This window comes from Mustelus asterias, chromosome 7 (genome assembly GCF_964213995.1).
Source record: "Mustelus asterias chromosome 7, sMusAst1.hap1.1, whole genome shotgun sequence".
NCBI classification, from domain to species: Eukaryota; Metazoa; Chordata; class Chondrichthyes; order Carcharhiniformes; family Triakidae; genus Mustelus; species Mustelus asterias.
This window is the reverse complement of record NC_135807.1, coordinates 45,879,948-46,014,422: the sequence shown is the minus strand read 5'-3', so window position 1 is coordinate 46,014,422 and position 134,475 is coordinate 45,879,948. Positions and strand designations below refer to the sequence as shown.

The 134,475-nt window shown below is 42.0% G+C and overlaps 2 protein-coding genes across 4 annotated transcripts; both read left to right on the top strand.

The window, feature by feature from the left end:
- Nucleotides 1–18,266: 18,266 nt before the first annotated feature.
- otud6b (OTU deubiquitinase 6B) lies at nt 18,267–46,726 on the top strand. 2 transcript variants are annotated; one of them, XR_013498310.1, is made up of 8 exons: nt 18,267–18,430; nt 22,194–22,348; nt 24,024–24,122; nt 24,293–24,609; nt 24,945–25,049; nt 32,439–32,500; nt 44,285–44,391; nt 45,787–46,726. XR_013498310.1 is itself a non-coding variant. In XM_078216007.1 (7 exons), the coding sequence occupies exons 1-7, from the start codon at nt 18,361–18,363 to the stop codon at nt 45,869–45,871; spliced, it is 891 nt and encodes a 296-aa protein (XP_078072133.1). In that variant the 5' UTR covers nt 18,267–18,360; the 3' UTR covers nt 45,872–46,726. The 2 variants fall into 2 exon arrangements, 1 of the variants encoding a protein (XP_078072133.1); XM_078216007.1 differs by lacking the exon at nt 24,945–25,049 and having other exon boundaries at nt 24,293–24,605.
- Nucleotides 46,727–54,813: 8,087 nt separating this feature from the next.
- Nucleotides 54,814–119,970, top strand: lrrc69 (leucine rich repeat containing 69). 2 transcript variants are annotated; one of them, XM_078217043.1, is made up of 8 exons: nt 54,814–55,008; nt 57,807–57,933; nt 68,365–68,437; nt 70,358–70,553; nt 93,769–93,840; nt 102,787–102,888; nt 116,543–116,716; nt 118,737–119,970. In XM_078217043.1, exons 1-8 carry the CDS (start codon nt 54,832–54,834, stop codon nt 118,845–118,847), a joined length of 1,032 nt encoding a protein of 343 aa, XP_078073169.1. In that variant the 5' UTR covers nt 54,814–54,831; the 3' UTR covers nt 118,848–119,970. The 2 variants fall into 2 exon arrangements, with proteins under 2 accessions (XP_078073169.1, XP_078073170.1); XM_078217044.1 differs by lacking the exons at nt 93,769–93,840; nt 102,787–102,888.
- Nucleotides 119,971–134,475: the final 14,505 nt, after the last annotated feature.

The window sequence follows — 134,475 nt, the reverse complement described above, 5'->3', positions numbered from 1 at the left end:
TGCAGACATGTCAGAAGTTTATACATTTAAATGCGATCCCTCTTGTTCTTCTAAATTCCAGTGAATACAGAGTAGCTAGAGTCAACGTTGGTCTCTCAGAGGATGAGACTGAGGAGTTAATAATGAAGAACACATTATGTGTTCCCCATTAGGGAATGGCAAAGACACTAAATCAATATTTTGCCTTCATTTTCACGGTGGAGGACATTAAAACCATTCCAACAGTAATTGGTAATGCAGAGGTTGTTGAGAAAGAGGAACTTAAGACAATCACCATTGCTAGGGAAAAAGTATTGAGCAAGCTATTGGGATTAAAGGCAGAAAAGCCCCATGGTCTGCATCCTCGGGTCTTAAAGAAAGTGGTAACAGAGATAGTGGATGCATTGGTTATGATATTCCAAAATTCCATAGATTCTGGAAAGGTGCCAGTGGATTGGAAAAAAGGCTAATGTAACACCCTTGTTCAAAAAGGGAGAAATGCAGCAAATAGGAAACTATTGGCCAATTAGTTTAACATCTGTTGGTTGGATACTGTTGGAATCCATTGTTACCAAAGTAATAACAGGACATTTGGAAAGTCAAAACGCAATCCATCAGAGTCAGCATGTTTTATGGAGGGTAAATCATGTTTGACCAATTTGCTGGAGTTCATCAAAGATGTAACAAGCAAAGTGGATAATGGGGGTTCTGTAGATGTAGTGTATCTGGACTTCCAGAAGGCATTTCACAAGATGCCGCACAAAAGGTTAATACACAAGTTGAGACTCCATGGGGTTGAGGATAATGTCTTAGCTTGGATAGAGATTGGTTAACCAACAGGAAGCAGAGAATAGGGATAAATGCATATTTTTCTGGTCGGCACGGTAGCACAGTGGTTAGCACTGCTGCTTCACAGCTCCAGGGTCCTGGGTTCGATTCCCGGCTCAGGTCACTGTCTGTGTGGAGTTTGCACATTCTCCTCGTGTCTGCGTGGGTTTCCTCCGGGTGCTCCGGTTTCCTCCCACAGTCCAAAGATGTGCGGGTTAGGTTGATTGGCCAGGTTAAAAATTGCCCCTGAGATGCGTAGGTTAGAGGGATTAGTGGGTAAATATGTGGGGGTAGGGCCTGGGTGGGATTGTGGGCGGTGCAGACTCGATGGGCCGAATGGCCTCCTTCTGCACTGTAGGAGTTCTATGAGTTCTATGAGTAACTAGTGGGGTGCCAGCCACATGGTTCGAACCTCGGGGCCTCAAATATTTAAAATCTATTTTAATGATTTGGATGCAGGGATACAATGTACCATAGCCAAATTTGCAGCTGGCACTAAAATAGGTGGAAGTTGCAAGGAGGAGATAAGAAATTTATAAATGGATATGGCTGTGTTAGGTGAGCGGACCAAAATTCAGCAGATGGAATTTAACATGGATAAGTGTAAGGTTATCCATTTTGGTTGCAGGAATAAAATGGCAACTTATTACCTAAATGGAGAGAGACTTCAAAATGCTTTGGTGCAGAGGGATCTGTGTGTCCTCGTACACAAATCGCAGAAAGTTAGTATGAGGTAATAAGGAAGGAAAATAGAATTTTGACACTTATTGCTAATGGAATAGTGTTTAAAAATAGGGAGGTGCTGCTGCAACTTGTGGCATTAGTGTACATTTAAGAGATTTTTTTAAAATCATGTTCTCTGCAGCTCTCAGTGTTGTTGAGTTGTCTGTGGAAGTCCTTTTATTGCTACTTAAATAGGGTTATTTATTTTTACTCGGGGATCTTTTATGACCCTGCATTATTAGCAGGAAGGTCATGTGTTTTGGAGTGTTTTTTTCTTTCCTTCCTAGTGAATTTAAAGTTTCATTTTGGTTGGCAGCAGTTTAGAAGGGCCATCAAACTGAAAAGTCGTTCCCTCTCTCCCTGTTTTTTTGGAAATTCTGCTGGTTAGCTGAAAGCAACGCTTTTTGCCTTCCTGCAGTAGAGAATCTGCTGTTGGTGGCTCGACCAGAATCTCTCCCTGGTGCTCTGGGAAGCTGTTCTGACTCTGAGCCTGTCTGTGCCTCAAGAGAACTGCAGCATTCAACCAAATGACTCAGTTCCAGTATCACATGAGCATTAGTCTTTGCTTGTTAAACATGTGGAAAGGGTTTATTGTCTATGGGAAGTTTTTTGTTCGATTGGAACATTTTAGATACATTTGTTAAGAATTATACATTATCTTGGCTGTTTTGTTTTTGTTTGTAATTGATAAAAGTTACTGCTAATTTTCTTTCCATACATGTTAACATATTCTTAAATAAACTTTGTTTGATAAAAGCTCCCTGATGGGTCATTTGAATCATAACTGAAGTGAAACATATCATGCTTATCCTAGCCAAATTCAAAGTTCAAAACTTATGAACCAGGCGGGCTTCATAAAACACTTTGGAATTTCTGACCTGAATTATAACAAACTGTATAGGACATTGGTGAGACCACATCTGGAGTACTATGCACAGTTTTAGTTCCCTTACTTGAGAAAGAATGTAAGGTGAGGTGAGGAGACATTTCTTCACCCAAAGAGTGGTGAGCCTGTGGAATTCATTACCACAGGAAGTAGTTGATGCCAAAACATTGAATGTATTCAAGAGGTGGCTGGATATAGCACTTGGGGCAAATGGGATCAAAGGTTATGGAGAAAAAGCAGGATTAGGGTATTGGATGATCAGTCATGATCATCATGAATGGCGGAGCAGGCTCGAAGGACCAAATGGCCTGATGCACTATCAATCGAGCCAAGACTAGTTGTGAGCAAGACAAATAGGCTTTTATTAGCAAGAACTTGGAGCCATCCCTGTCGGTGATCTGGTCTGAACTGAGGGCAAGGGGGAGGAGCCACCGCCTTTATACCCAGACCAGGGGGAGGAGACTTGGGCGGAACCGACAGGGATGTGCCACATATACAGGCACTGAGAAATACTAACTACGGTGGTTAACCACCACAGATAACAGTGGTTTACCACATGGCCTCCTCCTGCTCCTAACTTCTATGTTTCTATGTAAATGCATTAGATGCGGTTCTGTGAATGTTCACTAGATTGATTCCGGGGATAAAGAACATAAGAACATAAGAAATAGGAGCAGGAGTAGGCCATCTAGCCCCTCGAGCCTGCCCCACCATTCAATAAGATCATGGCTGACCTGAAGCGGATCAGTTCCACTGACCCGCCTGATCCCTATAACCCCTAATTCCCTTACCGATCAGGAATCGATCTATCCGTGATTTAAACATATTCAACGAGGTAGCCTCCACCACTTCAGTGGGCAGAGAATTCCAGAGATTCACCACCCTCTGAGAGAAGAAGTTCCTCCTCAACTCTGTCCTAAACTGACCCCCCTTTATTTTGAGGCTGTGCCCTCTAGTTCTAGTTTCCTTTCTAAGTGGAAAGAATCTCTCCACCTCGACCCTATCCAGCCCCTTCATTATCTTATAGAACAAAGAACAAAGAACAGTACAGCACAGGAAACAGGCCCTTCGGCCCTCCAAGCCTGTGCCGCTCCTTGGTCCAACTAGACCAATCGTTTGTATCCCTCCATTCCCAGGCTGCTCATGTGACTATCCAGGTAAGTCTTAAACGATGTCAGCGTGCCTGCCTCCACCACCCTACTTGGCAGTGCATTCCAGGCCCCCACCACCCTCTGTGTAAAAAACGTCCCTCTGATATCTGAGTTATACTTCGCCCCTCTCAGCTTGAGCCCGTGACCCCTCGTGAACGTCACTTCTGATCTGGGAAAAAGCTTCCCACCATTCACCCTATCCCCTTCATAATCCTGTACACCTCTATTAGATCTCCCCTCATTCTCTGTCTTTCCAGGGAGAACAACCCCAGTTTACCCAATCTCTCCTCATAGCTAAGACCCTCCATACCAGGCAACATCCTGGTAAACCTTCTCTGCACTCTCTCTAACGCCTCCACGTCCTTCTGGTAGTGCGGCGACCAGAACTGGACGCAGTACTCCAAATGTGGCCTAACCAGCGTTCTATACAGCTGCATCATCAGACTCCAGCTTTTATACTCTATACCCCGTCCTATAAAGGCAAGCATACCATATGCCTTCTTCACCACCTTCTCCACCTGTGTTGCCACCTTCAAGGATTTGTGGACTTGCACACCTAGGTCCCTCTGTGTTTCTATACTCCTGATGACTCTGCCATTTATTGTATAACTCCTCCCTACATTATTTCTTCCAAAATGCATCACTTCGCATTTATCCGGATTAAACTCCATCTGCCACCTCTCAGCCCAATTTTCCAGCCTATCTATATCCTGCTGTATTACCCGACAATGCTCTTCGCTATCCGCAACTCCAGCCTCTATAAGATCCCCCATCAGCCTTCTAAATTCCAACGAATACAAACCCAATCTGCTCAGTCTCTCCTCATAATCAACACCCCTCATCTCTGGTATCAACCTGGTCAACCTTCTCTGCACTCCCTCCAAGGCCAATATATCCTTCCGCAAATAAGGAGACCAATACTGCACACAGTATTCCAGCTGCGGCCTCACCAATGCCCTGTACAGATGCAGCAAGACATCTCTGCTTTTATATTCTATCCCCCTTGCAATATAGGCCAACATCCCATTTGCCTTCTTGATCACCTGTTGCACTTGCAGACTGGGTTTTTGCGTCTCATGCACAAGGACCCCCAGGTCCCTCTGCACAGCAGCATGTTGTAGTTTCTTTCCATTTAGATAATAATCCTATTTGCTATTATGTCTTCCAAAGTGAATAACCTCGCATTTGTCAACGTTATACTCCATCTGCCAGATCCTCGCCCACTCACTCAGCCTGTCCAAATCTCTCTGCAGATCTTCTACGCCCTCCACACGATTCACTTTTCCACTTATCTTTGTGTCATCTGCAAACATTGTTACCCTACACTCAGTCCCCTCCTCCAGATCGTCTATATAAATGGTAAATAGTTGAGGCCCCAGTACCGATCCCTGCGGCACGCCACTAGTTACCATCTGCCAACCAGAAAAGCACCCATTTATTCCGACTCTCTGCTTCCTGACAGATAGACAATCCCTAACCCACGCTAACGCCCTACCCCCAACTCCGTGTGACCCAATCTTCTTCAGCAACCTTTTGTGAGGCACCTTATCAAACGCCTTTTGGAAATCCAAAAACACCGCATCCACCGGTTCCCCTCCGTCAACCGCACTAGTCACATCTTCATAAAAATCCAACAAGTTCGTCAAGCACGACTTTCCCCTCATGAATTCATGGTGCGTCTGCTTAATCGAACCATTCTTATCCAGATGGCCTGCTATTTCTTCTTTAATGATGGATTCCAGCATTTTCCCAACTACAGACGTTAAGCTAACCGGTCTGTAGTTACCCGCCTTTTGTCTATTTCCTTTTTTAAACAGCGGCGTAACATTAGCCGTTTTCCAATCCGCCGGCACTACCCCAGAATCCAACGAATTTTGATAAATTGCCACTAACGCATCTGCTATTACCTTTGACATTTCTTTCAGTACCCTGGGATGCATTCCATCTGGGCCCGGGGACTTGTCCACCCTCAGTCCCATTAGTCTACTAAGCACTGCCTCCCTGGTAACATTAATTGTATTGAGTACCTCTCCTCCTACCAACCCTGTATCGTTAATATTCGGTAAACTATTTGTGTCTTCCACCGTGAAGACCGACACAAAAAACGTATTTAAAGTTTCAGCCATTTCCTCATTTCCCACTATTAAATCCCCCCTCTCGTCCTCCAAGGGTCCAACATTCACTCTTGCCACTCTATTCCTTTATATATATTTGTAAAAGCTTTTACTATCATTTTTTATATTTCGAGCTCGCCTAGCTTCATAACCTATCTTTCCTTTCTTTATCGCTTTCTTAGTCGTTCTTTGTTGTTTCTTAAAGTTTTCCCAATCTTCCGATAAAGGATTTTTCTTATGAAGAGAGATTGACCAGTTTAGGCCGATACTCACTGGAGTTTAGAAGAATGAGAGGAGATCTAATTGAGGTATATAAGATGCGAAAGAGGATTGACAGGGTAGATGCAGAGCAGATGTTTCCCATTGTTGAACATTCTAGAACGAGGGGCCATAGTTTTAGGTTAAGGGGTGGCAGATTTAAAACAGAAAAGAGGAAGGATTACTTCACTCAAAGTGTCATGAAACTATGGAATTTTCTACTCGGAGTGCAGTGGATGCTGGAACACTGAACCAATTTGAAGAGATCGATAAGTTTTTAATTAGTAGCGGGATGAAGGATTACGGAGACCGGGCAGGAAGGTTGAAATGACGTTGAGATGAGATCAGCCATGATCATATTGAATGGCAGAGCAGGCTGAGTGGCTTAATTGCCTACTCCTGCTCCCAATTCTTATGTTAATATTCTCATGAGTCATGTTCTGTGTCTGTGGTCAATAATTCTTTCTCTACTTTGCTCCATTTTCTAAATTCCTGTTATATCCACTATTGCTTGAATATTCATTCTTACCTGATGTCTCATTGGCTCAATGTAGATATACCTAAATTATTTTAAATTCAGTTCAATATTTTATCAAGCAAAATAAAAAAAATCTCCGTTCTGCGCACTGACATACGTTATTCCAAGAAGTCATTTTAGGAATATGGAGAAAAGTTAGCGATGGTTTTGTTAACACCAATACACAATATTATTGCACCCTAATAGAAACTTAGCATGTGGCTTTTTATTTGCCACACATTTCCTTCTCTACTGTCCACAACTTAAAGTTTTTTATGATCAGCCTAATGTTAATATTTTCAGAGTTTTTGAACTGATACAAGGTTCTTTATTGTCTGATCAATGCTGCAGACAGCAGTTTATGTATTTTGTGGCTGCTGGGTCTCCCTTCTTTGATTGATGTCTCCTCTGCCTAATTGGGTAATCAATTAATATGTCTCATGGAACTTTCATAAATATCCTCAAAATCCAAGTGTCCGTTTATCTCTAGACTACTGATCGTTCAAGCTCACTTCTGTAAATTCTTGAACGGTATTTATAGTGAGACTAATATCCTAAAAAGGCAAGTTCTCAAAAGTTGAATCATTTAATTGTTTGCTGTCTGTGGAGAGTTAAGCAAAAGTGTAGAATCAGCAACATTTGAATTTCCCAGAATGCACATCTGAAGACTAACAACATTGCTGTTAGTTTCAGAGAAATAATAATGTTAAGCCGACAGTTTTGCTGACAATACGACCACACCCAGAACTGCCTTTCAGGGTTACAACTACCTTCTTATGACTCAGCTGCTGCATCTCTGATCTGTTTAAATTTTAAAGTAACTTTGACCAGCCGATATCCCTTGCCACACCGATGCTGATCTCTGCTGGCCTATTGATTCTATATAGGACGGAATTTTTCCGCCTATATTTTTCTGCCCCGATTCCGGGGTGGGCGAAGCTCACAGAACGGCATCCTCCGTTGGCCTCGGGCGGGATTCTACAAGCCTCGGGCGGGCGAGGTGGTAAAATTCCAACAGATTAGTGCTTCAGCTACTGTCTGGTTCCTATTCATTCCCCCTGGACTGAAGTACATTTTTTCGCCACTTCTGGATCTTATGGTGACTTCCAACTGCATCACCATTTCTTTTTCTGCACCCACCTCCCTATCATATTGCAGACTTAGAGGTTCTGCAACAGGTCCCTCATACCTGTTACAGCATTTAGGTGGACAGGTCACCCAAATCTGCCCTCACTGTGAAGTTGTAGCATTAGTCTCTCAAGTCTAGCAACTCATCACGTCATCTCCAGAATCATTCCATGGTACCTCCCCAAATGTTGCTATAGATAGGACTACCTTACCTGAGAGTTGGATGGTTGACTCTTTGAATAATCACAGTAAGAAGTCTCACAGCACCAGGTTAAAGTCCAACAGGTTTATTTGGCAGCACAAGCTTTCGGAGCGCTGCTCCTTCACCACCTGATGAAGGAGCAGCGCTCTGAAAGCTTGTGCTGCCAAATATACCTGTTGGACTTTAACCTGGTGTTGTGAGACTTCTTACTGTGCTTACCCCAGTCCAACACTGGCATTTCCACATCTTTGAATAATACCAGGGGTCGGTATCAGTTGGCGGGGGCGGGGTTTTTAAAATCTGGGTGGTGGGGGATGTTTCAGCTTTGAGTGACAAGGAAATGCATTCAGTGAAGTTTGGAATATATGCATCAAATTAGATAGATGTGCTGTCTGATATCATGATATGGCCCAATTGGGAACTTCCAGTGTACACAAGGTATGCCCACATGACTGCCCTAACCAGTATGTTGTACTGTGTATCCCACCTGGCGGACCTCTAACTTCCAACCACCAATGCATCTAACAGGAGTCTAATAAATGTTCTTGGGGTGAAGTTAGATAAAATTGGAAAATGCTGTCCATTATTTATAGGCAGATATTTAGTTATTAATGTTCAACACATCAGTGAAAAAATGTTGTGCACTCGACATCCTCGTTTTTGATTTTCACTTTTTGGTTGTTCAGTTTGTTGCTTGGGTTGCTGTAACTGGACCAAGAGATTAAATAAACAGAATTGTGGGTTTTTTTGCACCGTAAGTATCATCCATTACTCATCCATTGCCAGAGCAGATAATGTTTAGAAGCAAATTACTGTTGGTAATGAACACATTAAATATTGCTGTGCTTTTTTTCTCCCACCCCAGTTAATTAGTTCAAGTTTCAGCAGTGAAATGTTTTATAAGTGCAGAATCTACTGGAGACTGAAGTGCAGTGAGATCGCCAAAGAGCAAATCGTCTGATTGAATGCCTGGATTGTGCTCGTCTGGCCAGATGGCAAGAGATGACAAGGAACCAGGACTTCACTTGCCGAAATCAGAAATGTTGGAGAGTCCTACTCTATCTCGGAGCAGTCCAGCAACCATTAACAGCAAGCCAGCCATCTGTAAATGCCAATTAGGTAGCAAGCTACCTCCTTCAGGTGGTAAAGGACCGCGGGAAAATAGGAGTGAAGAAGCAAATACGGAATGAATGGAAATCCTCCCATTGCCACTATCTTTCCAGATCTGGACATTTCACCACCTTGGAGTTGGACAAAGAACCACAAACCATCAAGCAGATCGCTGCTGCCAGTTATGAAAACATCCTCCCTGAGTTCCTAAAATACTGCCCCTGGTTGGCCCAATTCTTTACAAGGGTCATGTGCAAGGGAAGATTGCTAAAACCCGAGCTCATGTCTAAAGTCATTGGCCTCCCAAAAGCAGATAAATCTCAAAATCCTCATGCTACAAGATAGTTGTGCACCTCATCATAGTGGCCAGAACTGGAGAACGCCTTGAGTACACAGCAAGTAGGCTTTCCACAAGGAAGATGCAATGTGATCAGGTTCTCTCATTAACTGTTTTAATTAAAAATGGCTTACAAAGGAGTCTCAAAAACAATAGAACTTTTCTTTGGCCTTACTGCAGCATAAAGTGCAATCTGACAAATTGGCTTGTTCATCAAAATACCAAGAGTTCTTCTTTGGGTTCCTGCCACCATAGAACTGCTACTCTGCGACAGATAGTTCAGGGTGCATGTGGGTGATAAGAAGAGTGCCTGGAGGAAACAGACAAATGAGCTAGCTAAGGTGTGTCTTAGTCCCAACCATATTCAACGTGTATACCTATGATTTACCCCCAACCCAATCCCGCTGAAGTGCTCCCCCACAGGAAGAGAACAGTCTTGCCTGGTGATTGTCGAGCGGTGTTCATTCATCCGTTGTCGTAGCGTCACGGGCATTCAGCCTTGGATCTCCAGGTAAGCGTTCTCCAAGGCGGCCTTCACAACACACGACAGCGCAGAGTCGCTGAGCAGAAACTGATAGCCAAGTTCCGCACACATGAGGATGGCCTAAACCAGGATGCTGGATTTATGTCACATTATCAGTAACCCCCACAGCTCGCCACAGCTTTCCCTCTGATCTTGCATACTATCACTAGCTGTTCTGTCTGGAGACAATACACATCTCTTTAACCTGTGTTTAATGTTCCCTCCAACCACATTATCTGTACCTTTTAAGACCTGGCTGGCTGTAGAGATTTGCATTCTAATTAGTATTCTGTAACTTGATTTCTGTGTCTGTGTACTGTTGGAGAACAGATAACTACTCCATCTGACGAAGGAGCATCGCTCCGAAAGCTTATGGTATTTGCTACCAAATAAACCTGTTGGACTTTAACCTGGTGTTGTGAGACTTCTTACTGTTAAAAAGCCTAGCAGAGAAGGCAGCGTTAAAGAATCCATTTCATAGTCATATCTCAGTTTTGTAAGTTAAAGACAATTTATGTGGAACTGTTGGAACACATTCCATAAAATGGCAATAAATCAGCCCAAATTTCCAAGGTTTTGCTGATTATCATCAGCAAATAACTTTGTGTAGGTCTTAATCTTCTACTAGATACATATGTTTACCATTTCCATACAAGTAAGCACGGTTTTTGTTATGAAAGCAACTCTCCAGAATGCTGAGCTGTTGCAAGTTAGTGTGAAACAAGAGTGAAGGTCATGTCGGACGTACGATGTAATGGATTTTCAGCTGAGTTTAAATAGCGGGATACTTGTAAGAATGTTAGCAAAGGCCTGGATAGCAAATAACCTCGCAACTGAACGGATCTCAGGCCACAATCAGATTCTTGTGTGTGTTGTCTTTGAGCATCATTTCCCAAATAAAATCTGTTAAACTAAGAACTTGCACTGCGAACCTTAACTGCTGGCAGAGGGCCAACAGCTCCAAGCTGGTTCCTCAAGCAGTATTAATCTGCAAGCATATTGCACTTTGCTGATTACCCAGGCAAACTATTGTTTACACTATACTTCATTTTATAAACTAACGGGAGGTTTTTCTTTCACATTCCAACGTTAAAAAAATCTGCATTAATCGGAGTAATAGTTGGCACAAAAGAAGATAGTGTTCAGTGTTGTAGGCTAATCATCCCAGGCCCAGTATCCTGGGCCCAACAATCTTCAGCTGTTTCATTAATGATTTTCTCTCCATCATAAGATCAGAAGTGAAATGTTCACTGATAATAATTCAGTACCATTTGCAACTCCTCACATACCGTAGCAGTCCATGCCCCCATGCAGCAAGACCTGGACAACATTCATACTTAGGCCGAATTGTGGCAAGTAATATTTTCCACACACTGTTAGGCAATGATTATTTCCAACAAGAGAGAATCTGACAATCTCCCATGATTTTTAATGGCATTACCATAATTGAATCCCCCACCATTTACATCTCAGGGCAGGTTATCATTAAACAGAAACTTAACTGGACTAGCAATAAATACTGTGGTTACAAGAGCTAGTCAGAGGCCGGGAATTCTGTTGTGAGTAATTCAACTACTGACTTCCCAAAACCTATTCACCATTTATAAGGCACAAGCCAGAGGAATGTGATGGAATAGTCTCCATTTACGCTCACCTTCCAAACCCGCGACTGTTTTTTTGTATGGTAAGGGGTTTGGGGATTGTCTAGTCTCCCAAAAGTATCCTGCTCAATTCCATTGGCCGGAATCTTACCGCCGTTCATGCTGGCAGGATTTTCCCATCCTGCTGCAGTGAATGGAGATCTGGCTGGCCGCCAAATTCTCCAACCTCGTTGCAGCGGGAACGTGGTGTGAACGGCAGGTAAGATGGAGCCCATTGTCTTTTTAACCAGAACTATTTATTTTGTGAAGGGGCACATCCACCCCAGTGGATGTGCCCCTTCACAATAAGTACTCCTGTCTGAGTACTGCTGGGGGGGACAGCCCACCAGGGGGAAGCAGCAGTGGCCGTGTTTCTGGAGCAGAGTCCGGCCCTGTAACACAGAGGGCTAAGGAAAGGAGGAGGAAGGCAGTATTAATCGGGGACTCAACAGTAAGGGGGTCGGACAGGCGCTTTTGCAGAGGCAGACGGGAGTCTCGGATGGTGGTCTCCCTCCCTGGTGCTGGGATCCGGGATGTCTCTGGTCGTGTCCCAGAAATCCTGAGGGGGGAAGGAGAGGAGCCAGAGCTCGTGGTACACATTGGTACCGCTGACATAGGGAGGAAAAGTGAATATAGGGAGTTAGGTAGACAGTTGAGAAGGAGGAACGCAAAGGTAGTAATCTCAGGATTGCTGCCTGTGCCACGGGAAAGTGAGAGTAGGAATGGAGTGAGGTGGAGGATGAATGTGTGGCTGAGGGACTGGAGCAGGGGGCAGGGATTCAGGTTCCTGGATCATTGGGACCTCTTTAGGGGCATGTGTGACCTGTACAAAAAAGACGGGTGGCACTTGAATCCCAGGGGGACCAATATCCTGGCAGGAAGGTTGGCTAAGGCTACTGGGAGACTTTAAACTAGAAAGGTTGGGGGGAGGGAATCGTGATGAGTTGACTGAGAGCGAGGAGGTTAGCCCGCAAATAGAGAAGGATTGTAGACAGTGTAGGAGGGTGATTAGATGGGTGACGGAGAAGGGGAGAGCTCAGACCAAAGATCTGAGATGTGTCTATTTTAATGCCAGGAGTGTAGTGAATAAAGTGGATGAGCTTAGAGTGTGGATCGATGCTTGGAAATGTGATGTGGTGGCCATTACGGAGACTTGGGGACAGGGACAGGACTGGATGCTTCAGGTGCCGGGCTTCAGATGTTTCAGAAAGGACAGAGAGGGAGGCAAAAGAGGGGGGGGAGTGGCACTGCTGATCAGGGATAATGTCACAGCTGTAGAGAAGGTGGACGCCGTGGAGGGATTGTCTACAGAGTCTCTGTGGGTGGAAGTTCGGAGCGGGAAGGGGTCGATAACTTTGCTAGGTGTTTTCTATAGGCCGCCTAACAGTAACAGGGATGTTGAGGAGCAGGTAGGGAAACAGATCCTGAAGAGATGTAGGAATAACAGGGTTGTCGTGATGGGAGACTTTAATTTCCCAAACATCGATTGGAATATCCCTAGGGTAAGGGGGTTAGATGGGGAGGAGTTTGTTAGGTGTGTTCAGGAAGGTTTCCTGACACAGCGTGTGGATAAGCCTACAAGAGGAGAGGCTGTACTCGATCTGGTACTGGCTAATGAGCCTGTACAGATGTCGGATCTCTCAGTGGGGGAGCATCTTGGGGATAGTGATCATAACTCTATCTCCTTTACGCTATCATTGGAAAGAGATAGGATCAGGCAAGCTAGGAAAGTGTTTATCTGGAGTAAGGGGAAATATGAAGCCATCAGGCAGGAGATTAGAGGCGTTGATTGGAAGGAGGTATTCTCGAGGAAAAGTACCGAAGTAAGGTGGCAGATTTTCAAGGAATGTTTGTCTAGAGTTCTGAATGACAACGTTCCGATGAGACAGGGAGGCTTTGGTAGGTTACGGGAACTGTGGTGCACGAAAGCTGTGCTGAACCTAGTCAAAAAGAAAAGGAAAGCGTACAAAAGGTTCAGAGAGCTAGGCGATGATAGGGATCTAGATGAGTATACGGTTTGTAGGAAGGGACTTAAGAAGGAAATTAGGAGAGCCAGAAGGGGTCACGAGAAGGACTTGGCAGGTAAGATTAAGGAGAACCCTAAGGTGTTCTATAAATATGTAAAGAGTAAAAGGATGAGATGTGAAGGTATAGGACCTATAAAAGGTGAAGGTGAGAAAGTCTGTACAGAACCGGAAGAAATAGCAGAGGTGCTTAACGAATACCTCGGTATTCACGGTGGAAAAAGACCTGGCTGGTTGTACTACAGGATTGAGGCGGACTGAAAAGATTGAGTTTGTGGACATTAAGAAAGAGGATGTGTTGGAAATTTTGAATAGCATCAGGATAGATAAGTCACCAGGACCGGATGGGATGGACCCCAGGTTACTGTGGGAGGCGAGGGAAGGGATTGCAGAGCCTCTGGCGATGATCTTTGTGTCGTCAATGGAGATGGGAGAGGTTCCGGAGGATTGGAGGATTGCGGATGTGGTTCCTATATTCAAGAAAGGGAATAGGGATCGCCCAGGAAATTACTGACCGGTGAGTCTAACTTCAGTGGTTGGTAAGTTGATGGAGAAGATCCTGAGGGACAGGATTTATGAACATTTAGAGAGGTTTAATATGCTCAAAAGTAGCCAGCACGGCTTTGTCAAAGGCAAATCGTGCCTTATGAGCCTGATGGAGTTCTTTGAAAATGTGACTAAACACATTGACGAAGGAAAAGCGGTAGATGTGGTTTACATGGACTTCAGCAAGGCATTCGATAAGGTCCCCCATGCAAGACTTCTCGAGAAAGTGAGAGGGCATGGGATCCAAGGGGCTGTTGCCTTGTGGATCCAGAACTGGCTTGCCTGCAGAAGGCAGAGAGTGGTTGTAGATGGGTCTTTTTCTGAATGGAGGTTGGTCACCAGTGGAGTGCCCCAGGGATCTGTTCTGGGACCCTTGCCGTTTGTCATCTTCATAAATGACCTGGATGAGGAAGTGGAGGAATGAGTTGGGAAGTTTGCCGACGACACGAAGGTTGGTGGTGTTCTGGAAAGTTTGGAGGGATGTCAGAAGATGCAGAGTGACATAGATAGGATGCAAGACTGGGTTGAGAAGTGGCAGATGGACGTCAACCCGGATAAATGTGTAGTGGTCCATTTTGACAGGTCAAATGGGATGAAGGAGTATAATATCAAGGGTAAGACTCTTAGCAGTGTAGAGGATCAGAAGGACCTTGGGGTCCGGGTCTATAGGACTCTTAAATCGGCCTCGCAGGTGGAGGAGGTGGTTAAGAAGGCGTATGGTGTGCTGGCCTTCATCAATTGAGGGATTGAGTTTAGGAGTCGGGGGATAATGATGCAGCTTTATAAGACCCTTGTCAGACCCCACCTGGAGTACTGTGCCCAGTTCTGGTCGCCTCATTACAGAAAGGATGTGGAAGCCATAGAAAGGGTGCAGAGGAGATTTACAAGAATGTTGCCTGGATTGGGTGGCATGCCTTATGAGGATAGGTTGAGGGAGCTCGGTCTTTTCTCCTTGGAGAGACGAAGGATGCGAGGTGACCTGATAGAGGTTTACAAGATGTTGAGAGGTATAGATCGGGTGGATTCTCAGAGGCTTTTTCCCAGGGCTCAAATGGTTGCTACGAGAGGACACAGGTTTAAGGTGCTGGGGAGTAGGTACAGAGGAGATGTCAGAGGTAAGTCTTTCACTCAGAGGGTGGTGGGTGAGTGGAATTGGCTGCCGTCAGTGGTGGTGGAGGCAAACTCGATAGGGTCTTTTAAGAGACTTCTGGATGAGTACATGGGACTTAATAGGATTGAGGGTTATAGGTAAGTCTATTTATAAGCCGAGGTAGGTAGGGACACGACCGGCGCAACTTGTGGGCCGAAGGGCCTGTTTGTGCTGTAGTTTTTCTATGTTCTATGTTCTATTTGCAGCAGGTATTTACATATTCGGACCTCCACAATATTCTCTTCAAGATATTTCTTACTATTCAGTCATGTGATTTGACATAATTGTTACATCAGCGTCATGTATACTTCTGATGTTAACCCTCACTTTACATCTCCCCACAACTCATTCTCCCCATCATAGTTACATCCTCCACCTGGGAGAGAGTGGAGAAAACAAACCTATAAGGAACACACCTGAATATATAAAAACGGAGCAAGATCTACCATTATTGCAAGAGTGCAGAGAAAGTGGACCTGGAGAGGGAGAAGGTATAAATAAAGAGCAAAGCTCGGACTGCAGGGGGGCACCAGGTTTGAAAAAAAATTAAATCGTGGCATCACAGGAAAGCCATGAGCTGATTGATTGGTGAGCAACTCCTCTTAGGGACAGTGTGTAATTAGCTGGAAATTAGAAAAATATGTACATTTTAAAATATTTTAAGTGTCAAAGATCTATTCTATTACTACAGTTTAAATTAGTGCAATAAGTGGTGGTAATAATTAATTCATTAAAACAGATTAAGGATGGCAGGCCAGGCAATGTGTTGCAATTACAGAATGTGGGATCTTTTGGATGCCAGTGTGATCCAAAGCAAACATTTCTGCAGTAAATTCTTGTGGTTTGAGGCTCTTCGACTCAGTCATTGAGCTGGAGGCCGAGCTGCAGACACTGCAACACATAAGGGAGGGGGAAAGTTGCTTGGATTATTCCTGAAGGCAGTCGCACCCCTTAACATAAGTTCTTCTGATTTTGTCAGTGGTCAGATGGTGTGACTGTAAGTCAGGCAGGAATGCAGGCCTCAGCCCTTGCAATTGTCCAACAAGTTTGAGATTAGGAAAATGGGAATGTCGGAACAGGAGTAGGCCATTCAGTCCCTCAAGCCCGCTCCACCATTCAGTAAGATCATGGCTGATCTGTGGCCTAACTCCATGTCCCTGCCCCACGCCCATATCTCTTGATATCCCTGCTCAATAATAATTTGTTTATCTCAGACTTAAACCTAACAATTGAACCAGCATCCATCGCCATTTGAGGAAGAGAGTTCCAAACCTCCACCACTCTCTGCATGGATAAGTGTTTTCTAACATCTCTCCTGATTGGCCCTAATTTTTAGATTATGGCCCTTCGTTCTAGAGCCTTCAACTAGTGGAAACAGTTTATCCTATCCACCCTGTCCTTCCCTGTAAATATTTTGTAGACTTCTATCAGATCATCCCTCAACCTTCTGAATTCAAGAGAATAAAGGCCTAATTTGTCTAATCTCTCCTCATAACTTAACTCTTGAAGTCCAGGTATTATCCTTGTAAATTTGTGTTCAACTCCCTCCAGGGCCAAAACATTCTTCCTAAGGTGTGGTGCTCATGCCTGCTCACAGCACTCTAAGTGAGGTCTAACTAGGGTTTTGTACAACTGCAGCATAACATTTGCATCCCTATTCACCAGCCCCTTGATGCACCATCAATCGAGCAAAGACTAGTTTTTATGCAAGAACAAATAGGCTTATATTAGCAAAAGACTTGGAGCACACCCATGCCGATGAACTGGTCCAGACTGAGGCAGGGGGGTGGGGAGCAGGTAATAAGCTAACAGTGGTTTACCACACCCCTTAGATATGAAGGCCAGCATTCCTATTTTCTGCACATGTTTGTGGCATTTGAAGGAGCACCTGAACCCCCAAATCTCATTGAATATCCACAGAATTTAACTTTGTGTCTTCTGCAAAATATCCTTATCCTTTTTTGATCTGAACCTCACACTTGTTTATATTAAAATCCACTTGCCACAACTTGGCCCATTCACCCAACTATCAGTATCCTGTTGTAGCTTTATGCTGTCCTCAACATTATCTACAATGCTGCCCAATTTTGTGTCATCTGCAAATTTGGATATTTCACTTTTTATGTCATTAGCTAAGTCGTTAATGAATATTTTATTCACTGGAACAACTTCACACTCTGAAATGGTTCTGGGAGTGGTAGGGTGGATTTCATGCTTCTGCTAAGCCCTGGAATTGTTTCTGCAATTGATCCTGTTTCTCTGCTGTTGCTTGCTGTTTTGGCCCTCTGCTCATAGCTATCTGGTCTGTGTCAGAGCTTGCCTCTGCTGCTGCTGCAATGTTCTAACATCTTGGCCAGTCTTGGATTTTTTTTCTTTAGTTCTTTCTTCAAGATTCTCTTTTCCTGCCAGCCCTACAGAGGATTATTTACTTCTCAGTTATTCTTTTCTACCTTCTCCAACACTTTTTTCTGGAACTGATAGTGTGTTACAGATCAGGGAGTCTGATTTGCAGTGGTAACATGCATGTTGCAGTCTGGAGCTATGGGTGGTGATGGTAGAGGCTCCAACTTTCGTTCAATCACATGGCTGACCAAGAATCCCCTTCCACTCTTATCACCTGCCATTTGCATGTGTTGGAAGGTTGATAACGAACTTATTTGGCTGTATCTCTCTTGGCCATCAAGTCCTGGGGTGCCAGACAACCCTTTGAAATGTCTCCGCTGCTCTAATCGTGGACTCTCAAAACACCCCAAAATTTAATTGTTCCAGTCACTGTGCCTTTAGTGCCCTAATTTATCCATCCTTCTACCTTGTTTTCCTCCATTTAAAACATACCTCTTTGATTCAAGCTTTTGATGACCTGCTCTAATATCTCCTTATGTGGCTCGGAATCAAAAGTTTGCTTTATAACCTTCTTATTTTGTGCCCGGTTGGGACATGTCAATTTGTTTAAATGCCCTCTTTAAATGCAAGTTGTCAACTGAATTTAGGGTTGTAGACTCAAAATATGGTTGGTGTTTGGCACAGTAATTGACTATAGAATTTATTGTTCCAATGAAAGTAGACGATGTACTGTAGTGTTTTTTTTAATATACTGAGAGTTTATAAAGAGGTACTGAGTGTAGTGCAGCTTTAATTAGTGTTGGGGTTAGAGTTGAAAGGGGAAAGTTGTGCTGCAGAGGATGGCTGATCTTCACAGCCACAGGCCGCATTTCAGCTAGAGGACTGGGTCGCTGCAGACACCATGGAGGAAATAGAAACGGAGGAGGAGAAGCTTTTTAAAAAGCACCGCAAGGAAAAGAAAGAATTGCAGGGTAGGTGAGAGGGATCTGGGGAGGTTTAGTGGGGGAAGAGAGGGAGCGGCTCCTGGGCCGGGAAGCGGCTGCTGTCCCCAGGATGAGAGGAGCCGCTGGCTTTGTGTCGAGGGGACGATGCCGGCGGCCAGCCGTGGGCCTGCATGACATTTACACCGTCCGGCTGCTGCTTTTACCGGTTTGCGGGGAGCAGACCAGGGGCTGATCCCCGGCCCGAGGCCTCACTCGCTCTCCCCGGCCTGGAGCTGAGTGATCCTGCCGGGCCCTCACTTGGGATTTTCCTGACTCTTTTCTCCAGACTCGCCGAACCCCTCAAATCACTTACAAAGCTCTGTTTTAGCGTGAGAAAGCAGTTTGGGCATATGCAGCAAACATTCCCCCCAAAAACCAATGTGATGAACAGAAATTATTATTTTTTGTGTGTGAGTTATTAGCCAGGACAGCAGAGATAACTAACCCCCTTGTTCTTCTGTACTAAGAAGTCTCACAAAACCAGGTTAAAGTCCAACAGGTTTATTTGAAATCACAAGCTTTCAAAGCGCTGCTCCTTCATCAGGTGTGGGGTGGCACAGCGATTAGCACTGCTGCATCACAGCATCAGGGATTCGGGTTCAATTCCAGCCTTAGGTGACCATCTGTGTGGAGATTGCACGTTCTCTCTGTGTCTGCATGGGTTTTCTCTGGGTACTCTGGTTTCCTCCCACACACATGAGCAGGTTGGGTGGATTAACCACGAAAAATGTGCGAGGTTAAGGGGATAGGCTGGGGAAGAGGGCCTGAGTACGATACTCCGTCAGAGTGTCGGTGCAGACTCGATAGACCAAATGACCTCTTCTGCACTGTAGGGATTCTATGATTCTTTGAAATAGTACCGTATTGGAGTGTTAACCTTGAGTTTTGTGCAAAAGTCCTCGAGTGGTACTTGAACCTGGGACTTTGTGACTCGGGTGAGCCACAGCTGGTGCAAAATACAATTTATTTTGTAATTATATAATGTTATTAAATGAAAAGTAAAATTTGACAGTGCACTCATTTGGTTACCTAACACTTGTACACTGAGCTTGGAAGCAGATCTGGGGGTGGGGATTTGCGCAGCACTGGTGTGGATAATTAAAGGATTTGATTGTTAACTTTGGAATTAAGATGAATGATCACTCTGGCCTGACAGTTTTGAAAATTATGAAATTGAAATTTATCGGGGCTGAGGGATAGTCTTTTTTTAGTTCAATTTTACTGGCCAAATGATTTTCATAAAGCAAATATATTAAAATCCCAAAAGACATTTTGTACATTGCAAAAGTGATAATCATAGTTCAAAAGCACTTTGAGGTATATCAGGCCATGTTGGCTAAATACATTCAAACATTGCAATCCAAAGGTTGCTACATTTACTTTGTCATACACTGGCTTTGGCAACAATACGTTTATTGCGTTTAAAGGAATGTTACATTTACATTGAGTTGACATTTTGCACAAGTGTTGGCACTAATACATTTATTTATATCTAGTGACATTGCACTTGAGAAGATGTTGCATTTGTATTGAGCTGCATGGTGTTGGCACAAACACATCTAATGCTTTCTGAAATATTTGGGCATATTTATTGGAAGGTTATCTGGTCTGGTGGGTAACCTCCCTGCCTCTGATTCAGAAGCTTCAGGCTTGAGTCCCACCTGGGGACTTGATGGTCAAGAAAGGTGCGTTCATGGCGCATCCAAACAAGTTGGTTATTTACCTTCCAATATGTACAAATGGAAGGCAGTATGAGTAGGAGGGATCCTGGTTAGCCATGTGATTGAAAGAAAGTTGGAACCTCTACCAACCCAATCCATAGCTGCAGACCAGATATACATCTTGTCACTGCAACTTGAACTCCCCAAGTGATCTACAGTATATTGCCAGCAATATCAGCTTGAAAAAGAGTGTTGGAGAAAAAAGTAGGAAATAATAAATGAGAAATAAATAATCCCTGCTGTGCTTCCTTTCTTAATGTTCTATTCTTAGTTTGTGCTACTGAGATTTTGAACAACCGTTTTGTATAAATAAGAAATTAAATTTAATATTTACTGAGATTATATCACAATTATTAAAACTGTTAACTGTCTGATTTCAATGGTTAGTTGAGAAAAACTGAACTTTGGAGAAACAGGTGTTGTAAACTCTGAGCTTTCTGTATTAAAGTTGGTGAAAATAAGTAATGCTAGTAAAATACTAAGCATTTGTATTTTAATACTACAAGATGCCCTCTTTATTTAAAAACAGACCTTATGCCAAAGTTTAAGAATGCAGTCCCTCTAAAGCAGGTGTATCCAGAGACAAGTTAGTTTATAAGTTTAGTAAGTATTTCAACAATTGAGGGCAATTGTGACAGAGACTTGGGAACATTTAAATGTGCAAGCTAACAATTTCAGCATGTGATCCCTTACATTCTGGTGCTTGAATAATTCCAATAACTTTGTGAATAGCAAGCAGTATCACTTTTATGTGTTAATTTACCTGACATAGTTACAAAAGTTGTAATATTTAAGAAATATTACTGAACTATCCATCAGATTTGAGTTTCACTTTTATGATTGTTTTTATTCTTTCATGGGAGGTTGATGTTACAGGCTAGGCCAGCACTTGTTACCCACCCCTAATTGTCCTTGAAAAGGTCATGGTGAGCCGCCGCTTTGAACTGCTGCAGTCCATCTGGTGCAGGAGTTTGGAAGGGAGTTCCAGGATTTTGGCAGCAACAGTGAAGGAATGGTGATATAGTTCCAAGTTAAGATGGTGTCTTACTTGGAGGGAATCTTGCAAGTTGTGGTGTTACCATACTTTTGCTACCTCTGTCCTTCTAGGCGATAACAGTCTTGGGTTTGGAAGGTGCTGTTGAAGGAAGTTTGGCAAGTTAGGGAAGATGGTGGTGTTCTCTTTAATTTTCATGGGCATGGCTGGCTAGGTCAGCATTTGTTGCTCATCCCTAATTCACCTTAAACTGAGTGACTTGCTTGACCACTTCAGAGGACACTTAAGAGTCAATCATATTACTGTGTGTCTGGAGTCACATATATGCCAGACCAGGTAAGGGCAGTAGTGAATAAGGTGGGTTTTTATAACCAATCACAATAGCATCATGGTCATTGTTACTGTGATTAGCTTTCAATTCCAGATTTATTAATTGAATTTAAATTCCACCTGCAGCCATGGTGGGGTGTCAACTCATGTTCCCAGAGCATTAGCCTAGGTCTCTAGGTCACTGGTCCAGTGACATGCCCACTACACCACCCTTGCACTACACCTCCTTCTGTTGTGGCAGTATCTCTGGTCTGGTAATTTAGAGGCCCGAGCTAATGCTCTTGGCACAGAGGTTTAAATTCCACCCTGCTAGCTGTTGAAATTTAAATTCAATTAATTAATAAAATTCAATTAATGAATCTGGAATTGAAAGCTGCTACTCAGTAATTGTGACAGTGAAACTAGAATTGATTGTTGTAAAACCCATTTGGTCCACTAAGGCCGTTAGGGAAGGAAATCTTCCATCTTTGCCTGGTTTGGCTTACGAGTGATGCTAGAGCCACAACAATGTGTTTGGCTCTTAACTGCCATCCGAAAAGGCCTAGCAGCCCACTCAGTTGTGCCAAACCACTACTTGTATGATATAACTGAACTTCTCAATTAAATTACACCTAAATAGGCATGTCCTTTTTTATGTGTATATGTAGAAATCATTCTGATATGCAAAACAAAATGCTAAATATTATGCCTTCACTTTGAATTGCAGCTAAAATCCAGGCAATGAAAAATGCTGTTGCTAAAAATGACAAGAAAAGAAGAAAACAGCTGGTAGAGGAAGTCGCAAAATTTGAGGCCGAATTGGAACTAAGACATGAGGAGGAACTTGAACAGCTCACTCGGTCACTTGATAAATCTAGTACGGTGAGGGAATGGCATTGTTTTTAGATTCCGCAAATAAATCAGATTCCTCCTTTTTCAAATAAACTGGGATATACAGTTTCTAGGTATATTGTAAAAAATTCCTGGCGTCAGTGCATGATGCAGCCTCAGATCGAGAGTTGTAATCTTAGGGCATCCTCATTCTTGCTTTTGTTACATAGTATAAATGCTACAATGAAAGATTCATCACAGAAGTGAAAAGTGTTTGTCCTCAAACTTTAACTTGCAAACCCAAATCTCAGATCATTTTTGATCTATTTTGAATAGAATAGTGAAAAGTTATTTGGTTTTGCCACAACCTTGAGCTTTATTATCATTGTTTATATGCATTCTGAATATCTGGCTTGTCACAGCTTTAACATAGATTTCCAATCATTTGTTGTATATAAATATCGCAATAGTGCACTGACGTATAGCATTGAAAAGAAACGTGAATTTGTGAGAGTTCCTGATTCATTTTCGTTGGTTAAGCATTCTTGCATTTGAAAGCAAAGCTGAAAATAAATGCTGCAGTTGATATCTGCCAGTTCATTCTCAGTATATCATTTATATAAATACTGATACATGGGGCAGGATGGTCGGCCGCGCTCACTCCAAGATCAGAAAATCCCGCTCGAAGTCAACGGACCTTTGCGTGGTCCATGTCCCGCCCACTACAATTCCATCCATGAAGTTCTCAACAGCATTCTAAAAATTGGAGTGTTGCAATAGAAATCTTAAGGGAGTACTGTCAGTAAAAATTATTCTGCGTGGGAAGGAAAATAAATTCTTCAATACAAGACCATAAGACATAGGAACAGAAGTAGGCCATTCGGCCCATTGAGTCTGCTGTGCCGTTCAATGAGATTAGATTGTGGCTGATCACCTCCACTTTCCCACCTTATCCCCATAACACTTGAATCCTTACAGATTATAAGACCATATAATCATACCTTAATACAGTTTACCATATAATGCATTTACTGTTTGAAAGTGAATGAAATGATAGAGCCTAATTCTGTAAAACAACTGTTTTGATGGATTAAAAATATTAAGTTTGCCAAATCTTATAAAATTTACCAATGCAGTCATTTGCCCAGCTTGCAGGAATTGTAGTCAGGACTATGTAATAACTGGCAGAAAGTGTGTATCTCAAAATTATACTTTAACGTTGCTGACTTCAGCAACTCGCTACTAACCAATCAAAAGTTGCAATTTACAATGAAGCCAGTTTTCAACATAGATAAGCTACTCCAAAACCTTGCTGTTCCAAGTTAGCGTGTTTTAAAACCATTATTGCTGTACTCATTTTGTGCTATTTTATGTCCTTTTCCTATATTTAAAAAGTGTGTGCAATAATACACAAGCAAAGAATACTATTCATTAGTCTGACTACTTTTGAGGTGAGGGAATATAGATTCTCTGGATCAGTTTGGCTTTAATTTAAGTGATGCAAGTCTTAATTACATGCATTGTACCTAACATGTCCTCTGTCATATAGTATTGATAATTGGTAAGGCTGTAGAAAGCCTTGTTATTCTGTTCTGGAATTGAGTCTAGGGATTTGCACAGGCAAACAAGGGCAATGGCATTAATAACGTGAATTAATGCTCCAAAGCTTTGTCACAATGGGTATCTGAGCAAGGTCTTCAGTTCTGATCATATCCTTTCCCTTTAGGTTGAATCATCTACCAATGGAATTGCAAATTTAGAATTGGAGATAGAAAATGGGCAAGCAATTAAACAGTCTCGGATATCAAAGGCACAGAAAAGAAGGGTATGTTTTGGACCACCAATATCTTATCGTATTTTCCCTCTTGATTTTTTGAGAAAAGAAAACATGAAGCAAATGTACAGTTTTAAGTTCAAGATGATGTTTTTAAGTACATTTTCTAATATTTGATTGAAATCATTTTTACAAATATATATTTTCAACTCCAATGCAAGGAAAAGAAAGCTGCTCAGGACAAAGAAAGGGAAGAGAGAATAGCTGAAGCTGAAATTGAGAATTTGAAAGGAGTCAGGCACCTGGAAAATCAGAAACTTGCTGAAATCCTTGCTATAAGGCAGTTGCAGATCAAGCAGATTCCATCTGATGGTCACTGCATGTACAAAGCTATCGAAGATCAACTTAAAAAACACAACAGTCTATTGACCCTTGCAGAACTAAGGACACAGGCAGCTGAATTCATGAGAAGTCACATGGATGATTTTCTGCCTTTTCTGAGCAACTGTAATACAGGAGACCTGTATACACCTGGTAAGTGTCAATCTGGGTGCTTCACTTGCTTGAAGTTACAGATTCTGTTAAAAGTTAACTCGCAATCGTATTTACATTTTATCCCTTTGTTGCACAAAGGAAGAAACATTGTAATGCCATTTTCTCTTCTGTTAGAGGCCATTAATATACTTTAACTAGTGCATCTCCAGTTTTCTGTTCACATATGGGCGAGGGCGACTCGTTTGTATTAAGATTCTAGTCTGCCTCCTGCTCCTCATTTATGTGCTGATTTCAGTGATTTTTGGCCTGGATTTTGTCGTGGTAATGATCATGAAACTATCAACATTTGCCTTTGTTGTCCCTCTGAAACTTCTGGAGTGTACTTTTCAAATGCGGAAATCCAGAAACTGATGCCAGTGATTCTATGCTTCTTCAGAGGGCGCACTGTTCGGGAGTTGCAACGAATGGGAAATCTTTGAACTGGTGAGAGTTGTTAAACATTAAACTGTGGATCAGTCAGAACTTTTTAAAATGTAGTACAGCTGAAGTCATCTGTTTGGCACCTGCCAAAAACACAACCTTTCCCCAACTGTTTTCTCATGGTGAATCTGATAATGCAGACCTCAGCTATTCTGTCCAATCCTAAACTGCATTTCAAACTCCATACCTTCTCTATGACTAAGACTGCCTATTGTAACCTAACAACATTGCTTCCCTGCACTATTATTCTACCCCTCATTATTGCTCAAATTCTTAACTAGGTTTCTGTTACTTCTGGAGTTAACTTCCCCAGTAGGCATCTCAGCAGCTCCGCTGTTCCTTAAACCACAGCTTTTCTAAAACTTCTGTGCCTGAATCTTGCCCTGCACTAATCTCACACATCACCTCTACCTGCACCAAATTCTATTGGCATTCTGTTCCTCAGTGATTGAATTCAAGACCTTCATCTTTATTTACTAATCTATTTGCCTTTTTCTCACCATAGCTCTGCAATGTCTACATCCCACTTCATGTTCTTCTGTTTAACTTTGGCTTTCCACACATTGGCCTCCACCCCCAAAAAAACCCTTCTATTGCATTCCACCAGGCAAACGATAAGGCTGAAGGATTTGCAACGATCTTCAGCCACAAGTGCCAAGTGGATGATTCATTCGGAGGTCCACAGCATCATGGATGCTAGTCTTCAACCAATTCAATTCACTCCATGTGGTACCAAGACACAGCTGAAGGCTCTAAATACTCAAAAGGCTGTGGGTCCTGACAATATTCCAGAATAGTTCTAAAGACTTATGCTCCAGAACTTGTGCTGCTCCTAGCCAAGCTGTTCCCGTATAGCTACAACACTAGCATTTTCCCAGGTACATGCAGTACACAAAAAGCAGACCAAATCCAACTGAGCCAATGAGTCTACTCTTGATCACCTGTAAATTGATGGAAGTTGTCCTCAACAGTGCTATAAAGCGCCATTTGCTTAGCAATAACCTGCTCATTGACACTCAGTTTGGGTTCCACCAGGGCCACTCAGTACCTGACCAAAGCCTTGGTTCAAAGATGGACAAAAGAGCTGAACTCAAGAGATGAGTGTGACTGTCCTTGACATCAAGGCCACACCTGACTTGAGTGTGGCATCAAGAAACCCCAGCAAGACTGAAGTCAATGGGAATCCTAGGATCTGCTGATTGGACTCATACCTGGCACAAAGAAAAATGGTTGTGGTTGTTGGAGGTGAATCATCTTAGTTGCAGGACATCACTGCAGGATGCCTTCAGGGTCGTGTCCTAGGCCCAACCATCTTCAGCTGCTTCATCAATGGCCGCCTTTCCATCACAAGATCAGAAGTGGGGATGTTCAGTGATGATAACACAATGTTCAGCATCATTTATGACTCCTCAGATCCTGAGAAAGTCCATGTCCAAATGCAACAAACTGATGGACTGATAAGTGGTGTGAATATTACTTGCCACCTAAGTGCCGGGCATGATCATCTCCAACAAGTAAGAATCAAACCATCACCCGTTGGTGGTCAATGGCATTTCCATCACTGAATCCCATGCTATCAACATCCTGGGGATTACCATTGACCAGACACTGAACTGACTTGCCACATAAATAATGTGGCCATAAGAGCAGGTCAGAGGCTCTGAATCCTGTGACAAATATTAAATCCTTGGTTCCACCTTGTAGACAAAATTGAGAGAAAACATCATGTTTTTAAGATAGCACGGATGTCAGGAGCTTATTTGACTTCAACTGTGTCTGTGTATGCCATTTGTTCTAAGTCTTTTCAGCTTGGCTAGAACTTCAGCCTTGTTATATTGAAGTTCAAAAGTATTTTTGTACTGCTTGAAGTGCATGTTGGTTGTGTCTTCGATGAATATGTTCAATTGAATATATTCAATATATGTATAATCGTTCAGAATATATACTATTTCATGCTGAGATGATTGTATTAAATGGGCAACTTCGCTTTCATGAATATGGAAGTGTGTGCAACTAGGATTAGAATAAATAACTCCAGTTGAAAAGCTAGCATTGACATTATAGGCTGAATGATATCCCTCTGTGCTCTAATTTCTATAAATCTCATTATTGACCCTTGGATTCCTCTTAGAGAAAAGTGAAGACAGTTATGGTGGCATAGACTGTGAAAATAGGCTGTTGTGCCTATTTGGGGAAAGTGTGGATTTGGCCTTTGATACTTCATTTTATGAAATTGTACACCTTTCCTTAAAAAAAACTTCCCATGGAGAATTGTGTACACTAAATCTGTTAAATTTAAAGGTGGATGATTTGAACATTAAAGTTTTGTCTCCAGAGTGTAGAAGCTGGTACAAAATCCATTAAAGGAAATACTGCATTCATTCCTGTTACCAGCACTTAAAGAAACTATAAATCTAAATGTCAATTTTAAATCAAAACAGGAACAATTTCAATTTTATTCAACACATGAAAGACAGTCACTCTGTTTTGACATCAAGCCAGCATTTGATCGATTATACCATCAAGGAGCTCCAGCAAAAGTGAAGTCAATTGAAATCTTGGGGGAATCTCCACTGGTTGGAATCGTACCTAGCACAAAGGAAAATGCTCTTGTCTGTTAGAAGTGAATCATCTCAGCCTCATGATATCACTGTCTTCAGCTGCTTCATCAATGGCCTTGTTTCCATAATAACATCAAATGTGGGGATGTCCGCTGATAGTTGTGCAGTGTTCAGAACCATTCACAACCTCTCAAGAAAATGAAGCAGTTCATGTCTGCGTGCAACAAATGCTGGAATATATTCAGCCTTGGGCTGATAAGTGGCAAGTAATATTTGTGCCACACGAGTGTCAGGCAATGACCATCACCACCAACAAGAGAGAATTTAACCATCTCTCCTTGACATTCAATAGCATCACTATCACTGAATTCCCCCAGCATTAACATTCTGGAGGTGTTCAACAGCATTATCATTGCTGAAATCCCCACCATCAACTTTCTGTGATCTGAGATAACTGGGATGGTAGTAACATTCTAAGTGGGATTTTTGATTGAAAGATTTTTCCAGACCTATTTTGCCAATATATGTAAAATCAAAATATTTAAAAGCCCCACAAACCTGACTCCCAATTTTAAATTCTACTTTAATCTTTCTTATAATCCATTTCTCAAGTTCTGCACTAATACCCCATAAGAAATCATGTGTCATAAAGATGCCAAAAAGTTTCCCTTCATGATCCGAATAAAACATTGTAGGATCCTCCTTTTAGTTGTGCACAAATCATTTTCACCAAAACACATCACACCAAAAAAATACCATACCCTGAAACACTCAGGCCATTGACATTTGTTTAGCTTGTGTGGTTTTCCTTTGCATCTGTTGCCTCCTTTGGCGGTTTCACCAACACTTCCCTTTGAAAAGTATCGCCCTGCAGAAATGTGACCTTTTATGTTGATTGCCCTACATGAATATGTGTGCAAAAGAGCCATAAAGATTTTTAAGATGACTTCTGCCAACTGTGAGAGAATGTCCTCGAATCACTTGATCGCTCTTCAAAACCTCTAGCAACCGGCATCCTGTTAGTCCTTAGTCCCACCTGCAAAGACTTTTTCAGTATAAATCCACTATTGCACCAAAGGTGATTTTGATCCTGATCTGGTACCTCAGAATAAACTCCTAACCCTGTCCCACTATCCAACTCTTTGTTTTGTCTCTCATATCAAGTTATCCTCAGATTTATTGGCAGCCAGGCAACCTTCGTAGGGTGGTACTTATGTTAGATTGTTCCATGAATTCTATTGTCTAATCTGTTCAGGCTATGGCCTTCTCTTCTAATTTTACATGTGACAGGACGACTGTTGTGAGATCTGTAACATGCAGTAATGGAGGCTTTTTCTCCAGGATGTGATCATTTTCTGACACAAGATTCACTTCCAGATCCATTATCAGAACTTGCACTATGTTTTATTAGTCTCCACTCTAACACCACGTTCTGCCAGTCCATGAGCCTCACTTTTTTGGCCATCATCCTGAGCACTCAAACAATATTTAACCTTGCCTGTGGCTTTTCCCACATATCCCACTATTGTCCTTCCCCACCCCCTCTGGAATATATGTTAACCACCCTTGGCAATTCATCTGTGGGTGTGATAGCTCTGTTGTGTGTATCATGATCACTTGTCTACTATCTAGTCCTTGACCTGCTCCATTCTTTTCCTTAGCTTAAGCACAATGCACATGAACACCTGAGGTACAAGATATAGAAGCAGGAGTAGACCATTCGGCCCTTTTGAGTCTGCAAAACCATTCATTTTAATCATGCCTCGTTTACTTCTGTTGGCTGTTCAGAGTTTGAAATGTTGTAATTTGTTCCAGTTAATCATGATGAATGAATCTTAACAGTTTTGTGGCTTTGTTGATAACCATTGCAACCTATTACCATACCAAGATCTTTCTATTTCCTGTGACTCTTTTTTATGGTAAACTAATGGCGGAATCTACGAGAATTTGGCAGAGTGTCTGTTCTGGTGAGGGAACTGGCATGGAACTCTCCAGCTCCATTGGCCAGTTTTCTCTCCTGATCTTGCCCCTTTAGTTGCCAAAAACAGAGTGGGCGTGGTTTGCGGCGTCAGCCTGGTGAGGCGGGGATTCTTGGAACTGGCTCCACTGAGATTGGGGCGGCTGCTTTTAAAGGGCAACCTAATAACTGGGGAAGAAAAACGCACAATGGCGTGAACCTGATTACGTTGCCGGCGAGTAATGAAAATTGGAGATCATTATCTCGCTGGCAAAATTTGTAAATTCTGGGTTTCACCGGATCTTGAGCCCCTGCCAGTTATCTTGCAGGCAGAGTGTTGCAGGTTCAAGATGCTGCCCTAGATCTCTTGACTTGAAGTCTGCTTCAGGACGTAACCGATACTTTAGTGCTCTCTTCTTCAAAACCTAAGCTTTGATGAAAACCTGGCTCCCTGGTTGTCAAGCCTCTAAATGTGCAGAAAAAAATACTAATTGTAGAACCTTCCAGCGCAGAAAGACTATCACACAGAACAGAAGGCAGTTTTCGATTTTGTTCATAGACTAATCGATGGGATCCACATCCTTCAAACATGTGGAGTTAATTGTTTATATGAACCACATATGCGGTTATTAATCTCCAATTTGGTTGATCAGCAAATATTTTACCCAGCACAATCTTCACATTATTCCTTTCACGCAATCCCATTGCTAACAGAACTTGTTTCTGTGGTATTCTGACTGTGGTGTTCATATTTTTGCACACGTCTCTGAACTCATTGTCGGCAAATTCCACTCCATTATCAGTCAGAAACTTCAGTGATGTCCTCAGTCTGATTCCTATCAATTCTGCTATGATTTTGACTGTAATAACCTTTTGGCTTTATTACTGTAAAATCCTGTTGACCAGTCTATAAAATGTGGAATAATATATCTAACTTTATCCCATACCAGCAGATCCACGGCATCTACCTCATTAAAGTCATGTGCCACTGGAAAGTTTGCAATAGGATATGGAAATGTCCTCTGATACTTTTTCCAGATTTCATCATTCTCTCTTTCATTAGCCTCATGTACTCGTCATCAACCACACCTGCATCTCTTAGCAGTGTTTTAAACCTTTAACAAGTAGGGTGACCAAATTGTCCATGTAAGTTTTTAAGACAATCTTTTTTTTTCTCCTTATTCTTGTCACCTGATTCACCTCTCTGATGAGAGAACCGTCACTTTTATTAAGGGGATATAATAATGTCCTGACTGCAGATCAACTGGCTTTCCAAAAGTAATTGCCTCGTCGTACTCTGCCAAGTTTCATTTGTGCCCTTTTATATAGACAGTTTACCCAACAGGATAGTATCTCATTAGAGACTACATCAGTACCTATAGGTCATACTCCAGCTGTTTTACATAGAATTACAATTCTCTTTATTGACCTTAAGGTTTTATTAACAGCAAACCCCAAGTAGTGCTTTTATATTCCTTAACCTTATGTTGATTCTCAGTAATTGGTGAATGAAAACAAAATTTTGACCAATCTCAACTGCATATTGTTGAAGTACTCGTATCTAGTACTGCATAGTTAACCTATATTCATTCATCAATTATTGCTGTTCATGTTTTGTCTTCTGCCATAATAGTCAGATCTGTTAAAGGTACTTCCATCCTCATTCTGCCTGTTTTGAAATCTGGTCATAATTACATTCTCTATTCTCTGTGACATCACAGAATGTCTCATTTGTTCCATGAAGGAATGAATGAGATCCCTGTTTCCCCAGGGATTCCTTTAAGGCAGCAGACATTTGATCCTTCACCAGAACCAAACACCTGTCCATTTGAGACACCTTAGCACAATCCAGTATTGATTCAGTGACCCCGAAATTGAATTTTGTCAATTTTTTTACCTATTAAAGTCTGTGATATATTTTTCCACGAAATGAACGTCTGTTTCTGAAATCTATTAGATTCTGATCGTGGCTCGCAAGCATTTAACTGATCATCTTTTTTTTAATTGATTTTATCCAGGAACTATATTAGAAGGTCCAAGATTCATCAATATCCAACAGATAGGCTTCTCGCATCCCTTCTCATTTTACTTGTAGGAAGCAAAGTGCACCATCTTGTTTCTCTTTGGTAGGGTGTACTTCATGTTAACATGCCCACTTAATTCTTCCACTGGTCATTTTCAGACTGAGAACTTTGAAATCCTAACTGCTTTCTGCCATTTTTCGCTATGGCCACTGAGGTTTTCATTTTCTGTGTGAAAATATTTTTTTCAGTTTCCAACCTTCACCTACATAGGCCCATTCTTGCCTACCATGTTATAATCCAGACAGTCAGGCGGAGCCAGTCTTTACACTTTTTTATCAGCAGTTGTTTCAGAGATACACATTTAAAACATGCACCTACTCGCCGACCAACCACAGTTTCAAGCTGCCCCCTTGTATAGGAACACAAGCGATTTCTCTGGTTAATGCCCACCACCAACATACAATTACATACAACTAATAAGGGATATGGGAATACAGTGGGAATGTGAATTTCATGATTTTATTGAATGGTAGAGTATTCACAAAGAGTTGTATGGTGGAATCCAGCTCTTATTTCTTACTTTATCATCCATACTGTATCAGGGATTATCGTTTGAATCTGACCATTGAAAGTTCTTACACTTTTAGTTCAAACAATGCAATTTTTGTGATGGTGATATATTGCAATGGAGTGTCACAGACTGGTCGGATGTGACCATAGTATTCCCACTTGCTGAGTTCCTGATTGGAAGCCTTTGATTTGCATCTTTTAGTTGAATGAAATAATACAATTTGTATCATACTCTGCAACTTTTTTTATGTCATACCTTCAAAAAGTATCTCTATTTCAGAGGAATTTGAAAAGTACTGTGATGAAGTAGCCAACACAACAGCCTGGGGTGGACAACTTGAGGTAAGGTATTATCATATTGCATCTATTTTTGATCATATTTTAATTCATAAGTGATAAGAGAAGTCATCCATCAGTACAAAAGCTAGTCCTTTCACTGGAATAATATTCTCACTGTCCTTCAGCTAATCATAACCAGCACATTATATTAAAATTATAACTGCTTTCCCACTATCCTAATGAAGAGGAGTCAGATTTTAAATTGATGCACAAGATGTGATTGTAGTCAGAATGTGTTTTCCTTTTATGAAAAATAGTCCTTCATTTTGCCACCATTGCCATTTGTTTCCTTGGGGGAAAAATTTCCAAATATTCTGCTTTCTAAGAAGTTATTTAATTCTGGTTTTGTACATGCTCATAGACAAGAAACACCAAGTTAGTATAGAGGAACAGGCAATTAGAAAGCCAAGTGGTATGTTCATTGGGTTAATTCCTGGGATGCCCATTGAAATGGAATTGTGCTCTCTGAAGTTAAGAAGAAGGCATTTAATAAAGTGCCACAACAAAGGTTATTGCAGAAAATAAAAGCTTATGTTATAGGGGGTAACATGGCTAACAGGAAGTGGAGAGTAGGCGTAAATGGGTCTTTTTCAGGTTGGCAAGATGTAACGAGTGATGTGCCACACGGACAGTGCAGGAACCTCAACTGTTTGCCATTTATACAAGTGGTTTGAATGAAGAGATTCAAGGGAGAATTGCCAAATTTGCTGATGACACGTGGGTAGGAAAGTAAATTGTAAAGAGGACATAAGGAGGTTACAAAAAGATATCAATAGGTTAAGTGGGTGGGCAAAGATCTGGCAAGTAGAGTATAATGTGGGAAAATAAATAATTGTCCATTTTGACAGGAAGAATGAAAAGGAAGCACGTTATCTAAGTGGTAAGAAATTGCAAAGCTCTGAGGTACAAAGGGATTTGGGTGTCCTAGTGCACAAATGACAAAAGATGTGTATGCAAGTACAATTACTTGCAGGTATGCAAGTAATTCGGAAAGCTAATAGGAATGTAATCAGTTATTGTGAGGTTAATTGATTACAAAAGTAGGGAGGTTACACTTCAATTGTACAGGGAGCTAGTGAGACCACATCTGAAGTTCTGTGTACACTATTGGTCACCTTATTAAGAAAGAATGTAAATGCATTGGAAGCAGTTCAGAGGAGGTTTACCAGACTAATACCTAGAATGGTTGGGTTGTGTAATTTTGTTATTCATAGGAGGGACATGGGCGTCGCTGGCTGGCCAGCATTTAATGTCCATCCCTAGTGCCCTTGAGAAGGTGGTGGTGAGCTGCCTTCTTGAGTCGCTGTGGTCCATGTTCTGTGGGTTGGCCCACAATGCCGTTAGGGAGGGAATTCCAGGATTTTGACCCAGTGACTGCGAAGGAACAGCGATATATTTCCAAGTCAGGATGGTGAGTGGCTTGCAGGGGAACTTGCAGGTGGTGTGTTCCCAATTATCTGCTGCCCTTATCCTTCTAGATGGAAGTGGTTGTGGGTTTGGAAGGTGCTGTCTCAGGATCTTTGGTGAATTGCTGCAGTGCAGCTTGTAGATAGTACACACTGCTGCTACTGAGGGTCGGTGGTGGAGGGATTGAATGTTTGTAGATGTGGTACCAATCAAGCGGGCTGCTTTGTCCTGGATGGTGGCAAGCTTCAGTGTTGCTGGAGCTGCACCCATCCAGGCAAGTGGGGAGTATTCCATCACACTTCTGACTTGTGCCTTGTAGATGGTGGATAGGTTCTAGGGAGTCAGGAGGTGAGTTACTCATTGCAGTATTCCTAGCCTCTGACTTGCTCTTGTAGCCACTGTTTGTGGTGAGTCCAGTTGAGTTTCTGGTCAATGGTAGCCCCAAGGATGTTGACAGTGGGGGATTCAGTGATGGTTCCACCATTGAATGTCAAGGGGCAGTGGTTAGAGTGTCTCTTATTGGTGATGGTCATTGCCTGGCATTTGTGTGGCACGAATGTTAGTTGCCACTTGTAAGCCCAAGCCTGGATATTGTCCAGAGCTTGTTGCATTTGAACATGGAACTGCATCAATATCGGAGGAGTCACGAATGGTGCTGAACATTGTGCAATCATCAGTGAACATCCCCACTTCTGACCTTATAATGGAGGGAAGGTCATTGATGAAGTAGCCGAAGATTGTTGGGCTTAGGAAAGGTCTTTATAAGGAAAGGTTAGGCAGGCTAGGCTTGTATTTGCTGTAGTTTAATAAAATAAATGGCGACTTGATTGAAACATAGAAGACCCTGAGACATTGTGACAGGATTGATGTGGAGAATATAGAACTAGGGGTCTCTTTTTTAAAGATAAGGGGTTGCCCATTTAAAATGGAGAAAAGGCAAATTTCTTTCACTCAGAGGATTGAGAGTCTTTGGAGCTCTGTTCCTGAAAAGATTGTGGGAGCAGAGTCTTTGAATATTTTTGAGGCAGAGGGGGATATAATCGTGGTAAGCAAGTGGATGAAAGGTTATTGGGAACAAATGCAGCTTTAAGGTTACTATCAGATCAGCAGTGATCTTATTAAATGGAGGAGCAGGTTTGAATGGCTGTTCCTGCTCCTTGTTCATATGTAAGAATGGGAAATATAGAAAGAGGGCACCCGACAGGGTATTTGCTGAGAAGCTGTTTCCCCCTAGCTGGAGAGTCTAGAACCCAGGGATATTGTCTCAGGAATACACAGGATTTTTTTATCCAGAGGTTGCAAATCTTTGGAATTCTCCACATCAGAGTGCTGTTGGATGTTGAGTCATTGACTGTATTCAAAGCTGTGAAGAAGTGTCTTGGCACTCTAGGGGAATGAAGCAATATGGGGAGCAGGCAGGAAAGTGAAGATCAATCGTATTGAATGGTGGAGCAAGCTCAAAGAATCCTCTGGAATTTTCATGCTCTTAGTTTTTATCATCTTAAAGAATGCAAAGTGAAAAGGTAGGATTCCGAGTGAAAAAAAATAGGATTTGAATTATGGCCATAGAAAACAAATACTTGTTACTGTTTTTAAATGGTAATTGAGAATTTGGCACCACCGGGTATTGTGTCAGAACATTACTGTATATATCTGAATCAGAATAATTAATTGATGCTTTGAGTGGAGGTGTGGTGTGAACTCTGTGGGAAAGTGGAGCAATTGATAAATAGGTTACTGTAAGTTGCATAAGTAGGTGCTATGATGTGGAGATACCGGCGTTGGGACTGGGGTAAACACAGTAAGAAGTCTCACAACACCAGGTTAAAGACCAACAGGTTTATTTGGTAGCAAAAGCCACGAGCTTTCGGAGCGCTGCCCCTTCATCAGGTAAGTAGAAGTTCTGTTCACAAACAGGGCAAATAAAGACACAAATTCAATTTACAAAATAATGGTTGGAATGCAAGTCTTTGCAGGTAATGAAGTCTTAAAGGTACAGACAATGTGAGTCTGGAATGCACTGACTGGAAGCATGGTGGAGGCAAGTTCAGTCAAGACATTTAAGCGAACATTAGATGAAATGCACAAGGAAAAGGTCGGAAAATGGTACCAAGTTATAATGCTTAATTGATGAGCTGGTGCAGAGATGATGGGCTGAATGACCACCTCCTGCACCAAAATTGATTATTTCAGAGGATGCAGATAAAGTAAATTAAGGCAGTGAGTAGTATAAACTGCCACCTAGTATAGCTGGCACAAAATTTAATTACAAATCTTCTTACAACAAGACAATGTGGAAGGATAGAAGCTTACCTCAGGCAAGAGTTGCTTTTAAGATGAATGTCTTGGTATAATGACAGACAACATCTACAATGCTAACCTTGTACCAATCCAGATAGCCAGACAGTTAAGGGTAGAGCTGGAGTCTTAATCTTTACAAAGTCACAAGCATTTATTTAGAGAGACAAACATGCACCTCTGACCCAGTAGCCACAGTTCCAGTCTGCTGCTATATATAGGAGCCCAACTGAATTATGAGTTAATGTCCGCTACCCAAATGCTATTAAATACTCAATTACTCTACTAAACTGATTCTCCTCTTACTATTTAAATAATTTTAAAACATCCTCCCATTTAATTTTAGCGATGTTCTTTCTCGCTCGCATTTAGAATAGAATCTGTACAGTACAGAAGGAGGTCATTCAGCCCATCAACTCTGTACCAACCACAATCCCACCCATACCTATTCCCGCAACCCCACACATTTACTCTGCTAATCCCCCTAACCCTAAGGAGCAATTTAGCATGGCCAATCAACCTAACCCACACATCTTTGGAGTGTGGGAAGAAACCAGAGCACCGGGAGGAAACCCATGCAGACACGAGGAGAATGTGCAAACTCCACACAGACAGTGACCTGAGACCGGAATTGAACCTGGGTCCCTGGCGCTGTGAGGCAACAGTGCTAGCCACTGTGCCACCGTGCCGCCCATGTTTCAAGTCAGCAAGGTTAATCTGTAATCCTTTCTAACTCGTACACTTTTCAAAGAGAATACAGTAAAATCTTTGTTATCTGACGTGTTCCAAGAATGGGTGCTGCCAATTAATGAGGACTTGCATTGCTCTGGACACAATACAAGGTGCTGCTCTGTCTTTGAAGGGTTGAGGGGAGAAACCGAGCAGCAGGGCAGTCAAGAGCCCCAGCGCATCAGGGCTGAACAGTAAACCCAGGATCAAACAGATCACCACCATAGCCGAAGACGGAAGCTGAACAGAAACTCTCACTGGTTTGGATAAATGACTCTTGAGTGCGGATACCCAGATGGTCACCCCGAGTATATTTGACAGGAGAATGCGATGTGAACAAATGCACTCTTTTTAATAAATGATGAAGTGTCTGATATATTATTGCAGTGGGACCAGGGATGAGAAATTTCCACCATTACAATCTTCATTTCCGACCTTCAGAACTGCTTTTAAAAAAACAAATCAAGCTGCCAGTTTTACTGACAGTTGCTCTGAGCGTTAATTGCTGTTTCTGACCTTCGGGCAGCTTCATGGGTTTCCAGCTGCCTTTTTTAAAAATTGGAACTGACAAGGATTGCGGGATGTCAGAAATTCCAGTTACTAGAGCGTTCTGGTTTTGTACAGTGATGGATAACACAAATCTTATTCCACATGAATGATCTACATCACGTTTAGTGGGTCCATTCTCTTCAGTATTTCAAACTTGCAGAATCTCATTTAAAATATTTGGCAAATAGAGTCCTGTATTCGCTGCCCCCCATAGAGCCAGGGTACTTCTAACGACCCTTTATATTGTTTTTGGCTTCCCAAGTATTTCCCATTCTTGCTTCTGAGAAATAATATGAAACCAAGTGCACTAGAATACCCATCCGGAAAATAGCATGTGAAACATCCGCTAAAAATAACCAGCTTCATGTTCTTTGGGATACTTAAGGATGGGAACTAAAGTATGCATTTATCAAGATTTGGTTTTCTTGATGTTTATTTGCTGTTAAAACATTATGGAATTTAGGATATTTCATCCTGGTATTTATTGCTAACACATCAAAACAATCATCTCATCTAGTCTGAGTGCACAATCAATTATAGCATCATTTAGGGCACAGAGGGAGGTCATTCATTTTTAAAATTCATTCATGGGATGTGGGCATCACTGGCTGGGCCCATCCTGAATTGCCCTTCAACTTTCAGAGACGTTTTAAGAGTCAACCACATTGCTGAGAGTCTGGAATCATGTAGGCCAGATTAGGTAAATGTGGCGGATTTCCTTCCCTAAAGGACATTAGTGAGCCAGATGGATTTTTACAACAATTGACAATAGTTCCACAGTGATCATTAGACTTTTAATTCCAGATTTGTTATTGAGTTCAAATTTCACCATAAACCATGGGTAGATTTGTGTCCCCAGAGAATTACACTGGGTCTCTGGATTGCTACTCCAGTGACAATACCATTACATCACTGCCTCCCCATTTGGTCCATCAAGTCCATGCCAGCTCTATTTAGAACAATTCAGTCTGTCCCATTTCCCTCGAAGTGCTTATCCAATCTCCTTTCCAACTGACCAATTGCTCTGTCTATTTAGATATAACATCATATTTCAGTGAGAACCAATTATGAGGAAATTGCTCCAATAGGACCTACTTTGCTTAATGTCTAGACAATATTTTTTAAAAGCCCACAAGCTCAACTTCCTATTTTAAATTCTACTCCAATCTTATTAACAACATATTTCTCAAAGGTTGCAATATTTCTCCATAATAAGAACATAAGAAATAGGAGCAGGAGTAGGCCATCTAGCCCCTCGAGCCTGCCCCGCCATTCAATAAGATCATGGCTGATCTGACGTGGATCAGTACCACTTACCCGCCTGATCCCCATAACCCTTAATTCCCTTACCGATCAGGAATCCATCCATCCGCGCTTTAAACATATTCAGCGAGGTAGCCTCCACCACCTCAGTGGGCAGAGAATTCCAGAGATTCACCACCCTCTGGGAGAAGAAGTTCCTCCTCAACTCTGTCTTAAACCGACCCCCCTTTATTTTGAGGCTGTGTCCTCTAGTTTTAACTTCCTTACTAAGTGGAAAGAATCTCTCCGCCTCCACCCTATCCAGCCCCCGCATTATCTTATAAGTCTCCATAAGATCCCCCCTCATCCTTCTAAACTCCAACGAGTACAAACCCAATCTCCTCAGCCTCTCCTCATAATCCAAACCCCTCATCTCCGGTATCAACCTGGTGAACCTTCTCTGCACTCCCTCCAATGCCAATATATCCTTCCTCATATAAGGGGACCAATACTGCACACAGTATTCCAGCTGCGGCCTCACCAATGCCCTGTACAGGTGCATCAAGACATCCCTGCTTTTATATTCTATCCCCCTCGCAATATAGGCCAACATCCCATTTGCCTTCTTGATCACCTGTTGTACCTGCAGACTGGGCTTTTGCGTCTCATGCACAAGGACCCCCAGGTCCCTTTGCACGGTAGCATGTTTTAATGAACCAAAGTGTACATCATTATACACCTATGACTGTGTGGCCAAATTCCCCATCAACTCGATTTTCAAGTTTGCTGATGACACCACCATAATGGGTTGGATCTCAAATAATGATGAGACAGAATACAGGAAAGAGATAAAGAATCGAGTGAACTGGTGTGATGACAATTTCTCCCTCAATGTCAACAAAACAAAGGAGATAGTCATCGACTTCAGGAAGCATAGTGGAGGGCATGCCCCGTCTACATCAATGGGGACGAAGTGGAAATGGTCAAGAGCTTTAAGTTTCTAGGTGTCCAGATCACCAACAACCTGTCCTGGTCCCTCCATGATGACACTATAGTTACGAAAGCCCACCAATGCCTTTGCTTTCTCAGGAGGCTAAGGAAATTTGGCATGTCGCGACAACACTCACCAACTTTTACAGATGCAGCATAGAAAGCATTCTTTCTGATTGTATCACAGCTTGGTATGGCTCCTGCTCTGTCCAAGACTGCAAAAAACTATAGAGAGTCGTGAACAAAGCCTAGTCCATCACGTAAACCAGCCTCCCATCCATTAACTCTGTCTACACTTCCTGCTGCCTCAGAAAAGCAGCCAGCATAATTAAGAACCCCACACACCCCAGACATACTCTCTTCCACCCTCTTCCATAAGGAAAAAGATATAGAAGTCTGAGGACCCGTACCAGCCGACTTAAAGAACAACTTCTTCCCTGTTGCCATCAGATTTTTTGAATGGACCTACCTTGTATTAAGTTGATCTTTCTCTACACCCTAGCTATGGCTGTAACACTACATTCTACACTCTCTCCTTTCCTTCTCTATGTACGGTATGCTTTGACATCTATAGCGCTCAAAAAGCAATACTTTTCACTGTATGCCAATGCATGTGACAAATCAAATCAAAATATAGATGCTTGATTGTTTCATTGAGGAAACGATGTATTTTCAGCAAACCCCACTGAAAAATATCATAACATCAGAGCATATTTCAGGCCATTGCCTCCGTTGTTTAGTTTTCATAGTTTTCCTTCTGCATCTGCTGCTTCTTTGGTGATTTCAGAAACTTCTCTCTGAAAAACATCACCCTCCAAATATGAGTATTTTGTGCTGATTGATCTATACTTCTATGAATGTAGCCAAAAGAGCTCAAAAGGGTTTTAAATTTACTTTCCCAGCTTTGGGAGAATCCACTCGAACTTTGTTATCACTCAGTCACTCTACAAAATTCCCAGAAAATGGCATCACTTTAGCCTCCTCCGTACCACCTATATGCTTTTTCAGTACAAATTCACCTCTGCATCAAAGGTGACTGACTCTTATTTGATACTTCCAGAGTTCGGAATTTTTTTTTATTTCAAAAATATACTTTATTCACAAAAAAAACTCTCCAATAAAACATTGCAAAATGACAGATCCAAAAGTCATAAACAGTGCAAAAAAGAATCATTTTTACAGTACAATACAGTGCTTATTTACAAAAACATTACATTTTGTTACATTTCATTTCTTAAAACTATATACATACGTCAGAGTTTACTGTGTGCCGTTATTTTTCAGGTTGGCACACAGTTACGCAGGCCGAGGGTATTCTGCAGTTACCCGGCCCTCGGTCTGCCTCGGTTGAGACGCTTTACACGGTGGCCTTTCCCCATTGTGCCTTGGCGGCGGCTGCCCCAAGCTTGAGCGCGTCCCTGAGCACGTAGTCCTGGACCTTGGAATGTGCCAGTCTGCAACACTCGGTCGAGGACAATTCTTTCAGCTGGAAGATCAGCAAGTTTCGGGCGGACCAAAGCGCGTCCTTCACCGAGTTGATGACCCTCCAGCAGCAGTTGATATTTGTCTCAGTGTGCGTCCCCGGAAACAGCCCGTAGAGCACAGAGTCCTGCGTCACCGAGCTGCCCAGGACGAACCGCGACAAATACCACTGCATCTCGTTCCAGACCTTCTTTGCAAAGGCACATTCCACAAGGAGGTGTGCGACCGTCTCATCAGCCCCGCAGCCGCTTCGAGGGCAGCGTGCGGTGAGGTTGAGACCTCGGGCGTGCATAAAGGATCTGACGGGGAGTGCCCTTCTCACCACCAGCCAAGCCAGGTCTTGGTGCTTGTTTGTGAGTTCTGGTGATGAGGCATTCTGCCAAATGACATTGACAGTCCGCTCAGGGAACCATCCGACAGGATCTGCCGTCTCCTTTTCTCTCAGGGCCTCAAGGACATTACGTGCTGACCACTGCTTGATAGCTATGTGGTCAAAGGTGTGTTTCCGGAAGAATTTCTCCACGAAGGACAGGTGCTGCGGTACGGTCCAACTACTTGGAGCGTTCCGCGGCAATGTGGCCAGACCCATCCTCCACAACACTTGGGACAGGTAGAACCTCAAAAAATAGTGGCACTTGCTGTTACTGTACCGAGGATCTACACGCAGCTTGATGCAGCCGCACACAAAGGTGGCCATCAGGATGAGAGCGGCGTTGGGAACGTTTTTCCCTCCGTTCTCTGGAGATTTGTGCATCACCTCCCTCCGGACACGATCCATCTTTGATCTCCAGATGAACTTGAAGATGGCCCGGGTCACTGCTGCTGCGCAGGACTTGGGGAGAGGCCACACCTGCGCCACGTACAACAACACGGACAGAACCTCGCATCGGATCACAAGGTTCTTCCCAGTGATGGAGAGGGAGCGTTGCTCCCACAATCCCAATTTTTGTCTGGCTTTGGCGATGCGCTCCTCCCAGTTTTTGGCGCATGCCCCTGCCGCTCCGAACCATATCCCCAGCACCTTGAGGTATCTACCCTAATGGTGAAGGGGACAAAGGATGTGTCAGGCCAGTTCCCAAAGAACATGGCCTCACTCTTACCCTGGTTGACTTTGGCCCCCGAGGCCAGCTCGAACTGCTCACAGACTCGAAGAAGCCTGCGAACAGACGAGGGTTTCGAGCACAAAACAGCCACGTCATCCATGTAGAGGGAGGCTTTGACTTGCGTCCCTCCGCTGCCTGGGATTGTAACCCCTTTGATGCCTGGGTCGCTTCTGAGGGCCTCGGCAAAGGGTTCAATGCAACACACAAAAAGGACGGAGGAGAGAGGGCAGCCCTGCCTGACTCCAGACCTGATTTGAAACATATCTGATTCCCACCCATTGATTGAAACTGCGCTACTGATGTCTGTGTAGAGCAGTTGGAATTTATTATTTCCAACTATTTAACACCCTTTGTTTTGCCTCTCTCATTACGTTAAGCTTATCAAGTTTATTGGCAGCCAGCAAACCTTCACAGTCATGCTTCCAGTTCTATTGTAAGACTTGTGTAGCCTTTAGTTCATTGCCTAATTTAATCGGGACTAGTACTCTCCGATGTCCCTCGTGCACTATCGGGTACTCTTTCTCCAGTATGGGTTAATTTTTCTGATGCTAGAATCACTTCCGGCGTCTCTATCAATACTTGCACTATGCTTTCTTACTCTCCACTCTTTTACCCAGTTCTTCCACAATGGTCATTGGTGTTTTCGTTATATTTCTGAACTTCTTTCAGATCTTCACCTTCAGGCAATCATTTCCTGCTGCCCTGTTGTATTCTCGGAAAGTAATGAAGGATGGAGCCGGAGTCTAATGTTTTCACGCTTAAATGCTTGTATTTGGAGTCTCTCACATTACAAACATGCATTTCCTAACCTCATTACCATAGTTTCAGTCTGCTCCCATATATATGAGACCAAGTGAGTTCCCAGTTAATACCCATCACTTGAATATAATTAAATACTGAATTATTCTACAATTAATAAACCTAACCAGTGAAATATGTTGTTCGGTTTGTTTTAGTAAGATTGTTTTTCGTCATTACTTTTGCCTTGTAATGGTTATTATAATTGCTATCCAAACTAATTTCATTGAAGACTTACATTAGCCAGCAGAGCAGTGTGGCTTCTGTCACTTTTCTTCCTGGTTCTTAGCAGTCAATCTGCTAACACCCATGTATTGTTGTCTCAGTAGATTTCTCCCTGATTTAGTTCTAACTTCTTAGAGTAGAGGTCAGTTAGCAATTGTTTTATTTGTTTGTGGGAAGTGAGCATCACTGGCAAGGCCAGTATTTGTTGCCCATCCCTAATGACCCTGATAAAGTTAGTGCTGGTCTGCATAATTGGATAATATGCCAGTCCTTCCATAATTCAATACATATTCAATTCTATTTATGGTGCTCTGATAATGTCTTCTGATTGCATAGATGGTCTGCATAATGTAGGAAGCCACCACTTTCAGTAAGATTGTATTTGAATGCCCATGCCATTTTTCTGTAACTTGTGCAAAATCTTTGGGGAATTGTAAAGTTCATTTAAATATCTCAGAAATCCAGAGGACTTCTCCAAATCTGAAGTTGCAAGATTTCATTCTTTACAATTATCAGGATTAGTTTTATTTCCAAGTGTAGTATTGAAATTGATGCATGAATTCTATTTTTACTTTTATACTGATACTATAAATACTATTTATCCTCTGCGATAATTAATGTAGTTTCATTTTGGTTGGAAAGATTGTTATCACTCAATAAAAATTAAAAGTCTTCCTGCTATACACTTTTGCTCTACCTTTCAAACTATTTAATGCTTCTATTGTGATGTTTTTTAAGCAGATGTTAATTGTTGGAGAAAATTATTTTCATTTTAAACTAACTTTTAAACCAATGAACTCTATATTACATTTATTTAGAATTAATTAAATGCATATCCCGAAAATGCAAGGACTGTCGACTAACTGCACATGCTGTTGATTTAATGTTTTTGGGTTTCATTCAAAATTGCAAGAGGATAGAAATATCTAACATTTTTCTTCAATATTTGTTTAATTCCTTGCAGTTGAGGGCTCTATCACACGTTTTGAAAATGCCAGTGGAGGTGATACAAGCTGACTCTGCTCCAGTCACAATAGGTGAAGAGTATGGAAGCAAACCAATAATTCTAGTGTAAGTGGAAACTTTGGAGACTACAGCCTACAATAATACTGGTCCTGCACAAGAGTTTTTTTTCCATCAAATTGAGAAAAGGTTACTCGGACTAAATATTCCTATTTAAAAATGATGTCTTTCCTGGTAACACACTGGCAATGAGGAGAAAGGTGGTCTGTTCTCATGGCTGTACTAATGCTGCTATGGATCAGATACCGCAGGGCTGGAGGACATTCCTTCCACTTTATCTGGCCACGAGGTGGACTTCATTTCCTTCCAATGCACACAGGAAAGAATTGTGCCTCTGCTCAGCACCATCCCGCTGAGATGAGGAACTAAGTGTTACTCATGTTATTCACCTGTGAAACAGACTTGCCGTTATCTATTATGTCTAAGACAAAATGGTAAGAGGGTCGAAATATTCCATTTCAAATTTAAACTCCGATATTAACCTCTGTGGTTGAGTGTTTTCATTTTAGATTTTATGTGGGAATCAGTAAAACTCAAGGAGTGGAAACATCAGTCTTAAAAGATGGAAACAAATTAAGACCAATTCATTGTTAGAAAATTGTTTTTTAATTCATTCTTTCGGCAAAGAATGAGTTGTCTACAAGCCTCATTTCTGAGCTGAGTCCAACATCACTGGTCTCAGTTATCTGGCTTAGCTTTGTAGTCTTAAATCATCTTTCTTCCTTCGTGTTTCACATTGGCTTCTTGCTGCTCCACACCGCTGACTACATATCCCTGCTCCTTTATAAATTTTATCTTGGAAAAAGAAAATAGCACCCACACCCAGCCTTGAGCACACAACCCCACAACCGGTGCTGTGGCTGTGGACTGACTTTATATTGTAGGTTGGGCATATTTTTGATATCGCGAGCTGACAATGGCTCAATATGTTCTGACAAGTCGACACTTCCAAAGTTGATAGTCAACACTTCTCACTGGGGCAAGAGGAAATAAAAATTGCATCAGAAATATGAGCATAAATGACTCCCAATCCAATGAGTCAGAATTCCAATATCGACAGTTATGTAACTACAGATGCAACAGCAATGTAAAAATTGTTATTTTGGATGATGCAACTCTTCAATGTGAAAGGAAATGACATTATTTCAGGGTAAGCAGAGATCAAGTATTGAAGATTAGATTAAACGAGGAAACATTTACTGTATTACTGGCTGTGCTTTTTTTAATGACTTAAGAATGAATGTCTTGCACTATTGTCACAGTCGGCCAGAGAATGTTAGTTTGTAACTATCGGGTTATTAATGGAAAAAAAATCAGTGAGGAATTCAGCCAGGAGTGAGACAGTTGTGAAATTGGAACATTTGCTAACGATGCTTATTCTTTGTAAAAACTGCTTCATATCATTCAATCTTATGATATTGAATACTGTCTTCTTGTTTACAGGTACATGAGACATGCATATGGTTTAGGAGAACATTATAACTCTGTAGAACAATTAACTGACTTACCTGCAGAAGATGTATCCTAAATACTGATCAGCATTTACATTTCAATTCTTACATCAAAGTATTTGAATTTCTCAATGTTGTAATTTTCATGTTGAGCTGAAAATTGTACTGTGTGCACAGTTCATATGGAGAACTTTGAAAATGACGATGCATATCCCAGCTTTTCTTTTGTGGACAGACCCATTTAATTGTGTGAGGACCAGCAATAAAAGCTGAATGAAGACTGCATGTGTTCATTGGTATTAAACAATGTCAGTGACCCTGCTGTTCAGTATATGCTGTGCATAGTGAGACAAAAAAAATTTCAGATGTGAAAAGCAATGGAGATGGACCCAGTAGGTTGTCTCAATCGTATATCCATGTTTTCTGTAAAGGAAGTTGCAGCAAATCACTTCTAATTTTTATTCAGTGTTATAACACATTGTGTAATGCTTATTATATATTTTGTGCCATTCAATTTTAAGACCAATCATGCTGTAATACAGATTGCAAAGATCTATTGATTGAGTAATTTTCTGAAACACTGCAAATGACACGACATGCAATTTATGTGGAAAGGCAGAATAACTTGTGGTGTGATTTATTATTAAAAATCCATAATTTGGGTTTTGAAAATGAATCAGGAGTAGCTTCTTGCCAATGCAAAATTTGCCTTTACAGTTTTCTCCCTTATCTACACATAAATAGGATACAGCTTCATGGGTATTGACTGGCCTATACTGTTTCAGCCAAATGGACAGTTGTTGAATGTTAATCCAGACTGAGTGTGTTGAATATTGTCAAAGCTTGTTTCTATCCTGTCAGGATCCACTTGTTCATGCCAGCCAGAAGCATTACCCCTGACAGATTTTGAAATAAAATCCTCTTCAAATCTTTTGAATTTTTCTGACAAAACATAAATACTGTTCATAACTTTTTTAAAAAATGCTTGTGCGTCTCTGCGGGAGAAAAAGATTCCAGTGCAAAACTAAAAATCTTTCGATGTACTGTGTTGGAGTCGGGTGGAAAAGATTCCTGTTCCACTTGAAAACATGACACCTCAATATGTCAGGTATGTTTGGAATTCTGTATTTGCACTTGCCAGAAACTCATCACCGACCATCTCGGATAACACAACAACTAAACTGATAGAAAGTGGAAATGAAAACGAAAACCAACTGATTTCAGTTGAGCATGCACATGGGCATATAAAGAATGTTATCAATTAAGTTTTATGATGATTAAGACTGAAGCAGGTTGTAAATGCTTTAATACTTGTGTATCTATTTATTCAACAGTGAGATGCATCAAAATAGATCTTATTTTTAGAACGTGAGTAATGGTTGTTCTCCAGTGATCAACACTTGGCAGTTGTATTATTGGATAAAGCAAGAAACAACAATTTGTACATCTCCAGTGTCTTTAACCTAACAAAATGTTCCAGGGTGTTTCACAACAGGCATGGAGAGGAAAAGGGGTATGTGACAGATGGTGTGGTCAAAGAGGGAGATTTTGAAAGACTTGAAGACTGGAAAGATATGGTGTGGTGGGGGAAATTTAAATAACATAGAAACCTACAGCACAAAACAGGCCTTTCGGCTCCACAAGTTGTGCCGAACATATCCCTACCTATAACCCTCCATCCTATTAAGTCCCATGTACTCATCCAGAAGTCTCTTAAAAGACCCTATTGATTTTGCCTCCACCACCACTGACGGCAGCCGATTCCACTCGCCCACCACCCTCTGTGTGAAAAATTTCCCCCTAACATCTCCCCTGTACCTACCCCCCAGCACCTTAAACCTGTGTCCTCTCGTAGCAGCCATTTCCACCCTGGGAAAAAGCCTCAGAGTCCACCCGATCTATGCCTCTCAACGTCTTATATACCTCTATTAGGTCTCCTCTCATCCTACGTCTCTCCAAGGAGAAAAGACCGAGCTCCCTCAGCCTATCCTCATAAGGCATGCCACTCAATCCAGGCAACATCCTTGTAAATCTCCTCTGCACCCTTTCAATCTTTTCCACATCCTTCCTGTAATGAGGCGACCAGAACTGAGCACAGTACTCCAAGTGGGGTCTGACGAGTGTCTTATATAGCTGCATCATTATCCCCAGACTACTAAACTCAATCCCTTGATTGATAAAGGCCAGCACACCATACGCCTTCTTAACCACCTCCTCCACCTGCGGGGCCGATTTTAGAGTCCTATGGACCCGGACCCCAAGGTCCTTCTGATCCTCTACTGTACTAAGAGTCTTTCCCTTTATATTGTATTCCTTCATCCCATTCGACTTGCCAAAATGGACCACTATGCATTTATCTGGGTTGAAGTCCATCTGCCACTTCTCCGCCCAGTCTTGCATCCTATCTATGTCCCTCTGTAACTTCTGACATCCCTTCAGACTATCCACAACCCCACCAACCTTCGTGTCGTCAGCAAACTTACCAACCCATCCCTCCACTTCCTCATCCAGGTCATTTATGAAAATGACAAAACAGCAAGGGTCCCAGAACAGATCCCTGGGGCACACCACTGGTGACCGACCTCCAATTAGAAAAAGACCCATCTATACCCACTCTCTGCCTCCTTTGGGCAAGCCAGTTCTGGATCCACAGGGCAGCAGCCCCTTGGATCCCATGCCCTCTCACTTTTTCTAGAAGCCTTGCATGGGGGAACCTTATCGAACGCCTTGCTAAAATCCATATAAACCACATCTACCGCTTTCCCTTCATTAATGTGTTTAGTCACATTTTCGAAGAACTCCATCAGGCTCGTAAGGCACGATCTGCCTTTGACAAAGCCATGCTGAGTATTCTTGAGCATACTAAACCTCTCTAAATGCTCATAAACCATGTCCCTCAGGATCTTCTCCATCAGCTTACCAACCACTGAGGTTAGACTCACCGGTCGGTAATTTCCTGGGCTATCCCTATTCCCCTTCTTGAAAATAGGAACCACATCCCCAATCCTCCGGCACCTCTCCTGTCTCCATCGATGACGCAAAGATCATCGCCAGGGGCTCTGCAATCTCTTCCCTCGCCTCCCACAGTAACCTGGGGTACATCCCATCCGGACCCGGCGACTTATCTATCTTGATGCCATTCAAAGATTCCAGCACAACCTCTTTGTTAAAGTCCACATACTCAATCTTTTCAGTCCACCGCATGCCCACAGTACATCCACCCATGTCCTTCTCCTCTGTGAAAACCGAGGCAAAATACTCATTAAGCACCTCTGCCATTTCTACTGGTTCCGTACTGATTTTCCCGCCTTCACCTTTTATAGGTCCTATTTCTTCATGTCTCATCCTTTTACTCTTCACATATTTATAGAATGCCTTAGGGTTTTCCATAATTCTACTTGCCAAGGCCTTCTCGTGACCCCTTCTGGCTCTCCTAATTTCCTTCTTTAGTCCCTTCCTTCAAGGCATATACTCATCTAGATCCCTATCCTCGCCAAGCTCTCTGAACCTTTTGTACGCTTTCCTTTTCTTCTCGACTGGGTCCCGCACAGCTTTCGTGCACCACGGTTCCTTTAACCTACCAACTCCTCCCTGTCTGCTTGGAACATTGTCCTGTAGGACCCTAGACAGACATTCTTTGAAAAACTGCCACCTCTCTTCAGTACATTTCCCCGAGAATACCTCCTTCCAATTTACTACTCTAATTTGCTGCCTTATGTCTTCATATTTCCCCTTACTCCATATAAACGCTTTCCTAGCTGGGCTGATCCTCTCTTTTTCCAATGCAAGCATAAAGGAGATAGAGTTATGATCACTATCCCCAAGATGCTCTCCCACTGAGAGATCTGACACCTGTCCAGGTTTATTGGTCAGTATCAGATCAAGTACAGCCTCTCCTCTTGTAGGCTTGTCCACATGCTGTGTCAGGAAACTCTCCTGAACACACCTAACGAACTCTTCCCCATCCAATCCCCTTACCCTAGGGATATTCCAATCTATGGGAAATTAAAGTCTCCCATCACAACAACTCTGCTATTATTGCAACTCTCCAGGATCTGTTTCCCTATCTGCTCCTCCACCTCCCTGTCACTATTGGGCGGCCTATAGAAAACTCCCAGCAAGGTGATCGACCCCTTCCCACTCTGAACTTCCACCCACAGAGACTCTGTAGACAATCCCTCCACAGCATACACCTCTACAGCTGTGACAGTATTCCTGATCAGCAGTGCCACTCCACCCCCTCTCTTGCCTCCCTCCCTGTCCTTCCTGAAACATTTGAATCCCGGCACCTGTAGTATCCAGTCCTGTCCCTGAGACATCCAAGTAGGGTAATTGAAGGAGGCAGACAGTGTTAAAGAGGTGATATTGGTTGTCTTTGTCCTCTGGTAATTATATAACTTTGCCACAGAAAGATAGAGACAATATTGTTTCAGGTGGTCATGACAGCTCTGTTCAACAACCAGAAGAGTGAACAAAGAACAATACAGCACAGGAACAGGCCCTTCGGCTCTCCAAGCCCGTGCCGCTCCCTGGTCCAAACTAGACCATTCTTTTTTATCCCTCCATTCCCACTCCGTTCATATGGCTATCTAGATAAGTCTTAAACGTTCCCAGTGTGTCCGCCTCCACCACCTTGCCTGGCAGCACATTCCAGGCCCCCACCACCCTCTGTGTGAAATATGTCCTGATATCTGTGTTAAACCTCCCCCCCCCTTCACCTTGAACCTATGACCCCTCGTGAACGTCACCATCGACCTGGGGAAAAGCTTCCCACTGTTCACCCTATCTATGCCTTTCATAATTTTATACACCTCTATTAAGTCTCCCCTCATCCTCCATCTTTCCAGGGAGAACAACCCCAGTTTACCCAATGTCTCCTCATAACTAAGCCCCTCCATACCAGGCAACATCCTGGTAAACCTCCTCTGTACTCTCTCCAAAGCCTCCACGTCCTTCTGGTAGTGTGGCGACCAGAACTGGACGCAGTATTCCAAATGCGGCCGAACCAATGTTCTATACAACTGCAACATCAGACCCCAACTTTTATACTCTATGCCCCGTCCTATAAAGGCAAGCATGCCATATGCCTTCTTCACCACCTTCTCCACCTGTGACGTCACCTTCAAGGATCTGTGGACTTGCACATCCAGGTCCCTCTGCGTATCTACACCCTTTATGGTTCTGCCATTTATCGTATAGCTCCTCCCTACATTATTTCTACCAAAATGCATCACTTCGCATTTATCAGGATTGAACTCCATCTGCCATTTCTTTGCCCAAATTTCCAGCCTATCTATATCCTTCTGTAGCCTCTGACAATGCTCCTGTGGCGTGCAACACATCAAGTTCGAGGGCACAAAGTTTGTAACAGGAGTGGTGTGGTTATCTGTTCAACAGTCTCTCTCTACATGTCTCCATCTCACTTTCCCCCTTTTTAAGACATTTCATAAAACCTACATCTTTGAGCAAGCTTTTGGTTTCCTGAACTAATATGTGGTTTGGTATGTGCTTTGTTTTCTATTGTTCCTGTGAAATACCTTGGGATATTTCATTGTTAAAGGTGCTATATTTATGTATGTTGTTAAATGAATCTAGTGAATGTTCATTGTACCCATTCTAAGCCAAGTATATCCTTGCTTTGGTAAGAAGACCAAAACTATACAGTACTCCAGGTGTGGTCTCACGTCAGCCCTGTCTAATTGTGAAAAGGCATTCTTTACACTCCACTTGCTGTAAAGGCTAATATAACATGCCTTTCTAATTACTTGCTGTATCTGCATGTTAGTTTGTGATTCATTTGCAAGTACACCCAAAATACTCTCCCTGCCAGTATTTACTAGTCTTTTTTTAAAATCTACTTTTCTATTCCTCCCTACCAAAGTGTATAATTATGTGCCTCCACAGATTATGTCACTCTCTGGACTGCTTAATTAACCTGTGCCTAACTCCTTTCTAACAGCTTATTTCTCACCTATTTGAGTCTATTCAGCACGTTTAGCTATAAACTGCAACCTCTCCAGTCTGGAAATCTATTGTTCATAAACATCAGTTGTCTGGAATTTCTTTGAGTGTACCCATGCAAAGTGTGGTATAATTTTGATACAGTACTTTAGGAGTACATGGGAGATAGAGTATTTGGATCAGTAAAACAATTTTTATTACTATTTTATAATGTTTCATGTTTCCAGTGAATATTTATATCCACAGTATTTCTTGTTCATATATTTGCCGTTTGGTATTCTGTCATTCTACATTCCTGAGAATTTAAAAATCCAGAAATGACTTGGTCCCAAACATTCTAAAAAGGAAAGATTATAGTGTATTGTAATCAGTCCCCTTGTCTTAACACATTGATATGAATTGTAAATTATTGAGGGCCAAACAGTAATCCTAATAGTTCCCATTGCTAGCAACCACAACCTGTCAACCCAAAAATGACCTGCTTATTCCAAGTCAGTTTTTAACCAACTCCCATGAATGTAAATATATTACCTTAAATCTCATGAAACCTAATCAGGTTCCGAGATAGTCTTCACTCCTCACTCCCAATTAATTATCACTTCCAAAGGCATGAAGGACAATGATGTGGAGATGCCGGCGTTGGACTGGGGTAAACACAGTAAGAAGTTTAACAACACCAGGTTAAAGTCCAACAGGTTTATTTGGTAGCAAAAGCCACACAAGCTTTCGAGGCTCTGAGCCCCTTCTTCAGGTGAGTGGGAATTCTGTTCACAAACAGAACTTATAAGACACAGACTCAATTTACATGAATAATGGTTGGAATGCGAATACTTACAACTAATCCAGTCTTTAAGAAACAAAACAATGGGAGTGGAGAGAGCATCAAGACAGGCTAAAAAGATGTGTATTGTCTCCAGACAAGACAGCCAGTGAAACTGCAGGTCCACGCAACTGTGGGAGTTACAAATAGTGTGACATAAATTCTGATTCTAGGATCGCATGATAAAGACTCAGGAGGAAAAAAGCAGAAATATTTATGTGAAATAGTGTGACATAAACCCAATATCCCGGTTGAGGCCGTCCTTGTGTGTGCGGAACCTGGCTATCAGTTTCTGCTCCGCGACTCTGCGCTGTCGTGTGTCGCGAAGGCCGCCTTGGAGAACGCTTACCCGAATATCAGAGGCCGAATGCCCGTGACCGCTGAAGTGCTCCCCAACAGGAAGAGAACAGTCTTGCCTGGTGATTGTCGAGCGGTGTTCATTCATCCGTTGTCGCAGCGTCTGCATAGTTTCCCCAATGTACCATGCCTCGGGACATCCTTTCTTGCAGCGTATCAGGTAGACAACGTTGGCCGAGTTGCAAGAGTATGTACCGTGTACCTGGTGGATGGTGTTCTCACGTGAGATGATGGCATCTGTGTCGATGATCCGGCACGTGTTGCAGAGGTTGCTGTGGCAGGGTTGTGTGGTGTCTTGGTCACTGTTCTCCTGAAGGCTGGGTAGTTTGCTGCGGACAATGGTCTGTTTGAGGTTGTGCGGTTGTTTGAAGGCAAGAAGTGGGGGTGTGGGGATGGCCTTGGCGAGATGTTCGTCTTCATCAATGACATGTTGAAGGCTCCGGAGGAGATGCCGTAGCTTCTCCGCTCCGGGGAAGTACTGGACAACGAAGGGTACTCTGTCCACTGTGTCCCGTGTTTGTCTTCTGAGGAGGTCGGTGCGGTTTTTCGCTGTGGCGCGTTGGAACTGTTGATCAATGAGTCTAGCGCCATATCCTGTTCTTATGAGGGCATCTTTCAGCGTCTGGAGGTGTCTGTTGCGATCCTCCTCATCCGAGCAGATCCTGTGTATATGGAGGGCTTGTCCGTAGGGGATGGCTTCTTTAACGTGTTTAGGGTGGAAGCTGGAGAAGTGGAGCATCGTGAGGTTATCCGTGGGCTTGCGGTACAGTGAGGTGCTGAGGTGACCGTCCTTAATGGAGATGCGCGTGTCCAAGAATGCAACCGATTCCGGAGAGTAGTCTATGGTGAGCCTGATGGTGGGATGGAACTTGTTGATGTCATCATAGAGTTGTTTCAGTGATTGTTCACCATGAGTCCAAAGGAAGAAAATGTCATCGATGTATCTAGTGTATAGCACCGGTTGAAGGTCCCGTGCGGTGAAGAAGTCTTGTTCGAACCTGTGCATGAAGATGTTGGCATATTGAGGTGCAAATTTGGTCCCCATGGCTGTTCCGTGTGTCTGGATGAAGAACTGGTTGTTGAAGGTGAAGATATTGTGGTCCAGGATGAAGCGGATGAGATGTAAAATTGCATCTGGAAACTGGCAGTTGTTGGCGCTGAGCACTGAGGCCGTTGCAGCAATGCCATCGTCATGGGGGATGCTGGTGTAGAGTGCTGAGACATCCATTGTGACGAGGAGCGCTCCTGGTTCAACTGCTCCATGTGTGCCGAGTTTCTGTAGGAAGTCCGTCGTGTCGCGACAAAAGCTGGGGGTTCTTTGTACAATGGGTTTCAGGATGCCCTCGACATAGCCGGAGAGGTTCTCGCACAGGGTCCCATTGCCCGATACGATGGGACGGCCGGGTGTGTTTGCCTTGTGTATCTTCGGGAGGCAGTAGAGATCTCCAACGCGGGGAGTACGTGGGATGAGAGCACGGAGGGTGTTCTGAAGGTCCGGATCAAAGGTCTTGATCAGAGTGTTGAGTTGACGGGCAAGTCGGAGAGGACAATCGCAGAGCTCACAGAACACTGGTGCTTGACTATGGTCGCTGGTCAGTCTATATTGAACATGCTGTCCATTGTTTTCAGAGTTATCCCATTCATTATTTGTGTGTAAACGGAGGGATCAGCCCCTTTTGTACCAAGGTGTCAGCTTTCACTCTTACTGGTTTGAGTTAAGCATGTGGAAAGAGAACTGGATAGGATACTGGAAAACATGTGGACCTAGTCAGGATGTTACTCTGTCTGGTTGGACGCTTGATGTGATTCAGTCAGCCGGCCGGCAGAGGGAGGGCATTTTCCTGCTCGGCGCCTGCGTCGTGACCTGGTCTCCCTGGAGACGGGACGCGGTGCTGGAAGATGGCGGACTGGCTGGTGCTGAGGGCGCTCCGGGGAAATGCAAAACAGCTGGACCTGAGCGGCAAGAAACTGAGGCGGGTCCCCAAGGCGGTAGGAAGGCTGTTCGAACTGAACCGGCTTCAGCTGAAAAACAACCAGCTCAACGACCTTCCCACAGAGCTACAGGCGCTCAACAATGTAAGAGTCGGAGAGGCAGCAGAACAGGATCCCTGGCGGTCTCACAATCCCAATATCTGGCCCATATTTACCCTCATCCCAAATTAACCCCAATATCTGGCAAATATCCTGTTCCCATATTCACCCTAATATCTGGCCCATATTCATTCTGTTCAAAATATTAACACCAATATCTGCCCCGTATTCACCCTAAACCCCAACCCAGATTCACCTAATTCCTGACACATTCAACTCTATCCACATGCACTCCATCCTGCCCACCATATCCCCTACTGTTAAATTGCTGGGTTTCTTTAAGGTAATTTGATGCAGCCAGACTTCAGGAATACCAAAACTGTTACCTGGCTTGTGCCACAAAATCCTTATCATCAGTTTCATTCTCTACGCTGACCACTGTCTCGGGTGAAACCAGACTGTTGGCAACTTTTGCATGCAAGTGAACTCCACGTTGAACTTCCACACACACATCCTTTTTATCACAAAGACCCTACATTCCACTGCCATAATATCGCCACCTCTTCCCGACCTCGATGCATCTTCATGATGTGGAGATGCCGGCGTTGGACAGGGGTAAACACAGTAAGAAGTCTCACAACACCAGGCTAAAATCCAACAGGTTTATTTCGTAGCACAAGCCATTAGCTTTCAGAGCGCTGCCCCATCATCAGGTAAGTGGGAGTTCTGTTCACAACAGGGCATATAAAGACACAAACTTAATTTACAAAATAATGGTTGGAATGTGAGTCTTTACAGCTAATCAAGTCTTAAAGGTACAGACAATGTGAGTGGAGAGAGGGTTAAGAACAGGTTAAAGAGATGTGTATTGTCTCCAGCCAGGACAGTTAGTGAGATTTTGCAAGCCCAGGCAAGTTGTGGGAGTTACAGATAGTGTGACATGAACCCTAGATCCCAGTTGAGGCCGTCCTCGTGTGGAACTTGGCTATCAGTCTCTGCTCAGCGACTCTGCGTTGTCGTGTGTCGTGAAGGCCGCCTTGGAGAACGCTTACCTGAAGATCAGAGGCCGAATGCCCATGACCGCTGAAGTGTTCCCCAACAGGAATAGCCAAGTTCTGCACACATGAGATGGCCTCAACCGGGATCTTGGGTTCATGTCACACTATCTGTAACCCCCACGACTTGCCTGGGCTTGCAAAATCTCACTAACTGTCCTGGCTGGAGACAATACACATCTCTTTAACCTGTGCTTAACTCTCTCTCCACTCACATTGTCTGTACCTTTAAGACTTGATTACTTGTAAAGACTCGCATTCCAACCATTATTTTGTAAATTGAGTTTGTGTCTTTATATGCCCTGTTTGTGAACAGAACTCCCACTTACCTGATGAAGGGGCAGCGCTCCAAAAGCTAGTGGCTTGTGCTACCAAATAAACCTGTTGGACTTTAACCTGGTGTTGTGAGACTTCTTACAAAATCTTCACCCTGCTTTGACAAAGGATCGTCTGGACTCGAAACGCCAGCTCTTTTCTCGTCTTACAGATGCTGCCAGACCTGCTGAGATTTTCCAGCATTTTCTCTTTTGGTTTCAGATTTCAGTATCTGCAGTAATTTGCTTTCACCCATGTCTTTGTCATTTCTGGACTCTCAGATTCCAATGCTCCCCTGACCAACCTCCCATTCTACACTTTTCATAAAACTCTGCTCGTCCAAAACTGTGCTGCCCAAATCCTACTTTGTACAAAGTCTTACACCAACCCCCCCCCCCCCCCCCCCCCCCCCCGCGTCCCCCGTCCCCCTCACCACCTCCCCAGCAGCACACTCTATTTCTCTGACTTTGATGTCTTGTGCAGCTCTGGCCCCCGGCATCCTTTGGGCCATCTAGGCCCTACATACTAAAGTACTTTCACAAAATTCCCTTGCCTTTACCAACCTTAAAACCCACATCTTTGACCAGCCATATGGTCACTTTTCATCTCTGTGCAATACAGCTCACAATGATAAAAGCAGTTTTAAAGAAATGATTTTTATGCTGCTATCTAGTATAGGGATGTCCAATTTACAGATGGCACACCAACATGTGGCCCATAATCCTCCAAGAAGTTCAGGGAGCGCAATCTTATTTGCACTTATTTCCTATTCTTTGCTTTGTTTCTTTTCAATTCACGGACTTAGATGTTTGAAATTACTTGTGTTATTGCCGTTGTCCCTTGGTGGGTAAATACTAAATCAGAATACTAAGACCCATTGATGTCAACAAATTAAAGGAATGCAGATTTAAATTTTATAATATCTTGGTGGCACAGTGGTTGGCGCTGCTGCCTCACAGCGCCAAGGACCCAGGTTCAATTCCAGCCTCAGGTCACTGTCTGTGTGGAATTTGAACATTCTCCCCCAGTTTGTGTGGGTTTCCTCCGAGTGTTCCTATTTCCTCCCACAGTCCAAAGATATGCGGGGTTAGGTTGGTTGGCCATATTAAATTGACCCTGTATCAGCGAATTACCAGGGTAAATATGTGGGTTTACGGGACTAGGGCCTGGGTGGGATTGTGTTTGGTGCAGGGTCGAATGGTCTCCTGCACTCGAGATTCTATGGTTCTAGCTGAGTTGCAATATATTCTTGGCATTATTTGGTTTGTTTCAGACTTCCAATGTTTACAGACTTTTTTTAAAATCCAATCTTTATACGTGGACTCTGAACCCTGCAGAGTGTGGATCTAAGCAGCCCATGAATGCAAACAATATAATTTGGACATCCCTAATATAATGGCAGCAGCTATTGTATAAGCATAGCTGATTATTTCTGTTTCAAATTACATGGATACCTTTATATCTATTTTGCAGTTGACAGAGCTCAATTTGGGAAATAATTCCTTCAAAGAGCTTCCAGAAGTTCTGAAGTATCTAAGACAACTGAAGAAACTCCATTTGTTTAGTAACAAGCTAGAAACGTTGTCTCCAAGTGTGCTTGGTAAATATAACCATGCTCTCAATTATTGCTCGTATTTTTGAAATCAATTCTTTAACTATGAACGTTAGTTGCATTCATTGTAGGACTATTCCATATAGATGAATTGTGCAGGAACAGATAAGACTAAAGTTGAACATGCAAATAAATATTAGATTTTGTGCTTTATAATAAGCATATTATGCATATGAATATTTCTTGTGGTATAAACAATCATATATTAAAACTACAACCACTGTATTTAGTTTATGTTTTGGAACTATGCTGATAGTTCTTTTGGCCCAGAAATTCTGATCTGCACTGGGGAATCCCTCGAAGTCCTGACTGACTGTGTGGGAATTGCTTGGGAAGTTTAGATTTGGATAGTTCAAATTCACTTACCAGAATAGTTACCCAGGAAGAGTTATAAGGATTAAAACTAGTTCTAACTTCTGGTTAAGAGTACTACTGACCCTCTGACTTCCCACTGGACCTCCAAATACTATTTTCCCCCCCCGCCCCCCCTGCCATCCCCACCCGACCATCCATTTCCCCTCCTAACTACTTCCTGACCCACCTTACCCCCCCAATCCACTTATCTGCCACTCTACTCATCTTCCTGCCACCTTATTCCCTCATCCTGCCACCCTACCCCTTCAACCATCCACATGTCACCCTATCCCCTCACCCACATACCTACCACCTTACCATATCACATACAGACCTGACATCTACCATCTCACCCACCTGTAATTCTACCACCCTTTACCCACCCACCTGCCACCCTACCCCCTCACCCTCTTACCTTACACACTTCCCTCCGTAGCTTCGCATAATTACTTTTGGACCTTTAAACTTACTGGAATACACCAGATAGTGGCATAGCTTTTCTGACAATCCTGCCCTATGAAGAAGGGCACTTCACATTTCTGAAGAGGCTTGGTTCAGAAGCCCAGGCAAGAAATGCATAGCAAGGTAAGATAGTAGGGGCAAAGTGGCAACCTTATTACCTTTTCACCTTTTTTGCACCACCCCCATTCAATCACATTACAGCAAGAGAAGCTACAACTTAATAAAATGTGTTTATCGAGAATCACAGTGGCTCCAATGAAGATCAACCCCCTAGTTTTTTTCAATTGTTTCCTTCAAATTTAGGGACCTATATTGATATAGTTTCAAGCACCAGATCAAGCCCAAGATGGGGTTCAAGACCTTTTCTTGTCAGTTTGGATCTTGCATATCTCTTGTGGGGACAAGAATTGGATTCAATTTGAATATGGTTTGTGAAGCAAGCAAGGAGATAGATTTGGGCTTGCCCCGCCCACTCTGCACGTTGGCTTTGTAACTATAAGAATGGAGTAAAAACATTAAAAAGACTGATGTTGCTCAGTGGCACTAGAAGCCCTCTGGTTCTTCACTCAAGTTTTAAGTATAGAACTTTGTAATTGATAAAAGCAAGCCTTCTTCTGCAATATGCTTTTGATAATTCTGATGCCCAATTACAAACATCATGCATCTGTTCTTCATGAATGTAATGTTTAACCTTTGGAGACCAAACAAGTGATCTTTAGATTGGTCATATAATCATTAATTGATCATCTGTGATGCTGTCAACAGTGAGTCAGAGGTCAGAATCTGATATTTGGCATAGTCAATGTCCTGCTGGAAAAGACTAATACAAACATGGCAAATAAATAATGCTTTGCAGAGAAGATTTCAATATATAATTTAGGTATGCCTGTTCCTGATTTTCATTTGCTTTTGCTGCCAGATTTTTTTTCCTTCAAGTCTGAATATTTTGTTCCATGATTTTCTGAGATTTGTTTGTGATTGTAGGAAGCCACATGAGCTGTTTCAGTCAATTGGAGAAATTCCATTTTGTGGCAGGCACCTTCATATACATCCTACCAATCAGTGCTGAGCATGAATTAATTTTGCTTGAAAAATAAGCTAGACCTAAAGGCAACTTTCATGTCAAAGTTGAACTTAAAAATAGAAAGGAACTGTAAAGAAATGGACTATGTATGTTACTTTCTTTTGCCATATTTAGGGCCTGGAAAATAGCCTTCAAATTCAACCTTTAGAGGGCACTCTAATACAATATCTCACATTTGGAATTTGTCTTATTTAATGTGCATGAGACATCAATCAGTATTTGTCTTATGTTTACAAGTTAATACCTCCTCTAGTTGCAGGTGTTCCAATTTATTCTAAGATTGTGTAATGATGCTGCATGTAGGTACTTGCAATATGTAGTAATATTCTGAATGTATAAATAAATAGGTGTACTTAGTGTCTATTCCCCTTTTGCTTGGTTACGCATTATTAAAGCTCATTGATGCAGGTGTACTTGGGGGAAGGTGCGATTAGACATGTAGAGGTACTTGGATAAGTGGTTTCGCAATGATTATAACATTTTGACATCATGATGTGCATTGATTGCTGGGTCAAATCAATCTGTGATATTGGAGTCAGTACTGTTTTGCCATCAGTTGCCATGAAATCTTGGTCATTGTGCTTTCACATAAGGTACTCAAATGTAACTGCTGTATATTAGTACAACTGTGTCAAATTTATCCACGTACTAGAATAAATGTAGTACCATTCTAATATAACAATGGTGTAGATTTTTTTCAGTATGGTTAGCTTCCTCTTGCCTTAGCTTTGAACTTTTTTTTCTTCTTTCTCATCTCCCTTGTACCTCCACAACAACTTAACCATGAGACCCATCGCCTGTTCCTTTGATCTCATCTCCACTTCTTGACACAAATGCTGGCTAACCTTGTAAATGATTCTGTCTCCTCAAATACCCCTTTAAAACTGTCTTCATTCCCCAACTCAAAATTCACTCTCAACTCCAATGTCCTTGCCAACTGTTGTCCTATCTCCAACTTCCCTTGCTCTCCAACGTCTTTAAACAAATTATTGTCTCCCAAATGGGCTGCCATGCCTCCTGCAACTTCCTCTTTCAATCTCCGCTCGCAGATTTCTGCCCCTTTCACAGCATTGAAATAGCCTTAAATCAAGTCTGAAAGACATTCTGTGCGATTAATCTTGATGCATTGCACCTCCTCGTGTCACTAGCCTTCTCTGTATTCTTTAACATAATCTTTAACATGGGGCAGCATGGTGGCACTGCTGCCTCACAGCGTCAGGGACCTGGGTTCGATTCCCAGCTTAGGTCACTGTCTGTGTGGAGTTTGCACATTCTCCCCGTATCTGTGTGGGTTTCCGCTGGGTGCTCCGGTTTCCTCCCACGGTCCAAAGATGTGTGGGTTAGGTGGATTGGCCATGCTAAATTGCCCCTTAGTGTCGGAGGGGCGCGAGGGTAAATGCATGGGGTTATGGGGATAGGGCCTGGGTGGGATTTGTGTTTGGTGCAGACTCGATGGGCTGAATGGCCTCCTTCTGCACTGTGGGATTCTATGATCTGCCACATTATTCTTCTCAAGCCTCTCCATTGTTTAGCACAGTGGGACTGCCTTTGCTTGGTTCCTCTTTTACCTGACTAAAACATCTGCAGCAGTGACCTTTGGTCCTGTGCCTACACCATTTAGTTTGGAGTTTTCCAAAAAGCTGCCTTTGACCTCCTTCCTTAGCTACTTAATTCTGCTCCTATGTCTTATGGTTTTATGGTCTATTTGCTGCTGCTTAGCAATATCATTCACAGACATGGGGTCAGTTTGTATTTGACAATGAGAGTGACCTTTTACAAGATTTGTCAATGTCTCAATTACTCCTGTGTTTCAGACTGAGTATCTGACATCTTGTTTTTGATAAAGGATGGTTTCTGCCAGCTAACCATTGGGGAAACAGAAACCATATTTTCTAACTACAATCACAAACTTCATATCCCAGCCTACATTACTGTCCCGCTGCTTGAGCTCTTGTCTCAGGATGAACCAGAATTTTTGCAACCTTTGGCATCCTATTCCCCTACATTTCCACCATCACAGCTACTACCTGATTTCACCTTTGCAATATCACCCACCTTTGCCTCACATCAACCCATTTGCCCCTGAGATCTTCATTCCTTTGTAGACCTGACTATTCTAATCATCTTATGGCTACTCTCCCATCCTGCACACTCCATAAATGCCAACTAATTCAAAATACTGCTGCTTGTATTCTCTTTCACACCAATTCCTACTCATTCCCTGACCATGTCCTCACTGACCTATGTTGGGATCTCAGCCCCAGTGCCTTAGATTTAATATTTGTAATCTGATGTGTAAACTTCTACATGGCACAGTGTTTCACTGGCCTGGATTTTTGCTCCGGATTGGGAGTGCAGAGTCAGCACATTACCCCGCTCCACAAACTTGACCAGGGGAAAAGGTGCCTCCGCAGTTAGGATTTTTGTTTTGCAGTGGCAGGGTTCTCTGGAAGTCCACTACTGGCAGAAGGTGTGTGGAGGCTGGCTGGGTGGAAGACCTGCCTCTGTGCTCGACACCATGTCTAAGGTTTTATAAAACTGCACCAAAACGAAAAGCAGCCCTCCAGCTCCCATTGCTCACATCCCCTCTTTACCACACATGCTCCATCCATGCCAATCATGTTACCTCAAGCCATCTAACTACCCCTGTGGCCCCTTACTCTTCATACCAACCTATGCCCCTCTGCACAACTCCATGCCCCTATAAAGGGCCACTCTGCCCTTTGCACCCACTATTACTCTTTGCCCTTGGAGCTATCGTGCCTACTCATCCAGTAACTGCCTTGGGCAGACCTTGGTACTCTTGCTGAGGTCAAATAAAATAAAGTTCTGGGAGTCTGTTACAGACTTTATTTTTTAAAACACATTCATAAAAAAACATTCACTATGTTTACATTCCTTCAACTATAACCTTATATGAACAAACAATCCATTCAAGTACCGGATCCCTTATAAAAACAAACATTGGTGTTCATAATACTGCTTCAAATAGTCTATATCAACTTGGAACTACCAATTAAATGGTGAATTGGAAGGCACCCTACTACAAAAATGGAAGGTTGTGAAATCAGCATGCAGCACTAATCCAGTAATGGTAACCCTCAGGTTTATGCCAACAGACAAAGTGAAATAACAATGATAGTTACAATGATAGTTACAATGAGCTTGATAGTTATTGAGTTGATGTACTTTTTAAAAACGCATTCATGTCTACTTTTGACAATCCCAAGAGGTACCTCTACCTCACTCAAGGGGTACCTGACCTCCCCCAAAGTTGTCCCTGGACCTTATCCCTACATCTCCAAAGATCTGTTCTTGCCAGGTTTAACCTGTGCCTATTGTATTTCAACCACCTGGGGCACCAAAATTAGACATGCTGCTGCCCTGTGAAAATGGTGGGTGTCATATTTTGGGGTGAAATTTCCAATTTTTGGAGGTTGTAGTGATAGTGGCCTGGATTTCCAGAATCCTGTAAACTTCCTCAGCCTTACAACTAATCCCTTAATCTCATCATTCCTTATACCTAAATTTCTTGTGCATTTTCCCTCCTTTCACCCTACCATTGGGTGCACCTTCCCCTCCAATGCTCTGCAATTTCCTCCTTAAACCTCTGCCTTTTTGCCTCTCTCGTGTTAAATTCTACTTCTTTGACAAATCTTTGGTCATTGTTCGAAATGGATTCTTGATCTGCCATACATTTTATTTCACCTTTTTTATATTAAAGGCAAGCTAGTTTTACAGCTACATGTGACCAGCTGGTGACATGTATTCTAGTGGCAATCATGTTCCAAGCATTTCAGTGGGCAAGCTAGATGGCTTGTCACAGGAAGCAGTCATAGCCAAGGCCACTAATTTGCAGTTTCTGTGGAAACGACATAATCATGAACTACAATCTTCAAAACATTACATGATTAATTGAAATTTGACCTAATTAATTAATTATCCTAGTTTTAAATGTTTGGTTATTGAATGGACGGTAGTACAATGCAATATAGTTGATCATATCCCTACAGTACAGAAGAGGCCATTCAACCTATCCAGTCTGCACCAACTCTCTGACAGAGCATCCTAACCAGGCGCTCTATCCTACCCTATTCCCGTAATCCTACATATTTCCCATAGCTAATCCATCTAACCTACACCTTTTGGGACACTAAGGGGTAATTTAGCATGGCCAAGCCACCTAACCTGCACATCTCTGGGGGAGGAAACTGGAGCACCCAGAGGAAACCCACGCAGACACGGAGAGAACGTACAAACTCCACACAGACAAGCACCCAAAGCTGGAATTGAACCCGGGTCCCTGGTGCTGAGAGGCAGCAGTGCTAACCATTGTGCCGCCTTTTGCAAGAAGGCTGATTGCATCTGAATAGGTAAGCACTGTCGTATATCTTGAGGTAGGTTTGAGGTGACATCTGACTGTTATTGTCACTGGCCAACCCACTCAACTTTCAGTGACTTTGCAGATCTTTATCTGACTCCCTGCTGACTGGGACTCTGGAAACATTATTTGATTTGATTTGAATGGATTTATTATTGTCACATGTATTAACATGCAGTGAAAAGTACTGTTTCTTGCGCACTATACAGACAAAACATACTGTTCATAGAGAAGGAAACGAGAGAGTGCAGAATGCACTGTTACAGTCATAGTTAGGGTGTAGAGAAAGATCAACTTAGTGCAAGGCAAGTCCATTCAAAAGTCTGACAGCAGCAGGGAAGAAGCTGTTCTTGAGTTGATTGGTATGTGACCTCAGACTTTTGTATCTTTTCCCCGAAGGAAGAAGGTGGAAGAGAGAATGTTTGGGGTGCGTGGAGTCCTTAATTATGTTGGCTGCTTTGCCGAGGCAGTGGGAAGTGTAGACAAAGTCAATGTAAGGGTGGCTGGTTTGCGTGATGGATTGGGCTACATTCACGACCTTTTGTAGTTTCTTGCGGTCTTGGGCAGAGCAGGAGCCATACCAAGCTGTGATTCAATCAGAAAGAATGCTTTCTATGGAGCATCTATAAAAGTTGGTGAGAGTCATAGAATCATCATAGAAACCCTACAGTACAGAAAGAGGCCATTCGGCCCATCGAGTCTGCACCGACCACAATCCCACCCAGGCCCTACTCCCATATCCCTACACATTTTATCCACTAATCCCTTTAACCTATGCATCTCAGGACACTAAGGGGCAATTTTTAGCATGGCCAATCAACCTAACCCGCACATCTTTGGACTGGGAGGAAACCGGAGCACCTGGAGGAAACCCACGCAGACACGAGGAGAATGTGCAAACTCCACACAGACAGTGACCCAAGCCAGGAATCGAACCCAGGTCCCTGGAGCTGTGAAGCAGCAGTGCTAACCACTGTGCTACCGTGCCGCCCCTGTCATGGCTGACATGCTAAATTTCCTTAGTCTTCTGAGAAAGTAGAGGCATTGGTGGGCTTTCTTAACTATAGTGTCAGCATGGGGGGGCCAGGACGGGTTGGTGTTGATCTGGACATCTAAAAACTTGAAGCTCTTGACCTTTTCTACTTCGTTCCCATTGATGTAGACAGAGGCATGTTCTCCTTTATGCTTCCTGAAGTTGATGACAATCTCCTTCGTTTTGTTGACATTGAGAGGGAGATTATTGTTGCCGCACCAGTTCCACAGATTCTCTGTCTCGTCATTGTTTGAGATCCGACCCACTACGGTGGTGTCATCAGCAAACTTGAAAATCGAATTGGAGGGGAATTTGGCCGCACAGTCATAGGTGTATAAGGAGTATTGTGGGGGCTGAGAACACAGCCTTGTGGGACACCGGTGTTGAGGATGATCATGGAGGAGGTGCTGTTGCCTATCCTTATTGATTGTGATTGTGAGTTAGGAAGTTCAGGATCCAGTCGCAGAGGGAGGTGCCACTAGGCATTGCTGAGTGTATGCATAAAAGCGTGCAAATATGGTTGATGGGATGTATCTCATTAGACCATGCCTCCTTTCAATTAATGCTGCAGAAATAAGGAGACACCAACTAGGTGCACATAAGACATTCATCTGTTACATTTTGTTATTTGTCTATTGTTACCAGATCACCTTGAAAATCAGAACTTTCTTCCTGTTGATGCAAATGTGATGGTATTGGTGTTTGATTTCCAGTTCATCCTCTAGAAAGCTGAGATTTCTGTTGGGAAACCTTTTGGTGACCATAATGATACTGTTGGGGGAAAAAAAGCAGGTAATTGCCCCAGAGACTTTCCAAATTAAGTCTGGTTCCTATCTTTCAACCAGTTTGGCTTGGGTGGCCTTATAAGAAGTTATACTCTCATTATCCAGTGAAAAATGGCAAAAGACAGGTAATATCATCAGTAAGTTGGGAAACGTGGTTTCCAGCCTTGGGGAAATTTCCCCATCATCATTACACTGCTACTTTCAATTGTGTAAACTATATTTTATATTCTGATTTGTAATGAACTCTGAATGTCCTTCAAGTTGTGTGCAAGTGAGCTGAATTGAATGTTGGATCATATTGTAATGTTTGTTCACTTTTTGGAGGCTGAATGTGACTGGTGATTTCCAGACATTTTTCTCACTAATTTCCTCTAGGTGTGACTTGATGGAAGTATTTCTACATGCAGAAATGAAGAAAGATCCATGTATAAAGCCCAGTGGTTTAGCTGGTTTAATACAAGTTCATTCTGACTGACCCTTTTCCATCTGATGCTCAGTCTCATACTCTGTTGATACACTTGGTGGTCCCTCAGAATATGACAAATATGAAAGTAGAAATAAAAACTACAAGTACTATGAATCTGAAATAATATATAAAATGCACAACTACCCATCTGCTTTTACTGATACTGATTAAATATTTCCAGCATTTCAGTATGCATTCATAAGTACGACAATACAAAATAAATAACTTCATACACAAGTACCCTGCCTAGCAATGGATTCATCTCATTACTTGTATAAGATATTGTAAATCTAATCATATTTGTTATTGAGCTACAGATAAGCATGCAGATACCAATTTAAAACATTAAGTATACAAAATAATGGCAAGTTAAAAGGTAGAATATCTACTACGATTATGTATCACTGTCCAATATTCTTAAAATTACTATCATGAGTCATGTATGAAACAAAAATCAATCTTTTATCTTTAACTGTCGCTGCCAGTTTTATTCTATCATCTAGAATAACAATATTCTTCTTTTGACCCAGGCTTTGCTAGATCGAAACACTTTTACTGCACTCAATCCACATGTGTCTCAAACCTACTTGCTTAGTATCCCAATGTGTAGCTCCATCACTTCTGTCAACAGCCTCAAACTCTTTATTTCCTTTCCTTACACCCACTTCCTGACTTTTATCTTTATTCCACTCAATGGTTGGTGAGGATTGAGAGTATTCTGCGATGAAGCTATCCTAAATATAAATTAAAGAAACCGATTGCTTTTAATAGGAATTCCAGGATAATTATGCTGCAAAATATTCGACAATGATGCAAAGAAAACCTGATGCGCTGTGCAATTAAGTTAAAATAGGAATCTGAGGCAAATAAGTAGATATGGTTTAATGGTAACATTGAGGGGAGAGAACGGTTTGATGCAGCAACATGCTTGGAAAAAGATGTTTTTCAGCAGCACAGTGGTGCGAATATCTGAAAGCACATAAATATTGGGGGATTCTTTTTCAGGATGGAGTGTATGGTTATGTCCCATTCTTTCTAATTCTCGCAGTTCTTAAAATTGTGAAACATTGTTAGCAGCTTAGTGGGGAAGCTTTAATTTTCTCCCATTTTTTTCTGACCGCTATTCTGCTCAATAATATGATGCAATATTGTGCTCAACTTGTAAATTTATGTCTGTACTGTATGTGAGAGACAAAGAGAATGTATGCATGGTAAAAATAATGGGGAGAAAAATGAAGAGAAAGGCAGGATGAATCACTATCAGTTGATCTTTACCAGATTAAGATATCCAATATGCCCTTTCTCATCCTATTGTTAATGATGTTATTTTGAAGATTAGGTATGTACCCATTTTTTGTAGCTAATTTTCTCTCTAGAGAAACTTCCCAGGACCAAGTGGGAAGTTTGGTAGCCTGTTTCCAGGCTTTCATCAGTATTACTTTGATCTAGACATTGTAAGACAGCAAGCAGACTGGAATTAATATTTCTGTGATTTTGCTTCCCCTTTAAGTCTTTCTTTGCAACCTCCTTGTACAAAGGATGGTGAGGTTTATCAGTAAGGGAGTTAACCTATGTGTGTTCGTGGGATAAAATAACATTCTGCAGATGCTGGCAATCTGAAATAAAAACAGAAAAAGCTGGAAATACCCAAGAGGTCTGGCAGCTTCTGTGGAGAGACTTCTGGTAAAAAGTTAACTGTTTTTTTCTCCTCGCAGATGATGCTAGACCAGCTGAGTGTTTCCAGCATTTTGTGTTTTTATTTATGTTTCTAAGACGTTTTTCTGCACAATTGTCATTGATGTATTTAAAGCCCCTTTAACTTCCAAAAATACACATTTTGTTCTGTCATTTCAGAATGTTTAGCAAACCTAGTTTTCTTGAACCTGAATAACAACAAGCTAACAACCTTGCCTGAAGAGATACACAGGTAGAATAATTTCTATTTTGTTGCATTTATACAATAATGCTGCCCATCAGGTAAAAATTGTTTATCTCTGCAATTACCTCTCCATTAATCCTAAATGTGGCTTGGTTACAATACTACAGTTCTGCAGATATTGTCAACATTTCAGTACCACACCCATTCTTATATTTTTTCCAGATAGTGGCTGTTGACAATTATTTGACATTGGCATTACCGTTACACATAAACCTATTCCTGTTCTCACCTGACATCCTCACATTACATTTAAGTAAGGAACAGCCAAGGTTAAGGACAACCTTCCAGCCCAGAGGACAATAGAGGCCCTTGAGACAATTAATGGTCAGTAAAGGGTCTCATCCCACCACAGCTGGTATTTTACCAGTGGAGTGGGGTGAGGGGACATATGCCTTGTGGGGAGGCCAACCATTTAAGAGCTGGTGATTCTCTGAGGTCTCAGTGGGACAGAACCTCTCCTGATCAGGCACCCTGTGAACCATAGAGGGCTGCGACCTGCCCTTTCAAATTACATCCCCCTCCAGATAGGCTCTGGTGATCCCTATGTTTAGTGGGCTCTGCCACATTGGGTAGTCTGGTCTTGCAGCAATCCCAGCGGTTGCCGCTGCTCTTTGTGGTCCTGCTACTGAATTGCGGCTAGCCATCCGATTGGCTGACAGTTCCTAGAGGTGGGTTCTTTGCGCTTCATAGAATCATAGAATCCTTACAGTGCAGAAGGAGGTCATTTGGCCCATCGAGTCTGCACCGACCACAATCCCACCCAGGCCCTATTCCTATAACCCCACATATTTACCCTGCTAATCCCCTGACACTGGGGTCAATTTAGCATGGCCAATCAACCTAACCCGCACATCTTTGGACTGTGGGAGGAAACCGGAGCACCCGGAAGAAACCCACGCAGACACGGGGAGAACGTGCAAACTCCACACAGACAGTGACCGAATGCTGGAATCGAACCCAAGGTCGCTGGAGCTGTGAGGCAGCAGGTTAAAGGCATGGCAGTGCTGATGGCAGGCACTTAACTCCCTGTTTTCAAGCAATCCCATCGGGGCTTCTGAAAACAGACACAACAGCCAGGATTGCCCCTGGTTGTTGGACAGGGCACTATTAAATTCAACCCAGGACACTGGCTGCCACTGACATTTGTTACATAGGTAGTATTGTGCATTCCTTGAGATATCATAGAAATCATAGAATCATAGAAACCCTACAGTGCAGAAGGAGGCCATTCGGCCCATCGAGTCTGCACCGACCACAATCCCACCCAGGCCCACATATTTTACCCGCTAATCCCTCTAACCTACGCATCCCAGGACTCTAAGGGGCAATTTTTTTTAACCTGGCCAATCAACCTAACCCGCACATCTTTGGACTGTGGGAGGAAACCGGAGCACCCGGAGGAAACCCACGCAGACACGAGGAGAATGTGAAAACTCCACACAGACAGTGACCCGAGCCGGGAATCGAACCCGGGACCCTGGCGCTGTGAAGCAGCAGTGCTAACCACTGTGCTACCGTGCCGCCCCATATGAGTTAGAAGATTGATTATTTCTTAATGTCATGTAGAAATCTTTAAAAATGCATCTTTTTTATTGAGATTGATTGATATTAGGTTAGCTGTAAGGCACATCAGACAATATAGTCCCTTGCAGTGGATACCTCTTGAGTCTGTTATTGTAGAAAAATGCAGTGGAACACACTTAAAAGAAACTGCATCACATTAATAAGGTTATAAGGAAAAGCTATTTTATTTTGTTTACAAATGTATAACCAATAACACAATCCTTGGGAGATCTGGTAAATTAGATCCAGTTTAAGATCAGTTTTTCTCTGGGAACTAAGTGTGATCTATAGGGGGCATCACTGTACCACAACAAACAATGAATTATGCCTTTTCTTGTTTTGCAGCCTGACGCAGCTCAAGTATCTTACTTTGAACAACAACCAACTGGAGAGCATTCCAAGCAAACTTTGTCGTCTTCAAAAGCTTTGTGAACTATGTTTAGCATACAATACACTTCAGTCACTTCCACACAACATTGGATATTTGACTAATCTCAAGAAGCTTGTTCTGTCAAGAAACCAAATCCAGGTGCTCCCAGAAGTAAGTTATTTTGACAGAACTTTCCAGTTTATTGATTTTAAAATATGTGCATAAACAGCATTAATTCATTAATTTCCACAGGGATTCTCCATATATCTGCCATAACCTGAGTGAAAGATCCATAGAAACCCAGCGAAGTTATGTGAATGTTGTTTTCCTTGGTTTCCATGGATACTCTGCTGAAGTTATGTCAGGTAGTAACTGGGACAACCCGGGTGGAAATTCTCCCCCTTGAAAGAGCTTGCATTTATATGTCTTATCTCACCCTCCAGAAGTGCTCTACAGTCAATTGATTATTGATGAAGTCATGATTCTTGTTATATAGGTAAACTTGGAAAATGTTTTTGTGTACAGAACGTCCAAAATTATGTAGTGAGATGACTGACCAGATAATCTGGTTTCAGTGGTATTTTGTGAGAGAAGAATGTGGCAAGCATATGGAAGAACTCTCAACTCTTCTTCAAGCAAACAGTGTCATAGAATATCATTGTATTCATTTGAGCAGGCCCATGGGACCTAAAATTAACATCTCATTTGAAAGCTGGCACGTCATGACAATTCAGTGCTCTCTCAGCACTATCTATTTAGTTATGTGCTCAAATCTGCAGTGGGGCTTGAACCTTCAATCTAAGTGCTGTCAACTGAGTCAAACTTTATATATATATACATATATGTGTAATTCCATGTGTGTTGTCAGCCCAAATTGATTGGTATGTTAAGGATGTGCACATAACCAAATAAGTTGTCCCATAACAAAGTATCTGAGTGAAAATGGCTACTGACAAAACATTTGGCTCCTTTGTGAAGACGGCAATTTATTCTAGACTGGAATGGATTGGTAAAGATAGCTGTTCCACAGATGGTTGGAATTTGTTGCCTCAGTTAGAGGGCTAAGAAAACTATTGCAATCTCCCCTGGCTTTCTGGCTTAATTGTTTGCAGGAGGGAACAACCTATAAAAGCAATGCCAGTAAGCAGTCAAAGCAATCTTCAGTCGTTTTTTGATATAGAGGATAGTGAATTTAACACTTTATTATCTTAAATTACTATAATTGAGGGTGATTGACACATTTGTTTGGCATCTCTGTTCAGAAAACAAGAAATGTTTATTTCATGACAAAATTTAAGTAAAAGCAGGGATGCGAAAAGGCCATTAAACCCAAAGCTGCTTATTTCTCTGGCATACTAATACTCCCATTATAACATCTAAATGTATTTTGAATAACCCCACCATTTTTGTGTTTTATTACCTTGCTAGTTAGATTATTCCTAACAATTATTAGATCTTGTTTTTTTCCTGATGTTTGATCTAAATTTATTTTAGATTCATATCCTCTGGTGTCACGATACTTTGAAATCATAATTTTACTTCATCTGTATCATTCAGTACTTTGTATATATGAGTGAGCTTTCACCACTGCATTGTGAAGTATTGGCACGCCTTCTGTAGACTCCTAGCTACATTTGGTAGCCTTTATTTTTAAGTAGCTTTGCCATATTCTATTGGCAATGAGAGTATTGTGTTTGCCATTACTCCCACCTCTCTTCCAAGGTTTCTTGTCCTAATTCAGTTCCATTCATTGTGTACTATGTGTAATTGTTTTATAGTCATCAGTGTTAATGTTGCAGTATTTTTGTTTGCTTGATTATCCAAGTATTGACTTCTGCATGACTCCATTTAATATCTCATTATAGAGCAGATGTGATACATTTTCTCCTTGGTACAGGGCTTTAATAAGTGGAACATCAATCAGGGGGAACTGACCTCCGCACATGAATTTTTGATTCATCATAATGTCATGTCAGGCTTTGTTCCCGGAGCACAAATGCATAAAATCCATGCTCATAGCTCTTCTGAATACCCTGTTTTATGAACAGCATTTTAAAAAACCCTTGTTCTACCCTAAATTCTTGTGACTTATGGCTAGAATTTTATCAAAAGCTTTCTGGAAATCTAAATGAATTATACTATAGAATATGTCACTACATATTTAATGTTTACAATATTTTCAGATAAATTAAAGGGAATTTGTTAGCTAGAATCTTCTACTTGTAAACTATACTTGTTGTTGCAATATTATTGGAACCTCAGAACAGGTTCCATTATTTTACTTATTATTCATTTTTGTAACCAGTTGAACAATCATTGAAATATAGTTACCATTATGCAGGAAGACATGCTAGTCAATTTGTGCACTACCAAATTCCACAAATAACAATTTGATGAATGGCAAATTATATAATAGTTTTTGTTGGTAGTAGTACCATACAATATTATACGTCCATTTAAAGCGGCACTCGCTACCCCAGTTTAATGTCTCGTTGAAAAGTTAGTACCTGTCTTTTCACTAGCAATATTAGAACAGGAGTAGACCATTCAGCCTGTAGATCCTGCTCTGCCGTTTAATTAGATCATCTCTGATCATCTATTTCAATTGCACTTTCCTCTTTTCCTATCTCCATATCCCTCAATGTCATTGGTCCTAAGAAATCTTATTGACTTCAGCCTTGAATATGCTTCAAGAACTTCCGTAGCGCTCTGAGGTAGAGAATTCCAAAAATTTATTTGCTTTCTCTCTGTTAATTAAGACATTTCTTCTCATCTCAGATTACCCGTTATCCTGAGATTATTGTCCATTTTAGACTTACCAGCCAGGGGAAACACATCTGCATTTCACTCTTCATCTCATTCTTCAAAATCCTAGGGAACACATCCTCATATGACAATCCTGCCATCCCAGGGATTAATATGGTGAACCTTCATTGCACTTCCTCTATGGCTAGTGTATTCTACCTTGGAAAAGGAGACCAAAACTGTGCATAACACACAAAGGGAGGTCTCAGCCAGGCTCGATATAACTGCCGCAAGACTTTTTAAAATTCATTTGTGAGACATGGGCGTCATTGGCTGGCCAGTATTTATTGCCCATCCCTAGTTTCTCTTGAAACTGAGTGGCTTGCCACATTGTCAGCCACATTGCTGTGGCTCTGGAGTCACGTGTAGGCCAGACCAGGTAAGGACGACAGATTTCCTTCCCGAAAGGACATTAGTGAACCAGATAGGTTTTTCCAATAATTGACAATGGTTTCATGGTAGATTCTTAATTCCAGATTTTTTTTATTGAACTCAAATTCTACCATCTGTCGTGGCATGATTCGAACCCGGGTTCCCAGAACACTAGCTGAGTTTTTGGATTAATAATCTAGCAATAATACCACTAGGCCACTGCCTCCCCTACTCTTACTCTTGTACTTAAATCCCCTCGAGATGAAAGTCAACATACCATTTGCTTCCTAGCTTTTAGTAACTCGTGAACATTTCTTATAGCTAATCTTTCCTTTTCTCATACCTAAAGAAGCTTTTACCCAGTTGGACACTGCATTTACCAACCTCTCACCATTTAAGAAATATTCTGCTTTTTTTTTGCCAAAGTGAATAACTTCACACTCATTCATATTGTATTCCATCTATTCAATCTAACCCATTCACTTAGCCTGTCCAAATCCTCGTGAAGTGTTTTTGCATCCTCCTCACAACTTGCATTCCCACCCAGTTTGTTGTCATCAGGAAATTTAGAAATATTACGTTTGGTCCCCACGCCCAAATTATTTATAGAGATTGTGAATAAGGAAATCCTGTTTGACAGACCTGTTGGAGTTTGTTGAGGATGTGTAGCATAGATAAAGGAGAACTGGATAAGATGCTTTTGGATTTTCAGAATCCTTTAGAAAATGTCCCACATACAAGGTTGGCAAATATAGTGCATGGGATGGGAAGGAATATACTAGGGGGATTGAGAATTGGTTAATGGAAATAAAGCAGAAAGTAGGAATAAGCGGATCATTCTCAGGATGGTAAACTAATGGGGTACCACAAGGATCAGTGTGAGGTCCACAGCTATTCAAAATTATATCACATTATGGTCACTATTTCCCAAAAGCTCCTTTATATAAAGGTCATTATTTAGCCCTTTCTCATTAGGCAACACTAAATCCAAAAAGCCCGATCCCTAGTTGGCTCCTCAATATACTGCTCCAGAAACCCCCTCATACACTCTCCAGGAATTCATCCTCTATAGCATTCGTGCTGATTTGGTTAACTCAGTCTATGTTTAAATTGAAGTTGCCGATTATTACTGTATTACCCATGTCTATGATCACAGAAGTGTCTGTCTGTTCACCTAACTAACAAATCCCCTATCACTACTGCTCTTGGCCTCTTATTCATCTCCTTCTGTACAGCTAAGCCACCTGTGGTGCCACGAACTTGGCTCAGAGGAACCATCAGTATCCAAGAGGAGAAAAGCTGATTCACAAGCGTGACTCCTGCACTACTTGTTTACTTATCTTGAACTGACTGGCGGTCATCCATTCCCTTTCTGTCCTTGTGCTCCTAACCTGTTGTGTGGCTACCTGGCTAAACATGCTACCCACATAGCTCTCAGCCTCGCAGATGCGCCACAGTGAATGCAGCCGCTGCTCGAACACCAAACCCAGAGCTCAATTTTCTACAGCTGGTGACACTTGTTGCACATGTTCATTTAGGTCAGTGACCAAGCTGCCCTGTCGTGCCTTAAATGACATAAATGAAATAAAGTTGAGTTTGGTTTACTTATATTAACTTTATTTTATTTTACTTGGCCTTAATGTTACGACTGTGATAAACCTTGTTCGTACTGATAAATCTGACTAATGCAAAATTTAATGTTTTTCTAATTCCCAGCAATTTCCATTCCCTCCCTAAGAATAGTTATTCACCAGCTAATACACTTGTGGCTTTCCTCTGACATCATTGTTCACTTTTTAAAAAAACTCCGGGATAGTCAGAAGCCCCTGGGCTCCCCACCTCCACTCTGGGTGTCTTTCACAGGTCTGCCTCTCCACTCCTCTTCCTGAAGGTGGGTGGTGTAGTCGATAATCCCTGAGCTGTATTCTCTCCCTTCTCCATGAGTATCTCCTGCAGGTCCGTTTCTCCACTCCTCGTTCTGAAGGTGAATGATCCCTCGGTACTCAGGTCAGTACTCCCTCAGTCCTGCACTGAAAGGTTAATCTTGATTGCTTCACCCACAACCTTCTCATTCAGAGGTGGGAGTGTTGTAAACTGAAACTTGCAAACTGATGATGTTTGGGAAATGCTTTAAACTATACCATTTGTGCGCTACCAGATGTGGGTCTCTTGGATATTGACATTGGATCTGAGCAGAAAAAAATGAATGCACTGCATATTTAGGATATCAAGTTACCTGATGTTGCAAGTTGCCCTGTGTAGGTACTTTCACTGGAGCAGATATGGAAACTTTTATGACATATATAACAGCTGCTGGAAGGTGATACTTGGGTGGACAGGATGTGAGAATATGCACTCTCATATTCAGAGCTCTGGGCTGCAGATATGAAAACAGCTGTGACTGGAATGCTGTACCTCTGATAAAACAGTATAATTAGGAATACTACTGTTCATGACGCTACTCAATTTTCTTCTACCTGCTATGTGCCCAGTGAGGGAACAAATCTATGCTTGTCATTAATTAATGACCAACCATGCTCAGATATCCTTTTATTGACTTAAAAGAAGAATTCAGCCACCGGACTTAATTGAGAAAACATTTACATTTAAGTGTTTAAGAAAGCTAACAGCAGTTATAAGCAATGTACTAAAATGTTAATGTTACTGCAATTACAGGCAATAGTTAAGAGTACGACTCATTATATAAACCTAAGATGAAAAGATGGTCAGTCTTCCCCCTGTAAATGGTACAAGCATCACAAATTGTCCAGAGAGCTCTGCTTGACTGAGCTCCTTAGCTATTCTTATCTTTGCACAATGCCTCACACCACTCCCACTCCATCCCCCCCCCCCCTTTCAGTATCACTTCAGTAATATGTAACTGAGGCTGCAGCTATGATTTTCTCACTCAAATACAATGATGGGATCTTATCAGCGACTTAGCGGTGGTAGAAAGGGAATTCTGAAAGTTGAATGTTGGGTTATCTACTGAACAAGCATTCCCACCACCACCACCCACCAACCCCCCCCCCCCCCTAAAAACAACAGCATCACGGGTCTAATCAGGGTGGATCACCAACTCTCAAGCAGTATTGACCTAAAGGCAATGAGCCTGGACAGAATTTTGTAGAAATGGGCCACCAATTTCGGATTTCCTCCCCTTCTCCTTACGTTTGTAGCTGAAGGTTATTTTGCCTTTCATAATGAATTCTGACCTGCTGCCAACCAGAAGCATATTCTCATACATCTCCAGCAGATATGGATCTATCCAGTTCCACAGAGTCGAATGCAACTCTGTTGTTAAACTGTCGCTTCTCAGAGTTTATTGCATTGCGAAGCACCAAGCATCCTTTGTTTCCTATCCTAGCCATTTTCCCAAAGTATGTTTGATAAAGGCACTGAATTCATTTCTCATGCCAATTAATTGCTATCTCCCTTGGGATGGTGATAGTCGGGGAGTATGGGTTAAAATAACTCTAAGAGTACATACTTGGGAGTGGAAGTTCAGAGTCAATTAAAACTTTTGCGGAAAATCTGGAATCCTGTACCTGATATAGCAATTTATGAAGTATCCCAGGGCACTTTCAAAAATTGACTAGATAGCCTGGTTTACTCGCGAACTCTGAATAGGTACATCTGTCATTGAGGGTTAAGAATTCTTCTTGGCGACTGGAAACCCTGCAAGTCAATGTGACAATAAGAAAGAAAAGCATCATGGAAGTCAATGGAAAGGAGAATCAGCTGGGATGCAGAATGGACAGTCAAACAATGCCATTAGTCTTCTTCATCTGTTGAAGTTGAAAGTCTTTCTGAGATCTGTCCTCATGATTTGACTTATTTTTTTAAAAAACAAAACCAAATGTTATTCCAGTGCAGGCGTGAAGATGCTATATTTTTAAAAAATGTATTCCTTTTAAAATGGACCCTGATGAACTGTAAAAGATGGCTGCCAAGATGGTTTACCTGACTTCTGCAACTTGAACAGCCTAGCAAACTTTCTGGAAAGTTCCAAGTTGGGTTATAATGGACAGCAGCTGCCCTAAACAGCATGCTTTTGTGAAATTGCGCACCTGCTATTGTTAAGGCTTACTCCAAAACCTAGGGACATAAACCCTGACACTCTAACTCCAGGTCTGCCATGTAACAAAGGAGGGTTAGCAAGTCCACAATGAAGTACTAAAGACAATTATCTACCTTTTATTGTATATCAGTGGCTTTTGAATGTGTGACTGAAACTCCTCCTTCACCATGAATATGTCAGAGGTAATAGCGGATGCATTAGTGGTTATTTATCAAAATTCGTTGGATTCTGGGGTAGTGCCGGCGGATTGGAAAACGGCTAATGTTACGCCGCTGTTTAAAAAAGGAAATAGACAAAAGGCGGGTAACTACAGGCCGGTTAGCTTAACGTCTGTAGTTGGGAAAATGCTGGAATCCATCATTAAAGAAGAAATAGCAGGCCATCTGGATAAGAATGGTTCGATTAAGCAGACGCAGCATGGATTCATGAGGGGAAAGTCGTGCTTGACGAACTTGTTGGATTTTTATGAAGATGTGACTGGTGCGGTTGACGGAGGGGAACCGGTGGATGCGGTGTTTTTGGGTTTCCAAAAGGCGTTTGATAAGGTGCCTCACAAAAGATTGCTGAAGAAGATTGGGTCACACGGAGTTGGGGGTAGGGTGTTAGCATGGATTGGGGATTGGCTATCCGACAGGAAGCAGAGAGTCGGAATAAATGGGTGCTTTTCTGGTTGGCGGATGGTAACTAGTGGCGTGCCGCAGGGATCAGTACTGGGACCTCCTGTATTTACCATTTATATTGACGATCTGGAGGAGGGGACTGAGTGTAGGGTAACAAAGTTTGCAGACAACACAAAGATAAGTGGAAAAGTGAATTGTGTGGAGGGTGTAGAAGGTCGGCAGAGAGATTTGGACAGGTTGAGTGAGTGGGCGAGGATCTGGCAGATGGAGTATAACGTTGACAAATGCGAGGTTATTCACTTTGGAGGAAATAATAACAAATTGGATTATTTTCTAAATGGAAAAAAATTACAACATGCTACTGTGCAAAGGGACCTGGGGGTCCTTGTGCATGAGACGCAAAAACCCAGTCTGCAGGTGCAACAGGTGATCAAGAAGGCAAATGGGATGTTGGCCTATATCGCAAGGGGGATAGAATATAAAAGCAGAGATGTCTTGCTGCATCTGTACAGGGAATTGGTGAGGCCGCAGCGGGAATACTGTGTGCAGTATTGGTCCCCTTATTTGCGGAAGGATATATTGGCCTTGGAGGGAGTGCAGAGAAGGTTCACCAGGTTGATACCAGAGATGAGGGGTGTTGATTATGAGGAGAGACTGAGCAGATTGGGTTTGTACTCATTGGAATTTAGAAGGCTGAGGGGAGATCTTATAGAGACCTATAAGATAATGAAGGGGCTGGATAGGGTAGAGGTGGAGAGATTCTTTCCACTTAGAAAGGAAGCTAGAACTAGAGGGCACAGCCTCAAAATAAAGAAGGGTCAGTTTAGGACAGAGTTGAGGAGGAACTTCTTCTCTCAGAGTGTGGTGAATATCTGGAATTCTCTGCCCACTGAAGTGGTGGAGGCTACCTCGTTGAATATGTTTAAATCATGGATAGATGGATTCCTGATCGGTAAGGGAATTAGGGGTTATGGGGATCAGGCGGGTAAGTGGAACTGATCCAGTTCAGATCAGCCATGATCTTATTGAATGGCGGGGCAGGCTCGAGGGGCTAGATGGCCTACTCCTGCTCCTATTTCTTATATTCTTATGAAGACCATCATTTCCCTTCCATCATGAATCAATAGCCATTCGTCATGTGATCCGATCTGCCCTCTGATTTTGGAATCCTTTTATCCAAAAACAGAGAAAGAAAGAGAAACTGGGCTGTCAGCAAAACACCAGCAACTACATCACAGCTGCAAGAAAGCCCGTGTCATCTTGCCTTTTCAAGACCTATGAGTCTTTTTTTAAAAAGCCTCTTCCGATCTGTTACAAATAGCTCAGAATTCCCCATATGTAGGGATATGGGCGGCACAGTAGCACAGTGGTTAGCACTACTGCTTCACAGCTCCAGGGACCTGGGTTCGATTCCCGGCTTGGGTCACTGTCTGTGTGGAGTTTGCACATTCTCCTTGTGTCTGTGTGGGTTTCCTCTGGGTGCTCCGGTTTCCTCCCACAGTCCAAAGATGTGCGGATTAGGTTGATTGGCCATATTAAAAGTTGCCCCTTAGTATCCTGAGATGTGTAGGTTAGAGGGATTAGTGGGTAAAATATGTAGGGATATGGGAGTAGGGTCTGGGTGGGATTGTGGTTGGTGCAGACTCGATGGGCCGAATGGCCTCTTTCTGTACTGTAGTGTTTCTATGATTTCTATGATAATTCGCCTGGGGTTGCTATAGCCATCAGGGTCTGTCTACGCAACCAGTCGTTAGTTCAAAGGAACCCTGCAGTTAATACAGGTTTGACCCGTTATCTGAACTTACCTGAACTTCAGTTCCAGAGTGGAAAAGCTCCTTCCTTCACTGGACTCTCTAAGACATGTGAACTGCTAACTTATTGTGTTTAGTTTTAATATTTGTAGAAGTGCACTACTCTCGTTAATTGTATTTTTCTTGGGCATGTATGATGTGATTAGCACTGTGATAGACCTTTCTGCGGTGAGTGTGCAAGTGAGTACGATTCCTTGTTTAAATCCACAAAAGTCTGCCTCTGGTGATTTTTAAATTGACTGCACAGGAAAGCACATCAGCCCTATCGAAATGATGGACAGAAGGAAAAGGGAATTGGGGGCTTCACCCTACCTCTCTTCCCTGTCCTTAACACACGAATGAGTTGAATTTTGAAAGCTCCAATTATCAGCCGCAGTTTGCAGATAGTTAACAGTTAGTATGTTTAGATCTTGTGTATTATGAGAGTAACGCTGGTATGCATGCAAGACATCAGATTCAACCTTTTCAGTCAGTCACTTATCATTGCTGCCAGAGATGGGAACAACTTCCCTCCCCTCCCCATCCCATGCTTGGCCATGCCACTTACTGCTACAGCACGCACAAAATCAACAACTGGATCAAACTACACATTGCAACTTTTATTGTGCTGAACATCAGATTCACCCTGGAAAATCTCAGCAGGCCTGGCAGCATCTGTGAAGGGAGAAAAGAGCTGACGTTTCGAATCCGGATGACCCTTTGCCAAAGCTAAAAGGCACTGAAAGTGAGAGATATTTATACTGCAAGGTGAGGGAATGAAAGATGAGTCATAGCCTTTCATTCCCTCACCCTACAGTATAAATATCTCCCACTTTCAGTGCCTTTTAGCTTTGACAAAGGGTCATCTGGACACGCAACGTCAGCTCTTTTCTCTCCTTACAGATGCTGCCAGAGCTGCTGAGATTTTCCAGCATTTTCTCTTTTGGTTTCAGATTCCAGCATCCACAGTAATTTGCTTTTACCAGATTCACCCTCCTTATTGATATTAGATTAAAGGTGACATACTCCAACAGACTCACTTCAATATTGTCAAATGCCAGAATTGGCATTGCAGTTCTGCCAAAACGAGGGCTTCCCAAAAATGCAGCCAACTTAATTTCCCCTCACCATACTGTTAAATCCATTAAGTCCCTTGTCATAAATCCAGCATGAAACTGGCAGAAAGCCTGAAGAAATGTCCTTTATACATTTCTCTGAGGCTTTTGCTGGACTTTGACCTAAGTTAGAGGAGGTGATGAATGCTATCTTATGGAATCTTGGGGCTCAGATATTGATCTCCATCCAGAAAGTGAATCTTGCACACTATTTTGCTAATTACTTTAAACATTAAAAATGATAAAACTTTAATCTCGACAACATAATGTGTATAAAATAAATTTGCAGTTTACACAAAACAATGATCAAAGCTATGAAACTTAATCCCCAAGCGCCAAGAAAAATTCCAGAATACTGCTCAATAAAAATTGAATTTGACTTGGGCAGTCATTGTAAAGCAGTAGCTTTGATGTTACACCTACTGGTGTGTTTATAGTGGCAAACAAGGCTAAACTACTTGATTTTGTTTTCACACTTTTGGTACCACGAACGGTTAATTCGAGATTTGGTCGTTTGAAACTCAATTGCAAGCTGCAGCAGTAAAATGTTCTGATCAGGAAGGAGGGAGAAGTTAATCTGCTCAGAGTTCCAATTGTAGAACACTTTGATTCAGAAATTATTTGGTCTGTTGTGAATTTCAGTGTTTCAGTGTTTTGTGAAGCTATGGAACATCATTAAAATAGGCCAAGCTTTGTTGATGTTACAAAAGCCTCTGATTTGTCTGTCTTCTAAATGAGCAATGTAAGTAAAAATAATAAATTGCAATATGAATTTTTTAAATGAGTTGTGACTGACAAATTTAATAGAATTCTTTGACCACTTAAGGGCCTCAATGGGCAGCATGGAAAGCATAGCAAATAGGAGCAGGGCAGCATAGTGGTTAGCACTGCTGCCTCACAACGCCAGGGACTCGGGTTCAATTCCGGTCTTAAGTGACTGTGTGGAGTTTGCACACTCTCCCCGTGTCTGCGTGGGTTTCTTCTGGGTGCTCTGGCTAGGGATTGGCCACACTAAATTGCCTCTTAGTATCAGAAATGTCTAGGTTAGGTGGGTTAGCCATGGTAAATGTACGTGGTTATAGGGATAGTGAATACAGGCCTAGTCGACCCAATCTCTTCATGCATCAATCCTGCCACCCCAGGAATCAGTCTGGTGAACCTTCATTGTATTCCATCTTTGGTAAGTATATTATTTCATAGCTAAGGAGACCAAAACGGCATACAATACTCCAGGTGTGGTCTCATCAAGGCCCTATACGGCTACAGTAAGGTATCCTTGTTTCTGTACTCAAATCTTTTTAAAATGAAGGCTAACTTACCAATTGCCTTCATAACAGATTGCTGCATTTACTTTCATAACTGCACCTGCATGCTTGCTTTCAGTGACTGATGTACAGGGATAGTCAGGTCCCTTTGTACTTCAATATTACCAAATCGATAACTATTTAAATATTTCGGCCTCCGATATATCCATGTTATATTGCATCTGCCATGTATTTGTCCACTTGTTTTAAATCACCCTGAAGCCTCTTAACATCCTTCTCACCACTCACATTCCCACCAATTGCTGTGTCGTCAGCAAACTTGGAAATATTATATTTGGTTCTCTCATCCAAATCATTGATGTATATTGTGAATAGCTAGGGCCCGTGCGACTCCACTAGTCACCGCTTGCCACTTTGAAAAATACCCTTTTATTCCTACTCCCTGTTTTCTGTCTGCTAACCAATTCCCAATCCCATGTGCTTTATGCCACTAACATCTTATGGGGGACTTTATCAGAAGCTTTCTGAAAATCCAAATATCCTTGCCCTTATCAATTCTGCTGGTTAGGTGCTCAAAAAAACTCCCAACAAGTTTGTCAAACATGATTTTCCTTTCATAAATGCATGTTGACTTTGTCTAATCTTGTTGATATTTTATGTATCCTGTTATCACATCCTTTATAATAGACTAGCATTTTCCCCATTCCTGATGTTAGGCTAACCAGTCTGTAATTTCCTGTATTCTTCTTTGTCCTTTTAAAAACCATTATCTTGCAATTATGTCTTTGTCTATATATGCCATGTTTGTGAAACCACCTCTCAACTCACCTGATGCAGGAGCAGCGCTCCGAAAGCTCGTGATTCCAAATGGACCTGTTGGACTTTAACCTGGTGTTGTCAGACTTCTTACTGTGCCCACCCCAGTCCAATGCCGGCATCTCCACATCGTGGCCTTCTTAAAAAAAAATAGCAGGGTTGCATTTGCCACCCTCCAATCTACCAGGACTGTTCCAGAATCTACACAATTTTGAAAGATAACCAAAGCATCCACTATTTCCACGGTCACCTCCTTTAGTACCTCAGGATGATCAGTCACTGAGGATTTATCAGATCTCAGTCCCATTAATTTCATCAGCACTATTTTAGTAACACTAATTTCCTCCAATTCCTCCTCCTCACTAGACTCCTGGTTCCTTCACATTTCTGGGAAGTTATTTGTGACTTCCACTATGAAAACCAAATTAAAGTAAATTTTAATTGCTCTGCCATTTCCTTGTTTTCTATTATAAATTGTCCGATTTTGGACTGTAAGGGACTGATATTTGTCTTCACTATTCTTTTTCTTATATTTAGAAGCTATTGCAGTCTCCTTTTATGTTACTTGCAACTTTACTCTGATACTCCATTTCTCCCCCCTTAATCAATCCTTAATCAAGGATTCCCCCTTGATCCTCCTTTGCCGAATTCTGTACTCCCAATAGTCAGGCTTGCTTTTTCTGACAACTTTGTATGACTCTTCTGTCATATATGATTCTTCTATTTTGTTAGCCATGCTGCTTTTCTTGTTGTGTTTTTGCACTAGAAAGGAAAGTGTAACTGTTGCAATGTATACATCTGTTTCATCAATTAGGGCGGCACGGTAGCACAGTGGTTAGCACTGCTGCTTCACAGCTCCAGGGACCTGGGTTCGATTCCCGGCTTGGGTCACTGTCTGTGTGGAGTTTGCACATTCTCCTTGTGTCTGTGTGAGTTTCCTCCGGGTGCTCTGGTTTCCTCCCACAGTCCAAAGATGTGTGGGTTAGGTTGATTGGCCATGCTAAAAAATTGCCCCTTAGTGTCCTGAGATGTGTAGGTTAGAGGGATTAGTGGGTAAAATATGTAGGGATATGGGAGTAGGGTCTGGGTGGGATTGTGGTCGGTGCAGACTCGATGGGCCGAATGGCCTCTTTCTGTACTGTAGGGTTTCTATGATTTCTTCTATGATCACAAGCCTTCCTACCCCAGAATTAATCAGGGCTGAGGTAGGAAAACCACAGGGTCCCCATCTAGCGCCCTTGCATCCAATTAAACCCCCCACCCGCCTCAACCCACCGCAGAGAAAATATTAAATTTTCCTATAGTATTCTGACCCAGAGGTGAGAATGCTATCCATTAGTCAAGCTGACAGTTTAGAGGAAAATTGGATACAAAGCCCTCTGGAACTCAGTTGTAATTTAAATTGTTGCAATTGTTTTGGGTAGTCAGGTGCAGTCACCAGAAAAGTCAGATGAGGAAGTCTGGATGCAATGCTATTTAAGTACAGAACAGAAGAAAATAATTAAAACCCATTTAACCTCTGCATTGCACCTTAGGTATTCAGTTTAAATTTGAGCTCATTTTCCAGCCTCATATTCTTCCCTCAGCCCCATTGTTGCTGAAGGTTTTATCTATACTTTCATTATTTCTGGTCTTTATTTTCCTAGTGACATCTTCAATGGCTTCCCTGAGTGCCACTCTATATCAATTTATCCAAAACTCAGCTACCGACTTTATATCCTACATTACAAGAATGTATTCAAGAGGTGGCTGGATATAGCACTTGGGGCAAATGGGATCAAAGGTTATGGGGAAAAAGCAGAATTAGACTATTGAGTTGGATGATTAGCCATGATCGTAATGAATGGTGGAGCAGGCTCGAAGGGCCAAATGGCCTCCTTCTGCTCCTATCTTCTATGTTTCTATATTACACCCAGGTCATCTATCATATCTGTTTTTACAGCCTGCATTGTCTGCCTGTTTCATAGAAACCCTACAGTGCAGAAACAGGCCATTTGGCCCATCGAGTCTGCACCGACCACAATCCCACCCAGGCCCTACCCCCATATCCCTACATATTTACCCGCTAATCCCTCTAACCTACGCATCTCAGGACACTAAAGGGCAATTTTAGCATGGCCAATCAACCTAACCCACACATCTTTGGACTTTCTAATTGCATTGGATTCAAAATTCTCAATGCTTTTTACAATTTTTTCATAACCTTTCCCTACCCTTCCTCTGCAATCATATTGTATCTCTTTTAGCTTCTGACATGGTATCAGGAATGGAGCTGAGATTGAGATTTGAAAAACTAGAGAAAAGCCACAGCCACAGAACGAGAAACATACAAATGTTCAAACCTGCTAAAAGCTGCTGAAATAAGGCAAACACAAGCCAAAGGCAGCAAGAAAATCACTGGATGAGTTAAAAATGGCTGTAAATTTTCCTCTCCCTGCTCCAGTCAAAATGAAAGTCATTACGTGACAGAGCAGGCAGATTTTTCGCTTGCAATGTTATTAATTAACAAGCCAGAGCTCATATGAGTAACAATACTTTTAACACTGTTGGGGAGTCACGGCTCCAAATTGTATTCCATCTTAATTGCCCACAAACAGCTGTAGGCAACTTCAAAGCAGCAAAGTGCTTTTCAGTTCCTCTTTTGTGTAAACATAGGAACAATAGGGTGGTATTTGAGATGCATTTAAGTATGAAAGGAAAGTGTGAGCTAACTATATGTTCAGTAAAAACCATTAGGCTGTCAATCAAATGAGAGTTACATAAGAACATAAGAAATAGGAGCAGGAGTAGGCCATCTAGCCCCTCGAGCCTGCCCCGCCATTCAATAAGATCATGGCTGATCGGAAGTGGATCAGTTCCGCTTACCCGCCTGATCCCTATAACCCCTAATTCCCTTACCGATCAGGAATCCATCTATCCATGATTTAAACATATTCAACGAGGTAGCCTCCACCACTTCAGTGGGCAGAGAATTCCAGAGATTCACCACCCTCAGAGAGAAGACGTTCCTCCTCAACTCTGTCCTAAACTGACCCCCCTTTATTTTGAGGCTGTGCCCTCTAGTTCTAGCTTCCTTTCTAAGTGGAAAGAATCTCTCCACCTCTACGCTATCCAGCCCCTTCATTATCTTATAGGTCTCTATAAGATCCCCCCTCAGCCTTCTAAATTCCAACGAGTACAAACCCAATCTGCTCAGTCTCTCCTCATAATCAACACCCCTCATCTCTGGTATCAACCTGGTGAACCTTCTCTGCACTCCCTCCAAGGCCAATATATCCTTCTGCAAATAAAGGGACCAATACTGCACACAGTATTCCAGCTGCGGCCTCACCAATGCCCTGTACAGATGCAGAAAGACATCTCTGCTTTTATATTCTATCCCCCTTGCGATATAGGCCAACATCCCATTTGCCTTCTTGATCACCTGTTGCACCTGCAGACTGGGTTTTTGCGTCTAATGCACAAGGACCCCCAGGTCCCTCTGCACAGCAGCATGTTGTAATTCCTTTCCATTTAGATAATAAACCAATTGGCTATTATTTCCTCCAAAGTGAATAACCTCGCATTTGTCAACGTTATACTCCATCTGCCAGATCCTCGCCCACTCACTCAGCCTGTCCAAATCTCTCTGCCGACCTTCTACACCCTCCACACGATTCACTTTTCCACTTATCTTTGTGTCGTCTGCAAACTTTGTTACCCTACACTCAGTCCCCTCCTCCAGATCGTCTATATAAGTGGTAAATAGTGGAGGCCCCAGTACCGGTCCCTGCGGCATGCCACTCGTTACCATCCGCCAACCAGAAAAGCACCCATTTATTCCGACTCTCTGCTTCCTGTCGGATAGCCAATCTCCAATCCACACTAACACCCTACCCCCAACTCCGTGTGACCCAATCTTCTTCAGCAACCTTTTGTGAGGCACCTTATCAAATGCCTTTTGGAAATCCAAAAACACCGCATCCACTGGTTTCCCCCCCGTCAACCATACTAGTCACATCTTCATAAAAATCCAACAAGTTCGTCAAGCACGACTTTCCCCTCATGAATCCATGCTGCATCTGCTTAATCGAACCATTCTTATCCAGATGGCCTACTATTTCTTCTTTAATGATGGATTCCAGCATTTTCCCAACTACAGACGTTAAGCTAACCGGCCTGTAGTTACCCGCCTTTTGCCTATTTCCTTTTTTAAACAGCGGTGTAACATTAGCCGTTTTCCAATCTGCCGGCACTACCCCAGAATCCAACAAATTTTGATAAATAACCATTAACGCATCCGCTATTACCTCTGACATTTCTTTCAGTACCCTGGGATGCATTCCATCCGGGCCCGGGGACTTGTCCACCTTCAGTCCCGTTAGTCTACCAAGCACTGCCTCCCTGGTAACATTAATTGTATTGAGTACCTCTCCTCCTACCAACCCTCTATCGTTAATATTCGGTAAACTATTTGTGTCTTCTACCGTGAAGACCAACACAAAAAACTTATTTAAAGTTTCAGCCATTTCCTCATTTCCCACTATTAAATCCCCCCTCTCGTCCTCCAAGGGCCCAACATTCACTCTTGCCACTCTATTCCTTTTTATATATTTGTAAAAGCTTTTACTATCATTTTTTATATTTAGAGCTAGCCGAGCTTCATAACCTATCTTTCCTTTATCGCTTTCTTAGTCGTTCTTTGTTGTCTCTTAAAGTTTTCCCAATCTTCCGATTCTCCACTATTTTTGGCCACTCTGTACGCATCGGTCTTTAATTTAATACTCCTTAATTTCCTTCGTTATCCACGGCTGTTTATCCCTTTTCTTACAACCCTTCTTTATCACCGGAATATATTGTTGCTGAGTACTGAAAAGGATCTCCCTAAAAATCCTCCACTGTTCTTCAGCTGTCCTACCTACCAGTCTGCTCTCCCAGTCCACCTTCGCCAATTCAGCCCTCATCCTATCGTACTTCCCTCTGTTCAAACAGAGGACAGTGGTATGGGACCCTACTTTCTCCTCTCCCATTTGTACCAGAAATTCGACCATATTGTGATCACTTGACCCAAGAGGGTCCTTCACAAGAACATCCTTAATTCTACCTACCTCGTTACACATTACCAGATCTAAGATAACTCGTTCCCTCGTCGGTTCTGTAACCTATCCCGACAGCATTCTAAGAACTCTTCCTCCATCCAACCCCTTCCAACTTGAGTCAGCCAATCAATATGCAGGTTGAAATCCCCCATGATTATTGCCGTTCCGTTTTTGCACGCATCCATTATTTGCTTGTTTATAGCCCTCCCCACCTCAACATTATTATTTGGGGGCCTATAGACCACGCCTACTAGTGTCTTTCTCCCCCTACTATTACTTATCTCTACCCATAACGATTCTACGTTTTGTTCCTTAGAGCCTATGTCATCCCTCACTACTACCCTGATATTATCTTTTATTAACAGAGCTAAAAGGACTGGACTGCAATTGAATGGAAACAAAGGTTTTCAAAACATTGGAAGGTATTTCAAAGGCTGTTGGCCTTCTATGAAGGCTCAGAGAGTTGAAGTAAATGCTGTGTGAAAACAATGGGGCTGAGTGCACAACTGTGGAAAAGGGAATTCCCTCCTTAGTGAAAGTGACAGACTTCTTTCAATCAGATGACTTGAAAGGGATCTTCTCCCACCTGCAGCTTCCTGGAGAGAGAATGGAGTGATGCGGTGATTTGGAAGTATCCAGGGGACATAGAGATTAAAGTGACCAGGGAACTTAAAAGCTTTTCGAGGACAGAGTAAATAATTATTATCTTACTTCAGAATGATTTCTGAAATCATCATACTGAAATTGAAAAACATCTTTCCCAGGGCTAGAAGGGGCAGCCCGGCCATGAGACCCCCCCGACTGGGAGAGTGGTGAGGTCAATACCTTATCCCCAGCATGGATCCACCCAACTCCCAGGACCCTTGGGGGAACCCCCTTCTGCAGTCTGGCAGTGGCAGAGGGGCACATGGGCACAGTACCTACCTCCTTGACCCACCCCCCGCCCCCCCCCCCCCTCAAGGGTCCAACATGTTAGGTTCACATTGGTCATGACCAACACCTAAGCCTACCAGGTGTAGTTCCCACTGCAGAGATGGGAAGCCATTGAATGGGCTGTCCAGCTTGCTAATGAGATTACAATGAAGGCTGCAGGCGGGAACACGATCTAGGCCGGCAGGCCGGGTGAATCCCAAATGCATTCATGCCCGGTAGGAATCCCGTTTTAGGACTTGCGCCCCACTCAGTGGGCAATCGGTATTCCTGCCAGCAGGAATTATATGGAATGACTAGGCTCTTTTCTGCAGGAAAGGGAAGGTTGAGGGGGGACCTGATAGAGGTCTTTAAAATAATTAAGTTGTTGGGGTAGACAATGATAATATGTTTCCACTTGTGGAGAAGTACAAAATTATAGGTTCTAAACATAGTCACTTACAAATATAGTAAGGAATTCAGGTGAGACTTCATCTAGAGTAGGGGTCTCCAAACTACGGCCTGCAGGCCACATCCGGCCCACAGCGGGCTACATCTGGCCTGCAGCCAGTGGGGCGGGACGGGATTCCCGCTGCCGAAAACACTCCCACGTCCGGAACCCCGCCGCTGACTCAGGATCCGGACACGGGGATGGAAGCCATAGGCCGGACATTTGCTGCCGCTCCACGTGGTGTTTGATGGACCCATGGGAATCCCTACCCTCTTTACCGGCCTATTGTCCAATCAGAGCTGCCGTCCTGTGACAGTTCATTAACCGAATCAGCAATTGAGACATCTGTTATCCAATTGCTGCTCTGCATTGACTGAGTGACAGTTGCTTTATCCAATCCGTAAGCTCCATCTGTCTGAAATGAGCGAGAACAATGACAATGGTGGCGGCAATTCAGACCGATTCAGTTATGGAAGGAAAAAAGAGAAGAAAAGTGGACAGTGAGTGCCGCCTGTTTAATGAAGAGTGGGGTGTAAAGTACTTCTTTGTACAAGCAGGTGACAAAGCCTTGTGTGTCATATGCAACGAAACTTGCAGTTTTGAAGGAGTGCAATGTACGTCGGCACTATGAGACCAAACATGAACCACGTTATTCCCAATTCACAGGAATACAGCGTTCGGAAAAATTTGAATCAATGCAGTGCAGGTTGCTTTCCCAACAAGCTTTATTTTATGCAGAAGATAACTGAAAATGAAGCTTTAACCAGGGCCAGTTACAAACTAGCTTATGTGTTGGCTAAAAGAGGAAAGCCATTCACCGATGGAGATCTCATCAAAGAGTGTATAATAGAAGCAGTGGAAGAGCTATGCCCAGAAAAAGCAAATCTGTTCAAAATCATCAGTCTTGCGCCAAATACTGTTGCTCGTAGAATTGAGGATATAGGAAGCAATATATTTCATCAAATTGCAGACAAAGCAAGAAATTTTCAGTTGTATTCTCTCGCATTTGATGAATCGACTGATGTGTGACACATCACAACTCCTAGTATTCATCCGTGGCATCGACAGTGAATTTAATGTGACACAAGAATTAGCATCAGTGCATAGCATGCACAACACAGTAACTGGAGAAGACATCTTCAAAGAATTGCAAAAAACTGTGTTAGAATATAACTTGGAGTGGAATAAAGTGCAATGCGTGACAATTGATGGAGGAAAGAACATGTCTGGGGTGAAGAAAGGTTTGGTTGGACAAATCACAAAAGCTTGTGAGGTTGGTGGATTCTCAAAGCCCATGTTTCTGCATTGCATTATCCATCAACAAGCATTGTGCAGAAAATATGTGGATATGTCTTGTGTTCTGAAACCTGTTGTTTCAACAGTGAACTTCATTCGATCTCACGGGCTTAATCATCGCCAGTTTTGTGATTTTCTGAAAGAAACTGATTCTGAGTTTGGTGACTTGTCTTTATTATACAGCAGTTCAATGGCTTAGTTGTGGAAAGGTTCTATCACGGTTCTTTCAGCTCAGAGAGCAAATTGATTCCTTTCTCACAGAGAAGAATTGACCCGAACCACTTTTACCAAACACTGACTAGCTTTGGAAATTGGCATTTTTTGCAGATGTGACAGGCCATATGAATCAATTGAATCTGAAGTTGCAAGGTGAAACAAATTTGATTTGTGATCTATTCGCGCATGTCAAGGCATTCAGGGCAAAACTGATGCTATTTCAAGGACAGCTGAAAGTTCATAACTTGGTTCATTTTCCATGTTGTGAGTAATTTCATGAAGACAGTGAAGCAGAATTTCCTTCTTCATTTGCAACAGAAATCATTAAGAACTTGCAAAAACAATTTCAGGAATGATTTTCTGATCTTGATGGAAACACAGATGAAATAAAGCTGTTTCAAAATCCATTTGGCTGCAATGTTGAAATACTCCCAAGTCAGTTTCAAATAGAAATTATTGATCACCAAACAGATGACATGCTGAAAGACAAGTATAAAGAAGGAAATCTGATCCAATTTTATAAATCTTTGCAGCCTGAGCAGTTTCCAAATTTGAAGCGATTTGCTTGTGGATTTGTATCAGCTTTTGGTACAACGTACCTGTGTGAACAAACGTTTTCAAAAATGAAGTATGTCCAGTCCAAATATCGAGCAAATTTATCTGACGAGCATTTGAAGTCCATTCTAATAATTGGCTGCTGAAGCTTGAAACCTCAGTTCAGCAATATTTTGAAATTAAAAAAGCAGTTCCATCATTCCCATTAATCTTGTGCAAAATTTCATGATTTGTTGGTTACGATTGAAAACTCCAATTGCCAGAATTGTGTAGAAAGGTGCAGACTGAATTTATTTTTGTTCGACCTTTATTAATGGTTCAAGTTTATTTTGAATTTCTTTGCTTTGTTTTACTGAAGTTCTTCCTTGGGCGTGTTTATTTTTCTTATTATGTGCCACAAAATTGGGCAAATTCTCATTTCAAGTAAACATTTGTAAAATTTCAGTAAATAAAATTAATTAAAAAATGATTAGCCTGCTTTTCTCATCTGCAGTTAAGTAATTGATTATTTTGTCAGAGCATTTGCTAATGTTTGACATTTTTACTCATATATCATTTCCCAGTGTAAGCACGGCATTGTTTCTTTGTAATTGTCACATTTCTCTTTTGTTCTGAATCATATCATGCTGATTACAAAGATGATCCAAATAAAACTTATTCATTCATTTAAATTTTATTCATTCATTTATAAAACTAATTTTTTTCTTTGGCCCCCGAAAATGTGTAAAATATACGATGTGGCCCTCGTACTGAAAAGTTTGGAGACCCCTGATCTAGAGAGTGGTTAGAATCTGGAAATTGCTGCCTCAAATGAGGCTATTGAGGGGATAATGGACATTTACAGAAAGGTGAAAGAAATAGAAACATTTAAGATCGGGTAGATGAAGAAGGGTGAGCAGAGACTTGTGTGGAACACGAGCACTGGCGCAGAGCAATGGGTTGAATATCCTGTTTCTTTGCTGTAAATTAGATATAATTCCATCTTTGAGTTTTTCAGTCTGTGGCATAATTCTCAGAATCTCCTGGCTTCTACCTCCCACTTCCATCTCTATGGTCTCCTGGCTCTTTGATTCTCTACTTCTGAGTTCTGGCAACTTTAATTTCACATGTCTTAGTTCGGTATCTAGGATCCCTTTGCTGTTTCACTGAGATTAAGCTTTAGGCCACCATAGCAACACAAAAGCAGCTCTATCTATTTATGTACCAGAACAACAGCTGCTGTAGTTGCTTTCTGTTCATCAAAGCTTTACTCGCTGCTACTTTATTGTAACAAGTTAAACATAGAACCAGAAAATTTGGCCAAATAAATCTTGTAAACTTTCATAATTGTTTGAAAATGGTCTCGGCACTGTTGCAGCAAGTGTGGTATCCAGAGCCATAGGTAAAACAATCAGGTTATTGACAGTTATCAGCATCACTTCCCATTTTAAAAAAAACACATTTAAATGGGAAATTATGTTCATAACTGTCAGTATGGATGACTGATTTGTGCACTGTGACAACATAATTTACCTTATGGCAGTGGAAAGCTCTTCATAAAAAGCAAGTTCTTATTACTTTGCACTACCGCCGCACTAATTATTCTATTTATCGTCCATTTCAAGACTACTTTTCTTTCTGTTTAGTACTTTCTAGGCAAGTGAACAAGCAAGCATTTAACACGCTCGTAGGTTGCTTGTTTTTTAAAAATTGTTACTGATATAAGGTTCAAGTTGATTTACCCGCTGATTTCTTTTTTTCCCTTGCGTTACGCTGGCTTACTTTTGTTCAGTGCCATCCTTGAGAAATGAATTCAGTTCATTTGGCTGGAAATCAGTTACACATCTGGCATGACTAGAGTCAAAACTTGTTAGGAAGTACCATCTGTTTTTCTATTAATACGGAGAGACAGGCTGAGGCAGCTCAAAGAAAAATGCACTTCAAATACATAGACAATTTTTTTGGCACAGATAAATATCTAGGCCAGAAACTGGAGATTTAATTAAAATTTAATTTTTAACTGCTGTCTACTTTCCAGGAACTGTGCATGCTAAGAAATTTGAAAGTATTAGATGTGGCTGGAAATCAATTACATATTTTCCCATCAAAGGTCAGTGCTGTTTTCTAAACTAAATCTTTCATCAATTTCTGTTGTGTAAACTTTTAACTTTTATTCCCTGAGACAATCGGCTATGAACCTTAACTCTTAATTTATTTGATCTTTTCACTTTTATTGTGAACTAAATTAATAACTCTGTTTTGCAGAACTGAAACATCTCAATTTAAGATTTTACATTCTACTGTCTGCCACTTCTCTTGGCATAGCAGGGTTAAAATTTTGTTGTAGTATTACACTGGTGACTGATATAAGTGTTGTGTCTGTGCACCCATGCTGTTCATTGTACAACTGCTGCTCCGCATTGTGAACATGGAAATAGCCCTATAGTCATTTTCAATATGCATATGAAACTTATAATAATGTGAAAACCAACATTTCAACTGAGTACAAGCATTAGAGAAAATTATATGTGTGAAATTGTTGAATTTTCTAGACTTATTTTCTGCTACATTTATCACTAAAATATCCATAGAAACAGAAGCTGAAAAATATAAACACGGGTCCCAAAATTCTGAATCCTGTGACCTGCTGCTTGATGTGTGGTGGGTGAACTTTCAAAGAACAAAGACAAGTACAGCACAGGAACAAGCCCTTTGGCCCTCCAAGCCCGTGCCGATCGTGATGCCCTAACTAAACTAAAAAAAAATTTTTCTGCCTGTACTCGGTCCGTATCCCTCTATTCCCTCCCTATTCATGTACCCATCCAAATGCCTCTGAAATGTTGCTAATGTGCCTGCTTCCACCACCACCTCTGGCAGCCATTCCAGGCATCCACCATTCTGTGTGGAAAAACTTCCCCTGCACATCTTCCTTAAGCTTTCCTGCTCTCACCTTGAACCTGTGCCGCCTTGTAATTGACACTTCCACCCTGGGAAGGAACCTCTGACTATCCACCCTGTCTATGCCTCTCATAATTTTATAGACCTCTATCAGGTCTCCCCTCAGCCTCCGTCTTTCCAATGAAAACCACCCTATTGCCCCAATGCTAATTTAGCTCACCCCGTGATTTGAGGTGAAATTTAGTATTGTTGGGGATGACAAGTGTGAGACTTCCATGATCAATTGACTCACTCTCTGTGTGTGGGTAGACCATTCTTTTGGTACGGATAAATATCTAGGCCAGAAATTGGAGATTTAATTCAAATTTAACCTCATTTGTGCTGCTTGTCAGATCGATCACTGAGTGTCACAAATTGTAGTTGAGAAGGTGTTTCTTTTTTATGAAGAGAAATATAATCTAATAGTGGATATATTGTGGGAGGAGCAAGTGAAACAATTTTTAACTGCTGTCAATAAATGCTGGTCAGCCAATGAGTAAAAAAAAAAATCCGCACCCACCCCCACACACCTCCCCACTTTAAGCCTTTCACCCTGAATTATGCATTATATTTTTTCCCCTTTACAGATTTACTAATCAATTCACTAAATAATCACAGGAATGTCCTTGTAAAACTATGCTCATTTTTGCACTGTGAGCAGGGCCCGGGAGAGAAATCATGGGCCTTGGTGCTTTTTCTGTTCCTGGGTCCCTCATTCCTTCCTGCAGTGTTGCGATGGCCTAGTGGTATTATCTCTAAACTATTAATCCAGAAACTCAGCTAATTTTCTGGAGACCCGGTTTCGAATCCCGCCATGGCAGATGATGGAATTTGAATTGAATAAAACGTATCTAGAATTAAGAATCGACTGGTGACCATAAACCCATTGTCAATTGTTGGAAAAACCCATCTGGTTCACTAATGTCCTTTAGGGAAGGAAATCTATCGTCCTTACCTGGTATGGCATACATGCAGCACCAGAGCCACTGCAACGTGGTTGATTCTCAACTGTCCTTGGACAACTAGGTATGGGCAATAAATGCTGGCCAGTGAATCAATGAAAAAAATCCACACCCACCCCCTCACAGATTCCACTTTACCCTTTTCCCTAAATCATGCATGATATTTTTTCCCCTTTACAGATTCACTGATCAATTCACCAAATAATCACAGAAATGTCCTAGTACAATTATGCCCATTTTTGCCATCTGATTGCAAATATTGTCCAATATATATGCATCACAGGTCATTAATGTTAAGAGTAGCAATAATGTACAATTTTAGTTTGTGTGCCTTATAGGTGATTCCACCATGACTATCAAAGAAACCAGAAATTTTACGTTATGTTTTTGTGCAATATTGTTAATTTGACAACCTTCCCCCACTCACTTTAACATAGAACATAGAACATAGAACATTACAGCGCAGAACAGGCCCTTCGGCCCACGATGTTGCACCGACCAGTTAAAAAAAAAACTGTGACCCTCCAACCTAAACCAATTTCTTTTCGTCCATGAACCTATCTACGGATCTCTTAAACGCCCCCAAACTAGGCGCATTTACTACTGATGCTGGCAGGGCATTCCAATCCCTCACCACCCTCTGGGTAAAGAACCTACCCCTGACATCGGTTCTATAACTACCCCCCCTCAATTTAAAGCCATGCCCCCTCGTGCTGGATTTCTCCATCAGAGGAAAAAGGCTATCACTATCCACCCTATCTAAACCTCTAATCATCTTATATGTTTCAATAAGATCCCCTCTTAGCCGCCGCCTTTCCAGCGAAAACAATCCCAAATCCCTCAGCCTCTCCTCATAGGATCTCCCCTCCATACCAGGCAACATCCTGGTAAACCTCCTCTGCACCCTCTCCAAAGCCTCCACATCCTTCCTGTAATGTGGGGACCAGAACTGCACACAGTACTCCAAGTGCGGCCGCACCAGAGTTGTGTACAGTTGCAACATAACGCTACGACTCCTAAATTCAATCCCCCTACCAATAAACGCCAAGACACCATATGCCTTCTTAACAACCTTATCTACTTGATTCCCAACTTTCAGGGATCTATGCACACATACACCTAGATCCCTCTGCTCCTCCACACTATTCAAAGTCCTCCCGTTAGCCCTATACTCAACACATCTGTTATTCCTACCAAAGTGAATTACCTCACACTTCTCCGCATTAAACTCCATCCGCCACCTCTCGGCCCAACTTTGCAACCTGTCTAAGTCTTCCTGCAAACTACGACACCCTTCCTCACTGTCTACCACACCACCGACTTTGGTGTCATCAGCAAATTTGCTAATCCACCCAACTATACCCTCATCCAGATCATTAATAAATATTACAAACAGCAGTGGCCCCAAAACAGATCCCTGAGGTACACCACTTGTAACCGCACTCCATGATGAATATTTACTATCAACCACCACCCTCTGTTTCCTATCCGCTAGCCAATTCCTGATCCAATTTCCTAGATCACCCCCAATCCCATACATCTGCATTTTCTGCAGAAGCCTACCATGGTGAACCTTATCAAACGCCTTACTAAAATCCATATATACCACGTCCACTGCCTTGCCCCCATCCACCTCCTTGGTCACTTTCTCAAAAAACTCAATAAGGTTAGTAAGGCACGACCTACCTGCCACAAAACCATGCTGACTATCACCTATCAATTCATTACTCTCCAAATAACTATAAATCCTATCCCTTATAATTTTTTCCAACATCTTGCCGACAACAGAAGTGAGACTCACCGGTCTATAATTCCCGGGGAAGTCTCTGTTCCCCTTCTTAAACAATGGGACAACATTCGCTAACCTCCAATCTTCTGGTACTATACCAGAGGCCAACGACGACCTGAAGATCAGAGCCAGAGGCTCTGCAATCACTTCTCTTGCCTCCCAGAGAATCCTTGGATAAATCCCATCCGGACCAGGGGATTTATCTATTTTCAGACCCTCCAGAATATCCTGCACATCCTCCTTATCAACTGTAATACTGTCTATTCTACTCCCTTGCAACCCAGTGTCCTCCTCAGCTATATTCATGTCCCCTTGCGTGAACACCGAAGAGAAATATTGGTTCAATGCTTCACCAATCTCCTCCGGTTCCACACATAACTTCCCTCTGCCATCTATAACTGGCCCTAAACTGGTACCTCCTTCAAATCTCACCCCCAATCTCCTCCCAACCCTGTAACCTCCCCCACTCCCTTTAACCTCCACTCTAACTTCACCCAAACACCCCTCAAATTTCTCCAATCCCCTCAAATTCTCCCCAGCCAGGTTGGCGCTCAGGTCAGCACTGCTAGCGAGAATTGCATTTCCCGGGTATTTTCTGCTCGTGTCGCCATTCTCACTGACAGCTGATATGGGCTGAAAAGCACTCCTAATATGTTTTTTTAAAAATTCTTCTTGCCAAAATGGACAATTTCACATTTTTCCAACTTACTTAACCAATTTATATCTTTTTGTAGCCCCCTTATATCCTCCTCACAACTGTTATATATTTTTGTGGTTGCATGATTGCTTTGAGAGCAGGTCACATGATTCGATCACGAGGTCATTGAGTGTTTCATAGGCTTCTGTCTTTGTTTCATTTTGTGTTCGATGAAGAGAACATCTCTTTCAATAAAACTGTTGTGTGTTAGTTTGAATCTATGTGTGCAAACCACATTGTTTTCTTTTTGTGTAAAACCCACAACCACTAAAATACTTAGGGCATTACAAAAAGAAAATTGGTGATGAGGTGGGATTTTCTTTCATCGAGAATATCAAGAAATGATCCCAAATAGAAAAAAAATATTGTTGGTCCTCACACTTTGAATATTAGAAGACTGGGGAAAATTAACAACAGGATTGAAGTGCTACTGAGGGAAGGCCAAGTAAGAAAACAAAATTGAAGCTATGTTTAGTTTTCAGAGGGAGTTTTTCTGATCAGAGAAGGGTGAGATTCCAGGCACAATCTGGCATATTTGAAAAGAAGGGATCCTCTGCTTGGGGCTGCTTTAGAAAAAAGGGGATCAAGTCAATATCTCCAGGGAAGAAGAGGAGTGGGGAAGACAGTTTAAAAAAAAGTATTAAGTAATCTTGAGTCGCTATTGCCTGCAAAAGAAATGGCGGGTCGATTAGGATCCATGGGTCCTTTCAATGAATAAAATGAATCATGGAGTTCTTATGCAGAGTGCTTTCAGTACTTAGTATAAGAGAAAATTACAAATGAGTTGCTGGTGTCAGTGTTTCTCACTACAATAGGAAGTAAAACCTTCAATTTGTTCTGGTGCTTGGTTCATCCAGCAAAACCAGAACTTATGATGACTTGACAAAGATCCTTGGAATTCTCCAAAGCCACTGATCATTGCGGAACGGTTCCGGTTTCACCGTAGGAATCAAGTGGAAGGCGAAAGCATTGCTCACTTTGTTGCAACCTTAAAAGGGCCTGGCACATCATTGTGGGTTTATGATTGTGGTTTCCAAAATGAGACTACACAAAGAAGTCTGCTTACTGAATATGCTTTGACTATAAAGGCAGCAGTAGAAATGTCAATGTTGATGGAACTGGCTGTGAAGGAGGCTTCACAATTTGGCACAGGAAAGATCCTCAATTTGGGAACTGTCCATAAGAAGGCAAAGCAGAAACAAGCACATCACAGATCTGCAAAAATGGGCCATTCAATGAATACAGAAGCAAAGATAGTCACAGCAAGAATTGTGGCAAAATGGGTCACATTACAAAAGCTTGGTGGGCTAGATCAGCTTTTCCTGAGAAGAATATTCATAAGAAGAATCTGGGTGCCTTCAAGAAGAAGAACAAGTTGCATTCTACAAAAAGAATTTACAACATGGAAGAAAAGACTGCAGACTATCCAGAAATATGATGAAGAGCTCCAACTGAACAAGCAAAAGCGGTGCGATATGCAAGTTGTCACAAGGTTGAAGAAGAATTAGTATGACTTGTTAATACTGACGTGTAAAGCTGATTATAATGAGTGACTGGGCTACCCCATCAAACCGGTCATGAAACCAGACGATTTTGTTTGTATTTGTGGTGATTTGAAACAGCAACTGTAAATCTAGTGTTGAGTGCTGGTCAATATCCACTTCCTTTAATTGAAGATTTGTTTTCTGTGTTATAACATAATAACATAAGAACATAAGAACATAAGAAATAGGAGCAGGAGTAGGCCATCTAGCCCCTCGAGCCTGCCCCGCCATTCAATAAGATCATGGCTGATCTGACGTGGATCAGTACCACTTACCCGCCTGATCCCCATAACCCTTAATTCCCTTACCGATCAGGAATCCATCCATCCGCGCTTTAAACATATTCAGCGAGGTAGCCTCCACCACCTCAGTGGGCAGAGAATTCCAGAGATTCACCACCCTCTGGGAGAAGAAGTTCCTCCTCAACTCTGTCTTAAACCGACCCCCCTTTATTTTGAGGCTGTGTCCTCTAGTTTTAACTTCCTTACTAAGTGGAAAGAATCTCTCCGCCTCCACCCTATCCAGCCCCCGCATTATCTTATAAGTCTCCATAAGATCCCCCCTCATCCTTCTAAATTCCAACGAGTACAAACCCAATCTCCTCAGCCTCTCCTCATAATCCAAACCCCTCATCTCCGGTATCAACCTGGTGAACCTTCTCTGCACTCCCTCCAATGCCAATATATCCTTCCTCATATAAGGGGACCAATACTGCACACAGTATTCCAGCTGCGGCCTCACCAATGCCCTGTACAGGTGCATCAAGACATCCCTGCTTTTATATTCTATCCCCCTCGCAATATAGGCCAACATCCCATTTGCCTTCTTGATCACCTGTTGTACCTGCAGACTGGGCTTTTGCGTCTCATGCACAAGGACCCCCAGGTCCCTTTGCACGGTAGCATGTTTTAATTTGTTTCCATTGAGATAGTAATCCCATTTGTTATTATTTCCTCCAAAGTGTATAACCTCGCATTTCTCAACGTTATACTCCATTTGCCATATCCTCGCCCACTCACTCAGCCTGTCCAAATCTCTCTGCAGATCTTCTCCGTCCTCCACACGATTCACTTTTCCACTTATCTTTGTGTCGTCTGCAAACTTCGTTACCCTACACTCCGTCCCCTCCTCCAGATCATCTATATAAATGGTAAACAGTTGCGGCCCGAGTACCGATCCCTGCGGCACGCCACTAGTTACCTTCCTCCAACCGGAAAAACACCCATTTATTCCGACTCTTTGCTTCCTGTCGGATAGCCAGTCCCCAATCCACTTTAACACACTACCCCCAACTCCGTGTGCCCTAATCTTCTTCAGCAGCCTTTTATGGGGCACCTTATCAAACGCCTTTTGGAAATCCAAAAACACCGCATCCACCGGTTCTCCTCCATCAACCGCCCTAGTCACATCTTCATAAAAATCCAACATGTTCGTCAAGCACGACTTTCCCCTCATGAATCCATGCTGCGTCTGATTGATCGAACCATTTCTATCCAGATGCCCTGCTATCTCCTCTTTAATAATGGATTCCAGCATTTTCCCTACTACAGACGTTAAGCTGACCGGCCTATAGTTACCCGCCTTTTGTCTCCTTCCTTTTTTAAACAGCGGCGTAACATTAGCCGTTTTCCAATCAACCGGCACTACCCCAGAATGCAACGAGTTTTGATAAATAATCACTAACGCATCCACTATTACCTCTGACATTTCTTTCAATACCCTGGGATGCATTCCATCCGGACCCGGGGACTTGTCCACCTTCAGTCCCATTAGTCTACCCAGCACTGCCTCTCTGGTAACATTAATTGTATTAAGTATTTCTCCTGCTGCCAACCCTCTATCGTTAATATTTGGCAAACTATTTGTGTCCTCCACCGTGAAGACCGACACAAAAAACTTATTTAAAGACTCAGCCATATCCTCATTTCCCACTATTAACTCCCCCCTCTCGTCCTCCAAGGGTCCAACATTCACTCTAGCCACTCTATTCCTTTTTATATATTTATAAAAACTTTTACTATCATTTTTTATATTAATTGCTAGCCTAGCTTCATAGTCTATCCTTCCTTTCTTTATGGCTTTCTTAGTCTCTCTTTGTTGTTTCTTAAATTTTTCCTAATCACTTGCCTCTCCACTATTTTTGGCCACTCTGTACGCAGCTGTTTTCATTTTAATACTCTCCTTTATTTCCCTCGTTATCCACGGCTGGTTCTCCCTTTTCTTACAATCCTTGTTTTTTGCTGGAATATATTTTTGCTGAGATAGGCTGAACATAGGCAGAAATTCAGCAAGATTGATCTTTCACGGGCATATTTACAGACAAATGTAGTCACTGAATTTCAACCATTGCTTACCATCTATACTTAAAGGTTTTTTTCATTATAAAAGGTTGCCTTTTGGCAGAGTTGTGAAGCAAGTATTGACAATTTATGAAATATCATTGGGATCACCTCAGACTTATGTAGGCACCTGAATCATTATTTCTGTTTGTAAATGCCCAGATGCATTTAATTTGTGTGCTAATGCAAGCCTTGTAACATCAGTCCACTTCATTGGTAGTTCTTTTTGGTTTTTGAACAATAAAATATTCAGTTACTGAGGAAAAATCTGAGCTGAAAAATAATATGGCTGGAATCTTACCACCATTCACGCCGGTGGGATTTTCCCATCCCGCCACAGTGAATGGAGATTTAACTGGCTGCCAAATTCTCCGACTTCACTGCAGCAGGAGTGTGGACTGAACGGCAGGCAGGTAAGATCGTGCCCTTTAAGATGTATTTTGAATAATTAAATGATTCAGTTGTTGTTTCTTTTATTTATTTTCAATATAGATTCTTTAGACAATTCAAGATTAGTTGTTTTCATAACTCTGCAAGTTTCTTATTTTGAATTTTTTTTAGTTGCCTACCTTGTTTTCGATCATACCTTCCCTACTTCTTCAGTCCTGATTTTCTACTGTTTTTTTGACATATTTTGTCAAAATATTCAGACAAAAGTTTGAAACAGAAAATATGTGTGACAACTGAAAATGTACATAGATCCAAGACTTTTAAAGTATTATAAATACAGCAAACTATTGCACATGCTTACTAAAGATAATTTTTATTTTGTACTTTTTATTGTGAAGTTACTGGAGCTTAAACTTGAAGAATTCTACTGTGAGCAGAATCCTCTACTGGAAAAAAACCTTATTTTGTCAACACAACAAAATGAAGTTTTAACTCTCCAGGTAACTATTCAAGATCACTAGGGATATTTCTGTCCAAAATTATGACGGTTCGGGGGCAGTCCATACATTTAGAAGGATGGTAAAACTAACAAGCCAATCCCCACTTCATCAGAGATCTATAAGAAAAAAGTTCAACAGCTGTTAATTTGTCCCTGAGCTATTTCATAGTAGGAACATTTCTTGAATGAATATTTTGATTTAAGCTCAGAGTATATGATTCATATGATAAAGTGACATAAAGGGTGTGATTTTCCCAAAATAAATTAAGTGCCCAACGGGTAAGAAAACAGGAGGTACTTGGCAGCCATTGGGCATGCGGCTATCTACCGGTTTACTAGAAGACCAGTTGATGCCTCCCGGATCACCGGCCTTTCAATGGCAGGCCCCGACTTCCGAGAGCCAACCCTGACTTCTGATGGCCGGCACCAATCCCCGATCCCACATCAGCCCCTACCCCACAATGCAGAGTTTCCCCCCCCTTCCCTTCTACCTCCCCCGGTCTGGCTCCGCTCCTGTGTGCCCCTGTAATGCCTCACCCCCTCCGATCTCACTCCTTCACCAGTGCCAGGGTGCCCAGTGGGCACTGCCAGTGTGACAAGCTGAGAGTGCCAGGATGGCACTGACCAAGGGGCACTGCCTCCCTGCTCCCGACCTCCCAGGAGGCGTCAATGGCCTCCGATCCTACCAGTAAGGCCATCATGTCAGGAACCAATGCTGGGGATCATCTATGATCCATGCTGGTGTGGATCTCCACCGGGTTGGTCGGAAATTGAAGTGAGCCCGGACAGTACCATCCCGGGCTCACTAAATGAATTTAGATTAGGCAAAGAGAATTTAAATCAGCTTCCAAGGCTGATCCCGTCATAAAAAATGGCCTGGGAAGATTGCGACCGGCTGGACGCTGGTTGTGATTCCCCTTTTGGCCTCCCACTGACACTTCCCGCTCTGCTACGCTTCTTGACCAACATAGCGGGACGGGAAAATCATGCCCAAAATTTATTAGGTATGCCCCTTAGCTATTAGGTATGTGCATATTAGATATGCCCCTTAGCTATTAGGTATGTGCATATTAGATATGCCCCTTAGCTATTAGGTATGTGCATATTAGATATGCCCCTTAGCTATTAGGTATGTGCATATTAGGTATGCCCCTTAGGTATTAGGTATGTGCATATTAGGTATGCCCCTTAGGTATTAGGTATGTGCATATTAGGTATGCACCCAGACTAAGGGTGCATAAAAATCACGAGGTAAACTTGGTAATTTGAACAGCGTGAGCTCTTTATTTGAGGTGTGCACTGAATCACAGCCTGCAGGCTCCCACACTGGGCTGAGCTAATGGCCAACAGGTCACCTGACCCGCATTCTTAAAGGGACAGTCCACGCTCCAAAGCTCAACATGCAACATATCACAAAATCTATCATCTGCCATCACATTGATCCCCAGTCAAAAGAAAAAAAACCTCATAAACAATATAGCAGACTTTCTCTTTGTTGGAAGAATGGTAAACCACAATTTGGGCGAACTCCATTTTCTTCATATCATGTCATGGAATCTTTAATGGATGAAGCCTATGTTTAACATCACTAAAGCATGGCACTTGCAACAATGCTGCTCTACCACAGTACTAGATTAAAGTTTCAGCTGAGATTACAAACTATATTTAATGAATGAGTGCACCCGATGCAAAGTTTTGCATGCCTAAAAAACTTGTGCCCATTAAAATTAAATAAAAATACCAGCAAGCTGCAAAGATGAGTTATAAAATGATTTAGTAAATTAAGAAAAATATAAATTCCGAAAATCTGAATAAAAACTAAAATAAAATGCCGTAAATACATTGCAACTGTAAAGAGAACAGACAGGTTATGTTCTTGGTGTGATAAACATTTACAAGTTTGAAAATCATAATCTGTGCTTTCTCTTTACAGATGCCGACTGACTTGTGTATTTCCAACATGTTCTGTTGTAAAATGCTTTCATGATTAATGTTGGTGATTGCTGAACTTATTCATATGTTTTGAATACTCATCTGCTTCTTGTTATATATGAAAATAATTAATAAAGGGCATTATGTGATTTCTGTGAAAAGACATTAATTTGCAGCTACAGAAATCAAAATGCTGTGCTGTTAAACTCCTCAAACAACAAACCTCAACTTGAGCAGTGAGTGTAAAATTTTACATTTTCACTTTATAACTGAGTGCTAAACAACATTGTTCTACTGAATAGCTTTTATTGTGTTTATTGAAGGAACTCAGTTCAACTTCTGCTACAAATTAAATACATTTCCTGGAATCTGGAGTTGTTTTTTGGTCTGCATTCAGAGAATGATTGAACTCTACTAGTTCACTTCAGTATCCCATGTGTAGACATCTTATGCTTTAGTAACCATTTTGGCTATGATCTAGCAACATACACTGCTAATGTTATTAGATTTTTGTTTTACTGGACTGGAAGCAATAAAAATATAATTTAGAAGTTGTAACCTTTTGAATACTGAATTGTAAGTATAGGGTTTACAGGAGAACATGAAAGAAATGATGAGTAAAATGCGCTAAAGATTAGTTTGCACCCTTTTTTGGACACAGGTCCAGGTTCATGACCTGCCTGCAGCTGTTGAAGTTTGCGCAGTCACCTAATTTAAGAGATTGTAGTGTGCAGCGAGAGGTTACCCGTGTTGCTGATGGCAGCACACACAATAAGATCCTACTAGGGCTCCACTATAGGAAAGATGTGAGAGTTCTTGAGACAGTGTAGAGGAGATTTACCAGAATGGGCCCAGGGTTGTGAAATGTTAGGTTGGAGCAAAGGAGGTTGAAGGGAGATTTGATAAAGATGTCACAAGATTATGACATGTTTAGATAAGATAGACAAAGGTTCCCCTTAGCTGTTAGTACTAGAACTAAGGGATATAGATTCAAGGTTTTAGGCAAAAGGTGGGGGGAGAATGTGAAAAAGTAATGTTTAATGCAGCGAGTGGTAATGACCTTGAACTTGCTGCTTACAAAGGTGACGGAAGCAAGTTGATTGACTATTTCAAACTGAAATTGGACGAGTTTTCAGACTCTTGCGATATTTTGCACCCAGGTCGCCATTTGCGCTCTCGGAAAACGTGGATGCAAATCACAGCAATTGTAAATTGTTTTACATTTCTGACTTTGTACAGTAAAGTTGATTTTCTTTTGCTCAAAAACTGTTGAGGTCTTGTGGTTTTATTCTCTTAGCAAATAACTGGGATCTCAAACTTTATCTACTTGAAACAAAAGGTTACTTGTCCCTAGCCAAATTGTACCAAAAACTTGGTCCAGGATCATAACACCTGAACCTGGAATATGGTTCATGACTCCTCTGAGGATCCATAAACTATGAGACATGGAAAATCTGGGTCACTGTATGAAAATAGTGGGGCTTAGGAATTGCATACCCGAACAATGGAGCTGGCCAGGTTGGAAGTACAGAGTACAGGCTTGTTACCAGCACTCTTATCACACATCAACAAAAATTGGGCGGCACTGGGAACAGGAGCTGGAATCCCGTAAGTGGGTCCCATCTGCCATTTTTAAATGGCTCTGGAGTCCTTTTTTGGCCTTTTCCCAAAGCCTCACTACTTGGAGCCTTTCTCTTTGTTCCTCTCTCCAGTGGTTTCTCTCCATGGTGGTTCGTCCCTGTGGTCTTGTCACAGTGGTGATCTCCTTCCAATGGCTCCTTCCCCAGTTATCTCTCTCGTTCAGACCTCTCCCTATCCTCTCTCCCTGAGTTCCCTTTACCACTTTGGGATCTCTCCCTATCCTATCCTCTTACCCAGGACTCCTCTTGTTATGGCACATTACACCTTGGTCTGTGATCTGGTGCACTGGGCACTTGTCCCTGGCCCAAAGGACTCACAATGTTGAACTGTGTATGTGCAGCCTGATCCCAAATCATGCATGCATGTGCATAAACTTGTGCCAACTCATTATGTCTTCCACCCGCCACCCCCCCACCCCCCAACCTCCCCATGACCCTTCATTCCCTTCATTCCCTCCATGGCACTCCCATGCCCATTCTATGTTGTATAGAACCAATGAAGCTTATTCTAACAATGGTATATGTGGAACTGGCTACAAAACCCCTATTCATAATTTTCTTCAAAAAAAAACTGCTGTTGCTGCAACCCTATAAAAATGTCCGTGAACTTTGAAGTATTAATAGCAGAAGGTAAAAACGCTTGGCACCTCTGTAACTTGTGCAAATAAACATTGAACAATTGAAGAAAAAATAGTTTATTATAACACCAGAAGTCTGTCATTTTGCCCATCGAATCCACACCGACTCTCCAACAGAGTATCTTACCCAGGCCCACACGCTGCCCTATCCCCATAATCCCCTAAGCCTGCACATCTTTGGACATTAAGAGGCAATTTAGCATGGCCATCCACCTAACCTTCACATCTTTCAGCTGTGGGAGGAAACCAGAGCACTCGAAGGAAATCCACACGCGGTGAGAATGTGCTAACTCCACACAGTCACCCAAGGCTAGAATCGAACTCGAGTCTGTGGTGCTGTGAGGCAGCTGTGCTAACCACTGTGCAATCATGTTGCCCCCAATCAAGCAAAGTTTCCCCTTCCCTATACCTGTGTCAACAAAGATAATTCTTTCAATGGGAGCCTGAGCTCTCAACCAAGCATGCATAATGGGGCCTTGCTCACGAGAGAGCCTTGGAGGGCTGAATTGCTAGTTTTGTCAACACCAACATGTCTCATACTATGGCACTCTAGTACCATCTTCGACTTCCTCTTCTTGGGTGGGATTTTCCAGCTGCTCTCATCCTAAAACTGGAGAATCCCACCTGAGGTCCATGGACCCTTTGCATGGTCTGCTCCCCAGGACACTCGCTCACGCTTCTGAGAACATGCCACTCCTGAAACCATTTCTAATGATTTGGAGATGTTGACTTTGCTCATTCAGGACAACAATGCCTTGTTTCTCTCTCTCCCTCTCTGATGTCCTTGCAGAAGAAACAAGTACATAATGCCCAAGCAAGGATCAAGATTGGTGCAAGGGTCCCCTTCATACATCCATTAAAAGAGAATCCGTCCCCTTGACTTTTAATGGATGTTTGAAAGGACTCAGTATAATATTCTGATGAAAGGTCATCCAGCTTTGAAACGTTGATTCTATTCTGTCTCCACAGATACTGTCGTACCTGCTGAGAGTTTCCAACATATTCTGTTTTTTCAGATTCTAACAACAATTTGCTTTTATCAATATAAGGCTGTTGCTGTGATAATTTTCTTTCATTGCTCAATTACTGCCAGAATTCAATTTGTTGCAGCAGTTGAAAACTTGTTCTGGTGGTCATAGAAAATAGGATCAGAAGTATGCCATTCGGATCTTCAAGCCTTCTCCACCATTCATCATGATCAACACAATAGCCTGATTCTACCTCTCCCTCGTATCCTTTGATTTCATTCGCCCCAAGAGTTATAGCTAACTCCTCCTTCAAAACATAAAATGTTTTGGCCTCAACTGCTTTCTGTGGTAGCAAATTCCACAGGTTTACCACACTCTGGGTGAAGAAATTTCTCCTCATCTCTGTCCTAAAATGTTTTACCCTGAATCATTAGACTATGATCCTTGGTTCTGGACATCCCCACCATTGGGAACACCCTTCCTGCATATACCCTGTCTAGCTAGTCCTGTTAGAATTTTATAGGTTTCTATGAGATCTCCCCCTCATTCTTCTAAACTCCAGTGAATATAATCCGATTTGAGTCAACCTCTCTTCATACATCAGTCCTGCCATCCCAGGAATCGGTCTGGTAAATCTTCATTACACTCTCTTTATAGCAATAACATTCTTCCTCAGATAAGGAGACCAAAACTCCATGCATTATTCCAGGTGGGGCCTCACCATACTATTTGCCTTCTTTACCGCCAGCTACTGGTGTATGAGGACACCAAGGTCTCATTGTGCATTCCCCTCTCTCAATTTATAGCCATTCAGATAATCTGCCTTCCTGTTTTTGCTACCAAAGTGGATAATCTCAAGTTTATTCACATTCTACTGCATCTGTCATACATTTGTCCACTAACTCAGCTTGTCCAAATCACACTGAAGCATCTTTTCATCCTCCTCACACTTCACCCTCCCACCCAACTTGTGTCATCTCCAAATTTGAAAATATTACATTTCGTTCCCTAATATAAATCATTAATATATATTGTGAATAGCTGGGGTCCTAGCACCGATCCCTGCGGTACCCCGCTAGTCACTGCCTGCCATTCAGGAAAAAGACCCGTTTATTCCTACTTTGTTTCCTGTCTGCCAACCAGTTTTCTCTCCATGTCTATATACAACCCCATTCCCATGTGCTTTAAGTATGTATCAAATTTTATTATTCATTTGGAACATACCAGGTGTAAGGATACACCAAAGGAAAATCATCCAGCAGCAGTTGACACATAGAACCACTAGACCTGTCTCTGGCATACTAACAATTGGGAATCATTTCTGACATTTCATGAGTGTAGCAAACGCTGATGTTTGGATATCCTTCACTCAACAATTCACCAGCGATTCCTTGGCTTTTTTTAAACTTATTTTTAAACGGTTCTTTGCTAAAAGTGATAATTTATAAAGTGAAAGAAACAAATTATATATTACTGATTGATAGTGATAATATTGGTTATATGTCCTCATGCATCAGTCGCTGAAAGTAAGTGTGCAGGTATAGTAGGCAGTAAAGAAGGCAAATGGTATGTTGGCCTTCATTGTGAGAGGATTTGAGTATAGGAATAGGGATGTTTTGCTGCAATTGTATAGGGCGTTGGTGAGGCCACACCTGGTGTATTGTGTGCAGTTTTGGCATCCTTATCTGAGGAAAGATGTCCTTGCTATAGAGGGAGTACAAGTGAAGGTTTACCAGGCTGATTCCTGGGATGGCAAGTCTGTTATATGAGGAGAGACTAAGTCGGTTAGGATTATATTCACTAGAGTTTAGGAGAGTGAGCGAGGATCTCATAGAAATTTATAAAATTCTAACAGGATTAGACAGAGTAGATTCAGAAAGAATGTTCCCGATGGTGGGGGTGTTCAGAACTAGGGATCATAGTTTAAGGATAAGGGGTAAACCTTTAGGACTGAGGTGAGGAGAAATTTCTTCACCCAGAGGGTGGTGAATCTGTGGAATTCACTACCGAAGAAAGTAGTTGAGGCCAAAACATTGAGTGATTTCACAAAGAAATAAAATATAATTCCTGGGGCTAAAGGGATCAAGGGATATGGGGGAGAGAGGATCAGGATATTGATTTTGATGATCAGCCATGTTCGAAATGAATGGTGGAGCAGGCTCGAAGGGCAGAATGGCCTACTCCTGCTTCGATGTTTCGGTGTTTCTAATATTAAACAGATTGTGAATAAATAAATTTTGTAGCAGTCTATCATAATATCATTATATTTGTAGCCATCGAGAGAGCATTATGGAGAAATCTACTGCAATCCAATTTTTAATCAGTGCACTTTTAATGTTGCAATGATGCAGATGTTGAAATTTGACTGTCAATTAAATTATTTTGAATTGACAGCGCATCAAAATTTGGCTAGTCATGTGAGATCAATTGCTTAACAAGACAATAGTGTGGAGCTAACAGTACAAGATTATGATATTGGCACACTAGAACCTAATATTTTGTTTAAGTGCCTGTCTTTGTACTTTTTGGTCCACATGTCTCCAAGGTGATGAATGGAATATTAGTTAATTTTCTTTAATGAATGAATACCTTTACAAAGTACCTCGTTTTGACATTGACATTATGTGCAACCAATGCGGTTTTGCAACAGAAAGAATAATTAGCATTTATCAAGTACTTTCATGACGTAAAGACATTCTAAACAGCTAATTTTTAAAAAAATCATTCATGGGATGTAGGTGTCACTAGTTGGGACAGCATTTATTGCCTATCCCTAATTGCCCTTGAACTGAGTGGCTTGCCAGGCCATGTCGGGGGGCAGTTAAAAGTCAACCATATTGCTGTGGGTCTGGAGTCACATGTGGATCAGATCAGATACTGACGGCAGATTTCCTTCCCTAAAGGACGTTAGTGAATCAGATGGGTGTTTATAGGCGATGGGGGGGTTCATGGTCATCATTAGATTTTTAATTCCCGATTTACTACTTTGAGCTGCTTGGTAGCAAACAGTTTGCACATATAAAGATCTCACAAACAGCAATGCAAGCAATGAGAGAGAGATTCATTTTCACGATATTGACTGAGAGATGAATGTTTACCAGGACTCTTCCTCACGAGATGCCATTAGATCTTCCACTTACAACCATGGTGGCAGTTCACCATTTTGTTCAAAAGGTGGTGTGTTGAACAATGCAGCACCCATCAATACTGCATTCAAATTTCATTTTGAACCATAATTACGTCATATTGAGCTGTAACTTGAACTCTCAACCTTTTGGCATCCGAGGCAAGAGTTCTCTCTCTGATCCAAAGTTGGAAAGTTTAATTTTATGCATGTATGTTTCTTATGTTGATGGAGTGTTTTGCTGTGCTGGAACTATAAATTAGTAAATTTGATTTGCCTTGACAGCATTTTTAATTTTAAATGTAAATATTAACTGTACCTAACCACTACTGCTATTGTATGACTTCAAATGCTGATGCAGTCTAGCTTTAGGACAGTTTGCAGTTGTCACCATTCCACATAATACAATACTTATTTGTAACAGCTGGTGATTTCTGTGGTAAATTTAGCTTCACAACTAGGGTATATTGGGTGGTGGGTGGAGTAGGAAAGAGTAAACACACTCCACCACCGACCACAAACTGGGAAGGAATATGTGCCAGCAAAACATTTTACAGAAACAACAATGGAATAAATTAACTGGAAGCTAAATTGTAGCTAGTTTACTTCAAAATATTAGGTTAGGCACAAAACAAAAACATTGAGGCATTGCAACTATTACAAGCAGGGTAATAGAGACTATTAGGTGCTATGACGAGGTAATGTATCAAAGGACATTCAGTGCTGAGGGAGGGTTGCACTGTTGGAGGTGACATGAAGTGATGTTAAATGGAGGTCCTGTATAACATTTCCGGTGGGAAAAGAAGATACCATGGCACTGTTTCAAAGGAGAGCAGGGTAGTTATCTGTGGCCACTGTTCAACAGCACAAACGCAGATTATCGCGTTGTTATCACATTTCAGTTTTTGGAATCCTGTTGTGCTGATCCAGCCACAGTTTCCTACATGAGAACATTGACTGCACTTCAAACATACTTCATCGACTGCACAGCGCTCTGGGACATCCCATTTAAATGCAAGTTTTTTTCATTCTCTTAGTTTACAAGTTGTACTGCATTCTTAAAATATTACAAGGTAATTTCTGGATATGAATGGTTAGAGAATATAAGAACAAGGAGCAGGAGTAGGCGATTCAGCCCCTTGAGCCTGGTCCACCATTCAATACGATCATGGCTGATCTTGTCTTGGCCTCAACTCCACTTTCCTGCTCGTTTTCCCTAACCCATTACTAATCAAAAATCTATCTCCTCTTTAAATTTACTCAATGTTCCGGCTTCCACCACACTCTGATGTAGTTAATTCCACAGATTCACGACCATTCTTTGAGAGAAGCAATTTCTCCTCATCTTTACTTTAAGTCTGCTAACCCTTGTCCTAAAACTATGGCCTCTTGTTCTAGATTGCCCATTAGAGGAAACAGTCTCTCTAAGTCTGCCCTGTCAATCTCCTTTAGCATCTGAATTAGATCTCCTCTCATTCTTCTAAACTCCAGCAAGTATAGGCCTAAAATGCTCAATCTCTCTTCATAAAACAAACCCCCCATCTCTGAAATCAATCTATTGAACCTCTGAACTGCCTCCAATACAACTATATCCCTCCTCAAGTAAGGGGAACAAAACTGTGCACAATACTCCAGGTGTGACCTCACGAATGCCTTGTACATTTGCAGCAACATTTCCCTACTTTTATACTGTATTCCTTCAGCAATAAATGCCAAAATTCCATTTGCCTTCTGACCAAAATGGATAACTTCACACTTATCCACGTTAAACTCTGTCACGTTTTGGCCCATTCACCTAACCTACCCATATCCATTTGTACATTTCTTATTTCTTTCTTGCAACGTACTACACCACCTATTTTAGTGTCATCTGTAAATTTGGCTACAGTACCTTCTATATATGCATCCAAGTCATTAATATAGATTGTAAATAGTTGGGGCTCGAGGACTGAACCCTGTGGCATCCTGTGATAGAAGCGCCGAGCTCACTTGCCTTAACAGTCTCACTGGTGGAGGTCCTCACCAATGAGAGTCACGTATGAGCCAGCAATGGGACCTGTTATGATGGCCTCACTGGTGGAACTGGAAGCCATTGAGGCTGATCAGATGGTCTGGGTGGGGGGGGCAGTGCCAGCCTGGCATTGCCAGTTTGACACTGCTCACTGGGCACCTTGGCACTGACCACTAGGCACTGGGCAGTGCCAAAGGGCAGGGCCTAAAGGAAGGGGGTGGAGTCTGAAGGGGCGGGACTTAAGAGGAGGACGACAGGAGGGGGAGCTATGCACTCTGCAATCAGGGATTGGCCGAGTTGGTGACCGTCTGGGGTGGAGGGAATCGGGGCAGTGATTGGCATGCGGGGGGCAGGGGGGTTGTATCAGGGCAGCGATTGGCCAGGTGGTGCTATCAGGCCAGCGATGAGCCAGGGAAGCCAGTGATTGGGAGGGGTGTGAGACGGCGATATCCGGGGGGAGGGGGGAGCAATATCCAAGGGGGTCGGGGGGGGGTGAGTAACAGATCTCTCTCTCTGCTATGTACACTTCTACATAGATGACTGAGATATTGGCGCATGCGCAATGGCTCCCTCTAGCTGTTAACAGTCGGCTTTCAAGTGAGAGTAGACTGTCCACTTCCCCGACTGGTGTGAATCACACTTAGTGCAAAAAAACAGGCAAAGTAGCATAAGGTTGTGTCTGAGAGCTTACCCAGAAAATGAGCGAGATTCTCGTCCGTTTTCACACTTATTTGGCACTTAAAATTCTTTTGGTAAGATCATCCCCCTCCCCTCCGGTATGATAGTATTCTCCAAGTGAATTCAGGGAGTCAGGATGTACTAAATACCCTCAAATATTTATGATTGGATAGTGCTGCAGATATCTTCTGCACAGATGAATCTTCACACTGTACTGTTTTCTTTTACCATACAGGAAAAGCCAAGTATCAAGAATGACAGTGGGCAGGATTCTCTGGCTGCACTCGCCTCAAAACCGGAAAATCCCGCCCAAGGTCAATGGACCTTTGCATGGTCCGCCCCCACCCGCTACAATTCCGGTGGTGGGCGGGACGGGAGAATTCCAACCAGTATAATTTTCTAATTTTATTGACATTCAGGCATATCAGTTTTACACCTTATTCTGGGGAGTACAATTCAGGAACTGAGGATAATTAATTCCTTGTTCTTGGGTGAGTTGAAGCTTTGTTTGCACATGCAAAGGGCCCATTTCCTGTTTCAGCTGTGGCTCCGGGCCACCTCTTACCTATACCAATATGGCAAGTGGTAAACCTCCCACTCAAAATGTGTGCACAAATGCTGCCTGCCATTTGGATGCTTTAGCACCTAATTTAAGCCTGTAAATGGATGTAACACTTTTGAATTTCTAAGCCCCGTGTCTTTATAAAATGACTACTCATTGTTTCTTATCACGTTGTTTACACATCTGGATACCTGTTGGGGGTCAATATGGAAATCTCTCATGGTTGTCCTCCCCTGATGTTTGTTTAAACTGGGTGCAAATTGCAGCATTTTACTGAATGCAGGAACTTGTAATAATGCCAAAGGCCTTCCAGGTCTTCTATTGTGGATTTGAAATAGGCCAACAAAAGCAGATCTTGAACAAGTGAAATGTGTATTTTTAATGCAGCATGCAGCCCAATAATTGGCAACAGTATGTGTGTTATCAGCTGTTTTTGAATCAAGTGCAGGTGTTGTGAGTAAACACAGACATAAGGAGAGTGAAAGAACATAAAATCAGCTGGTCTCATTGCTTAAATCCCAATGTATGCCCTGCAAAAATTCCTCTACAACTGGTGAGCTGGCAAGAGTAAATGTTAGGAATTGTGGGCAGCTGCCAGTGAAATTTGTGCAGCATCTGTTATTTCATTATTGGATTCCACAGATGTCCCATGAATTAAAAATGATTTTCTTTTCTGCCTAATGTGTGGTTTCAATCTTTGCTCTTCTTTTGCTCAACATAAAGTTACCAGCAACATGCCAAATTTTAATTTTGTGTACATAGAATCATAGAACCCCTACAGTGCAGAAGGAGGCCATTTGGTCCATCGAGTCTGCACTGACTCTGACAGAGAGCATCTTACTCAGGCATCCACCCTCTCCCCATAACTCCACATATTTATCCCACTAATCCTCCTAATTTACACATATAAGGGGCAATTTAGTATGGCCAATCCACCCAATCTGCACATTCTTCCACTGTGGGAGGAAACCGGAGCACACAGGGGAAACCCATGCAGATATAGGGAGAACTTGCAAACACCACACAAAGTCACCCAAGGCCGGAATTTTAACCCGATCCCTGATGTTGTGAGGCAGCATTGCTAACCACTGTGCCACCCTTAAGCCTACAAATAGCGATGTTTGTTATTCAACTGTGATTGCATGGATGCTATAGGGCTTGACACCAACTTAAAGCTACCAAAAAGCTGTATATATCTAATTTCTAAATTGAATACTTCTCACCTGTACAGTTCATTTTGAAAATTCTTATGTTAAAATGCCACTGAGAAAAAGGGCAACAGTGCACAAGATTGCTCAATGGACCATTTGATTTAAAAGCAGAAAAGAATGGTAATACTTAGCACATGTGGAAACATTGGTGGAGAGAGAAACAGCGTTACCACTTCTAGTGGGTGCCCTTTCATCAGAATTTGCTGTCAGAGCCATTTCTGAGGAAAGGTCATTGAGCTGCACTATGTTAACTCTGCTTCTCTCTGCACAGATGCTCCCAGACCTGCTGAAAAATTCCAGCATTTTCTGTTTCCTTATTTCAGGTTTCCAGCATCACATAAAGCCAGGTCCTCCCACTCCAGCACCAGTGTATGAGAATTTTCATTATGAGAATTACTAGATAGCGATTGGGCATTCACCATGATTTCACACTCATCCTTAGCCTGAAAGTGGTGAGGGCACATTCTGTCCTTGGCTGCTACCCCAGTTAAGATTTAGCTAATTCAGTACAAATGTAGATTTTACTTCTACTTTCTAAAGCTCAGCATTAAAACATGCAATGCATTTAGCTAATATGTTATTGGTGAAATCAGTAGACGGCTTTATTCTTCATCTAGCAATTCCATTTCTCATACCGGTCACCCAATTGTAGCCACTAATTAAAACTAACAACTTACAATTGTTAGCGAATTATGGGCAGTTTGTAATGTGGATTTATATGCATTAATAATTGAAACTGGGTACAATCCAAAATCATTTCATTTAGGATTGTCACCACAGTCTGAGAGTAAATTTCATCTAATTAATCTGAGCTGGATTCTGATTAGTGAAACGACAATACATAATTCCACTGTTGCTCACCTAATTGCATATTCTGTTTCTAATTTGAAGGAAATTACAGCAAGGTATATAATGAATGAGCGAAAGGATGTATCATTCAATGACACTCTTAAATATTACCCAGAAGCAAGAAAAATATTGGGTCATGCAAGCTTATGCGCTGTGTGTAAACAGAGCTTTCTGAACACTTGGCTTGAATGTGTGAGCTTCGTTGATTTAAAAAAGGTAAAATGTTTTGTTTCAAATATTATATGTGTGTACACATATAGAATTAGACATGGAGTAGATATTTGGATGAAATACTTGATTACAGAAAATAAGCTTACAAAGTTTCCAAGAGAAATAAGTTGAATGTTCAATATGGCAGATGATATGTGTTCGCATTCTGCATCATACTAATGAAGGCTCTTCCTGCACTAGTGTCCAGGGCCCATCGTGGAATAGGCATTATGCTCTTTGCACATGCAAGCAGGCAGCTTGCTTTAAAATTAAGGAAAATTAAGAAAACTAAGGAAATTTGGCATGTCAGCTACGACTCTCACCAACTTTTACAGATGCACTATGGAAAGCATTCTTTCTGGTTGTATCACAGCTTGGTATGGCTCCTGCTCTGCCCAAGACAGCAAGAAACTACAAAAGGTCGTGAATGTAGCCCAATCCATCACGCAAGCCACCCTCCCATCCGTTGACTCTGTCTACACTTCCCGCTACCTCGGCAAAGCAGTCAGCATAATTAAGGACCCCACGCACCCCGGACATTCTCTGTTCCACCTTTTTCCGTCGGGAAAAAGATACAAAAGTCTGAGATCATGTATCAACTGACTCAAGAACAGCTTCTTCCCTGCTGCCATCAGACTTTTGAATGGACCTACCTTGCATTAAGTTGATCTTTCTCTGGACCCTAGCTATAACTGTAACACTACATTCTGCATACTCTCATTTCCTTCTCTATGAACGGTATGCTTTGTCTGTATAACGCGCAAGAAATAGTACTTTTCACTATATGCTAATACATGTGACAATAAACCAAATCAAATCTAAATTTATCAACAGACACTAGCATGTGTCATACGTGCTGCAATCATTGTTCTCAAATGCTTGGCAGCAAATCTTGTGGTCTTTAAATGACTGCTATAGGTTGTGTCCAAAATGTCAGTGGCATTTTTTTATTTTCTTACACCTTACTATAGAGGTGGGAGCAGCAGGAATGCTCCTTCAGGTTCTGCAATAAGTTGCAGCTGCTGCCAGCCACCACTTACATCCCTGCTGATCACCTTCTGCCCATCCAGATTCCGGTTATCACACAGCTGACATTTGAACCAGCTAATCTTAGCTTTTCTTAGTACTGGCAAGCTTCTATGAATCCTGGCTTTCTCTGGAAGTTTCCACACACCCTTGGTGAAATTACCTCTCTCCCCAATGTGGATCTCCTCTCAAAGGGAGTATAGGCTAGGGATAGGATTTCTAATTTCATGAAATAAATTTCCTTGCCTGTAGCCTCCTGATTCCTGGCCAGTATGCTGAATGAATACAGTTGTGGTGGCCAGTTGAAATGGAGCCCAGCCTGGAGAACAACCCTAGATTATAAACTCTGCAGATTTAAATCTCTGCTTTAATTTAAAAAAAATCTTGATAGCATTTTCAGCCTTCTTATTACAGGAGCAGCTAGGCTATTTCAACAAGCTTTTTGATGTAGATAGAGAAGACCCATTTTTTGGAATTCTGAAGGAAATTGAAACAGAGCACCCATTATGTGCTCCGACTGCTGTGATTATCCTACTGCTGTGATTATCCTTCTGATCCTGCATTTATGTAGGGTCAGCACTAAAGGTAACCAACAGCTGCACCCTGGAATTTAGACCATAATGGATGGCCTGCAGAAATTCAGGGCGTATTGATCTCTCGACCTTTGTGCAATTTTTATCTAATTTTAAAGTTATTGATATTACAAAAATATATATAAAGGGCAATGTGTATGGGGAAGAAAAATTGAATCAGTGTAATAATTTAGTGATTTTTAACTATTCTGTAGATTAAAACCATCATAACATGGTCAAATTGGCAAATCACTGAAAGAGTTTACTTCATATGAAAATAATTCAATAAAAATTAATAAATTCAAGGGAAGGTTTTCAGTACCAACTGTAATTTATTCTATGGATTTAATGTAAAAAATGTTTTCAGGTGAAAATAAAGCGTATCATATTGTTTTGTGGTTTATATTCTTTTCTTTTTTATCTTTCAGAAAATTGGCATAACCAGTCCTGTTCAAGTTGTCCCCGTCCGAGCCTTGCTTTGCTCATACAAATGTTTCAATGAAGCAGACCATGAATTCTACGGGATAGCAGTACCATGAGCAATATAACCTGACAACATGATTAAAATGAAGACCAATTCTCTCAGTGAATTTCAAATAACATACATTTTAGGTTGCAATTGAAGGAATAAGTTTGCAACGATAAAGTACAGGCTATTCGTGGATTGCATATTTCCAGTATCCCTAAGCACTAGAATACAACATGCTATGCATATCATGCCTGTTTCAAAATATCTTCTTTTTTCTGCTTAAATGTTAATTAATTAGTAATCCATCTTTTGGAAGAATGAAAATGTCTTTTGTGACCTTATATTGTCTTCACATGCTGGTGCTTAAAGTAACTGCTGTTTTTTTTTTACCTACATCAGAAAATTGCTTTCTATCTTTTTGCTTGTCTCCTCATGAATTGGAAATTGAGCATCCAGTTCAAGATGCTAATGCGAAGAAAGCCATCACATTTATTCTACATGGACAGTTTGTAAATCAGTGATTTGTGTCGTGTTGAACATTTTTTTCCAAACACTTACAAAATGGGTTGTTTGGTGATTTTTATGGTGTTATAACCTCATGGGTAATATCAAAGGCCATTGAGTTTACAAATGTCTAAGGGCTGTTGGTTGTAGATATCATATTTTTGTCAAAAAATGTTGTTTAGACTCATCAGCCAAAGCTTACCAGAAAATATCTGTTCTCACCTAAGGTGCTTTATTTATATAAAGTCTCCCACCTATTCCAGGGTTGAGAGAATGTGAAGCATTTTTCAGGAAAGAAAGTAACATCTTCCTCATTCAGAGAAAGTGTTCATCCAGTATCTTTCTTTCTTCCCTCTGAACTCAAACATGCTGCTCTCAGGCACAGTAAGTGGAAGCTTGATGCTGTTCCTCAGGAATGGGAACATCAAGTGGGAGAATCCAACTATGTTGTTTCCTATATTCCTCAGCTTACTCAGTGGCATTGACAAGAGAAATTTTATGGACAAATTTCTCAGAACAGACCAGCTATTATGGCATGCTCTCTTTGTGAATGTAAAGAAGGAAATCAATAAAAATCCCACATTTATCTTCCAGGGAGATTACATGACTAGTGGATAAGGAAAATGGTGTATGTGATTGAACCATGTCTGGATGAGGTGGACTTGATGAATTAAAGATACTTTTTCTGTATTTTGCATGTTTATATTTTATTGGACGAAACTATAGTCACAATCCAGCCAAACTATAGAACGGTACGGCACAAAAGACAGCCATTCAGCCTATCATGCTTCTGCCAATGCTTTAGAACAGCTATCGAATTAGTTCCACTCCCCTATTTAAAAAAAACTGAAAATGCTGGAAACACTCAGCAGCTCTCAGCAGCATCTGTGGAGAGAAACAGAATTGGTATTTCACATTGACCAACCTAATTCTGATGAAAGGTCATTATCAGCTCAAAATTCTCTGTTTTTATTTCAGATTTTGCTTTTGCATTAATTTTGCAAGCAATTTTGCATTGCTTCCTCTGTCTTTTCTCCATAGCCCTGCACATTTTTCTCCTTCAAAAATTTCAAAATTCTATTTGGAAAGATTAAGAGGGTGATCTTACTAGCTCGCCTCGCCAATTGATCAGCTAGGTGAACTGGTAAGATTGTGAAAGTCAAAATATTGGGTTTGAGCCCAGATTTTTTGACACTCATAATATTACCACCACTGATTTGTGGGCGAAATCAGCTTTGCACTGATTTCAATATGCATTAGTTAATTTACATATTAGTGATGCCGGATGCTATCATCCGGGCTCACTTATTCTTACCTGCTTGCTGGTTGAGGTCCTCACCAGTGAGGATCACTTATGGTCCCCCAAGGAGGACAAGATGTGATGACCTCGTCAGTGAGAATGGAGACCATTGAAGCTCCCTGGGTTGTTGGGATCAGGGCCAGACAGTGCCCCTTGGCAGGTGCCAGCCTGGCACCCTGGCAATACCCACCTGGAACCCTAGCACTGCCCACTAGGCACCTTAACACTCCCCAGGCCAAGAGGGCAGGGCCTGAGAGGGGTTAGGGCAGGGGGGCTCTGTGGGGGAAATCTGCATGGGGGGTAGATAAGCCGCAGTGGCAAATGTGGGGGTGAGGGGATGATTGGCCGGGGCAGATATCAGGAAGGTCGGGGGCTGTTGGGGTGGGGGTGGGGGGTGATGTCTGGGGTGATGATCGGGGGAAGGGGAGGATGTCCAGGGAATTGAGTGAACCCAGCACAGGGAGTGATTGGCAGTGGGTCCCGATGCCTGTGAGGGAGGGAGGTGGGGTGGGAGAGTGACAGAAGATCTCCCAGTACACTCTGTACACAGTACACTGCAAGATCAGGCCACCTGCACAATGGCATCCCTGGAGATCAGCAGCTGGCTTCACCGGTGAGAACAGGCTCCGTCCCACCCCCTACTGGTGAGAACCGCATCCTGGCTTTTTTTTTGACTAAGTGTCATAACATTGAATTTTTCAACTCACTGAAAAAACAAGTCTGAAACTCCCTTTTTCCCGCTCATTCAGCACTCTGGTAAGATCACCCCAAAATCTTTTTCTGCCACACCCTTTCAAACAGTGCATTCCAGTTCTTAGCAACTCTGTGTAAAACAAAAAAATAATGCTACCTTGAATCTGTGCCTTATGATTATCAACTCTGCTGCCACTGGAAACAGGTTCTCCTTTACTCTATCAAACCCTTTTATTATTTTGAACACCTTTATTAAATCTCTCAACTTTCTCAACTCAAAGAGGCTTCTTCAGTCTCTTCATGTCACTTAAATTGCATGTTCCTGGTACCATTCTATTTAATCCCCTCCCCATCCTTTCCAAATCACTGGCATCTTTCCTAAAATATGGTGGCCAGAATCAGATACAATACTCCAGTTTAGGTCCAACCAGTGGTTTATTAATTTATATCTATATTATATCAACATCTTGGGGGGTCACCATTGACCAGAAACTGAACTGGATTCGCAATATAAATACTGTGGTAACAAGAACAACGTAAGGAGTCTAACAACACCAGGTTAAAGTCCAACAGATTTATTTGGTAGCAAACGCCACTAGCTTTTGGAGCGCTGTTCCTAGTGGTGTTTGCTACCAAATAAACCTGTTGGACTTTAACCTGGTGTTGTTAGACTCCTTACTGTGTTTACCCCAGTCCAACGCCGGCATTTCCACATCGTAACAAGAACAAGGCAGAGGCTAGGAGGAATCCTGCGGTGAGTAACTCACCTCCTGACTCCCCAAAGTCTTACCACCATTTACAAGGCACAAGCCAGGAGTGTAAAGGAATACTCTCAACTTGCTTGAATGAGTGTAGCTCCAACAACAATCAAGATTGACACCATCCAAGACAAACCGACTTGATTGGCATCCTATTCACAAACATTCACTCCCTCCACCACTGATACACAGTGGCAGCAGTGTGTACCATCTACAAGATTACTGCAGGAACTCAACAAGCCTCCTTAAACAGCACCTTCCAAACCCATGACTGGAATCATCTATAAGAACAAGGGCAGCAGACACATGGGAACACCTCCACCTGGAAGTTCTGATTGAAATGAGTCACCATCCTGACTTGAGAATATATCACTATTCCTTCACTGTCGCTGGGTCAAAATCCTATGGGTGCACCTACACTTCATGAGCTGCAGCAGTTCACAAAGGTAACTCACCACCACCTTCTGAAGGGCAATTAGGCATGGGTAACAAATGCTGCCCACATCCCATGAATGAATTTAAAACATATTTTATCCCTTAGCCAATTGTGTATACATGCTGCCACTGCCCCTTTATCCATGGGTTTCAAATTTGCTAATAAGTTTGTATGTAGTAGTTTAATGTACCTCCTAGTATGTTTGTCATAGCCAGGTATACTTTCAGAATTTTTGCAGTGTTTGACTTCAAAGTGTTACATATGGTCTAAATAAAATTATCAATTCATGATTATTTTATTAACAACTCCACAATTGGAGTACTTACTGCCTGTAGTTTTGGCCTCCATATTATAAAAATAATAAAGATACACTGGAGAGAATGCAAAATGATTTACAAAAATGAAACCATAACTATGAAGTTATCAGGAACAGGCTTGGTCTCTTTTCTCTTGGAAAGAAAAGGCTGAGAGGGGTAGCTTAAAATTTGGAAAAGTTTTGATAGAATAGACAGTTTCCATTGTGTGAAACAACAAAACTAGAAATCATTAACAGAAGATAGTTTTACACTGTGTGATGCCACAAGGGGCTGGAGTATTTCCGACACTCGCTCCTCCATTTTCTAGATCATAGCCAATCCGCATTCAACATGGCTGCTGAGTACAGCCATGCTTACCAAGATGGTCACAGGAAGTGATATGACAAATCAATGAGGAATCAGTGCAAACAAGCATCAGCTGGGCAGCCTTATTAGACTACATAAGCAGAGTGCTGAGTCCTTACAAAAAGAGGAAGCCTCAGGATGAAAGCTAGGAAGGTGATGGAGTTCTGTGCAGGTTACCTGCTGTGTGGTGACTAAGGACGAGATGAGAACCACCTCAGTAACTAGAATCTTTTCCATTTTTGTGACTATGTACTTGACTGCAAGCTTTCATGTTGGTTAATTAATAAATTGTTCATTATTCGGATTGGTTTAACCTATAAATTACACATTAAATGGCAGATACGACTAATTCAGATCTTTCCAATTGGCCCGGCAGTCAACTCAGCATACATGTCACCAATCTCAGCCGCAAAGTTCTTCAAAACTTTGCGTTTTTCTCATGAATTTCAGCTGTTTTAAGGTTGAGCCTAATCCACAGATGTTAGCAGTGTACAACAAATCGGACTTCCATGGCCACGGTGTTCACCACGTTGGCAAAACCTCCTCAACTCTGCTCATGACAGTTTGGATGGCGTACATCCACTAATTTTATCTTCAAATAGTGTAAGCAGCTGCAGTGACTGTGCATTTGCCTATTCTCAGCTTCTGAATCTAACCTCTGTCTTCTTCAGTCTGTTCTGCACCACTAGAATCATCTGTTAAACTCTGGTTCTGTGTCCTTTTATTTGGTTCCAACCAATTTCGGTCTCCTCAGAGTTTTTGGTTTCCAATCTCAGTTTCAGCCTCAGTTTCCTTAGAAACTGGAAGGGCCCGTTTTCCTGTTCAGTTCAGGTCTGTCTCAACAAGTACAATTTTGAACAGACAGTCCATCGCAGGTTGCCACATGTACTGCTGAGCTGACGTCAGGTCCCATGCAGTTTTTCTCTCTCTCTCTCACGCACGCATGCCGTCCAGCAGTCTACGTGTGACAGTGTGATTGTTTCAAACGTGGGGAACTAGACGACAGACAGATAATGACTAATGGTGAGGGGCAGGAGTGGTAGGCGGGATGTGAGTGGAAAACCTTTTTACCCAGAGGGTGGTGATGGTCTGGAATGTGCTTCCTGGGAGGGTGGTAGAGGCCGGTTATCTCACATCCTTTAAAAAGTACCTGGATGAGCACTTGAAACGTCATAACATTCATTGCTATGGGCCAAGTGCCGGCAGGTGGGAGTTGGTGGTATTTCTAATGTGTCTGTGCAGATTCGATGAGTTGAGGAGCCTCTTCTGCACTGTATGATTCTGTAATTCTAAGAAATTAAATAGTGAATTCAGAAAAAAAAGCATATTTACCCAGAGAATTTGCTACAACACGGTGAATAGTACACATGTATTTAATGGGAAATTAGATACAAGGCAGAATAAATTAGAGAGTTTTACTGATTGTTCGATGAGTAAGAACAGGAGGAGGCTCAAATGGAGTTAAAGTACAGGTTGGGATGAAAGGCCTGTTTCTGTGCTGTTTATGATACAAAAACAATGCATCTACATTGGAAATGAATACACAGAGGACAAAGGGAAGGTGAAAAATCGAATAACTTTAGAGGTTTCAGACAGAGGGGCACCTTGCAACATATATCTAATTTTCAAAAAATAATATTAATCAGTTTCTGACATTGGGAGAAGAGTATGGATCCAGAAATGATTCATTTTTTAAAAAGTCTTTGTTAAAAATGTAAATTGTCTATATTAATAAAATAATGAAACAAATAATTTCTTCATGGAGGCACTCTCTGTAGAATTTTCTAAGAAGATTCAAAACAATTCCAATAATCCTAATAGGAACGAAAGTCTAATTTATGCCTTATTCTGAGACTGAGCTGCAATTAAAGCTGCTTTTTGTGATGAAATATCTCAATTCTCTGTCTGAAGAAAAACATGTTTTTGCTGGTGGAAATCTTTGTGTTGTCATAATGGATGAAATGTTCAAACCATCCGACAGAAATGTTTCTCCAAATAGGTGGAAATCTGCCAAAAGTGTCCTTTAACTTGCAGCTTGGATGAGATCAATATTTCTGGACAGTTGGCAAGGAGATAAAATGAATATCGGTGGGTTTGGAGATTTCCTTTTGGCACTGAGTGGGGAAGAGGGTTTGAAAGTTTCATGATGTTTTTATAATCCAAATATCAACAAAATGCATTGGAGTATGTCTTTAATCATCAGATTTTAAATAATATGTTGCAATTAGTTCAGAAATAAGTGAGATTTTACAAATTCCTTTTAACGTTCATGCTTTTGGTGAATATTAATGAAACAATGTCCAATCGTTTCTCATAAGACAACCCACCCATTCCAGGTATTAGTCTAGCAAACCTTTTCTGAACTGCTTCTAATGGCCTTCCTTAAATAAGGAGATTAATACTGTATACAGTATTCCAGATGTGGCCTCACCAATGCCCTGTATAACTGAAACATAACATCTCTACTTTTATATTCAATTCCTCCTGCTATAAATATTCTATTCACTTTCCTAGTTTCTTGCTTTACCTGCACACTCACCTCTTGTTATTCATACGCTGGGACACCCACTGCATCTCAGAGCTCTCACCATTTAGATAATCAGCTTCTTTTTTATTCTTCTTGCCAAAATGGACAATTTCATATTTTCCCACATTTTATTCCATTTTCCAGATCATTGCCCACTCACTTAACCTATCTATACCCCTTTGTAGCCTTATGCCCTCTTCACAACTTAGTTTCTTGCCCATCTTTGTTTCATCAGCAAATTTAGTAACCATCCCTTTGGTCCATTCATCCAAGTTATTATATAAGATTGTGGCCCCAGCAATGATCCCTGGTGGGACACCATTCAATACATCTTGCCAACCATGACCCATTTATCTGCTCCAACAATCCCTCCATCAGTGAGGACATGTTCCAGTGCTGATATGTGTGCAGTTTGCGAATAAAGCATTGATGGTTTGCCATTAAATAAACTGACTGCTAACGAATGCAATCTTGCAAAGCTTTCCAAGAGAATCAAACACACAATGCCCACAAGCAAGGCCGGGCAGGTGGGGGTGCTCCAAGGCTAGCTGTCCTAAATCCATTTGAAGAGGAGGTGTTGACGTTCACCAACAGAGTCATCCAGGACCATTGGCAGAGGTGAGATTGGAGGAAGGTCTAGCAAGATGACTAAGGGCACAAACCATGAGAAAAGGGGAGAGGGCAAATGGGAGGTGGATGGAGGTTAGGTATGATGCAATGAACCTCAAACATATCATTCCAAGACTGAAACCCTGGGGAGCAGCATAGCCAGAAGCTTCAGATGTTGGTACCATCTGTCCGCATAGTCTTATCTCTCATGAGTAATGCTACAGAGCTGAGTGGCCTAGTGTTGATGTCAGAAGGTCTTTGGTGACCACTAACCAATTATTTATGTTTCCCTGTCATAGGTGAAGCCTCTTCTGTAGACCCTCCTCCAGATGCCGGGCTGCCACTCTCAGCCAAGGAGGAGGAAGAACCCTTGGAGGATGCAATGACACATCCCCTCCCTCTCTCTCCTGAGCACTACTGCAGATAGATACTGGCACCTCGGCAGGGATTTACATGACAGAACAGGGGCATGCACAGACAGGTGAGGGCACTTCATAGTCACACGTGAGGCTGTTGGAGCGGACCCTGGCAGTCGGAGGAGAGTTCGAGGTGATCAGAGTCTGATTCCGAGTTGAATGATGCGCCTCTCCCAGCTCTCGCCTATCGCTGACCTTTGCTCCACCTGATCCACTCCCTTTTATACAGTATATAATCCATCATATCTTTTCCCCCTTCAACTCTGAAGAAGATTCATATGGACTCGAATGTTAATTTTGTTTTCTCACTCCAAAGATTCTGCGAGACCTACTGAGTTTTACTGTTTATATTAATAAATGCATCCTTTTTTTATTGAACATGATATTAACTATGGGCAATAAAGACTCAGCACAAAGCTCTACGTAGAACTATCTCTCTCTGTGCCATCATAAAGGCCAAAAGAGTAACTAGGGAGAGAGTAGGGCCTCTTAAGTATCAACAAGGTCATCTATGTACGGATCCACAAGAGATGGGTGAGATCTTAAATGAATATTTCTCATCAGTATTTACTGTTGAGAAAAGCATGGATGTTAGGGAACTTGGGGAAATAAATAGCGATGTCTTGAGGAGTGTACATATTACAGAGAAGGAGGTGCTGGAAGTCTTAAAGCGCATCAATCATAGAATCATAGAATCCCTATAGTACAGAAAGAGGCCATTCGGCCCATCGGGTCTGCACCGACCACAATCCCACCCAGGCCCTACCCCCATATCCCTACATATTTACCCACTAATCTCTCCAGCCTACGCATCTCAGGACACTAAGGGAAATTTTAGCATGGCCAATCAACCTAACCCGCACATCTTTGGACTGTGGGAGGAAAACAGAACACCCAGAGGAAACCCACGCAGACACGAGGAGAATGTGCAAACTCCACACAGACAGTGACCCAAGCCGGGAATCAAACCCAGGTCCCTGGAGCTGTGAAGCAGCAGTGCTAACCACTGTGCTACCGTGCCACCCCGTAGATCAAGGTAGATGATGCCATCAAGGTACATAAATCCCCGGGACCTGATGAAGTGTATCCCAGGACATTGTGGGAGGCTAGGGAGGAAATTGCGGGTCCCCTAGCAGAGATATTTGAATCATCATTAGTCACAGGTGAGGTGCCTGAAGATTGGAGGGTGGCAAATGTTGTGCCTTTGTTTAAAAAGGGCTGCAGGGAAAAGCCTGGGAACTACAGGCCGGTGAGCTTCACATCTGTGATGGGTAAGTTGTTGGAAGGTATTTTGAGAGACAGGATCTACAGGGATTTAGAGACGCAAGGACTGATGAGGGACAGCATAGCTTTGTGGGTGGAAAATCATGTCTCACAAATTTGATTGAGATTTTGAAGGGGTAACAAAGAGGGTAGATGAGGGCAGTGCAGTTGATGTTGTCTACATGGACTTTAGCAAGGCCTTTGACAAGGTACTGCATGGTAGGTTGTTGCATAAGGTTAAATCTCATGGGATCCAGGGTGAGGTAGCTAAATGGATACAAAATTGGCTTGATGACAGAAGCCAGAGGGTGGTTGTAGAGGGTTGCTTTTCAAACTGGAGACCTGTGACCAGCGGTGTGCCTCAGGGATCGGTGCTGGATCCACTGTTATTTGTCATTTATATTAATGATTTGTATGAGAATATAGGAGGCATGGTTAGTAAGTTTGCAGATGATACCAAGATTGGTGGCATAGTGGACAGTGAAGAAGGTTATCGAGGATTGCAATGGGATCTTGATCAATTGGGCCAGTGGCATGATGAATGGCAGATGGAGTTAATTTAGATAAATGCAAGGTGATGCATTTTGGTAGATTGAACCAGGAAAGGACTTACTCAGTTAATGGTAGGGCATTGGGGAGAGTTACAGAACAAAGAGATCTCGGGGTACATGTTCATAGCTCCTTGAAAGTGGAGTCACAGGTGGACAGAGTGGTGAAGAAGACATTCAGCATGCTTGGTTTCATTGGTCAGAACATTGAATACAGGAGCTGGGACGTCTTGCTGAAGTTGTACAAGACATTGGTAAGGCCACACTTGGAATACTGTGTACAGTTCTGATCACCCTATTATAGAAAGGATATTATTAAACTAGAAAGAGTGCAGAAAAGATTTACCAGGATGCTACCAGGACTTAATGGTTTGAGTTATAAGGAGAGGCTGGATAGACTGGGATTTTTTTCTCTGGAGCATAGAAGGTTGAGGGGTGATCTTATAGAGGTCTATAAAATAATGAGGGGCACAGATCAGCTGGATTGTCAATATCTTTTTCCAAAGGTAGGGGAGTCTAAAACTAGAAGGCATAGGTTTAAGGTGAGAGGGGAAAGATACAAAGGGATCCAGAAGGGCAATTTTTTCACGCAGAGAGTGGTGAGCGTCTGGAACAAGCTGCCAGAGGTAGAAGTAGAGGTGGGTACAATTTTAAAAAGCATTTAGACAGTTACATGGGTAAGATGAGTATGGAGGGATATGGGCCAAATGTGGGCAATTGGGACTAGCTTAGGGGTTTAAACAAAAAGGGCGGCATGGGCAAGTTGGGCCGAAGGGCCTGTTTCCATGCTGTAAACTTCTATGACTCTATGACTCATCAGATGACCTTATGCCACTGACGATGTAGATGATATAGAATTATGGAAAGTTTATAGCACAGAAAGGCCATTTAGCCCATCATGTCTGTGCCAGCTGAAAAACAAGCCATCCAGCCTAATCCCACTTTGCAGCATTTGGTTCACAACCCTGCATGTTGCAGTACTTGAGGTACATACCCAGATACCTTTTAAATGAGTTGAGGGTTTCTGCCTCTCCTATCCTTGCAGACAGTGAGTTTCAGATCCCCACAAACCTCTGGGTGAAAAATACTTTCCTCACCTTCTCTTTAATCTTTCTACCAATTTCTTTAAATCTACATCCCCTAATCACTGCCCTCTCTGCTGAAGTAAATAGGCCCTTCTTATCCACTCTATCCTGCCCCTCACAAGTTTGTATATTTCAATCAAATCTCTCCTCAGCCTCCTCTGTTCCAAAGAGAACACCCCCAGTGATCCAATCTTGCCTCATAGCTGCAATTTTCCAGTCATTGACCATCTCCTCTGTACTCTCTCTAACCAATCACATCCTTTCTGTAATGAGGTGACCAGAACTGCTCACAGTACTCAAGCTGTGGTCTAACTAATATTGCATATTGTTCCAGCATAGCTCCCCTGCTTTTATATCCTATACCTTGGCTAAGAAAAGAAAGGATCCCATACGCTTTCTTAACCACCCTATCAAGCTGTCCTGTCTTATATTTACATATTTAACATTAACCTTTTATACTACAGCTCCACCATCAGCATAATACGGCCCAGAGTTCCTGGTGTCGAGTATCTGAAAAAGTGCCCCAGCACGATTCTATACTCCCCCACCCCCCTCCATCGGACACAATCAAATTCTGCCCTTGTTGTTTTCAAGGTGGAATATGTTGTTCTAGATAATGAATATAATGTAGTATCTCAGTTGTATGTAAGATATAACTTCCATGTTCTTTCAGCTGTACCAATCTTCATCTCAAAACAAGCTGTCAGATTCCTTAGTGAGATTTGAAAGCAAGGTATGGTTCTACCACCCTATTCACAGTGTGCTGCTCCACCTAGTGACTGAGCAGAGAACTGCTGACATACAGTCCATAAAAAGCAAGTTGGTATCAGAGAAGTTTTGTGGCTTTGTTTGTAATGACTGAATAATCAACTTGCAGTTTTGTTGCATGACATTCAAAAAATTGCTGGCGTTTTGGGAATCATTTCAGAATTTAGTATTTTTTCTGTGAATATGGAGAACTAATAACATTGCATATGATGCACAAAGGGTCTACTTTTACAAATAATTAGGGTGTTTGATTTACAATGACTGAATAAGTCAAATAGCACTTTGTTGGCAAGGATCCAGGGATTTTTATTGAGATTTCAAAATAATATTTCATAAAAATGAAAACAGAAAACTAGGCTATGATTACTCTGATCTTTAAAATGGAAGACAACTGTTTGGAAAACAAAGATAGTTTTAAGGGATTTATATTTGTATTGGTAAACTGTGATTCTCTGTGATAGGGTATAATTTTAAGTGGGTAAATTTTAATGTTTCTGTGCCTGAAAAGGTAAAACCTGTAGTTAGATTCTTGCTCGACAAAGGTGTTTTAAGTATGGGGGTTGGTTTCAATTCCAACTGTGATTCTATTGTGCTTAGAGAGCATTATGGCGTGATGAATAAATAGTAGTGGTAGGGTTTGCTTAGCAACTGGAGACCCTTGTGAGGTAGAAAAGCTTTTAAGTCTAAGTTTTAGCTGAATTTGTTTGCAGTTGGGGATCGGACGCCGGGGAATTAACATCTCCAACTCTTCCAAGGGAAGCTGGACAGAACATGGGAGTTACAAAGATGTAGGTTTCATCTGGAACATGATACAGTCCAGATAACCAGGGAATTGGGACAGAAAGAATGCCTTAAGGCAACTGAAGTTAAGAGAAAAGAATCTAAGGTATTGTTCAAAAAAATTCAACGAAGCGTAAACAAAGTGTTCAGAGTTAAAGAGATAGTTGCAGTAGCCAGACTTAAAGTGGGACAACAGACTTCGGAGTAAATCAAACGTTTGATGTATTTTACTAGAGTCTGGGAATTGAGGGCTTTAGCTATTGTGATCAGTTTGTACAGCAGTCAAGACAAAGAAATCCTAAAGGGGGTGGTGTGTAAATCCTGGACTGGATATGCTGTTAAAAGTGGAGTGGGAGCTTTGGTGCTGATGCAATTGGCAGAATAGCTTTGTCTTCAAAAACAGTTTGTTATCAACAACAATGACGTACAAATATAGGTGGATTTTCTTGATGCCAAAAACTATTGATAATCCCTCTTTCTCAATTTGTGAGCAGTCTTTTTTGGCTTTTGACAGGTTTCTTGAGACATACCCTATCGGCCTTTCAGATCCATTGTCATCTCATGGGAAAACACCACACCAACGCCAAATGGAGAGGCATCACAAGTTAACACCAATTCCATAGATGGGTCAAAATGTATCAACAAGTTTGAAGAATGCAGTAATTGCTATACTCCGTTAAAAAATTCTTTCTGGAGCACCTTCTGAATCCAACACGGGTTCTTCTTTAGCAGCACATGCAAGGCGGCCAATAACGTTGACAAATTCTGTAAAGAACACCCATAGTAATTCACCGCTCCCAATAATGACTTGCATTCAGATGTGTTTTGGGTGCCGGGGCCTCTTTTATGGCCTTGACCTTGGCTTCCATGGGGCATAATTCTTGTGCATCTACACGGTATCTAGGTAGGTTATCACAATGGCTTGAAAAATACATTTCTCCTTCTTGAGATGAACTCCAGCCCCTTGAAATCTCCTCAGCACCTCCTCTAAGTTAGCTAGGTGCTTGGCTTCTGTCATTCCAGTTCTAAGAACATCATCAAGGTATACTATAACTCATGGCAGCCTTGCAACAAACTTTTCATTGTCCTCTGGAAAATAGCACATACTGATGACACACTAAAGAACAGATGTCTATACTGGAACAAACCTCTCTGTGTGTTTAACATGACATAACCTCGGGAAGTTTTGTTTAATTCAAGTTGTGGATATGCGTGACTCATTGGGCTTTGGATAAAATTGATCTCTGGCCAAGTTTGCACACAAGTCTTCATTCTTCAGGATTGGCTATTTATCCAATCTGGCAGCCTAATTCACTGTTAAATTTTAGTCCCCACAAATGCAGACGCTTTTGTCCAGCTTCAACATGGGGACAATGGGTTCTGCCCATTCTGTGAACTGGGCTGGCTTGATAATGTCCAGTTCTTCCAATCTTTAATTCAGTATCCGCCTTTTCTAGTAAAGCACTGGTCCTGCCCTAAAAAATCAATTTGTCGCCTCTGGATTCACTTAGATCTTTGCCTGCAGGCCTTTTATCTTGTGTAACTCATCACTGAAGATGCTCTCATATTTCTTCATCAGGTCAAGCAGTCCTCCTTCCCGCACTTGGAAAATCTCAGTCCAATTTAACTTTATCTCTTTAAGCCAATCACGGCCCAGAAGGCTTTGCCCTTTGCCTGACACAATTATTACTGGGAGACTGTTGTCCATAGCTTACAGGTACTTGTTGTGCCATTACTTCTATGGCTTAACTTTGCTGCAGTACTTTTTAAATTCAATGACTGGACTCCTTTCCTCAAGTACTGAAATGTATATTGCCCTATTACAGTAGCAGTTGCCCCGGTGTCTTCTTCCATCTTAAGAGACTTTCCATTTACGAGGAACATTGCAATAATGGGGGCTCTCTTGCCTGTTTTCACATTCAACAAGGAGTGAGCATCTAAATTGTTGGTACTAGCTTCTTATTATATCACATTATATACTTATGATGCTCTACTTAATCAGCTACTGGTAGACTTGACTTGCTTTTGCACCAATGCCTTAAGTGACCTTTCTTGTGACAAAAAACATTCAGCCTCTTTATACTTGCAGGATTCAGGGAAGTGGTTATCCCTGCAATGAAAGTTAAAATAAAGTTTATTTGTTAGCCACAGGGCTTACATTAGCACTGCAATGAAGTTACTGTGAAAATCCCCTAGTAGTGGTAATACTCTTCTTCAGTCTTTGCTAATTGATTTCTTCCTCTTAATATTCTTGTTTTATTTGTTGTTGAATTTGTTTCCCACTTCATGACTACATCTTTGTTCTTGGCGCCATTGCTGACTGCAGGTTCCTGCCCTAACTGGTGAGCAGCACCATTTTGCACACTTTGTAACTTGTGTGCACCCTTATCAGTGCTTTCCATTGCCAGCGCTATCTCCAACGCTTGCTTAAAATTTAGATCTGCCTCTGCTAGCAACTTCCATTGAATAGGCTCATTATTCACCCCACAGGCTAATCTGTCCTGCAGCATATCATCCAAAGTGGCTCCAAAGTCACAGTGCTCTGAGATTTGCTACACCTTGGTGATATGAGTCACAATAGTTTCCCCTGGGTCTCTTCCCACTTGAACCAAACATTAAATCTCTGCAATATGACTAATGGTTTTGGATGGAAATATGACTTTACCAGTTCAACAGTCTCACTGAATGGCTTGGAGTTGGGCATGCTTGGGGTTGTGAGACTGTGAATCAAATTGTAAGCCTGGATCCCACATGGATTCAGGAGGATTGCCTTTCTCTAACCGCCCCCCCCCCCCCCCCCCCACCCTCCTCTATTCTGTTGGCCTAAAAATAATAACCCAAATACTCTATGTATTGTGTCCAGTGCTCCTCGGAGGCATCAGAATAATCTATCCATAACAAACAGGGGCATTTTTGCAATTACTCTTCTTTGTCTTAACTTCACTCAACTTCAACGGAAACTGTATGCTCAGTTCAAGGCTCGCTTTTACCTCCGCCACCAATGTAATAATTATTTTTCAACAGTTAAGGGAAAAACAGCAACATGTTTATTTACAGTTAAAGGCTATACAGAGGCTTGCAGTCTCATGGCTGCAGCCAGCTCCTGAGATGATTCTGAAACAGAAACCCCTGTTTGCCAGTGTGAACACCCAGCCTGGTCCCTGATTTGGTTTCCTGGGTCATCTAACCTTTAAAAGGGACAATCGCCCCACTAATGTATACTTTTTGTTAAACTCTCTGTCCCTTCCTACACCACTCTGCTCGTCTTTACCCACATCACTATACTGTTCTGATACCTCGACCTTTCTTTTTAGATGTCTGAGTGTCCCTTCACCTGAACCCTCTCACG

Excerpts from the sequence above, each read along its gene's own strand:
- otud6b (XM_078216007.1), top strand. The coding sequence starts at position 18,361 with ATGGAGGAAATAGAAACGGAGGAGGAGAAGCTTTTTAAAAAGCACCGC. Across the intron at positions 24,123-24,292 it reads CAAAGGCACAGAAAAGAAGG|GAAAAGAAAGCTGCTCAGGA; the intron begins GTATGTTTTGGA and ends CTCCAATGCAAG. Across the intron at positions 32,501-44,284 it reads CCTGGGGTGGACAACTTGAG|TTGAGGGCTCTATCACACGT; the intron begins GTAAGGTATTAT and ends AATTCCTTGCAG.
- lrrc69 (XM_078217043.1), top strand. The coding sequence starts at position 54,832 with ATGGCGGACTGGCTGGTGCTGAGGGCGCTCCGGGGAAATGCAAAACAG. Across the intron at positions 57,934-68,364 it reads GTTGTCTCCAAGTGTGCTTG|AATGTTTAGCAAACCTAGTT; the intron begins GTAAATATAACC and ends CTGTCATTTCAG. Across the intron at positions 70,554-93,768 it reads AAATCCAGGTGCTCCCAGAA|GAACTGTGCATGCTAAGAAA; the intron begins GTAAGTTATTTT and ends TCTACTTTCCAG.